The following is a 121,521-nucleotide window of genomic DNA, read 5'->3' as shown; positions in this document are numbered from 1 at the left end:
GTGTGGGTACCTTGTGATCTTTATAGGACTTAGCTCCTGAAAGGTTCAGCCTCAAGGGATATCATCCAATGGCTTGTGCATTTAATATTAAATATACAGTAGATTGTTTTTATAAACTTGTTTTTCAGAACATGACCTTGCGAGATAAATATTAATTTGAAAGAAGTGCTTTGTGAAGAATGTAATAATGCCAGCAAGGGAATTGTGCACTTGATTTATAATACATGGAAAATAAATAAATTAGAAAATGCTTTCATTGATTAAAATCTACCAGATATTGAATCCCATGAAGGTCAAGGCAGGGCTCACTGTATATAGAATAATATTTTCTGTGTTAGAGCTGAATTTATCAGTTGTTTAATTATGACAAAGAGAATTTTGCTGAATTTTATTGCATATAGTTTGCTTTTTACTTAATGGAAATAGTGCTGAATTCAATAAAGTTGAATACCTAATGTTGGGCACTTAGATTGGCCTGTCTGGTTGATCTAGGAGCCTAACTTAATTGTTTAAAAGGCTTAACTAGTACCTTGTAATTGATGCAAATTGCACGTAATTGAATGGTTCCATTTGGAGATAGTTGTCTAGTCCAAGGCACTACCTGAAAGCAGGCTTTGCTAGGAGTGGATTGTGAGCATGTTTGTCATGCAGGTGCATGTTTTGGACTTAGGAACACTCATTTAGGCCAAGAAACAACTGGCTTTAATATGGTGTGCCTAAGGTTAAGACACCTATCAATGCCTAAGCTCACTTTAGGTATCTCAATGTGCAATTCTCAAGAGTGTGCCTAGCTTTTAATAAAACCAACACAAACCCAAAAAAATTAAGAAGAGCAGCCCTATGTAGAGTCAAACAAAAAATAAAAAAACAAGTGGGGAGTGGAACAGAACACAGCAACCTTGAAACCAACAAATTTTATTCATATAAACTCAAATCAAAATAAATACATAAATAAATGTAAGGATATAATGTCTTTAGTCCTTGTTGACCCACAAGTCAAAATAAATACATGTAAAAATACAGGGATATATTATCATCAGTCTTTGGTAACCTGACATAGTCTGTGTTTCAGCCTCCAAATATAAGCCTGCCTCAGGGGCATGGGAGTCAGCCTGAAAAATATACATACATTGCATAATTAATAAGAAATGCAGGAAACTTGAGTATGAGATTTTATACATATACTCTTTTGCGGATTAGACCACAAAGGTCCAGCTAGAACAGTATCACACCACTGGCAAGAACCACATGCTTCTAAAGATTTCAATTCAAAAGGGTCTGTAGCTAGTATCTTCCTTTTTAAAACTTCTCCTATATTCATACCTCATGTGTATGCTGTCATCGGATGTACTTGAAAACATTCATGAAGCTGCAGAATCTCCCAATGATGATGTATACTCTTGCTGATGTGAGAAGCCATTGGGGAGTATGGAATAATACAGGCTAATCTGTCATTATCAGCAGGGCACTTATATTGCAGTAGAAGAGGGTTTTGAGCATATCATACTCTCAGCCAGGCGGTTCTCACTATCTTTCTGGGGTAACCTCAATCTATAAACATTGAAAAAGAGATTGAGCTTGACTAGAGAATTCTTCATCTGTAGAACAAATTCTTCTTAAATACAAAAATTGACTTATATCAGACTTTTTTAAAAAAAGAATATGGGGCTCATAATAATAATAAAATGTTCAAAAAGTGGCCTAAATCAGTACTTGGACAATCAAAAAATAGATCATCCAAGTACCGATAATCAAAGCTGGTTTTAGACGTATCTAAACTCAACTTAGGCCTTTACCCTGCCTCTGAACGCCTAGAGCAAAAAGAGGCATTCTTAGAGGAGGGGAAAGGATGGGAGGTGGGCCAACCTAGACTTAGTCATATAGCAAATATAACCAAAAGTTTAAGAAGGTTGCCCAGTTAGAACTTATACATTTGACTTAGACGCCATACTCCAAAGATCCCAGGCAGGAGGGATACCTACTCCCTCCTGCTGGAATCCCCCCTGAAAACATACACCCACACTGACACTCCCCAAATCCACCCAGACCCCCCTTGTATATTTTTTCTAGGCTGACTGGAAGGATGCTTACTCCCTCTGGATGGGATGCCTGCTTGCAGAGTGTGGCAGGCCTTCTTCTTCCTGCTGTTTAAAAATCGGCCAGAGAATTGGCCAACAGTGATTGAGTCACTATCTTTAGTGAATCTAGGTCATAGTTTTTTCTTGCAGTTATAATCACCCAAAAAGTAATTTTCTAAACATAAGATCTGTGTCACGAGTCTATACCATCATACCCACAACCCTCCATCCACATGCCAGGATTATATGACTTTCTCAACAAGCAGCCACATTTTTGTTCTCTTTCCCTGAACTGCTTCTAGAATATTTTGTCCTTAGCAATATACCACCTCTGAAACTAAACACAGTTCTCCAAGTTGAGCCTCACCGGCAACTTGTACAGGAATGCTAACATTTCCTTTCTTCTGCTTATTATGACTCTATGTAATATAGCATCGTTTAGTCAAAATGGCTCATCGCTTAGTTATTATCAGACACTATCAACCCAAAGTAACTCTCGCAGTCTATGGATATCAACCTCTCACTTCTTGGCACATACAATTCCTTTGGAACATTCTAGAAATTTTATGAGTGCCAGCTGATATCCAGTGGAAGTACTCACATAGCTAAACAGCTAAATTTAGGGCTGTTATTTGTGTGGTCCAGTCTAGTTACTTAGAAGTGCAGGCACTGCCACTGAATATGGTTCATGACCATAGAACTACTTGTTACTCTTTGGACCATCCCAGGACCATCCTTAGTGAGAAAACCCCTGAGTTATTAGATAACTCTTTTATTAAAATGTGCTATAATAAAATTTTAACGGGGGCGCTGGTGAGCGTCATCAGAGATGGCCGCCTGAGCGCGGTGCTCCTGCGCGGGAAGAACTGAAACAATCAATATCGGCATTTTCCCCCCCCCTAAAAGTGAAGATCGATCGCTGCCAGACGCAGGGGAACACCATGGCGACCAGCAAAACCGGTAAGAGCCGTAGCTTGGAGCCGGTATCGCCTTCCAAACTAGAGAGCTGCACGGGAACGGGGACGACGGGAATCCCGTGGGACCCGCGGGCATCCCGCGGGTTCCCCCTTTGGGTCACGTGGATCCCGTGGGTACGCCCCTAGGGTCGCGGGGATCCCGTGGGGACGCCCCCTAGGGTCACGGGGATCCCGTGGGGACGCCTCCGAGGGTCGCGGGGTTCCTGCGGGGCTGGATGTACTCAGTCGCGCGGCTCTTCTCTCTACCTTCTCTGCTTGCAGCACAGAGCCGAACGGAAGTCTTCCCGACGTCAGCGCTGACGTCGGTGGGGAGGGAGGGCTTAAAGCTTAAAGCCCTCCCTCCCTCCGACGTCAGCGCTGACGTCGGGAAGACTTCCGTTCGGCTCTGTGCTGCAAGCAGAGAAGGTAGAGAGAAGAGCCGCGCGACTGAGTCGGGAAGACTTCCGTTTGGCTCTGTGCTGCAGGCAAGGAGGAGAGTAGCCTCGCGGTTCGAGTGGCTACCAAGGGACGGGGCGGTCCGCCCCGCCACACCCCGCCCCGGTTGCAGCACAGCCGGCCAGGTCCCCTTACTTTTGTGGCACTTCCCCGACCGACCGACAACAGCCCCGGTCCGACAATCCTCCCTGCCCTGTAGCCGCGAATCTAAATGATCTTCTTACAGCAGCTGTAATAAGGTAATTTAGATTCGCAGTTAAGGGCAGGGAGGTTTGTCGGACCGGGGCTGTTGTCAGTCGGTCGGGGAAGTGCCACAAAAGTAAGGGGACCTGGCCGGCTGTGCTGCACCCGGGGCGGTAGAGAAGGAGGGGGGGAGAAGGACGCTGAAAGCACTTGAAGACAGAGGAGGGAGAAGGACGCTGAAAGCACATGGGGGAATACAAAGGGGTGGAGAAGGACGCTGAAAGGCCATGGGAAGGGTGGGGGGGGGGAGGACTCTGAAAGCACTTGTGGAAGACAGAGGGGGTAGAAGGATGCTGAAAGCACATGGGGAAGACAAAGTGGTGGAGAAGGACGCTGAAAGGACATGGGGAAGATAAAGGGGTGGAGAAGGACGCTGAAAGGCCATGGGAAGGGCGGGGGGGGAAATGACTCTGAAAGCACTTGTGGAAGACAGAGGGGGGAGAAGGATGCTGAAAGCACATGGGGAAGACAAAGGGGTGGAGAAGGACGCTGAAAGGACATGGGGAAGACGGGGGGGGTGGAGAAGGACGCTGAAAGGCCATGGGGAAGACAGAGAGGGAGAAGGACGCTGAAAGGACATGGGGAAGCAGAGGGGGGAGAAGGACACTGAAAGCACATGTGGAAGACAGAGGGGGGAGAAGGACGCTGACAGGACATGGGGAAGATGGGGGGAGAAGGACGCTGAAAGGAAATGGGGAAGAGAGAGTAGGGAGAAGACGCTGGCAGGGAAGAAGACAGATGCCAGACTATGGGGGGAGCGGAGAGAAGAAGATGGGTGCCAGACCAATTTGGAAGGGGGAAGAAAGGGAGAGGCACAGTAACAGAGCAAATGGAAGATGCAGAAGGAAGAGAGACAGTGGATGGAAGGAATTGAATGAGAACATGAGGAAAGCAGAAACCAGGCAACAAAGGTAGGAAAAGAATTATATTTCTTTTTTTTTATTTTGCTTCAGGATAAAGTAGTATATTAGTTGTGTTGATAAAAATTTATAAACATTAGAGGCTCTGGTAGAAACCCATTTGCAAAGTATGTATTCTTCCCAATTAATATTTTCAAATTAATAAAGTCTTTTTGCTTATTTGTAAATGGTTTCTACCAGAGCCTTTAATTCAGTAGCATAATTAAATGAAATAACTATTTCTGAAGTTTATATGGACGGGCGGGGACGGAGGGGATTCTTCGCGGGGACGGGTGGGGACGGAGGGATTCCTCACGGGGACGGGTGGGGACGGGTGGGATTCCTCACAGGGACGGGTGGGGACGGGTGGGACTTTGGCGGGGACGGGTGGGGACGGGTGGGATTTCTGTCCCCGCGCAACTCTCTATTCCAAACCACCGCTAAAAATTGACGACGTCACCGCAGCCTCACTCCTCGAGAAGCTCCGTTCCCTTCGCTCCCTCATGGCGGATAATAAAACCGTCACGGACAAAATTCTCTCAGAAATCTCCACATTTAAAGCAGAGCTCACGGATTTAAATGCTCGTATGACTACTGCTGAAACTAATATTGCGATGAACGCTGAAAATATTAAATCTCTGCAGCGCCAGGCCAGACGTATCACGCTGTTGGAAGCCGAGCTGGAAAACCAGGGGAATCGGTCTAGAAGATCAAATTTTCGTATACTTGGCCTCCCTGAAGCGAGGGAAGGGCGCAACATGATAAAATTCTTAGAAGATACCTTGCCAAAAATTCTTACTTTAAACTTTCAACACCCTTTTGAAATAGAAAGGGCGCATCGGGTCCCCACGCAGCAGCCCAAAGTTCCTAGAAAGTACCCCAGGCCAGTCATAGTACGTCTGCTCCGCTACAATCAAGTCCTTGAAATAATGCAACAGGCTAAACTACATGCTCCGATTAAATTTGAAAGTCACTCACTCCTGTTTGTTCCGGATTTATGCAAGCAGACGGCTAAGGCTCGCAAACAGCTTTTGGAGTACAGACCTCGCCTGAAACAAATGGGTGCTAAATTTGGGATGTTGTACCCTGCTAAGCTCAGAATCACCTACAACAACTGCACAAAGGACTTTACAAAACCTGATGATCTGGCTGATTACCTGGAAAAGCTGGCTCCTAGCAATATAGACAACACCTAATGCTGGCCCAGGGGGCTCTGCTGACCACTCTTTCCTGCTTTCATTGTATTTGCCATCTTTCAATTGCTTTCTTGCTGACATTGGGGGGTTAATACTGATAAATGATGTTTTGCTGTTATTTCTGTACTAGCATTTTCTCGTGCGGGGGATGCGCTGTGGCGCACTCCTTGAGCCCACTATCCCATGGTTAACTTCTATTACTATAATGAGCTGTTTTTGTTGTTGTTCTTTGCTCGTGGTTGTTCAATGACAGTCATATATGATTTTGAATGCTTACAGGTGATATTCTCCTTACATTTCACAGCTAGCCATCTTCATGATGTTTCCTTGTATAATTCACCATGCCTTTACAATGTATAACGCTTAATGTGAAAGGGCTTAATAACCCAATCAAAAAGAAAAAAAATTGCTAATTACATTTCATCATTTAATGCTGATGTGATTTGCTTAAGGAGACTCATCTCACTGACATAGAAGCCAAAAAATGGTCTTTCCCTTGGGCTCACCCAGTCCTTTATTCTCCTGCTTTAGGGAAGAAAAATGGTGTAATGATGTTCATTAGAAAAAGACCTGACAACTCTATTCTCTCTCACACCACTGATTCTAGTGGTAGGTGGATACAGGTATCACTTACAATTGCCAGTGTCAAACTTATGATCATGAATATATATGGTCCTAACGTAGATGAGGAGGATTTCTTTATCGAGCTGGCAGATCAAATTAACATGTTCAGAGACTGCCACTGTATCATATGCGGGGACTTTAATGTTATTCAAGATCCCATTAAAGATAGGAAATCATCTATAACTTACAAAAAATCCAAAAATTGGCATTTTCTACAGGATCTCATAACCCAATTCAAATTGGTGGATTCTTGGAGAGTCATGCACTTAAATGCTGTTTTTGCATGTCTGACTCGATATTAGCAGTGTTTTTCTATGTAATTACAGTTGAGCATTTGCATTTTATCCTTTCTTTTGTGCAATATTTTTCAGCTTTGGCACTTAGCACTTTAATCCGAAGCACGCAAGCACCTTAATCCTGCTCTCACAGATGCAGATAAGTGATTTTTCTTTTGCATTTTATTAAGCTATTATTTAATGCTTAATGTTGTTAGGAAGTTTCATTCCAATTTGTTCAAGATTAAAATATAAAAATAACAAAGTAAATCAACAGTTAAGAGGGCGATAAAGGACAAAAAAGTATCTTTCCGGAGATGGAAAAAGGACCCAACAGAGGAAAATCACCAGGCGCACAGGAAATGCCAAAAGGAATGCCACCGGGAGGTTAGAAAAGCAAAAGGGAAATACGAAGAGGGGCTGGCCAAGGAGGCGAAAAACTTCAAGGCATTCTTCAGTTACGTTAAGGGGAAGCGACCAGCGAGAGAGGAAGTAGGGCCGTTGGACGATGGGGACAGGAAGGGAGTGATTAAGGAGGATAAAGAGGTAGCTGAGAGGTTGAACACGTTCTTCTCGTCGGTTTTCACGAGCGAAGACAAATCTAATATACCAGACTCAGAGGAACTCATGAGTGGGGAACAGACTGAAAAATTAGAGCACATAGAGGTAAGTAGGGAGGATGTCCTCAAACAGATAGACAGGTTAAAATGCGGCAAATCACCGGGCCCGGACGGGATCCATCCAAGGGTTCTGAAGGAACTAAGACAGGAAATAGCGGGCACAATACAACATGTTTGCAACCTATCCTTGAAAACTGGTGAGGTGCCGGAGGACTGGAAATTGGCAAATGTCACACCCATCTTCAAGAAAGGATCGAGGGGTGACCCCGGGAACTACAGGCCGGTGAGCCTGACTTCAATTATAGGGAAGATTGTTGAAGCTATGATCAAGGACGGCATTTGCGAGCACATCGAGAGAAATGGCCTACTGAGAACAAGCCAGCACGGATTCTGTAAGGGAAGGTCGTGCCTAACGAACCTTCTGTACTTCTTTGAGGGAATAAGCAGTCGGGTGGACAATGGGGAGCCCATAGACATCATTTACCTCGACTTTCAAAAGGCTTTCGACAAGGTGCCACATGAAAGGCTACTTAGGAAGCTGTGGAACCACGGGGTGGGAGGGGATGTGCACAGATGGATCAAGCACTGGTTGTCGGGAAGACTGCAGAGGGTTGGAGTAAAGGGTCAATATTCTGACTGGCGGGGAGTCACGAGCGGTGTGCCACAGGGATCGGTGCTGGGGCCTTTACTCTTCAACATATTCATCAATGACCTGGAAAAGGAAGCAAAGTGCGAGGTTATAAAATTCGCAGACGATACCAAACTGTGCGGCAGAGTTACGACCAGGGAGGAGTGTGAGGACCTACAAAGGGACCTGGACAAGCTGGAAGACTGGGCAAACAAATGGCAAATGCGCTTCAACGTGGACAAATGCAAGGTCATGCATATAGGGAAAAAGAACCCGTTGTTCAGCTACAAATTAGGGGGGGTATTGTTGGGAGACAGCAGACTCGAGAGAGACTTGGGTGTGCTGGTGGATGCATCACTGAAGCCATCTGCACAGTGCGCAGCAGCCTCGAAAAAAGCCAACAGGATGCTGGGCATCATAAAGAAGGGCATAGCAACCAGAACACGGGAAGTCATCATGCCTTTGTATCGAGCGATGGTACGTCCACATCTGGAGTACTGCGTTCAGTATTGGTCGCCGCACCTCAGGAAGGACATGGCGGTACTTGAGAGAGTCCAAAGGAGAGCAACGAAATTGGTAAGAGGGCTGGAACACTGCTCATATGCCGAGAGGCTGGATAGGCTGGGGCTCTTCTCTCTGGAGAAAAGGAGGCTCAGGGGAGATATGATAGAGACTTTCAAGATCATGAGGGGCATAGAGAAGGTGGATAGGGACAGATTCTTTAGACTGAAGGGGACAGCAAATACGAGGGGACATTCTGAGAAACTGAAGGGAGATAGGTTCAAAACAAATGCAAGGAAGTTTTTTTTCACCCAAAGGGTAGTGGACACTTGGAATGCGCTACCGGAGGAAGTGATCAGACAGAATACGGTACAAGGATTCAAACAGGGATTGGATGGATTCCTGAGGGATAAAGGGATCGTGGGATACTGAGGGAGGAGCTGGGAGGTAACACAAGTATAGGAAGTAAATCAGGTAATGAATATAAACTAACCTGGTCGTGCATGTGCAAGACCGGAGGGCTAGGACTTCGATAGGAAGGCAGGACTTAAATGGGAAACCAAGGTGGCAAGGGAGCCCCTTCTGATGATTCAGACAGGTCTTGACCTGTTTTGGGCCGCCGCGGGAGCGGACTGCTGGGCGGGATGGACCTGTGGTCTGACCCAGCGGAGGCACTGCTTATGTTCTTATGTTCTTATTAAATCACATATATTAAATAGTAAAGTGGAGGTTTTTCTTATCGATGAAAGAAACCATACACCATAGCATTATAGGGAGAAAACATATATGTTCCCTAAGTGGTGAATCTGAGATCTTTTCCTCCACCGAGGTATATTCTTTACTATCAACTTGTTGTAGTACGTGCTTGATTCACAGTTGATATACATCTTTCACTATCCTGTTTGATAGTTCAACTGGTAAGATAACCAACTTCTGGCTGTTCTATATATTCCTTGCTGGACCATCTGTGGAATAGAAGGAGATGGCCCCTCTCTAACTTGGAATATTATACTTCCCTCCATAAAGCTCAGGCTCAAATCTAGTTGGTCCACTTCCTCAGCACAGACCTCTTTCTATTCAGATTTGATTGGCACATTTTGGGAGCAGGAGTCTCAAATGTTCTTCCTGCAACTGCCAAGGAAAGAAAATTTTGGCAGCATGATAGAGATGAATTCATTTTGAGTAGGAGTGATGGTATGTAGGGATGGTTTTTATAGGGTAAGGGGTAGAATGTACAGTAAGATTAAGAATCTTTCTGACCTGAGGGTAGTGATATATCTGGAACACGTTATAGAATCCATATGAAATTTACTATCGTGCCCTGTCCTGCCAAAATTTTCAAGGCTGATTGGATTATTTTCCTTGAATACCCTAAAGACTCTTCAATATGGAGCCCCAGTGTGATGTTGGATAAGAGCTCTGAGTTGTTGTTAATTTCCTCCACTGCAAAAACAGAGGCCAAGTAGGTATTTTGTGGATAATAACTGTAATGACATTAATAATAATAAAATGGTAAGCGCACATGCGCACTCTAAAGCTGTGTTCCCTGATCCGTCACGATGACAAGAGTGCGCATGCGCGCTTACCATACATCGGGCTTACCATCGTCCCAGCCAGCCGTCGATTGCCTCCTCGAGCGAAATGAGGAGCTGGCCAGGGCGGCACAAGGTCCATGCCCGACCCCGGCAATGTCTTCTGCTGTTGCTGCTCCGCACAACCCCAGCTTCCCCACCATCCCGTGAGCCCCGACCTCGGCACTGGTGTGCATGCGCACTAAGGCAAAGGCGGTGCGGAGCGGCGGCTGCCGGGAGGAGGCCGCGGTGGCTTGAGGCGCCTACAGGCCGCGGCGGCCCTTCCCGGTCTCCTGAGCCGCATACTCATGCCCCAATTGCCGGCGGTACTGTACACTGAATCTTCTGTGTCGCAGGCTTTTGTGTTGAGCCGTCTTCAGGGCAGGACCAATTCGAGCTGTCCAACTCATGAAAAAGGTGGTCCGCGTTGGGACCCAGGACCCTGAAATCTTCACAAGATAAGTGTACTACAACAGGGGTTGATGGACAAGGGAAGATGTGCTGATGGACAGGGGGGAGAAGAAAAAGGAAGGGAGGCCTACTGCTGGACAGGGGGAGCAGGAAAGAGGTGATGATGGACAGGGGGAGGTAAAACAAAGGGAGAAAGGCTGCTGCTGGATAAGGGGAGAAGAGAAGGGGTGGTGGAGGACACAGGGGAGGTAAAAGGAAGGGAGAATGGACAGGGGGAGCAGGCAAGGCGTGGTGGTGGACAGTCAAGGAAAAAAAAGACAAAAATAAAAAAAGACAGAAATACAGAAAGCGGCTAAGAAGAGAGAGAGAGAGAGAAAAAAAAATAAAGACAGACACACACACATATATTCTAGCACCCGTTAATGTAACGGGCTATAAGACTAGTTAAGATCATAATTTCATATCAGACCACCTTGAAAAATTTGCAAAAATGCACAGATATACATGCATATTCAGTTTTAATAGAAAATCAGATTATCATAAAAAACTATGGAACTATGCAGTGTGAAAAACACCTGATATATTTTCAGTGGACTTCCAACATCTCTTTTGTACAGTATGGGTTTCATATTCTAATTCTGATATAATTAGTTAGCTGATGGATTAGCAAAGCTGTGCCTACCCTCTTTCCAAAATAACATGCTCCCAGCACTAGGAAATTTCTAGAAGAGGATACTGCACAGGTCATGGTGATTCCTACCTTTTCAAATCTATGTATTAAGTATTAAACAAGAAGTTTGAAACTGACACATAGAAGACCCTTTGATGGACACAGATCACATTACAGATGGACCAGAGAAGCCTCCTGCTGAGGTTGACATGAACTCTGGACTGACCATCTATCCTGTAGCTGTGTTGGCACCGTGTAATCTTTATAGGACTCTGCTCCAGAAAGGTTGAGCCTCAAGGGATATTGTCCACTGATCTGTTCATTTAATATTAACTATAGATTGCTTTAATAAACATGTTTTTCTGAACCTGACCTTGCAAGATAAATGTTAATTTGAAAGGAGTGCTTTGTGAGGAGTGTAATAATACCAACAGGGAAATTGTGCACTTGTTTTATTATATACAGAAAATAAATAAAGCAGAAAATAAATTTCTATGATTAGAATCTACCAGATATTCAATCCCCTGAAGGCCAGGGCAGGGCTCACTGCACATCGAATAATAAATTCAGTTTTAGGGCCAATTTATCAGTTATTCAAATTCTAAAAATACAGAATTTTGAGGACATTTCTTGCCATATTGAAAGGGAATTGTTTTGTGTTTTGTTTCATATATTTTGGATTTAATTTAATGGAAATAGTACTGAATACAATAAAGTTGTCTCAGTTCTAAAATCCTTCCTGATTGTACTGATATTACATGAGCAGTCCCTCCCTCTCCATCTATATCAGTAGTATTTCTCTTTTCCATAATCTCTCACACAGCAATCACAGCGCTTAGGAGCCTTTCACTAAAGTGCATTATACAATTAGGACTAGATTCTCTATATGGCTTTGGGAAAAATAAGCAGTAATGGCCAAATTCTGTAAAAGATGCCTAATGTTAGGCAATTAGATTATCCTGCCTATTTGATCTAGGAGCCTAACTTAATTGTTTAAAAGGCTTAATCGGCATCATGTAATTGATGCAAATTGCATGTAATTGAATGGTACAATTTTGAGGTAATCGTCTAGTCCAAGGCCCCTACCTGAAAGTAAGCATGGTTAGGGGTGGATTGTGGGCATGTTTGCCATGTAGGTGCATGTTTTGGACTTAGGCACACTCATTTTGGCCAAGAAACAACTGATTTAATAGGTTGAGCCTAATCTTAGGGCACCTACTGAGCATAGGAATTTGACACATAAGCTCAAAGGTGTGAAAAAAATAATAAAAAATGCAAAATTTCACTAATGTAAAGTTACCAGTATTTTATTGCTTTTATATTCAATCATGGCACCAAAAGAATACAGCATAATTGCATTAATTAGCCATTACATTAGCGGGAGATCGTTATAGTTGCCAAAATGCTGGTTTTCTGATAACGAGCTCAGCTTAATATCTTACGACACTCTATTATATACCTTTGGCTCAGTGTGACATCATCAGTTTGACAACCAATAAAATAAAATGGGTGGTCTTAAAAGTTAGACAAAGAAAATTCCTCTTCATTTAAAAGTTTCAGACATCATATTTGTTCTGTCCATATTCATTTCTAAATATACAGTATCCTTTTCACATAGGTATATTAAGAGAAATTATTTGTTAAAAAGATGCTGAAATGTTCTCAGCCCTACAAACAGTACTGAGAATTTGTCAGCCTTAGAGGAAAGGAGGGCTCTCCCTAAGCTGACAGTTTCACACAAAAGCCTTCCTATGTTAGAGCAGCAGTCTCTGACTTAATTATCTCCAGATGTTATACCCTTTGAATTTATTTAGGTTACAAATATATATAATATGCTTTTTCAAAACGCAGTCTTTTGTTCAATACACAGCCACACAATCACTCCAGCACTTGCTTGGGCCCAAGCATTCCATACATTCATAATTTGATTCATATTTAATAAATGTTATATCTCAGTTTAGGATACGTCTACCCAGCCTAAGGCACAGCTGGTATCAATTAACACCACGATGCTAGTAGCGGGAAAAACTCTGAACAAAGAAAAAGTAGAGACAGAAGGTCACTGACTCAAAATGGATTCCAAAGCACAAAAGATATAGAAAAGACAGAGAACCAAAATGGAGTCCATGTATCCTTTATGATTTCCTCCATGATCTAGCCTAATAGCAAAGTACATAAAAAGATATTATTATGCTTTCCCTTATATTAATCTGTAGTGTGTTTTTCTGGCTTTAGCTTCATTTATATTCAGATTTTTATTCACCAGTTTGTTGTATGCTTCTATTGGGCTGGCCTTAACTAACACATATGCTTATATCTAACTAGAATTACCCAGAGTCATACGAAAAACAGGCACTTTTGTAGAAAAACTCCACAAAAATACTGCACTATCATGTTCTGATATCCATTCAATACCGTTCCATAAACATCACCCCCTACTGGCCACGAGCCACTACTCCTCACTACCAATGCTTAAGCCCACTTTATGCACCTCAAAGTGCAATTCTCTGCAGCATGCCTGGCTTTTAATAGAGTCACGCTTAATGATATTCTCAGTGCCTAAGTTTTAAGCATGATTTTTAGAACTGGTGCGTTCGTGCTATTCTATAATTGGTGCTCTGATTTATAAACAGTTATATCAAATATTGTCCATTTTTATACTTTAATAAAATAGATTTAAATATAAAATCATAACCACAGGGAAAGGGCGGGAATGGGGCAGGGGCAGGGACAGAGATGGAGTTTGTATTGTTAAAAGTATTTTTTTAATGAAATCTGCAGTTGTACACCATTACTACTACTAATCATTTCTAAAGCATTACTACACATACACAGTGCTGTACATTAGAGAATGACACGGGGACAAATTTGTATGGGACCAGCATGGACACCGATTAGACCTCACAACCTTTATCATTGAAAACTTCATCATTGACACCAATGTTTGCAGACATCACTCCATCTGGTAAGCCACCAGCTTCCTAACTGGCATTGCAGGTCATTCTTGCATCGCGTCTCTTGATGCTGACCAAGCAGCAATGACTACTTTATGGATTCCCTCAGCCTTGAGGTATGCATCCTCATCGAAGTCATCTTCAGGGCAAGCCACGCACCAATGGTACTGGCAGATAAGCCAGAGGTACTAGTTTTCTCCTTCTAAGAACAGCATGATGTGCTGTTCTGAAGAGTTTTGGATGATGCATATAAACTGCTTTCCCCAGTATAGACTCCCTCAGTACTGACCCAACCTAACTACATGGCCACCAGGACTGCGGAGGACCCTAACAATGAGAGATCAATTTGAGTATCATAAGAACACAAGATTTGCATTCTGGGACAGACCAAAAGCCCATCCAGTCCAGAATCTTGTTGCCAATAGTGGCTGATCCAGGTCACAAGTATCTGGCAAGATCCCAAACAGAGATCCAAAAAGATGTGTTTATGTTTATATTTTATTAAAACTTGTTCTATAGTTTGAGCATATGACAGATCTAAGCAGTTTACAGTACAAATTCTATTTTAAAAGGAACTCCGGTAATGATAGGAAAGACCTCAAAGAATACAACTAAGGCCCTCTTTTACAAAAATGCATTAGCTGTTTTAGCACACACTAAATGCTAATGTGCCCATTATAAGTCTAAGGACGCATTAAGGTTTAGCGCACACTATATCTCTGCGTGCGTTAAAACAGCTAACGAACTTTAGTAAAAGGAACCCTAAATATACCATCACATTTGTCTTAAAAAAAGACACAATCTACCTTAAAAATTTTAAATCTAATCTTAAATCATATCTGAATGTCCCCTAATCACCACAGTCCCTGGAGTCATACTACTGAGTTGAATTTCCTCAATAAATGTGGGTACTTATCTACTTATGGTCAATTCAGATCTTTTATCTTCATGAGCACATTACCAAACTGTTCAATAAAGTAAAGTGAGTTCAGAAACCTACTTAAAAAATAATTCTGAAATTAGCTACTATCTGGAATATGAAGTTTAGGTTGAGATAATAATGACTTAACAACTGTGGGACATGTTTACGAAAGTAAACTAGTTCGTTGGTGGTTTTTTTGGATTTGGCTATGAGGCAGCACTCATCGGGTGGGGAGGGGGGTGAAAATGTTCTCTGCTTTTTTTTGGGGGGGGGTTCGTTTTATACTTCAGGCATTTGATCTTACAGTTTTTCAGTCAGAGTGGGGGGGGGGAGGGATGCCTCCTTGACAATGCAGTTCATTGCAGAGAAGGGCTTCAGAGAGACACTATCCAATTCTAAGCATAATGTGTGCTGCACAGGTGCACCTGTCACCCTCTATCCTATGTCATCTCATGTCTGCTATCTCTCAAAGCTCACCTTCTTGTCAATGTGCTCTTCCTTGGCAGCTGTTCTGGTATGCAACCTATTGCCACCCAACATGTGGCTGATGAGATACCGGTCACTCCACTGTGTCAACATATACATCAAGGACATTCAGTGTCACCTGCATAAGCTGGCCTCCTTTTGTTTAGATGTATACCGGTGTAACTGTACATAGAAAGTAGTTTACATATGTGTTCACACACTGGCCTGACCTGTCCCCCACTTAGTCTCACTGGGTTGGGTGGAGGGGGGTTGATAGATAATTGTGTATGTAGTATGCAACCAATGCACGCAATGGTAACCCTCACTTCATATTCTTACTGCACACAGGTCACGCACAGCATGCTGCTGAGGGCATAGCCCAGGAGGTGGTGGTGGACATTTGCCAAGAGGCAGCCAGGGAGGCAGTAGCAGAGGCAGAGGCAGGACAGGAGGAAGAAGGCTACTCTGCCTCCTAGGAAAGTCTGCCGCTTGAAAATGTGTTGGAGGTATCTGATGGGGAGGACCAAGCCCAGGTGGTAGAGGTCAAGGCACAGGTGGTGGTGGAGGTGGAGCAGCAGCAGCAGCACGTGGTGGAAGAGCAGGGCGAATGGGAGGTCTCTGATCTCTATGAGGATATGCCCCCTCTTGAAGGGGATGAAGAGGTGGTTGTGGAGGCAGCAGCCCCGCCCCCCCCCCATGATTTGCAGCCAGCAGCCCCAGTAGTTCCTCCCCCTCCTGAGGCATATGGACAGCTGCTGCACATAGTGGGACAAATGCGCAGTGAACTGCAGGAGGGGAGACGTGAAACTATGCTGACCCTCCAGGAGATCATGGGCCTTCTGCGGCAGTTGGTTGCCATTTTCAAGGAGCCCATTTAGGGGATGACAGGGCAAACCTGAGGGGCAAGCTGGCAATGGGCCATTGAGGCCCCAATCATGTTACCAACAGTGTCCCTGACAGCTCACAAGTAGCTGGCAGATATCCAAAGACTGAAAGGACATCACATGGCCTCTCCTTCACATATTCAGGAGACGTTACCTACTGTATCTCATTGGGACATACTTGGATGTGAACCTTCTTGATGTTACTGGCTGTTGTGTACAATGCTCTGCCAATGATTGCAAGTGTTGAGATGTGATGTACAGATGCAAACTGTACAGTGATGGTTAAGATGTGTTCCATTCCCATGAGTAGAGTAGGAAGACATGCATATGGTGGGACAGTGTTAAACGCAATAAGGGCTACCCTCCTCATATCAGTGGAAAACAGGTAGCCAGTGAAATGAAAAAACCCTACCATCAGATGAGATGTGGTGAGGAGGCCATAAAGATTGACACTGAGAAAGTGGGAATGCTAGGCTGCATTTTTGAGGTCAAAAATAGCTTCTATGACCTATGGGCCAATGGATGATGATGTAACCAGGCCAGGGGTACAGGGAGCACCATTGAGGTTAGAAGCTGCAACCTCTGGAGACAGAGGCTGCTGCAGCAGCACAGCCCTCACAGATATTTACTGACCCTTACAAATGAAAAAGTATGTGAGGCTCAGAACTGCTCGCTTACTTTGCACAGGTTGGAGCAGTGTTAGGCATGTTGGGGCACTTGGACAGGCGTGTGCCATGTTGTTACCATAAGTATGATATTGTATGTTCTCATAATGCGTTCATATTTGTAGGCGATTGTTCTATAACAGTCTTTTGTGTCCAGGTGTTCTACCATTCATGTCTACCTCAGCAAAGGTGTATGCATTTATATTTGAATCTTGACTACACAAACAGACCAAAATAAATACCAGATATCTACCTCTAAACTGGGTGTCATGTGTGATCCCTTGATATCATGTCACTGACCTGCACCTAACAAAAGGACAGGCAGGCAGCCAACTGAAAGTGGGAACGTGGCCATCTTGTAAGTAAGATCTGGCTGAGGCCAGGACCATGTCACATGCAGGACCTGAGACAGAGGTTGTGTTAGTCACAGTTCAAGAAAAAGGGGAGAGATGTAGACTTGTGAGTTCCATGATTTGCAATGGATGTAACACCTGACTGTCTGAATAGGTCCCCCCTGTTGCTAGAGGCCTGTGCTAACCCTTGACTGAAGGGACATATTATGATTGAGGACTCATGTCAAAGAGAGCTGCTGACTGCTGTGCAATGCTGCCGTTCATATGCAATCAGTTAGATCCCATAAGAGCTACACATGTGCAAGGTGAAGCACTAGGAAGCTGACCAGTGTCAACTTAGAGGGTATTCCCCCCCTCCCTCCCAATGACACCAAGAAGCTGTACCAGCTGAGCCACCAACAGGGCCACACATACACCTGTGGACAGGAATCCCAGGGGAGGCGGTAAGGTGAAGCAATCATTGGAGGAAGGGGGTGGCATTGTGGGATAAGGAGCCCCCCCAGGCAGGGATGGGGGACGGGGAGAGTGAAGAGGTATGTTCCAGGAAGCTCACACAGTCATTGCCCATACCCTGTTATGGCCCCTATACAGATTGCTTCACCCCCCCTCCCCCCCGTTCGTCTAAAGGCTGTGTCAAACAGCCTTTCCAGAGGGTGACCAGCAACGTGAGCCCCACACATATTTATAAGCATTGAGAACATCATAGGTGAAGCAGGAATGCTTGCGTACCTGAATACAGCCACAGGCCTGAAAAGGCAGACCATGTAATCTGTAACATGCAGCAAACGACTTCGGATAGCATCAGTAGATAGGACGGTGTCTCTGAACAGAAAGGAGACGGAAGTTCGTGCTGATGTAGACGTATCCCGGCCCCCTTGATTTAAACGTACCAATAAACGTGGCCTAGACGTATTTCGGATTTGTCCATAACCGACCAGATGGATGTATTACGTGAAGACGTTCAGCTGACGGCTTGTTGGATGTGCTTAATTGCCAATAAATATGTCTAACCTCATATTTTCAAACCTGTGGGTACTTTGACACCATGGCTCCCAAACCGGCCAAAGCTCTGTCCTGGAAGCCTAACTTCACCCAGGCTAAGACCGAGATGTTGGTGCAGGAGGTGCACACACACCACCAGCAGCTCTTCTCACCCCAGGGTGAGAGACTCGGGGCATACTCTAAGAGCAAGGTGTGGATGGCCATAGCTCAGTGCCTGAATGCAATCCCCCACCACAAGCAAGATGTGGAGGACTGCAAGAAGAAATGGAGAGCCATCAAGAGGGAGGTCCGAGCTAAGGTGGGCAACTAGCCTCCAGATGCTGACATGGCAGACCTCAGCCCCATGGAGCAGCTGGTGTGGGCACACAGGACACATCAGCTGACACAACTGCACTGCCTTCTGGTATGTACGTGTCTTAATCCCCAGTCTCATAGCTATGTCCCCTATTCTGAGAGACCTCTCTTTCATCCTCTTTCTTCTACTCCTCTAATGGGCCAGTGAGTACACCTGCTCTTCAGATCTTTCCATAACACCTGTTTGGTACTGCTCCATGTGCTGATGGCAGCACATGGAATGAGATTCCTACACCCTTGTACTGACTAAATGGAACCATTGCTATGATTAGCAGGTGTGCTCACATAAGGTGTCTGCACATACACTGCTTTCACCCCTTTCATAATGTCACCACCATACCACCCTATGGTAGCTGGGTATGTAGTCACACACCTTTGGGATGCATGTTACCTGTGGTATGCTGTGACATCCATATGTGCTTTTCTCCTATGTAGATGCCAGCTCTGACGAGGATCAGCCAGGATGCAGTGGCATCGACACACTCACTGTGCTGGGACAGCAGGATGACATAGCTGCAACACTCAGCCAGCAGGGGCCAGACGAGTCCCAGGACACCCTACCCCAGGAGCCTGGCAATGGGGATGAGGAGCTGCCAATTCTCCCACCGCCTGAGCAGTTTGCCAATGTGGCGGCCGATACCGAGGAGGGCAGTGAGGCCGCACAGCCTGGCCACTGGAGGGCACTTAGTCGCCAGTTTCGCCACCTGCTGAGACTGGCCCAGAACCTGCTGGGCCATAATCTCACCCTGGAGGGATATTGCCAGCAGAAGCTCCAGCTGCTGAGAGAGGGTGTGGAGGCAAGACAGCAGTCACTGGAGGTCCAATGGGAGACAAATGAACTGCTGAGGCAGCTCTTGCCTGCCAACACTGCCATTGTTGGAAAGCTGGAAGACCTCCAGAGTGAGTTGAGAGCTACCAACCGTCCTCCCTCCACAAGCCAGCATGCTGATCAGGTGCCTGCACCACCCTCCACCACTGGCTCAGTGGCGACAGGACGCAAAGCCACACAGAAACAAAAGCACCCTCAGCTGTTGAGGCCTGTTCCACGCCTGCCTTCCTCCACTCAGGTTACAAGGCCAGCTTTTCCACAGCAGAACACTGACTCCAGCAGTGCTAGTGGCAGTTCAGACAGTGATGTGGCCCCAGTTGATCTAGAAGCTTCATCTGTACCTAGAGGTGGAGCTGGGAGGGCTGTCAGGGGCCGTGGGAGACCATGTGGGCAAGGGAAGGGGACGGGAGGGAGGTAAGGGGCTGATGTTGGTCATCTATGTGGGTGGGGGTAGGGTTGGTAAGGATGTCTATATGTAAGGGTGGTGGTTTGCACACAATGAGGGAAAATAAAGGTGTTGCTTTAACAGAACCTATCGTCCATGCTGTTTACAAGCTTCAGCTTATGTGCACTGAAGCTGACTATTGTCCATGCTGTGTACAAGCTTCAGCTTATCTGCACTGCAGCTGACATTAGCCTGAGTTGGTTGTGCAAGTGCCTGATATGAACAGCCATTTTATAACTTGAACCTCCAGCAAATTAAACAGTAAAAAAGCAGGGTCAATGAAAGTCTGACAGCATTCTTAGAACAGCCACACAGATGTCCCTCCAGAGTAAGGCAGCCTGGTGTTTAGTGCAGTAGACCAGTGTTCTTCAACCTTTTTACACCCGTGGACCGGCAGAAATAAAAGAATTATTTTGTGGACCGGCAAACTACTAGGACTAAAATTTAAAAACCCCGTTTATGCCCCATCTCCGCGAGCTCGGTCCCCGCAAACCATCTGATCCCATCTGCACAAGCCGCAATTATGATTTTATATTGAACGTATTTTATTAAAGTATAAAAAGAAATAATATTCTGAACAATTGTGATTTTATAAATACAAATATACAGAGCACGGACCAACAAAACCCTGTCTCCCCTCCCCTTTACATATATCCCCTCTACTATCAAGAAAACTGAACAAGCCAAGTTATTATAGAATGCTACATAGAAATATCATGCTAACAGAATACTGCAGTCCCCAGTTATGTCTCTAGCAGGATATATAATTCAAACCTGATATATTCTAATGACAAAATAGAAATAAAATTATTTTTTTCTACCTTTTGTTGTCTCTGGTTTCTGCTTTCATCTTCTTTTCACTCTTTTCCTTCCAGCATCTGCCCGTTCCATCCAATGTCTGCCCTCTCCCCCTTCCATATATATCTGACTTCTTTCTATGCCCCTCTTCCTTGTCCATCCTCCTCTCTCCTTTTTACATCATTCATTCCAGCTTCACTGCCTTCTTCATTTTTATCTCTACTACACCAGATCTAGCATCTTTATCCCTCTCTCATTTCTCTGCTGACCCCCTTTCTCATTCCTCTCTCTCCCCTTTCTCTCATCTGATCTCTCCATTCCACCCTGACCCCCTTCCCCTCCTGTAATCTCCCTGCCAGCTGTTTCCTTCCTTTTTTCTTTCTCCCTACCCTCCTTCCTTTTTTTGTTCTACCTTCCCTCCTCCCTCTATCCAACATTAACTCTCTTCCCATCCCTTTCCCTCCTCCCTCCCAGCAGCATCTCTCTTCTTCTCTCTTCCCTCCTCCCTCTATCCAACATTAACTCTCTTCCCATCCCTTTCCTTCCTCCCCTCCCAGCAGCATCTCTCCTTCTTCTCCCTTCCCTCCTCCCTCTATCCAACAGTAACTCTCTTCCCATCCCTTTCCCTCCTCCCCTCCCAGCAGTATCTCTCCTTCTTCTCCCTTCCCTCCTCCCTCTATCCAATATTAACTCTCTTCCCATACCTTTCCCTCCTTCCCTTCCATCAGCATCTCTCCTTCTGCTCCCTTCCCTTCTCCCTCTATCCAACATTAACTCTCTTCCCATCCCTTTCCTTCCTCCCCTCCCAGCAGCATCTCTCCTTCTAACTCCCTTCAAGTCCAGTAACAGCTCTCCCTTTTCCAGACCTTCCCAGCCTCCTACAGAGGCTTCCTCCCCTTCCAGCAGCTCTCGGTACTTGCCTGCAGGAAGTTGCCGGTAAATCACTGCCCTGGCAAATTGGAGAGCTGGTGGGAGGGGAGACAGCCACTGTGAAGGCTCCACAGGATCTTGTTCGTACATGCTGACCATCTCCCTCCACCTGCACCTGAATCTGCAGCTCTCTCCGGTCTAATCGCAACTTCCCACGGCCCTCTTCAGCAACTCGGCAGGGGTGGTGATCAAGACACGCTGCCGACGTCGGGATCTTCACTCTCTGAGTCCCGCCTATTTTGTTTCAACTTCCTGTTTCCGAACAGGCGAGACTCACAAAGGGAAGGCCCCGACGTTGGCAGCCTATCTTGATCGCCTGAGGCTGGGAGGAACATTAATCAGCAGGAACCGCAGTCGGCAGGAAATTTAACTGCCGACTTGATCTTGCCGGCCCTGTGCGGACCGGCAGAAATTTTCTGCGGACCGCCACTGGTCCGTGGACCGGTGGTTGAAGAACTGTGCAGTAGACTAATCCAAGGGATCCAGGTTAAAATACCATAAACTACTTTTTTTGTGAGCACTCGAGGAACAGAAATACCATATTTTTCGCTCCAGTGAGAGGCAGGCGCGAGCCTCGAGTACGCCTGCCTGGTCCCACACCACCACCCGAATGGTGCCATCAGCTTGGTCCAGAGCTGCATTGGCAGACAGAAGTGAAAGGCAGGCACGAACCCTGAGTATGCCTGCCTGGTCCCGCACCAGGTCCTGCACCACTGCTGGAATGGTTCCATTAGCTCCCATGAGTCTCAAGAAAATCAATGGCGCCATTCAGGCAACAGCATAGGACCAGGCAGGCACGCTCGGGTCTCGCGCCTGCCTTTCACTTCTGCAGCAGATGGGGGAGCCTGCCGATGCAGCGCTGGACCGAGCTGACATTACCATTCGAGCGGCGTTGGCATGGGGCCAGGCGGGTGAACTCAGGGCTCACACCTGCCTCTCACTACTGTGGCAGATGGGGTCTCAGCCGGCTGTCCAGCAGGGGATGATTACTTTAGCTGAAAACTACAAATGCTTCATAAGAACTGATCCCTTTCCTTTTGTGACTTTCCACTTCCCCCTCATCACTTTTATTTTATTTGTATTTCGATGTAATGACGTATATTCCCCAATATTCTCTCCCACGATCCTGTCTATTGATGTCTGTTTTTCATCCCAGTTTTATTATATCATGCTGAAGATTGCTTTTTTTGTTTTGTTTTTATTTTTTCTACTTCTACCTATATTATACATATTGTAAACTGTTTAGCTATTGTTCGATAGACCTTTTTTTTTTGCTTCCTTGCTCGGTTTCCTTGCTTTTTCCATTCTGTTACTGATAGGGGTTACAGTATTTTCTTTCTCTTGTTCTTTATTTACATTTTTTTTGCTATTTAGGTCCATTAGATTGATGTGATACAGGGTTGAAAGCTGGAGAGGTCTTTGTCTTTGTCTGCTTTAGATTTTTTTTTATTTTTTTGCACTTTAGAGATAAGTATATGCCAATTTTTTTCTTCTTTGAAATACCAGGTTTCTGCCTGTGCCATTTATATCAAATGTAAAATAAACTTGGAAACTTGGAACTGATAACATACACAAATGTTTTCTATGTGTTAATTTGTCAGTAATGTGTTGTTGATTTTGAGTGTGCTAAAAAATATATGCCACCTAAGCACCACCCGGCCCATGGGGCGCTTGGTAAATGATGGCATTCCGCAGGATCTGTGTTCAGTTCGCTACGCATCCTTTGATGGTGCATTGCGTCTCGTTCAGCGTCTAGGTGGCGGGGCTTTGCTGGACATTGAGTCGGCCTTCCGGTTGTTGCCGGTTCATCCGTCCTCGTATCCGTTGTTGGGCTTCCGGTTTGAAGGTTCCTTTTATTTTGATCGCTGTTTGCCGATGGGGTGTTCCATATCCTATGCCTACTTTGAGTTATTCAGTTTCTTTTTTACATTGGGTTACGGTTCAGCGAGTGGGGAGGGATTCTGTGGTTCACTATCTTGACGATTTTCTGTTTGTCGGGGGCGGCGCGCTCTGGTGATTGTGGATGGTTGAAATCCGCTTTCGAGGGCATGGCTGCTGAATTTGGGGTACCCTTGGCGGCTGAGAAATCTGAGGGGCCTACTACCTGTCTCACCTTCCTAGGGATTGAGATTGACTCAGTTGCGATGGTCACTCGGCTGCTGCAGGGGAAGGTGCGGCAGTTGTTGGACTTGATATCGCTGGTGCGGGCTTCTCGTAAGCCCACTTTGAGAGTAGTGCAGTCCTTGCTGGGGTCTCTTAACTTCGCCTGTCGGGTCCTGCATATGGGCCGTGCCTTTTCGCATAGACTTGCTGCGGCAACTTCGGGTGTCCGTGATTGCAGACATTTTGTCCGTATTACGGCGAGGATCTGGGTGGATTTGTGCATGTGGTCTCTGTTTCTCGCGCACTTTAATGGGTCGCTCCCTATACAGCAACCCAATGCTGTATAGGGAGCTTGAGCTAGAATTTGGATCTTGAGCTAGAATCAGATGCCGCTGGGGGTGTATTGTCAGGGAGATTGGTGCGCGGTGGCGTGGCTGAGAGCTGGAGGCAGGCGGGCGTTACTCGTAATTGTGACACTACTGGAGCTTTTTCCCCTGCTGGTGGCGTGTGAGTTGTGGCCGAATAGGTTTATGGGGGTGGTTGAGGTTGTTAATCGACAGGCCGCTAAATATTTGCGTTTGAATGCTGTCATGCGAGAACTTGTTTTACGCTGTTTGCGTCTTAACTTGTTTATTCGGGCCGTGCCACATCCCGGGGTTCAGAACAAGCTTGCTGATGCTCTCTCTCGCTTCCAATTCTTTTAGTTTCGTCAGCTGGCACCGGCAGCAAAGATAGAAGGATTGCCGATGCCTGATCATTTGTGGAGCTTTGGTGGTGAGCAGATCTGGTGGTTATTGCAGCAGTCCGTTGCCCCGACCACTTGGATCCGTTATAATCAAGGCTTTGCAACAGTGTTTGCCTTTCTTCGTTCCCGGGGTTGGGTCCCCGGACCTGTGTCAGAGGTCCTGCTGGCGGACTTCCTGGTGAACTCGCATCTGGCAGGCTATTCCCGAAGTGCAGCGGCTGGTCACTTGGCCGGCTTTGCATTTTTTTTTTGTAAGGCTCTTGGTTGGCGTTGCCCATCGTCGGGATTTTTGCCTCGCCGGATGCTGGTTGCCTGGGATCGGGTGGCTCTGTGGCTGCCGGATTCTCGGTTACCGATCTCTGTTAGATGAGCTGTTAGTGCGTTTCATTGGGGTATTGCTGGTGGTGACGCGTTCGGGTTTTGAAGCCTGTTTGTTTCGTGCAGTCTTCTTGGTGGCCTTTTTTGGGGCCCTGCGGGTTGGAGAGTTGCTTGTTCACCCGTCGGATGTCCTGGGCCAGCGAGGTCTTTTCTGCAGTCAGGAGCACGTGGACAGGAGTTCGGTGCGTTTATTCATTTCTCAGTCTAAGACGGACCAGCTGGGCAGGGGGCGCACGTTGGTCCTTCACCAAGTAATGGGCTGTGCATCGTGCCCCATCCGTTCTCTGGACGCCTTTATGGCGGTCCGTCCTGGATCGGACTTAGCGCTGTTGATGCATGAGGATGGCACTCGTCTCTCTCATTACCAGTTTTTGGCTGTATTGCGTTTGGCTCTGGGGCGGTGCGGAGTGGAGCCAGCGCGTTACGGAATGCATTCTTTCCACATTGGGGCCTCTACCAGTGCTTTTGCAGCTGGGGTGCCTGCTGCGGTGATTCGACAGCTGGGAAGATGGTCGTCGGAGGCTTATCGCAGTTACATTCATCCATAGGGTTCAGGTCGGGGGTAGATCCAAGAAGGGCGGGGTCAGATTGGTTGGGTGCTCATGGGTAGATGTCAGGAGTGGGTCGGGAAGAAAGTGATTTTCGGGCAGGGGTGTGCATGGCTGGGGGTGTGGGAGTGCTGGGTCACTGCATGGTTGCTCCTTACTAAACTTGTGGTTTGGGTGATGTTGGCTTGACTGCTGAGTTTTGCTTTGCAGATGCAATGCAGCATGTCCTGTCATTCTGGATCATTGGGCACTCCTTCGTACATTGGGCTGGGGAGCGTGCAGTGGTCCGTCCGTGTGGTCATCATTTGGGCCTTCATCAGCGCGGAGTTTACGTCTCTTTGTGGGGACAGAGGGGCATGCATTGGCATCAGTTGCTTCCTCTTCTGGAACATGGCTTTACAAAAGGTAAATCGTGCCAAACGAACCTGATTGAATTTTTTGATTGGGTGACCAGAGAGCTGGATCGAGGACATATGCTAGATGTAATTTACTTGGATTTCAGCAAAGCCTTTGATACAGTTCCTCATAGGAGGCTGTTGAACAAACTTGAAGGGCTGAAGTTAGGACCCAAAGTGGTGAACTGGGTCAGAAACTGGCTGTCGGACAGACACCAGAGGGTGGTGGATAATGGAAGTCGCTCAAAGGAAGGAAAGGTGACTAGTGGAGTCCCTCAGGGTTCGGTGCTGGGGCCAATCCTGTTCACTATGTATGTGAGTGACATTGCTGAAGGGTTAGAAGGAAAAGTGTGCCTTTTTGCAGATGATACCAAGATTTGTAACAGAGTAGACACCAAAGAGGGAGTGGAGAATATGAAAAAGGATCTGCAAAAGTTAGAGGAATGGTCTAATGCCTGGCAACTAAAATTCAATGCAAAGAAATGCAGAGTAATGCATTTGGGGATTAATAATAGGAAGGAACCGTATATGCTGGGAGGAGAGAAGCTGATATGCACGGACGGGGAGAGGGACCTTGGGGTGATAGTGTCCGAAGATCTAAAGGCGAAAAAACAGTGTGACAAGGCAGTGGCTGCTGCCAGAAGGATTCTGGGCTGTATAAAGAGAGGCGTAGTCAGTAGAAGGAAGAAGGTGTTGATGCCCCTGTACAGGTCATTGGTGAGGCCCCACTTGGAGTACTGTGTTCAGTTTTGGAGACCGTATCTGGCGAAAGACGTAAGAAGACTTGAGGCGGTCCAGAGGAGGGCGACGAAAATGATAGGAGGCTTGCGCCAGAAGACGTATGAGGAGAGACTGGAAGCCCTGAATATGTATACCCTAGAGGAAAGGAGAGACAGGGGAGATATGATTCAGACGTTCAAATACTTAAAGGGTATTAACGTAGAACAAAATCTTTTCCAGAGAAAGGAAAATGGTAAAACCAGAGGACATAATTTGAGGTTGAGGGGTGGTAGATTCAGGGGCAATGTTAGGAAATTCTATTTTACGGAGAGGGTGGTGGATGCCTGGAATGCGCTCCCGAGAGAGGTGGTGGAGAGTAAAACTGTGACTGAGTTCAAAGAATTGTGGGATGAACACAGAAGATTTAGAATCAGAAAATAATATTAAAGATTGAACTAGGCCAGTTACTGGGCAGACTTGTACGGTCTGCGTCTATGTATGGCCATTTGGAGGAGGATGGGCAGGGGAGGGCTTCAATGGCTGGGAGGGTGTAGATGGGCTGGAGTAAGTCTTAACAGAGATTTCGGCAGTTGGAACCCAAGCACAGTACCGGGTAAAGCTTTAGATTCTCGTCCAGAAATAGTTAAGAAGAAAAAAAAAAAAATTTAAATTGAATCAGGTTGGGCAGACTGGATGGACTATTCGGGTCTTTATCTGCCATCATCTACTATGTTACTATGTTACTATGTTGTTCTCGTCGCCCGGACCTTTTGTTATTTCACCTTGGGGGTAATGATGTCGATTCATTTAGTGACAAATATTTAATTGATACTGTCATCGGCGATCTGGGGGTGATTCAGGGGTGGTTTCCTGGTGCCCGACTGGTTTGGTCAGATATTATCCCGCGACCGAAATGGTTGGAATCCCACAGGTGGACCAGGGAGCTCGCTAAGGTGAATCACCAGATTGGCCGGTGGGTGGAAACCCGGGTTGGGGTGCAGATTAGACATGATTGGGTTGATGTATCCTGTTCGGGGTTGTTTTACAGGGATCACGTGCATATTTCGGACATTGGGTGGGACCTTTTGTTGGATGATTTTGCCTGCTGTTGTGAGCATGTGATGGCCCCTTAGCCGCAGCTCTGTTCATTGGGGGGGGGGAGCCTGTAACAGGTTACAGGCCTGTGGCGGTATCCCGAACTACTGGCTGCTGGGCTCATCAAGGGATGAGTGGTGGGACGGCTGGGAGCCGTGCCTGGTGGGTCAGATGGGGAAATGCCACCCCTGGGACCCTTGCTTAGACGGCGGGGCAGGGGCCTGTTACAGCTGTGATGGTAGCTCGGGATCTGTGGGTACAATGGTGATACCATTGTGTTAGTGTAATTCAATAATGTTATTTAATGCTGTTTGCAAGATGTTTATTTAAGATGTTAATATGTTATTTAAATATGTTTATTTTCAATAAACAGGGCTCCGGCCAAGGTTTTTACCATACAGGTTTCATTGTCTCCTTGGGTTGGTGGGGGGTATGAGGAGTTGGGGGAAGTCTTGCTTTGGGGAAGCGGGCCGCTCCAGGTTCCGCTGTTAAAGACAGAGTTCAACACATGAGGCTGGATAATACAAGGAAAAATATGCAGACAATTCTACTGTTATATGAATATTTCCTCTAGCTACCACTTTCCACTTTCTTTTATGATCCACAATTCATCAAGTTGCTAGGACTCGAGCATGAGTCAGTGGCACCTAACAATGACTATTACCATGAATATTTAATGATACCATCTGGATAGGGCCACCAAATATTTTTACGTGCTGCCTCTGGAATATCTTGATAGTAATAGTGAGTTCATAGGAAGAATTGGATGGAGAAAATAGTGCATTCCTAGAGGGATGAGTTATCTGGATGGAGATGATATTGAGCTCATGATCCAGTGCTGACTGTACAGGGTTAAGTAATTGACAAGTTATTAGAAGAGTGTATTTGCATTAGCAAGGGAAAGAATGAAGCTGAAAGGACTATAGGCAAGAGATTGAATAAGTCAAGGGAGTTTTGAAGAATGAAGTCTGTAAAGACTGCTCAGTCAGTGTGGTAAATGGTCAAGATACACAATGTCATGATCAAGAAAGAGGAGAAAGACTAACTGCAGATGTTTTTAATGAGTTAAATGAGACACAATATAGTATTAGTAATTGGGATGTCAATAGATCGCTCCATACTTGTGATAGAGAATAACTGAAAAATCTATTCCTATGACTAAAGCTAATATTTTACATCAAGTTCCAAGTTCCAAACTTATTAAAAGTTACTATCCCACACAATGGTTAATCAACCTTGCTGGCAGCTCACAATCTAATATGGGGACAGTGAAGTTAAATTAAAAAATGTTGACACGATAGTGAGGTATATGGGTTGGAACTACAATTATATGAAAGAAAAGAGGGGTAAGGAAAAAACATAACAGAGAGTCACATCGTGTTTGTAAAGAACCCATTCCTGAGGGATGGTAATCTAATATAATAAAACGCTAGGCCGCGCATGCACACTCCCATCGCATGCGTCCGTTTTTCGTGAGCTGTAGCGACCCACAGATAGGAGTGCGCATGCGCTGCTTAGGGTTCCATTTTTCCGTTTGGCCTGCTCCCTGCTGCTCCTTGCCGTATTGTATTTTTTAGTTGAAAGACGCAGCGGTGGCTCCTCTCACGATCCCCGCCTGCGTCGGACTTCCGCAAGGCAAGGCCCAGACCGAAGCTCCCAATTGAACTGCCAGTTGGCCGGCTCCCTTGCCAGAGTTATTTTTTTCAGTTTAAAGGTGCCGCCGCGGTTCCTGTCACCAGCCGCATCTGCTTCACAAAACACTTCTAATGCAGGCGGGGAACGTTAGAGGAGCCGCCGTGGCACCTTTAAACTGTAAAAATAACTCCGGCAAGGGAGTCGGCAAGATCACCACGGCAGCCGCTTCCCCCCCTCCAGCCCTCTCGGGCTACTCTCCAGGAGCAGGCGAGTGAAGCCCAGTACTTCTGGGTAGCTAAGGGGCGGAGCGTGGCGCGTGCCCAGGGTCCAGGTGGAGAAGCCGGTGATGGAGCCGTTCGCACACATTACCGCAGGTTAAAGCGCCCCGGGAAAGGCCTGAAAGCGACAGGGAGCAGCCACCCCCAACACAAACATGCCAGCAGAAATGGAACAGGATTTTCAAGGTCTGCTTGACTTGAAGCATTTATTTCTCGATAACAATGTTCTCAGCTTTTTTGAAGTTCACAAATGTAACTATTGCAGACTGCTTGGTGGTGGGGGGAAGGAAGGGAGGCCTACTGCTGGACAGGAGGAACAGGAAAATGAAAAGATAGAAAGAAAGAAATAAAGTGGGAGGGAGAAAGAAAGATAGAAGGAGAGAGACAGAAAGAAAAAAGATAAACGGGGCAGAGAGAGAGATAGAAAGAAAGAAGGAAGGGAAGAAAGAGACAGGGGGGCAGGAGAAAGACAGACAGACATCTATTCTAGCACCCGTTAATGTAACGGGCTTAAACACTAGTAAGTAAAGAATTCTATTGGTAGGCATCCCTAAAGAGAAATGTTTTAAGTTCAAATCTGAACTTATCTAAAGTTGCTTGTTGGTGGATCACAAGTGAGTCAGAGTTTAGGTCCCTGAACAGCAAAAATCATCTCTCAAATGTGCTCAATGATAAGCTCTTTTTAGGTTGGAATAGTAAGTTGATTCTGACTGATAGATCAAAGAGAATGGGGAGGTGTGTAAGGTGTCTAGAAATGCAAGAAGAATGCAGGTTCAATGAATGTTAGCAGTAATACCTTGTAAGTGATTTAATAGGAAACAGGTAACTAGTGTGCTTTTTTTTTCAAAAGTGGGGTGATGTGTTCAAACTTATTTGCATTATGTATCAAGTGAATGGCTGTGTTTTGTAATAATTATAAAACTGCTCTGTCCTGTAAAATATGACAATATCTGGTAAATTCTGATCATACAAATGGCTATAGACAAAATGAATGATAATGATAATTAGTATTATTACACCTATCACCAAGCATTCAATAAAGATAATATTTGTCCTTTATGTAATGAGGCAGGGCTTCTGTAAGGTTATTTTTTTTTAATAAAAATAACCTATATGTAATATTACATACACAGATCAGAAAGATAAACAACTTTGTAAAGCAGAACTCTATAAGGACCATATGTCCCTTCAGTATTCTTTGTGTTCATGTAGAAATCTGTTTTCCCATAGCAGAAAGGTATAAAAGAGTGGATTTACCAAGACCCGTACAATATCCTTCATCAGAAATAAGTGCAGTTGAAGAGCAAGTATTTTATAGGATAAGTTTATTTTAGATCTTAAAAGATGAGAGGTTACCTTGGTCTGATTTTTTTAATGTTTTTTAGTATCTCATGGAATACTGTTAACTTTAAATGCACTGGAAAAACTGGGTTGTGGTACTGCCAAGATGGGGACATCTTAATTGGAGGTATCATAAATTATAAGAGTTTACAAATATCTGACCCTATATCCTTTAGCCCTTTTCCTAAATTGATTGGAGATATTTCGTAAGTATCTCGGCTCCTATTCAAGACATAATTGTGAATTTCTTTTTTGTTGGTTACAAATGAGAAAAAAAGAGGTATAAGATAACCCCTCGATTAAGATGTGTTTATACAGTTAAAGAGATGTGTAGGTAAAGTAGGTGAATTCCTAACACTTTTCTCCATAGAGTCTATTAATTAGAAAATGTTTAATTTTCTGGATCAAATAAACAAAATTGATATCAGCAGATAAAGACCACTGAGTTCATTTTGCATTTCCATTCATATCTGTTTTTAGTGTATAAACTGAAGATTCTGCTCTTCGGGGCAATGTACTTCATTGATAATCATTAGCCTACTTGACTGAGATTTCAATTTCTTCAATGTAAAATATAACTCTAATTCTACTCTCCACCTCACTCTAGAAGCCCTTCATCCCTCCCATTCCTGCCTCCTCTCCCCCCTCTACTTCTCTGTCTTTACTCAAATTGTACATCACCTTGAACCTATTTAGACATAAAGTGACTCACAAATTGTAGATTAGATTAGATTAGACAATTAGGGGATATATACTTCCCAACTTTCTGAAATTAAGGACATGTATTTGTTTAAGTATGTTTGAATTCTGTGGTATCTTAATTCCTATTGACTCAGGTGTCTATGTGAAGAAAATTAATTTCTAATTTATCTTTTGTGTCTCCTCTTTGCTTCTTAATCTTCTTATTCCTTTAATTTCTAATTTTTCAAGCTATGGAAAATGTTATCTATTTGGTTCTTGTTGAAGCTTGCTACATATTTGAAAGCTGTATCAAATTGTCATTTAAATTTTCTTCTTGAAAGTTCATCTGCTTATTAAAATATTTCATTGTATGTGTTGCACAGACATTGTTAGAAGCATAGTTACATGACATACCCTCTGCTGGAAGTTAAAATATGCTTGTAGAGGGAAGATATTCATTCTCTGCAAAATACAACTGTTGTGACTGCATTCTTGACTACCAATCCCTTTACTATATGTCAATGCATGATCTTTCTCAAATAATAGATCTAATTGAACTTCAACAATCAATTTTCATTGTTATCATTGAAATCTGGTTTTCAATTCAGGAAGATTCAATTTTTTGAAATGTATATCTCGTCTATGAGACCATAACAAATGCCTTCCTTAAATTCCAAAGACTTCTGATTGTTGGTGATATCAATCTCCACCTCGACGACACAAATAACAATGATACATCCGAATTCAACAACTTCCTTACCTCTCTCGGCTTCCCCTCACCCACCCCATCCCAAACCCACGAAAAAGGGCATACTCTAGACTTCACCACCTTCATTGATCTTACCACCTTCAAAACCTCAACCGACGACACTCGCTGGGAACAAGTCCCTTGGTCAGACCACTTCTTAGGGACTACCTGTCTCCCCGTCTTCATGTCACATCTTGACCCCCCACCCCACTCCTCTCATTCCATAACCTACCGCAAAAAAACCTCAAGCAACCTATTCTGGTCCAAATTTCTCAACAAACTCTCCTCCAACCCTAGACCTATAGACCCCGAATCACATTGGCACAACTGGACCATCCTCTCAGAGTCCACCTACCACTCCCTTGCTCCATTAACCACCAAAACCATCTCCTATCCCCGAAAAGCCCCCTGGTATCTACCCCTTCACAGAGAATTGAAACAGAAGTGTCGCGCTTTGGAGCGCAAATGGAAAAAATCCAAATCCCCCTCTGATAGACAGACCTGGAGGGCTAATATTAAATTTTACAATTCAACATTAAAAAAAGCCAGGAAAAACTTCTTTGGAGACAAGATCTCCAGATCCAACAACCAGATCAGTGCGCTGTTCAACATCTGGCGCTCCCTAACTATAAAAAAAGACCCGTCTTTGCTTCCGCCATCTCTATCAGCCGAGGCCCTTGCAAATTTCTTTAATGAAAAGATTACCACCCTAAGATGCTCCTTCCCCCCCTCAGTCTCCTACAATTCCCTGACCTCTACTGTTCCCAACTCTACCTTACCGGTATCCATTCCTGCCGATAGATCCTGGACCACCTTCGAGCTTGTCTCCGAACTGCAAGTCTCCAAACTCTGCCTCAAACTAAAAACTTGCAAGTGCATTTTGGATCCTTTCCCCTCCTACCTATTCGAGAATATCCCTACACAGGCCATCGCTTCCCTTACCGAACTTATAAACTCCGCCCTAACATCAGGCCTTTTCTCCCCTGACATGGGACACATTTCACTGTCCCCTCTACTGAAAAAGGCCGACCTCGATCCCTCCATTCCATCAAATTACCGTCCTATAGCAAATATCCCTCTCCTAACCAAGCTATTAGAATCCATCATATCCACCCAACTCTCATCCTACCTAGAACGATTCTCTATCCTCCTACCCCACCAATTTGGCTTCAGACCCAACTTTAGCACCGAATCCCTCTTGGCCTCACTAATCTCTAAGGTGCAACAACTCCATTCTCGCAACAAATTTGCTGTTCTTCTTCAATTCGACCTCTCCGCAGCCTTCGATGTCGTTCACCACGACATCCTAATCTTCCAACTCTCCGAAATAGGCATAAGCTCCACAGTTCTGGATTGGTTCTCGAAATTCCTACGCTTCCGCTCCTACACCGTTAACACAAACGGTTCCTCATCCCCCGCCTGGAAGCCAAAATGTGGAGTCCCTCAAGGCTCACCCCTCTCCCCTATCCTTTTCAACATCTACATGTCCTCTCTGAAACTCCTTCATTTATCCCCACTAGAAACTCTCTACTCCTACGCCGATGACATCCTCATCCTCCTTGAAACCGACTCGAACCTCTCGAACCTCGCTGAGAACATTTCCACATGTATTACGAACCTCCAATCCTGGGCCCAATCTGTACAAATGAAACTGAATGAGTCCAAAACCAAACTACTTTGGCTCGGCCCAACCTTTGACCATTTACCCACCTCCATCCCTCTATCTTCCGGCCCCACTCTTCAGCTTGAGTTTTCAAGCAAAGTCCTTGGCATCATCCTAGATTCCTCTCTCTCCTTCAACGATCACCTCAACTCCCTAGTAAAAAAATGCTTCTTTAGCCTCCATATGTTGAGGAAAGTAAGATCCTGCTTTCATCATTCTCATTTCGCCATCCTCGTTCAATCCACCATCCTTTCTAGACTGGACTACTGCAACTCCATCTATATAAGCCTAACAAAGAAAAACCTCCATAGACTTCAGCTAATTCAAAACGCCGCGGCCAAGCTTATTTTCGCAAAAGGCAAGTTCGACCACGTTTCCCCACTCCTCTCCAAGCTTCACTGGCTCCCAGTTTACTCCAGAGTCCTCTATAAATGTGCCTGCATAGCCTTCAAGATTCTACACGGCGTCCTTCCTCCTGTTATCCCACTCTTCTGGAACTCCTCAAACCCGCTCTCGACTAGATCCTCCCAAAAACTGAAACTATCTTTCCCTTCTATAAAAGGTATATCCCGCGCAGGAAAACTTGGAACATCCCTCCCCTTTAGAACCACAGAACTCTGGAACAACCTTTCATCCCCGCTCAGAAATTCTAGCTCCTTCCAATCCTTCCGCAAACACTTGAAAACTTGGCTCTTTTCAAAAACCTAATCACCTCCCGTGCTCTAGTATCTTGTCCCCCTCTATCTCCTCAGTCCCTCTCCTATATCCCTTCCTTGTAGTTCCTTTCCTCTCAACCTCTGTAAACCGTGCCGAGCTCTGCGCACGCGGAGATGGTGCGGTATACAAACCTAAGGTTTAGTTTAGTTTAGTTTATATCCCATGGATTACATTTTTTTCCTAGGTTAGATGTGGAGGTTTGGCAATATATACAGTGTGTGTGTGTATAGCTATCTATCTATCTATCTATCTATCTATCTATCTATCTATCTATATACATATATACACACACACACAGTATTTATTTATTTAAGCATTTAGGATCAGTAAATAGTAATGGCTTAGACGTAATGATTTGTGAGGCTACTGATGACACTTTGGAAGGCAATTATAATTGGTTCATATTATTTTGTTCACCTAAAATGTGATCTGAAACCAAGGGGACCTTCTATGTCAAAATATTATCTTATTGGGGATATAAGTTTACATCTTGAAGATTGCTTCAATCAAAATATGCAAGATTTTTTGGATTACATGGGTCTTAGAATTAAGTTGCCCTGAGTTTTCTTGTTCTCATAAAAAAGGATATCACCTAGACTTATAGGGGTGAGGAGCAGACTAGTGGTAGAACTGCTGCCTTAACACCCGGAGGTTGTGGGATGAAGCCGATGATCTCGATGACAAGCTTTATTCAAATTCTTCACAAACAGTCTTTACGTCAAATGTGTAGTAAAGCGTCTAAGGTAATGTCCAAAATGATAAACAAAAATGATGAGTGGTAGGGACCCGGTTGCAAAAGATCTTCTTGGGTTCGATATATAGTGAACCACAGAAACTATAGTGCTATAAAGCAGTCAAATTCCTCTGTACAAAAGGAAGAATGGTGCTGGCATCAAGATCATCTCCAGAGCTTTGGTCCTTTATGTTGGCACTCTCCTTGTTCTTCTATGGAACTTTGTTGGTGATTTGTTTGTTTTGTTGTGGGATGAAGCCCAATGCTGCTTCTTGTGACCCTGGGCAAACCACTTAATCATCTTGCCCACTGCTTTGAATGTGTAACCACAAAAATATTTACAAGCCTCTTCCCCTTTTTCCTTATTGGCATGTTCAGGTTGTACAGATGAGAATAGTGTTAAGGGTATCTCATTGAATCCATTAGTCTGGTTTTATCATTTTATTTTAGAGTTTGCCAACAACTGGAAAGAAAAGGAAAAAAAGACCACTGAATACTTCACATATGATTACAAGAGATAAAACTGCATAATCAGAATTATAGTCTGTGATAGAAGGCTGGATTTGGATCATTTTGATGATATTGTTTTATTGAGAAATGGAATGTTTTATCTGAAGAAGCAGTAGATGTTAAAGCATCTAAAAAGGAGAGCTGGGTTAGGTAACATAAATGAAGTTTGAAGTTTATTAGGATTTTATATACCGCCTATCAAGGTTATCTAAGCGGTTTTTACAATCAGGTACTCAAGCATTTTTCCCTCACTGTCCCGGTAGGCTCACAATCTATCTAACGTACCTGGGGCTATGGAGGATTAAGTGACTTGCCCAGGGTCACAAGGAGCAGTGCGGGGTTTGAACCCACAACCCCAGGGTGCTGAGGCTGTAGATGCAACCACTGCACCACACACTCCTCCATGATCCATGATTTGATGCTGAATTAAAGATATAAAAATTGCACTGGTGATGTTTAGAAAGGAAAACAAGCAAAAGATTGACCCTTAATCCCACTAAAATGCAAATCCAGCAAAAATGAAAACTCTGTTTAGATGATGATGTTCAAGATGCAGGCTTTATTTAAAAACTATTTTTTTAGCCCGGTACATTAACGGTTTTAGAATAGATGTGTAGACTTAAACATTTTTTTCTTTCTTTCTTTCTTTCTGTCTATTTTTTCTTTCTGTCTCTCTCCCCCTGTCTGTCTTCCCTTCTCCCTTGCTTTTACCTCCCCCTGTCCAGCAGTACCCCTTCCCTGCTCCCCCTGTCCAACAGTAGCCCTTCTCCCTTCCTTTTACTGCCCCCATGTCCAGCAGCACCCCTTCCCTGCTCCCCTTGTCCAGCAGTAGACCTTCTCCCTTACTTTTACCTCCCCCTGTCCAGTAGTACCCCTTCCCCTTTACCTGCTTCCTGTCCAGTATTCGCTAGGCCGGGCAGCCTTGGGGCTTTTGCTAGGCTGGCCCACCTCACATTATCAAAGTGGGCCGGCCTAGCAAATGCCCTGTAGCTGCTGCCACTGCTAGTCTGGAGATGAGAAGAAGAGGCATCGTCAGAAGTCAGCCAACATCGGAGATTGGGCCAGGAACATTGCTGGGGAAACCACCGCATGCGTCACAAACTGCTACAGGCTCCTACTGTGCATGCGGGGGCACATAGCCATGGATCATGGATCACGGCCACACGGAGATTGAAGTGTGCATGTGCTCTAAGGGTTTTATTATAGTGGATATTCAAATTCATAATCCACATAAAATATATCTAGGACTCAAACCATTGGGAAATATTGACCCAACACGGTCTGTCTTTCGACAATGTTATTTTCCTCAGGGATCCCTAAAAGTCCTGTTATAAAAGCACATGGATTAAAAACTGAAAACAATAGTGAATTGTATGATTCACTTTTATTTGTATTTTTATTGTGAAGAGAGATTAAAATCATTTTTCAGAACATCCACAATCTCCCGGAGTAAAATAAATAGCTTAACCATTAAACAAAGATATATAACTTAAGAAATCTCAAAGGCAGGTGTTAGGATTGATTCAAGAATCAAGTGATTCTACTCCTGTTGTCAGACATTGGATGGAATTTAAATCAAATCATGATGAAGACGACCTATCCCTGCTTAAGCAATATAGTGCTGTTTTGGTTTTTCCTGGCAGTTCTGGGTGGCTGCATTTGGGTGGTGGGGTATGAGGAATTGGAAGTTTGCTGCTGTCCCTTGTTTTCCATACCTGCTTGCCCAGCCTTGGTGGGTATGTGTCAGGGCTGGGTGGAGCCTTGTTGTGGTTAGGTCTTTCAATGCTTGGGAGATAAAGCATCTTTCTTTGCTGGTTTTAGTTACTAGTTCAGGTAGGGTGATTGTGATGGCAGTGCTTCGGGTAGCTTCAGTGTTGGTTGGGCCTTCCTTGATGGATTTTAGTGATACCACTGCTGCTAATCTTTTCTTCAGGAGAGGCAGGTGGCACCTTTGGGAGTATGTGGTATGGTGGGGTGGAGGACTGCTGATGTGGGGCTGGTACATGGCTCATTGATGCAGCTGTTTTCGGTGCCACTGCTGCTGCTGGGTTTTAGTTTTAGCATGAGAAATACTTTTAAAACCAATAGAAGGAAATTTTTTTCACTCAGAGAATAGCTAAGCTCTAGAACACATTGCCAGAGGTTGTGGTAAGATCGGATAGTGTAGCTGGTTTTAAGAAAGGTTTGGATAAGTTCCTGGAGGAAAAGTCCATAGTCTGTTATTGAGAAAGACATAGGGGAAGCCTCTGCTTGCCCTGGATCAGTAGCATGGAATGTTGCTACTCTTTGGGTTTTGGCCAGGTACTAGGGACCTGGATTGGCCAGTGTGAGAATGGGCTACTGGGCTTGATGGACCATTGATCTGACCCAGTATGGCTGTTCTTATGCTCTTATGTGTGCCAAGTATAGGACAATGAAGCTATTATAACATCACTGATGAGGTTGGCTCTGAGGCACTGAGGAATGAGGCATTATGACATCACAATCTCAGTTCTGGAATGTTGCTCTCATTGGGGATCCTGAATCTTGCTATTCTTTGAGATGCTGGAATGTTGCTACTCCTTGGGTTTTGGCCAGGTACTAGTGACCTGGATTGGCCACCGTGAGACTGGGCTACTGGGTTACTGGGTTACTCTTATGTTCTTATATTCTTCTGCTGTGAGGTGCAAGGGGTAGCTTGATTGTGGTTGTAATCATTCCACTTTGGCACACAGTTTTAGCTGAGCAAGGTTAGGAGGAATTTTACAGTTCTCTGCTGTGATACTCATGCGCTGGGTGGGGTGTTATTTTGGAGGATGGGAGTTGATGGAAGTGCCTAGATTGTGAACTGTGTTATTTGGGTTTGATTTAGTTGTACTGATTTTGTGGTGGCTGGGCTGTTGGCTTCTTTGGGTTATAGTTTGGGGAAGGTTTGGGGGTTTGTTGTTTTTGGGGTGATTTGAGTTTTGTGATTTTTCCAGTTAAGAGTGTGTAGTGAGGCAGGGGAGTAGAATAACTGGTAGTAGGAATGGCAAGGTATGGGAGGTAGCTAGAGGTCAGGCCAAGTGAGATCAGGGTCTCGAGCAGCTAAGAGTGCTGCTAACTGATCAGTGGTGCGATAACCCAGACAATCAGCTCAGAAGGAGTATTCTTGTTGTTCATCTTTGGTGCCTATGGAGGTGCAGACTGTTCCGGAAGCCTTGGCTGATAGTTCCAGTGGTGCAGGGCCCAGTGAGCCTGCTGGTGAGTTGCTTTCTGATTTGGTAGCTGTTTTAGGATCTATGTTGAGTGATGGTGATGGGGTGTGTGCTGGGCTGGGTAGTCATAAGAAGTACAATAGCACGCTGATATCCCAAAAAAAGATGGTACGTGAGATCAGATGGAAACACTCCAAAATTACAAAATGTATGCAGCAGCAGCAGATTTGACCCCCTTGACAAAGCCAGACTATCTGGCAAGTCAGGTCCTGTTGGGCCTGCATCATTTAAGATAAGTGAATGTAAATGTAAATGGGATATTTTTCCTACTATGACAAATTTTAAAGAGGATTGAATAAAGGCATTTTAGAAAAATAAATCAGTAAAAAGGAGGGGGAGGTTTTTCAGGATCAATGAATGAAATGTGGAATCTTGTCAGACTTGGCTGAGGTTCATTCCTAACCACCAAGCAGGTTTTTGAGATCCTTTTCCTCCCCCACCCATACCTTTTACATTAAATAATGGGATTGCTTTGTCATTTTGGTTGAAAGAAGTCTCTCTCTTCTAGTTTGAGAGACAAAAAGTTATTTTTTAACTGCTTACAGCATGTAGTGAAGAAGCTGCATTCTGAAAAGCAGCTGTGTTGTAGGTCGGGTGGAGATCCTTTTCGTGTATGAGAATCTTCAGACTCCTGGGATTCATATGACCCTTCCTCTTCCTATTTGTCTGAGGCTGGGCTGATGGGTCAGTTACCATCAGTTCCATTGGGTGCATTGGCTCAGATGTCTGGGGTTATACCTACTGGGATGAATTCTATATAGGATGCCCGGTCTCAGCAGCCACATAAGTGACTTTTGATAATTGCACAAAGGCATCCTATACAGTATCACAAACCACCCCAATTATCTAACTAGAGTCCATGTCACAGTTGCTGGTAAGAGAATCACATTGCTGCTGAGCCTTTCATGACAAGGGAATCTTCCTGCTATGATCAGTTTAGTGGCAGGGAACCTGATCCCCACAAAGTTAGCCAGCAGGAGGAATTACCACTCCCTCCTGTCAATACCCCTAAACCTCTAACAGTCCTAAGCAGGAGGAGTGCACAATTCCTCCTGCCACAAAGTTGAACCCTCCTGACACAGTCCAAAGCAGGAGGGATACCCACTCTCTCATGCTGCCCACTCCCTCCTCTCACTGGCCCATTATCCCCCCAAATCCCCCATAAAAATCCCTGACTCTACCCCACACTCTCTGACTCTACCCCTGACACTCCATGACACCCCAAGATCCACTGACACTCCCTGACTCTATCCTAACACCCCCAAGATCCCTCTGAATGCCTCCCATACATTTATCTGATGGCCAGTAAGAAGTATGCCCACTCCCTCTTGCTGGCAGGTCCACTACTGCAAAATGGTGGGCCTTCCCCTTCCTGGTGCATCATGGGATGCACTGGGTATGGCCTAAGTATCTGATTGGCCAGATACCTAAAACCACATCTATTTGAAATTTAGACCAACATTTTGCTGGCCTACATTTCAGGCATTTCCCTAGGCTTACAAAAACACCTACGGTGTAGGCAGCCTGTTTCAGGTGTTTTAATATAAATGTGCATCCCGATTGTCTGGTTAAACAATGGTAGGATGCCTACTGCCATCTACAATTGGGATGCCATTTATAGAATTTGCCCCATTGTATCTAGACAAGGAAATACTCTTTGTGCTATTGCTCAGTTGGATTATATTATATCATCATATGGAAGTTGTTAGAGAGAAGCTGATAAAGGAGTTATGGTTTGGTTGTATCATCAAAAGAGCCACAATGTATGAACAAGCTACTTATCCCTTATACGTCTTGTCATTCACTTTGGTCTATCGACCAACATTTGCTGTCTGTCCCGTCATTGAAGATAATAAGTACACAACATCAAAACATCTTCTCTGTTGTTGAGCCCCAACATTGGAATGCCTTGCCATTGAACTTAGAAAAAATAATCTTGGCCGATTCAAGTGCAACTTGAAGTGTTTGTTTTTTTTATATTTAAGGACACCTATAATCACCTACAACTCATTACTGACAGATACTTCATATCTCCTCATCAAATCCCCTTCTAATTGTTCTCCCGTTAAATGTTACATTTTCTTTAAAGATTGCACTTTCACCCATGTTTCCTCTTGTTCAAGTTAGTCAGTGTTTTTTTTGTATTTATTGTATTTAAATTTGTAATGGTACCCAATTTTAATTGAATTATACCTCACTTAGGAAACCGGATAAGTGATTGTATCAAATAAGAACATAAGAAATGCCTTTACTGGATCAGACCCTAGGTCCATCTAGACCGGCGACCCGCATACGCGGAGGCCAAGCTAGGTGTTCCCTGATGAAGGCCTTGTTAACCCGTATCCCTCAATGTGATTTGCAAGAAGGTGTGAATCCAATTTACCTTTGAATCCCAGAATGGTGGTCTCCATCACAACCTCCTCCGGGAGAGCATTCCAAGCATCCACCACTCGCTGAGTGAAACAAAACTTCCTGACATTTGTCCTGGGTCTGATGCCCCTCAGTTTCAGTCCATGACATCTTGTCCGTGTCACATTTGACAATGTGAATAACGATGTTTCTTGCTCTATTTTGTCAAAACCTTATAGTATTTTAAAAGTCTCTATCATATCCCCTCGCAGTCTTCTCTTTTCGAGGGTGAACAAACCCAGTTTTCCGAGTCGTTCCTTGTAGCTCAGATTCTCCATACCTTTTACTAATTTCGTGACCCTCCTCTGTACCCTCTCCAGTAGGGTTATATCCTTCTTTAGATAGGGAGACCAGTGTTGGATACAGTATTCCAAGTGTGGTCTGACCATTGCTCGGTAAAGCAGCATTATGATGTCCACCGATCTGCTCGTGATCCCCTTTTTTATCATGCCCAACATCCTGTTTGCTTTCTTTGCCGCCGCTGCGCATTGAGCCGACGGCTTCAGGGTCCTGTCTATCAGTACCCCCAGGTCTCTTTCTTGTTCGCTCTTGCCCAAAGTTACACCTAACATTTTATATTCATGCTCCTTGTTTTTCCTGCCCAGGTGCATTACTTTGAATTTTTCTATATTAAACTTCATCTGCAACATTTCTGCCCATTTCTCCAGCTGGTTCAAATCCTTCTGCAGTTCTTCGCTGTCCTTCTGTGTCCCAACTGCCCGACCTAGTTTTGTGTCATCTGCAAACTTGATAATATTGCTTGTTGTTCCCTCTTCCAGGTCATTTATGAAGATATTGAACAAGATGGGCCCGAGAACCGAGTCCTGGGGCACACCGCTTGTCACCATCTCCCAGTCCGAGAACTTCCCATTTACGCTGACTCTCTGCAATCTGTTCTCCAGCCATTTGCCTATCCATCTTAGTATGTTCCCTTCTATTCCATGGCTTTGTAGTTTCCTCAGAAGCCTTGCGTGCGGAACCTTGTTGAACGCTTTCTGGAAGTCCAAGTATATATATCCACCGGGTCTCCGCTATCGATTTGTTTGTTCACCTTCTTAAGAAACTGAAGTAAATTTGTCAAACATGACTTCCCCTTCCTGAAGCCGTGTTGACTGGCTCTCATCAGGTCGTTATTTTACAGGTGCTGTACTATGCTGTTCTTGATTAGTGCTTCAACCATTTTCCTAGGAACCGACGTAAGACTCACAGGTCTATAGTTGCCTGGTTCTCTCCTCGATCCTTTTTTGAAGATTGGGATGACATTTGCTATCTTCCAATCGTCTGGTATGTGCCCGGTTCTAATTGACATGTTAGCTAGGGTTTGCAATAGTTCTCCAATTTTGACCTTAAGCTCCTTTAGCACTCTTGGGTGAATTCCATCTGGCCCAGGAGATTTGTCACTTATTAGCTTGTCAATTTGGTAGTATATTTGGTCCAAATCCACGTTCACTGTGGTGAGGCATTCCTCTATTTCTCCCTTGAATACTCCTACTGTTTCGGGCATTGTTGAAGTGTCCTCATTGGTAAAGACAGAGGCAAAGAATGAATTTAGCCTATCTGCAATCTGTTTGTCTTTCTTGATGCACCCTTTTCTTCCTTGGTCGTCGAGAGGGCCTACTGCCTCTCTTGCTGGTTTTTTCCCTTTTATATATCTAAAAAAGGGCTTGAAACTTTTGGCTTCTCATGCTATTTTTTCCTCGTAGACCTTTTTGGCGTCTCTTACCGCCTTGTGACACTTTTTCTGGTCGACCTTGTGACAGTTCCAGGCCTCTGTTGTTTTTTCACGTTTCATTTCTTGAACGAGTTCCTCTTTTCCCTCACTGCATCCTTCACCTCTGTAGATAGCCAAGCTGGTTCTCCATTGTTTTTGTTTCTCCTTCCTTTGGATATCTGATGACCCGTTTAGTAATTTCGAGTTTACACCCAGCGGTGTCTACTGCGAGCTGTCAAAGCTTAAGGTTAACAAGGCAATGTGGCCTGACAACCTACACCCCAGGGTGCTCAGGGATTTGTGTGATGTTTTGGTGGAACCGCTATCTGCGCTTTTCAATCTCTCCCTTAGTACGGGTAACGTCCCGTTGGACTGGAAGACGGCTAACGTCATTCCACTCCACAAGAAAGGCTCCAAGATGCAGACAGCAAACTACAGACCGGTGAGTCTCACATCAATAGTGTGCAAACTAATGGAAACTCTAATCAAACGCCAATTGGATAAGATCCTGGATGAGGAGAATCTACAGGATCCCCGACAACATGGATTTACTAAGGGGAGATCCTGCCAATCCAACCTGATCAGCTTCTTTGATTGGGTGACGAGGAAGCTGGATGTTGGGGAGTCCCTGGACATCGTGTACCTGGACTTCAGTAAAGCATTCAATAGCGTACCACACCGCAGGTTGCTGAGCAAGATGAGTTCTATAGTATTGGGCGACACATTGACAAAATGGGTTGGGAACTGGCTTGGAGGTAGGCTTCAGAGGGTAGTGGTGAACGGCACCCCCCTCTGAAATGACGGAGGTAATCAGTGGAGTGCCGCAGGGCTCGGTCCTGGGCCCGATCCTATTCAACATCTTTATAAGAGACTTGGCAGAAGGGCTGCGAGGTAAAATAACATTATTCGCTGATGACGCCAAACTAAGCAATGTAGTGGGCAAAAGCACAACAGACATAAATTCAATGTCCGACAACATGATGCACAGCCTACTCCTACTGGAGCGCTGGTCTAGGTCCTGGCAACTCAGCTTCAATGCCAAAAAATGCAAAGTCATGCACCTGGGCAGCCAAAATCCATGCAAGACTTATACCCTTAATGGCGAGATCCTAACAAGAACTGAAGCAGAACGAGACTTAGGGGTGATCGTCAGTGAGAACATGAAGACAGCCAATCAAGTGGAGCAAGCTTCATCCAAGGCAAGGCAAATCATAGGTTGCATACGCAGGAGTTTCGTCAGCCGTAAGCCTGAAGTCATTATGCCATTGTCTATATCCATGGTGAGGCCCCACCTGGAATACTGTGTGCAATTCTGGAGGCCGCATTACCGTAAGGATGTGCTGAGACTGGAGTCGGTCCAGAGAATGGCCACCCGGATGGTCTCAGGACTCAAGGATCTCCCTTACAAGGAACGGCTGGATAAGTTGCAGCTGTACTCACTCGAGGAACGCAGAGAGAGGGGTGACATGATCGAGACATTCAAGTATCTCACGGGCCACATCAAAGTGGAAGAAGATATCTTCTTTTTCAAGGGTCCCGCGGCAACAAGAGGGCATCTGTGGAAAATCAGGGGTGGGAAACTGCACGGGGACACCAGGAAATTCTTTTTCACTGAAAGGGTGGTTGATCGCTGGAATAGTCTTCCACTTCAGGTTATTGAGGCCAGCAGCGTGCCTGATTTTAAGGCCAAATGGGATAGACACGTGGGATCTATTCACAGAGAAAGGTAGGGGAGGGTCATTGGGTTGGGCAGACTAGATGGGCCGTGGCCCTTATCTGCTGTCTATGTCTATGTTTCTATGTTTCTAATGTAGAAATTCTGCGCTTCGGAATCTCTATATTCCGCAGATATCCAAAAGCAGGAGAAACAAAAACAATGGAGAACCAACTTGGCTATCTAATAAAAACTTGAGAACTTGTAAATAGGTTAATAGAGTGTTGAATTTTTAATTGGCTGCTTAGTTTTCATGTTTTTGCAAGTGTGTTGAGAGGGGCCTATCCATTATTATATTCTGGGTTGATGTGTCATTCTGATTTTATTACACTGGCTGCCAGTAGAAGCACGAGTAATATTTAAGTTTTCTTGTATTTGTTTTAAATTGGTCTGGGTAATGACCCCTAACTACCTCATTTCATGTTTTTTAAACCCTATCAGGATAACCAGAAACTGCAATTTATTTACCTACCCCAGGATCATTGACTGTAAATACAAATCATTTTTGGATAGGATGCTAGCATTCCAAGCAAATAAACAACAATCCTGGTTTGGCAATTATATCAATGGAACCATGCAATCGAAAAGGGATTAAGACTGCACTATTTGATAAATTCATTTCTTAACTGAAGTCTCAATACTTTCAATCTGCCTGTACTTTAAATAACATGCTGTACATCTTTTCTCAATACTTTGTACTTCGCTGATTGACCAGTTTATCTTCTGTGTGAACCGCCCAAAAGTCATTTGATTGTTAGTGGTATAGAAGACTAAAGTTATTATTATTATTATTATTATATGGTGGGTGGTCCTGACTTAATTATGATGAACAATTCCATAAGAGTTTGGTGCAGGATAAGTCCGAGGTTAGCGGTGTGCATGATGTGGATTTATGATTGGCCAAAATGACTCTGCTAAGGGGATGGTCCTTTTGATATTTGGCCCCCCTGTGGGAGTTTTGGCAGTTGGGAGGTCATCAAATATGGTGCAGCTAGGAAAGGGGATGTGGCCTTGGATTTTGTCTGGGCTTTGCATTCCTGCAGGTGTCTCCAGAGGTGTATCGGTTAGAAACTTCTGTTTCCAATTTAATGCAGGATGATGCTCTCAGCTGGCATGTTGATTCCAGCATTGCTGTAGCAAGTGCTTCAGAAGTCACTCTGCATTCCATTGCAGGCAGCTCAGGTGTGGTGGTGGGGGTTCAGTAAAGCATTGTCTCCAATAAAGGGGGGGGGGGGGCTGCTGAACTGGTTAAGCCATTATTCCAATCAGGGTGATGCCTATTTATTTTGGATTGGTGTTTTCTGAAGGTTTTCTAATTCCTTATGAGGGTCCTCCTTTGTTGCATGCTGACCACAATTCTTCATCCATCTCTCATCATATGGAAGCTGTTAAAGAGGAGCTGATAAAGGAGTTATGGTCTGGTTGCATAAAGGGAACATTTTCTTACTCTCCATTGAAAGATTTTGTAATCTTCCCATTAGGGGTTTTTCATTTATTTAATAATATATCATATCCAGAGAGCAACAGTGTGAATTGATTTATTGATCCAGTTTATTGTTCTGTAAAATATGCCTCTATAGACAATGCAGTGGTTTTATTGCTTGGGAGATGGGACCATAATGGGGAAGACAAATATTGAGGCTGCATTTCATATGTTGCTTGTCCACCCCCATGTTTTTCATTTGCTTGGTTTTCACTTTGAAGAGGAATTTAATCTGATAAATGTATGCCAATAGGTTGTTCAATTTCTTATGCTTATTTTAAAGTTTTTGCTACTTTCATCCATTGGGTGGTACAGGAGGTTAGTAGAATAGGGTTCACAGTGCATTATTTGGATTTTTTTCCTTTGGGGGGATTGGTAGCACAGAACAATATACAGTATGTCTTTGATGCAGGCCTTTCTGAGTAGCTGAGTAGTTTGGTATACCGTTGGTGGGAGACAAAACTGAGGGTCTGACTACTTAATTGGTGTTTTGGGGGGCTGAGCTAGATTTGCAGCTCATGCAGTCATAGAAGCCTGTAGAGAAGGTGTCAGCTTTGAAGGAGTCCATTCATTGTGCCTGTCAGAAGAAGAAATTAAGGGGTCCTTTTACTAAGGTGTGCTAACTGATTTAGTGCACGCTAAATGATTTAGCGCATGTTAAATGCTAATGCGTCCAACGAATATAATGGGTGCGTTAGCATTTAGCGCATGCTAAATTGGTTAGCACACACTAAATCAGTTTGCATGCACTAAATCAGTTAGCGTGCCTTAGTAAAAGAGGGGGTAAGTTTACATGATATTCAGGGGTCCTTTTACAAAGACATGCTAACCATCTTAGCGTGCGCTAACCAATTTAGTGCATGCTAAATGCTAACGTGTCCATAGACTAAAGAGACCATGTCTCCCCACTCCTGTCCAATCTTCAGTGATTTCCAGAATCCATTTCAAATGCTCCTGCCTGGCTTTTAAGATCATTCACGGCATCCTTCCTCCCCTAATCCCACTATCCTTTAATTCCTCAAGTCCTGACTCCACCAGACCCGCCCAAAAATATAAACTATCCTTCCCCTCTCTACGTGGTATTCTCTATGCAGTTAAACTAGGAAAATCTCTTCTCTTCAAAATCACAGGTCTCTGGAATGACCTTACTATCCTGTTGCGGAACCTGGGCTCTCTCCAACTATTCCGCAAGCAACTGAAAACTTGGCTCTTCTCTAACATGTAATTCTATTTTCCCCTTACTCTTCCATTCTATATATAAGCTCATGTAAACCTTTTCCTTTCTCTTCTTATATTTTAAGTTCTTATAAGCTCCACTTCTGTGGAGAGGATGCGGTATATAAACTTAAGGTTTAGTTTAGTTTAGTTTAGTTCTGGGACTGGTCTCAGTGTGGCTTCACTCTTCAAGGCTGTTATGTTTGTTCCCCTTATGAGCCAAAACATTGTTGAAACAAGGTGGTTTGTTGCGAAGTTTTGAGAAGACTTGTCAGCGTTGGAACTCAAGTCGTCTTTTGTCAGCTAAGTCTTTGAATGTACTTTCAGGTGACTTCGCCCTTTTCTAAACCTGAGCTGTTCTGTGAGGGAGGTTTTTTTTGCCAGTGAAAGTATTGAAAGCAGTTTTGATTTGTACCTTTTGGTTCTATACTGCTACATTAGTCTGAGGCTTTTTTCTCCCTCTTTTTGGGTGCATGCTGGGTTTGAATAGGGGGTACCTCAGTGCCATGATCCCACAACATTTTTGAATTATTATATGAACATATTATATGTTGTGTGTCCTCGAATAATTTGTTAACACATCTATATATATTAAATCTTATGTATGTTCCAGCATAATTCTGAAACACATAGAGCGATTTCAACCAAATTTGGTATACATATCACTTACTATCTGGGGAAAAATACTGTGCGGGTTGGAAGGGGGTTACATGTATTTTATATAGATTTATATAGATTGTATGAAGATTGTATGAAGATTGGGGAATGATGTCACAAGGAGGTGGGCTGTCATTGCTGTAACAATGCCTTCAAGGAAATGTAAGGCAGTTGGCAAAAAAAATAAAACACTTGCATACATAAGAAAATCCCTAGGAGAGGAATACAAAACTTATGACACTGCGCAACAGAGCTTCTACATCTAGAGCTTCAGAAACTCTCCAGCAGCATGAGACCTGACTGCAGGATATGAAAGACAGAGCTGCTACATCTTGAGCTTCAGATATAGTACAGCAGCATGAGGCCAATTTTATTCCTTTTCCAGTCTAATAGAAGATTAGAATAAATAATAATAATAACTTTATTTTTCAATAACGCCATAATCTTGCGACTTCTAGGCGGTTCACAGTGAAGAGAGCTGTACAATCAGCGAATTACAGCGTACAAATAGTGAAGATGTCACTGAGCAGTCAGTGATTGTAGAGTACACAATAGCAAGAAAAAGACATCGATGGGTTACAGTATAATCTTAACATGTTACATTAAAGGGGCTGGAAAGCCAATAAATTACAGAATACAATTGGTGAAGAAGACACTGAACAGTCATTGAAAACAGAAAACCGTTAGACAAAGATATGTAGTATCAGCATGAAGAGTGAGAGTTTTTTTTAAAAAAGAAAGGGGGGCATTTTTTGACTAGGAATTAAATCTATTGAACAGAGCGGTCTTGATTTCTTTCCAAAAGGCGCCGTAGGTTAACCTGGCTCTGTCCATGAAGTTGCCTAGCCAGGTTTGCTGTCTACCAGCTTGAAATTTGAAAGTTCTATCTAGAAAGGTTCTATATTTACAACCAGGCAAGAGCTTCAAAGACTGGGACAAATAATCGGGATAAATAAATACCTGGGCAATGCCGGGCAATCTGCTAATATTTTATAATTTAAAAAAAGCTATTTGTTTGACAGATCCTTTTGTAGTATTCAGGGGGAAATAAACATGTCTTAAGCTGGCTATCTCAGCGATAGCAAAAAGGGTGTGAGTAAAATCCAAAATAATAACAAAATGAACACTTTAATGTCATTACAGATCTATGCTAGCAAACTACTATGACTTCCTAGCTTTTGTGTCTTCAGTGGAGGAAATCAACAACAGCTCAGAGATCTTACCCAACCTCACTCTGGGATTTCACATTTATGACTCTTACAACAATCCCTTATTTATAATGAATTCTGCCATAAAAATATTTTCAGGAACGACTGCCAACCTTAACTACAAATGCAAAACCTCTGGTACCCTTGCTGCTTTAATTGAAGGTCTTTTGGCTGATGATTCAATTCAGATATCTGATATATTCAGGATATACCACTACCCACAGGTAAGGAGCTGAATGCATTGCCACCCACTGTATTCCAATGAGCTGCTTGGCATTCAGGTCCATCTCTCTATATAAAGTCAGATGTATCTGTGTGTGTATGTGTGTATGTATGTTTCAGCATTACTCTGAAATGCATGGAGAGAATTCAACCAAACTTCGAGAGAATTCAACCAAACCAAACATATCACTTACTATCTGGGGAAAAAAATACTGTGGGGGTGGGAAGGGAGTGACATGTAACAATGCTGTAACAATGCCTCCAAGGAAACATAAGACAATTGGCCAAGTGCAATCAAAGTCTAAAACTTGGTATACATATGATTTACTATCTGAGAAAATGTCTCCAAGGAACAATGCTGTAACAATGCCTCCAAAGAAATGTTAGGCAATTGGCAAAGTGCAATAAAAGGCTAAAAAATGAAACAATAGTGTAGACAAGAATCTCCCAAGGACAGGAATACAAGACTTGAGATGCAGCGCGAGAGAGCTGCTACATATAGAGCTTCAGAAACTGGGATAAATAGCCAGGATAAATACAAACCCGGGCAATAAATAAATATCCAGGCAATAAATACCCGGGATAATACCCGTGAAAAATAAATACCCGGGCAATGCCGAGTAGTCTGCTAGTATTCTATAAATGGTGTCTTAACTTAGGCACTGATAAGTGCCCCTACCAGTGCCTAAATTAAGTGCAAAACACCATTTAAAAGACATTTTAAAAGAAATTCAAAACACCAAAATCACTCCTACATAGGCACTTTATGACATCTAATGCCATTGTAGTTGTGGCTAATACCAGAAGTAGCACTAGGTTCCATAAAGTGCATACATAGGTGTGATTCAAGTCAAAGGTAGGCACAGGTCTATATTTCTAGTGCCTACCTTTGCTGGAGACACAATTTTATAAACTATGCCATCATGTGATTCACAAGTGATCACCTGCCATCTTTAAGATGGGTGCCAAAAATGGTGCTATTTGTAGAATCTGGTCTTAGTACATACCAATCATTATCATTCACTAAGGGGTCCTTTACTAAGGTGCGGTAACCAATTTAGTGTTTGCTAAATGCTAACACATGCCAATGTGTCAATAGGCTATAATGGCTTTATCACTGATCACCTTAAATAGATAATAATAAATATAATATATATAATAAAATTACACTATCAAACTGGCTTCAAAAAAGTGCTATTAAGTGAACGCTCAGACCCACAACCTGAACTCTAGTGATTTTTCATGGAGCCATTTGCAAATGAGACCATTATAGCATGTTAACTGTCTCTGCCACCTGCTTCCATTACACCTAAAAACTCTACCTAGATAAGAAGATCGTTACTTATCTGTATTGCATGGTGGCAAAAATTCAGCTCTGCAACTGCTCCGGGTATATTCTTAAATTCTAAACTGCTGTCATACTCTCTCTAGGGGGGGGTCAGAAATCACTAGAGTTCAGGTTGTGGGTCTGAGCATTCACTTAATAGCCCTTTTTGAAGCCAGTTTGATAGTGTAATTTTATTATATATATTATATTTTTTATTATCTATTTAAGGTGATCACTGATAGAGCTGTTAGTTTATCACCATTGGGTAATTTAAATCTCCCTAGTATATAGCATAGGATATAATGGACACATTGGCATGCATTAGCATTTAGCACATGCTAAATCGGTTACCGCACCTTAGTAAAAGGATCTGATATTCTATTAGCATTCACTAACCTATAGCATTCAATAACCCTATTAGTGTACCTTAGTCAAAGGACCTCTTTGTTTTTTGTTTTTTTTTAAAGAAACAAATGCTATATTTTAAAAATGAAAAAATTAATCATAACATGAAAAAGTATAGACTTCTTTTATTTCCAACCTAGACTTAAATTTGATCCAGAAAATCAAGACCTTTTTGGTTCAGTTGTCCATCTTAAATCCTGTGAAATGTCATAAAGGAGAGAATCAAACAAAAATAAAGGGGCGTATTTACTAAACAATACAATACAATCTTCATTTATATGCCATCAATACCTCATGGAAGTTCACAGTGGTTTACATAAAATAAATGATCTAATACAATATTATGAACTGGTGAACGTAAATTCATCAAACAGGTCGGTCTTTAGGTCTTTTTTGAAACTTTTAAAGTTATTTTGTTGATTAATCTTAATAGGTAAAGTTTTCCATAGTTTGGCTGCTTGATAAGCACAGGTTGAATTGAATATTCTGGAGGATTTTATATTTTTAATTTCAGGAAAATGAAAGGTTTGAATTTGCCTTAAATTCAGGGTTGACTCATTGGAGAATTTAAGAAGCTGAAGTATTTAGTCTGGTGTGTCCCTAAAACGTGTTTTGAACAAGAAATAGAATTTTTAATGGATCCTAGCTTCTACAGGTAGCCAATAGAGCTCCATTAGGTAAGGTGTAATCCTATCATTCTTTTTCACTCTAAAAATTCATCTTACAGCTGTATTTGTAGGGTTTGAAGTTTGTTTTTTTATTATTATTAATTTGGGACAGTCTAAGAAAGTAACATTACAATAGTCCAATAGGGACTTAGGGATCATTTTTTACAGTAATGACATCTGGTTACAATTTAGAACATAAGAATAGCCTTACTGAGCCAGATCAATGGTCCATCTAGTCCAGTATCCCATCTTTACAGAAGCCAATCCAAGTACCTGGTTATAATATATATTATATAATATAATATATATTATATAATATATATAGGTATATATTATATACCTGGTTATAATTTTATTATATATATTATATTTATTATTATCTATTTAAGGTGATCAGTGATAAAGCCATTATAGCCTACTGACACATTGGCATGTGTTAGTTAGCATTTAGCAAACACTAAATTGGTTACCGCACCTTAGTAAAGGACCCCTTAGTGAATGATAATGATTGGTATGTACAAATAGTAGCAGCATTCCATGCTACTGACCCATGTCTGTCTTAATAACAGAGTATGGATGTTTCCTCCAAGAACTTGTCCAAATCTTTTTTCTTTTTTAAACCAGCTACATTAACTGCTCTTACCACATCCTTTAGCAATGTGTTCCAGAGCTTAACTATTCTCGGAGTGAAAAAAATATTTCTAAACTAAACTAAACTAAACCTTAGGTTTGTATACCGCGCCATCTCCACAAGCATAGAGCTCGGCACGGTTTACAGGGTTAGGTTGAAAAGGAGCTACAATGAAGGGTTATAGGAAAGGAGCTAGGAAGATAAAGAGGGACAGGGTACCAAAGAGTGGGAGGTGTTAGATTTTTGAAAAGAGCCAAGTTTTCAGGTGTTTGCGGAAGGATTGGAGGGAGCTTGAAATTCTGAGCGGGGATGTGAGGTTGTTCCAGAGTTCTGTGGTTCTAAAGGGGAGGGATGTTCCTAGTTTTCCTACGGGATATACCTTTTGCAGAGGGGAATGATAGTTTCAGTTTTTGGGAGGATCTAGTGGAATTAGGGTTAGAGGAGTTCCAGAAGAGTGGGATAATGGGAGGGAGGATGCCATGTAGGATCTTGAAAACTAAACAGGCACATTTAAAGAGGACTCCTATTGGTTTTAAAAGAATTACTCTGTAACTGTACCTATTTTACATCACTCAGGATTTTGTAGACTTCAATCATATTTCCCCCCAGCTGTCTCATTTCCAAGCTGACAAGCTCTAACCCAGGGGTGTCCAACCTTTTGGCTTCCCTGGGCCTCATTGTCCGAAAAAAAAAATATTTCTGGGGCCGCACAAACATGCAAATGCTGCAGGAAGACAGAGGAGGGAGCCAGCAAGACGTTAAACAACAGGGGCAGCAGAGGAAAACACTGCATCACCCTCGACCGGGGCCGCACAAAATACTTCACTGGGCTGCATGCGGCCCTCTGGCCAAAGGGTTGGACACCCCAGCTCTAACCTCTTTAGTCTTTCCTCATACAAATGGAGTTCCATTCCCTTTATCAACTTGGTCACTCTTCTTTGAACTTTTTCTAGTATCGCTATATCTTTTTTGAGATAAGGAGACCAAAACTTAATGCAGTACTCATGGTGAGGTCACATCATTGCTCCTCAAAAAAAAAAAAAAAAAATCATTACAAAACAACTAACCCCCTCTTTTACAAAGGCGCATTAGCCTTTGTAAAAGCATCCATAGACTAACATGCATGCATTAGTGTTTAGCGCGCCTTTGTGAAAGGACCCCTAAATTTTGAGAGGCAGCGTTGAGCTTTGAAAGCAGTATGGACAACATAGAAGATAGGTTTTTGGTTAACAGCTGGGTCTTGAATAATGGAAAACAAAACATCTTAAGGACCAATATCAAAATAATTTATCAGGTCAATGGTAAAAAAACACCCAGAAGGCAACTAGCACAGGACCCTATTCAATAAATAATAATAATAATAACTTTATTTTTTTCTATACCGCCATAATCTTGCGACTTCTAGGCGGTTCACAGTTAAGAGAGCTGTACAATCAGCGAATTACAGCGTACAAATAGGGAAGATGTCACTGAGCAGTCAGTGAAAGGAAAGAAGGCACCTACTTTTCTTATAAAATACCACTGTAACAGGGTAGATATGCACACAGGCCCAAATTTATTTATTTATATATTTATTCATTTATCTGGCCCATCCTTCCAGGGGAGCCTAGAACGTCGCATGTGCAGATCTGTAAGCATTGCTGATTTGTATGCACAACTTACCCCCCCCCCCATTTAGAAAACCATGCTGAATGCTCTGTACTGTTCCCAACACTCATAGGGCTCCTTTTACTAAGATACACTATACTTTCTAGTGTGCGCTAAATATCAGTGCACGCTAACCATACGCCAAATGCTAAGGCGTGCATGTTAGTCTATGGACACCTTAGCAGTTACCGTGTGCCAAACACGTGCTAAAACGCTTAGCGCACCTTAGTAAAACAGGGGGATAGAGTTCCTGTGAGTGCTGGGAGCAGCGTAGAGCATTCCGTATGCTGGTCTGTGGTAAAAACCACTATCGCGGAACTCACACCCATCGAATATGAGACAAGAAATTAATACCGCTAAATTAGCTAAATTATTTATTTAATTTTTTAATCTTTATTAAATTTCCAAACTACCATTGTGCAAACAAACAATTTTAATATACATAATTTACACGAAATGCACATTAAACTTATAGACATTAATGCACAACTATTTCCCCCCTCCCCCAATAATCATAAAAAGTACATACCTACAGGAAACTATCCATATATTCCCTGACTGAAATTCCACTGCAAAACCCTCCCCCTTCCCACCCACTCTGGATGTGTATGCTTAAGGGTCAATAAAATAAAATCAGTTATCGTTCCTTACAGAACTTAACCAATGGTTCCCAAACATCCATAAATACTGCTAAATTCAAAGCAAACCTTAAAACCTTTCTTTTTAAAGATGTCTTTGGGTATAGACCTGGAGTTTTAATTCAGTTATACCAAATGCCCTTATGACTTACCCCCCTCTTCAATTTTTTTATTTTATAAAACAATGTATCCTTGGCCATCTTCCTATTATATCCACGCAGTCTCCATCATTGTTTGTATCATATTTTAATTGTTTATGTCAAACCTCCCTGTTTTAAATTGATTTTAGCTTTGTATTACAGTATATAAACTGCTTAGGATGTTTTTTTAAGTGGTATATCAAGCCTATATCAACTTTAAACTTCTTAAAGGGGGTGGGTTAATTAGTTAACAAGCCAATTGATGCTGATAATTACCAAATAACAAACAAGTGTAGGTACTAATTAGAATTTACACACACAACTTTCTAAGTGTATTATATGAAGTGCTGAACATAAATTCTAATGCACTGATCTAAAAGAGGGCATGACCAGAGCAACATCCTATACCTACCCTGCCCTGCCACCAAGATATAAACAACTACAAACCACATCCCAATTGTACGAGGCCTAATGCTGCCTAACCAGCCAATCGGGATGCATTTAAAAAAAAATACATCCCAAGGCAGGCCATTTAGATTGTAGGTGCCTCTGGGAAGTCTTGGGAGGCATGTAGGCTTGCCTAAGCTTGCCTAAGGCTAGGTGTAGGCATAGCTTTGCCCAGAAGTGGCCTTAGGCAACTTTAGGTGGGCCTAGGTGGCCCTATGTGCCTTCCTAAGCCCACGGTAGGACCAGAAATGTAGGACAGCATAATGCTGGCCCACTTTTCAAGCAGGCGCAGCTGCTGAGCTTATCACGGCAAGGGATCTCCTTGCCATGATAAGTTTAGCGGCCGAGACAACCCATCTCCCCTTCAAAAAGGAGAGATATCCTGCTGACGATATTTGGGGGGTTTTGAGCATTGAGCAGAAGGACTGAGCATTCCTCCTGCTGGTAGTCTTCGTGGGGGGTGCCGCTTAATTTATCGACCTAGTATTACTGTACAGATATCCCTCCTCCTGTCAGCCAAACTGCTGTTACTCAGGCCTTATCTATTATATCTGACTTTGTTACACTCTTGCAATTCCTATTCATACTAGGGGACTTCAATATCCATTTTGATGACCTAAGGCTAAGCAATTCTTTAATTTCAGATTTCCTAACCCATTTACATTATCTTAATTTTACTCTAATTTCTGCCCCAACCCACTCAAAGGGCCACACATTTGACATGACCCTTGCTCCCACTCCCAGATCTTATATTTCTCTAAGCCAGATATTTATCAGGTTCCCTGGTCAGACCATTGTTTCATTTCCTTATCTTATACCTTACAGCCAGCCCCCCCCCTCCCAATTGCTGAAAACTGTCTTCTTAAGAGATTTTCACAACCTCAATGATTCCTTAACTCCTTCACTATTCTCAATCGATGAGGAAGCCTTTGAAACCTTGGACTCCAATGAACAACTAAGGATCTGGAACACTGCCTGTCATTCCCTCTTAGACAACAAAGCACCAATTGTTACTCACACTATTTCTTCAAAAGAAGAGCTTAATCATTGGTTTAACTCGTCTTTATTTCTTCTTAAACAACAATTACGTTCCCTAGAACACAAATGGTGCTCCAAATCCATCCAAAGCAAATTTTAATAAATATAAGGACCATTCACAGCATTACCGACATACACTAAAGCAGAAAAGAAAAAATATAAAAAAGCATTACTAAAGTTTATAATTCATCTGCCCTTTTCTCCATCCTCAATAAACTAACCCATTTCAAGCACAAACCACTTATTTCTAACAATGAAACCCCCTCAGCCCAAAGCCTTGCTGATTTTTTCCAGGAAAAAAAATCATTTTAATTAGGGACCAAATTAAAAGTAGAACCACTACCTCCTTTACCACTGGAGTAGTCAATCCCATTCCTTTCAAAGTGGCTAATACTTACTCTCTAACCGCAAATTGTTCCGACTTCTCTTTACCGTCTCTTAATGATATTGAACAAACCATGCAATCCCTTAACACCAAAGGATTCAACTCTGAATCTATTCCCCCATTCATCTTAAGATGCTATTTCACTATCTTTGGCCCCTGTATCCTCAAAATCATCTACAAGAGTCATACTACAGTCAGTTTATCAACTGACTGGAAACATTCTACCCTCTATCCAATCATCAAAAATCCCCAAAATAGCTCTCAGGACTGTTCTAATTACAGACCCATCGCCAACCTTCCGTTTCTAGCCAAAATAACAGAAAAAATTAACTTTAATCAACTCTCTGACTTTGTAGATAAAACTCAAATACTGCACCATAATCAAACGAGTTTCTGCAAGAACCACTCTACAGAACATTCCTTATTAGGCCTTTCCACAACTATTCAATACTATCTTGACCAGCACAAATCAGTTATTCTCATTTCTTTGGGCCTTACAGCGCCATTCGATTCTATAGACCATCAGCTCTTACTTCAAAGACTTGCCTCATTCGGAATTACTAACCAATCTCTCAAATGGTTCAGATCCTACTTCTCTGGCAGAACCTCCACAGTACATTTTAATAATTGCACCTCTTCATCCTTTCAAAACAATTTCAGCATTCCTCAAGGTTCCATATTATCCCCATTGCTCTTTAATATCTATCTCACTCCATTATTAATCTTCTGTCAATCAGTTGGCTTCTCAGTTTTTGCCTATGCCGATGATATCCAAATTCTTCATACCATTGATCCCTCCAATCTTAATGACATTGCTTCCATTAATTCTAAATTAGAAAAAAATCTGAGATTGGTTAAACACCAATATGCTTTCTCTTAGTATCCCAAAAACAAGCTGTGCTCTTTTCCCATGGAAAGATGGTTTACAACTTGTAGCACCATTCTCCATTGAAAATACTCCAATCAAATCTACCTCCTCAATCAAAATGTTAGGTGTCATCATTGACAACAAACTAATCTATCATCCCCAAATCAGTGCCCTTGTTAAAAACTGCTTTTACAAACTCAGAATGATAAGGTCTCTAGTTTCTCTCTTAGATTCTCATTCTCCCAATATTCTGATTAATTCCCTTGTTATTTCAAAAATTATTATTACTGCAATTTATTATATAAAGGGTTATATCAAAAAGATATCAGACGTCTTTAACTGATCCAAAACACGGCCATTAAAATCATTATGAACTCAAAAAGATATGATCATGCCATTCCTTTGCTAAAGAAAGCAAACTGGCTGCTCTCTTAACTTTTAAAACTCAAAAGAGCAACAAGCCTGCATTAATAGACTCCTAATTCCATATGATCCTCCCAGAGTTTTAAGATCTGCTTCTCAACACACTCTCTATGTCCCCTCATTAAAAATTACCAGTACCCGCCGTGCCTCTATCTTTTTTTGTCATGACACTCTTGACCTGGAACTCCCTGCCATCATATATCAGAGCAGAACAAAACATAGATAAATTCAAGTTTTAAATGCTTTCTTTTTAAAGATGCCTACAATTGATTCATCCTTTCCACTATTTTTTTTCTCTTTAACTGAGACTCCTCCTCTTTTCTTCTTGTTTTTACCTTTTTTTGTTTTCTTTAGTTTACAAATTGTAGTTCTCCCCAGTGGCGTACCTAGCATATGTGATACCCCGGGCCCATCATTTTTTGACACCCCCCCATCTTTATCAAAAATATGATTTTTAGTAACAATCCACATATTGCACAACAGTGTAACTAGGAAAAGGCAGCATCTTAAACACTGCAGTGAGCACTAGAACACCAACACATACATTGTAAAACTAAACAAGCCAGATCCCGCAGTCAATGCCAACTGAAAACTATGTCCTTTTCATACACACAGAACAGAGATGCAACCTCGCCCAATATGGAATAATCACAAACTAAAATTAGAAATATGTAGACAAAAGTTAAACTGAACCGCCAAGAAACCAGACTCTGCATACAATGCATCACCACAACACAACAAAAACAGTGACACATGTCCCCTAATACTGTGCAAAATATAAAGACAGTAGATGTAATTTTGAAAAAACTGATACATAACAATCACCACTTTACAAATTAACAAATAAAAATAAAACAAATAATGAGAAATAAGAAAATAACATTTTATTGGACTAATCCATTTTTCATTTAGCTTTCAGAGGCCAAATCTTTCTTCAGAACAGTACAGTATACTGCTGTTATGGTATCCTGGCCTGAGGAAAGGGGTTTAGTCCAAAAATTTGCCTCATTTCCATTTCCTATTCATAAACTTTTATCAATACAGTTACAATACTACTTGATTCTAAGTAAAGCAACAAAAAAATCTTTCTCTTTTGTCGTTTCTGCTTTAATCATCTTCTTTGCTCTCTATTTTCTATACAGCATTTGTCCTCTCTCCCTTCCATGCAACATCTGCCCTCTCTTTGCCCCTTCCACCCAGCTTCTGCCCTCTCTTTCTACCACTTCCATCTACTGCCCACACTCTCTCTGCCCCTTCCTCTCTCTCTTCCATATGGCATCTTCCCTCTTTCTATGTCCTTTCAATAAACTGTATATCTGGGGTCCCTTCTCTCCTTTGCACATGATTCATTTCAGCTTCACCCCTCTCCATTTTTTCTGTCTTCACCCCCTCTCCTATGCTTTGGCATCTCTCTTTCTCTTCTACTTTCCTTCCTTCCTTCCCACCCCATACCATGGTGTGGTATCTCTATCTCCTTCCCTTCCCTCATGGCATCTCTTCCTCCCACTCCATGGTCTGGTACCTCCTTTCCTTTTTTCCTTTCCCTCCCTACCATGAACTTAGCATCTCTGGTTCCTCTCCCTTCTCCCTCCTTCCCTCTCTCTCCCCAATTGGGTGATGCAGCAGCAGCATGTCTCCCCCCTTGCCTGTGCAGTATTTCTACCCTCCTCCCTTCCCTGTGCAGCAGCAGCATGTCTCCTCCTTGCCTTTGCAGCATTTCTCTCCCCCTTGCCTGTGCAGTATTTCTACCCTTCCCCCTTCCCTGCCCAGCATGTCTACCCTCCCCCCTTCCCTGCTCAGCATGTCTGGCCGGCTCCCTTACTGAAAGCTGCGGGCGTCCGCTCCTTGCACGATCCGCAGCTGCGTCAGAAGCCTTCTCTCTGATATTGTGATGTCAGAAGGAACGCAGCTGCGGATCGCGCAAGGAGCGGATGCCCATGGCTTTCTGCAGGGGAGAAAGCCAGAAGATGAGCAACGCCGGTGAGCACCCGCGGACACCCCTGTTTACTGTCGCTGCTGCTGGTTAAGGAAAGCAGCAGCAGCAGAACAGGGAGGGTGGCCGGCTGTGCACTGGAGAATTGCTCAGGGGCAGAAGTCCCACCCGTCCCCGCGAGGAATCCATCCATCCCCACCCGTCCCTATAAACTTCAGAAATAGTCATTTCATTTAATTATGCTACTGAATTAAAGGCTCTGGTAGAGACCCATTTACAAATAAGCAAAGACACTTTATTAATTTGAAAATATTAATTGGGAAGAATACATACTTTTTAAACGGGTTTCTACCAGAGCCTCTAATGTAAATATAAAATATAAATACTGAGCTGATGAGAACCCCCAAGCTGTCAACTGAGGACTTCCTTTGCAGTTGGCCGGGGGTCCCTTTTGCCAAGCTTGGCAGGCAGAAGTAGCGTCCCTGAGTCACAGATGCTGGCACCTCAGTTGCTCATGGATGTTGCCAACGACTGCTGTGCTTGGTGGAGGGAAGTTCTAGCCATCTATGTCCAACATTCCTCTCTCTTGCATCCATTTCAATCTGTCTGTTCCACCACAATATTTCTCCCTCTCATTTATACCTCACTCCCTCCCTATGACCAAAAATTCTCCTTTCTTCCATTCCCCGTGTACACAACCATCTCTTTCCCTCCCTTCCTCTCTCCCAAGTCCATGCCTTCTGTGTCCAAAAATGCATTCCCTCCCCCACCTCAGCATCTCTTTCCTTCCCCTCCTCTCTCCAAAGTTCATGCCTTCTATGTTCAAAAATGCACTTCCTTCCCCCCTTTTCCCCTCCTACCTCAGCATCTCTTTCACTCCCTTCCTCTCTCCCAAGTTCATGCCTTCTGTGTCCAAAAACGCATTCCCTCCTCCACCTCAGCATCTCTTTCCCTCCCTTCCTTCATCCTCTTTCCCAAGTTCATGCCTTGTGTCCAAAAATGCACTCCCTCCCCCCTTTTGTGTTCCGTGTTTGCCTCCCAGCCCTCATCTTAACAACTTTCTCAGCCAAATGGAGCTCGAGCCGCGAGACTCGTCTTCTATTTCCTGCCTGCCCTGCTGCATACACAAAGCTGACCCGAAGTCTTCCCCAATGTCAGCGCTGATGTTGGAGGGCAGGCTTTACGAAAGCCCTCCCTCCAATGTCAGCGCTGACATCAGGGAATACTTCCAGTTGGCTATGTGTGCGCAGCAGGGCAGGTAGGAACAGAAGACGAGCCTCACGGCTTGAGTTGTATTTAACCCCGCGGGATCCCCGTGGGTCCCCTGTCGTCCCTGTTCAACTGTCTCCTGTGCACCCCCTTGGGGCGAGCACCCGGGACAGACTGCTCCCGCCCCCCCCCCCAGGTATGCCACTGGTTCTCCCTCCTTTTCTCTCATTTTGCTAACCTTCCCATTGTTGAGTTTGGTTGGTCTGTTTAGGTCTTGTCTGTTATTTGGTGTTAATACTCCATTTTATATATTATGTTCATGTACAATGCTTCAAATTTTATGATTAGTGTTTAATCAAATTTTAATAAACTATGAAACTATGAATAAGCTCAGCGGCAACTTGATTCTCTAACTGGTGCCTGTGACATTGATGCTGGTTTGAAAATCGTGGTGTTAGGTAGGCTTAAGTATCTGTCCGTGAGGACAGACACAATTCTATACAGGATGCCCCTGTGCGATTCTCAAAAGCCACTTAGTAGGCTTCTAAGACTGGGCGTACTATACAGAATCTGGCCCTAAATGTTCCAACCAAATAGCTTCTTGTAATCTTCTGGATATGATCAGAATCTCCTCTTTTTGTAATCCACCTAGACCTGCAAGGTATTGATGGAATGAAAGAAACCAATGCAATATACTGTAAATTGAAGGTGTTCCTAAAAAAATAGACACAAGTTAGCTGCAAGCATTTAGACCTGGTTTTCATTTGCATATTTATTTTTCATTGTCCTTATACATTTGCATATGTCCTTATACATTTGCATTGTCCTTTCATTTGCATATGTAGTTTTCATTGTCCTTATTTTACAAATGTCTCTATGTACAGCAGAGATTTTTCTAAAATATGTCTTGAAAATTGGACATCCTGATCCGGATGTACCAATTTTCCACACAGATCTCCTATATAAAATAAGATGTTATAGCTGTTATTCATATGCCACATGTGAAAACATAGGTTATGGGGGTAATTATCTATTAGCGAAAGTTAGGTACAGTAATGATGGTCAATTCATTATTAATTCTACAAGGAATAATGTACAAAATACATGATTCTGGTCTTTCTGTGCCATTTCTGGAATATAGGTTATAGAATTCAGCTCAGCACTGACCTTGCATTCCAACTACTGGAGTTGTTATCAAATCACTGTCCAGCCCATGCTAAACTCTCCTGCCATATACTGTAGTAGTCTGCCCAGTACAAACTGATGACCCTGAAAAAATAACATTAAAATAAGTAACAGATATAATAATTGTATAATTAGTAAATAATGCATATCTAACTAATGGGGATGCTCAAAAAACATTAAGGCAATTGGCAAGCAAATCCAATATTACTACTACTACCATGTTTCCCTGAAAATAAGCCCAAGTCCCAAGATTTGTCCACAGTTTCCCTTCCATCTCTCCCATCCCTTGTGCAGCAGAACCCTTGAGCGAGACCCCCCCAGTGCCCCCCACTGTGCAGCCCAATCCCCATCCTTCCTTCCCTCCCATATGAACCCCACTGACCGTGAGCAAGCCGTACCACAGTGCATATCCGCAATATGGGAGGTCAATTTGATGGTCTTGAGGAGGTCAAGAATGAGGGGAGCATGATGGATCAGGCAGCCGGAGGCTGTAATGAAACCTCGATGTTTCCAGATGGCCCTAAGGGAATGCAAGGTAAAGAAAGCATATTTGGAGTCAGTGTAGATGTTGCAAGACTGAGAGGCAGAAGGGCGCAGGGCAGAAGTGAAGGCATACAGTTCAGCTTCTTGGGCGGAAGTGCCAGAGGGCAGGGGCCTGAGTCAGAAGTTTTTGAGGCATCATACAGAGGGTGGGCAATAGTAGAGAAATCAGGGATCCAGATACGACAGTATCTGACAATACCAAGGAAGGTGCAGAGCCTTGCAGTTATCAGGGACAGGGAGACTACAGACGGCCTGGACCTGGGTGTAGGAAGGGACCTGGTACCCTGGGAGATTTGAAAGCCAAGGTAGGTGACACAAGGAAGGCATACTTAAAATCAATGTAAATATGGCCACAGGAAAATTGAAAGGGCAGACCCACTAGCTGTATCTGGTTCCTACCCCAAAGAGCTGACTTGTAAAATTAAGCTAAAATTCAGCTTCAGTCCCTTCACTATCATCTGACTGGCAAAAATATTTACTTCCATACAAAAGCATTCCTAAAAATTACATTCTTATACCTAAACTTACATGATTTATAAACAGAAATACAAAACAAAGATTGGAATATACAGTAAAACTTTGGATTGCAAATAACTTGGTTTGCAAGTGTTCTATAAGACAAGCAATGATTAAATTTTAACTTGCTATACCAGCAACGTCTTGCAATACCCATACATACAGTATGCAAGCATCACATTATTACAACTGAGCCAATGGTTCCTCTCTATATGACGCTGCAGAAGTACAGTGACTGTTCCAAATGAGCAAGGGCTTGCAATACTGTACACGAGTGCCCTGGACTACAAGCATGCTTCTGGAACAAATTATGCTCCCAAACCATGATTTTACTGTACTCACAAGTTTAAACATTGTTCATTTTTTTTTTTTTTTTTTTAACAATCAACATGGGTCTCAGTAGAGACTTAATCCCCCTTCCTACAGAATTTCACAAAGGAAAGAGAGTTGCTTAAAGATCAAAGCGATCAAATTACAGATGTAATCTTTTCAAAATCAGTTCCTTAGGTTTAAAAGAGAGGCAGTCCTTAAATTTGGACAAATCACTTCTTTTTAGCATGGAATATAAGTACCAGAAATCATAATTTTTGTTTACATTCATTTCTGAATATACATAAACATTTTATAACATAGCCAAAAACATTCCATAACAAATCCAAAACCACTTCTCTGTTTCAGGAGAAACTGCATTTGAAGTGCTAAACACTTCATGGCCCTTATCAACACAAAAGGAGGATTAGGGGTACTCCCCTCTCATGCTTTGAACAACTGACAGTTTAAAACTTCACTGATATATTTGGACAGACAGAACTCATAAAGAACCCGGGATACTGCAGGACTTGGGAATCAGATGAATGGAAGAAATTGGCAAGGTCTGAAGCAAGGGCGGTGCTGAATAGAGTGGGGCTACTTTTTAAAGCCCTGGGGTAGACGGGTCCAGGTTACTTGGGAGGTTTGTCCAGTGGAAGGGTTTTCCCATTGGAATGCAAAAATTGGCTGACTGGAAGGGGCTAACCAACAGCAAAAGAATGCATAAAAACCTGACGGGTTATGTCCCCTTCCAGCCCACACCAAATATCAGCCATTAGGGTTGATTTGTTAAGTGTAATCCGAGCCAAATCCCATTTTAAAATTAGCTAACATATCAAGGGGTCCCCAGTGTTCCCTCTAAGCTGAGCAGGTGTCCTCCAGCTGCATTGCTACCACTAGGGGGTGGAATATTTTCAGTCGCTAAGGACAGGTATGTTCCCTGGAGTCCTGCAGAACTTGCCTGTCCCTCACAATTGAAAAATGTGACAGTAAAACAGCACCCTCTATTGGTGAGACTGTGGGTGGAGGACTGACATCCCCCCATTGTGCAATGGAGGAAAAAACACTTCCCTGTATTCCTGGCCCTGCCCGTCTCTGGACTAGGTAAATGCAGTACTAACAGGTCCGCACTCGCTTCGTCCTCAAGGACGTCTCAGACACTCTCAAACACACAAAACACAACAGATTTCAATTTAGTTATTCAACCAGAAAATAACAGTTCCTAGAATCCCTCCCCATGACTTCAGTGATGGATCAAGTGGCTTACTAGGCAGGAGACGAGAGATAGGGATGATCAATTCCCACTTACCAGATGGTGGCCACTCCAGGACAGAATTAAACTGATACAGATTCTTGTACTTTAAACTGAGACTAGATAAGTCAGTTGAAGTGGTCAAACGTCCTGAGGTGTGCCAACCCCCCAAAAGGAAGGCAGCCGGCTAAGCAGACACGTCAGCTGTAGGACCAGAAACAAGTGACCAATCGAGTAACCAGTGGTCAAGAGACCCTCAAGTCCCTGTTCAGGCGCCAAATGAAAGGTCACTTGGACATACAAAGTCAGAGGCGTGAAGAAAGTACAAGAGGTTTATTCACAGTATACCGGACTCTAGTGCAGTTAATAGCCTGCCTACTAGTGTCATAAACAGGAAATACACAGACTTTTATGCCCTTTTCGCAAACTAATATATGCAAAAACTACAATTTTCATTTGTTACTTCTATAACTTTTCTACAATTATTATTGGTCCTAAGCTCACACTAGCAGGTCACTTATCTAACTCTTACAGTTCTAAATGTTAAATGTACAGAAGGGCAGGGTACATCATAGCTCAAACTCTTATCTATTTAGCTTACAATGTGGTAAGGTAGGGACATACATTTTAGGCAGATGAGGTCAATAGATTGTACGCTGTTTTCAGCTATGTAGGCCAGAGCAATATTTTAAACAACAGTTAACCAGTTCATGACCCTACAATGGTACCTCCCTAAGCAATATTGGGCCAGCAGCACTCTAAACAGGCTGCTTCAGTCTTGTCTACCTGTGAATTCACTCTGCCGCATTACTGATGACAGGTGGACAAGGCCGGCAAGACGCTGCTTAGGGAGATATGTTGGGCTCGCTCGCAGTCAGCAGGGTTCATATGGAAGGGAGAGAAGGATGGGGGTTTGGCTGCATGACAGGGGTGGGTGCTCGAAGGGGTGCTCACTCAAGGGTTCTGATGCACAAGGAATGGGGAGGGGAGAAAAGATGCTGCACATCTGGGGGGAGAGAAAGGAAAGAGGAAGAACTGGGATAAAGGAGAGGAAGGGAGAGATGATCATGTACATACTTTGAAAATAAGACTCACCCCCTTTTTCACTAAGGTACGCTATGCTTTTTAACACATGCTAAATATTAGCACATACTAAACATGTGCTAAACATTAACAAGTGCATATTATCTTATGGATGCATTAGCGTTTAGCACACGATAAATGCACACTAAAACTCTTAGAGGGGCATAATAAAAAAAAGTCTAAGTCCCCTTTTAGCCTAAGGCCTTAAACGTTGAAAGTAGAAGCAGGGAAAATGTCCATTATCAAAAAAAAGTCCAAAAGGAGTTTTTTTTTATAATAAGCTGATTCTACGTTCAGCTGTTTAAACGCCCAGAACACCACTACGTCTAAACTTACACCATATAATCAACCTAAAAAAAAGCCTAAGCCCCAAACATCCAAAACAAGAGCTTTTAGGTGAAGGAGGAGCCAGTCCTTCGCCTAAAAGCTGGATTCTGTAACCGGTGTCTGTCAAAAGTAACACCGATTACAGAATCCCCCCCTACAACGATCCGGTCAGGAGGAAGCCCAAGACCTCCTGCCCCATGGCACCCCCAAATCCCACGACATGATCAGGGTAGAAGGGAGCCCAAGCCCTCCTTCCCTGGCAAACTGCGACCCCTCCCCGCTGACATCGGGGCAAAAGGGAGCCCAAGCCCTCTTGCCCTGGTGAACTGCGACCTCCCCCCGGCTGACATCGGGGCAAGAGGGAGCCCAAGCCCTCATACCCCATGGCAACTCTGAATCCGCAACTCGATCAAGGCAAGTGGGAGCCCTGAGATCCCCAACCCTCCCGCCGAGTCCGATGGGGCCATGAGGGCCTGATTGGTCCAGACAGCTCAAACCCTGCCCACAGGTGGGGCCTGAGGTACCTGGGCCAACTGGAATTGGCCCAGTAGCCTAAGCCCTGCTCACAAGGTCGGTGGGGGGGAGCCAATCGGGGGTTTGGTGGGGCATTCATGGGAGGGCAGAATGGCCTGGGATCCCTCCTGCCCATATCTTAGTGGGGATGGTGGGTAGGGGGTTCACCTGGGCAGGAGGGCTTAGGCTCCCTCCTGCCCAATCGTAATTGGTGGGGGGTTTGGGGTGCCGCGGGGCAAGAGAGCTTGGGCTCTCTCTTGCCCCATTGTAATCGACGGGTGGGGGTGCCGCCATGCAAGAGGGCTTGGGCTCCGTCTTACCCTGATCGTAATTGGCGGGTGGAGTTGCCGCCGGGCAAGAGGGCTTGGGCTCCCTCTTGCCCAGATCGAGTTGCAGGGGAGGGCTGATCGCTGTAGGAGAGATGCCCTGCCGCAATGCTCACCCCGAAGTGCCACGGTTTGGAGGGTGGTGGTCGATCACCATCACGGCAGCAGAGATGAGCCATCTCTCCTGCAACAATATTTCCATAGGCGGTAGGCAGGTTTCTGGGGCTGCTAAGCTGCAGCGATAAGCTCAGTCGCCCCTTTTTCTGCACTTATACCTGTTTTGACCTGGTCTAAGTCAAAACATATAAGTGCCGACTAGGCAACCGGCCTATACTTTTGGTTATACCTGCTGTACGCCTAGGTGTAGGATGGCCCACCTCCCGCCCACTGCCCGCCCTTTCCCCTCCTCTAAAAATGCCTCTTTTTGCTCTATGCATTTAAAGGCAGGGGAAAGGCCTAAGCTGGTTTTTGATACATCTAAAACCAGCTTTGATTATGGGTACTTAGATGATCAGGCTTTTTGATTGTCCAAGTACCCATTTAGGCTACTTTTTAGACATTTTTTTAATATGAGCCCCTTTGTGTATAAATGAAAACAGTCCATCTACTTTTTTGACATTTTTCTTTCTTTTTTTTTAAATGAGCCCCTTTGTCCACTAAATTTCTGAATAAAATATCATTTTATATATGTACAGTAATATATTTATTTAAAATGTAACAGTAACAGAAATGGAGATGAAATTATTTTTCTCCACAGATTAGTTACAAATCACAGAATCTTTTGATGAGTGATACTCTTAAGTTTCCTTATTTCTACCGGACTGTCCCCAGTGAGTTCCACCTCTGTGCTGGGATCCTTAGGTTACTAAATCATTTCAACTGGACCTGGGTTGGTATCCTTGCATCCGATGATGACAGCAGTGTGACGGCTGTCCAGATTCTGAAAGAAGGCATTGAAAAGAATGAGGGTTGCACTGAATTCATAGAAACTTTCCCTCACATCAGTGTTATGCCACAAAAAAAGATAAATAAAATTAATCACGCTATTCGTTCATCATCAGCTAGAGTGATCATTGTCTATTTTAAAAGAGAATATGCTTCTAATTCATTTTTAATCAAAAGCATTAAGAATACTCCTGACAAAATATGGATCACCACAGCCGAATGGGATTTTCCATCAACCTATCCATTGAACATAAGCATGACAAATAATACTTTAGCATTCACAATAGAAAAGAAAAATATTCCAAGCATGTCAAAATTTATTCAGGAGGTGAATCCTACCCTGTTTCCAGATGATAAAAATTCCCAGAGATGGTGGCATGAGCTGTGTGACAGTCGATGCCCACAAAGTATCAGAAGGTCATGCACCACTAGTGTATCATCAGTCACGCCACACTGTGATTTCAAGTACTTTGGAAGCAGCTATAGCGTATACAATGCTGTGTACATCCTGGCCCATGCTTTGCATGGCTTGGTCATGTCAGACTCTGGAAAAAATATCATGTGGAATAAAGAAAGTCAGGAAGTTGCAGATCATTTGCCATGGAAGGTAACAACGTTTTTAGAGAAATTCTGTGCTCAATTTTTAGCAAACATTTAGGGAATTTTTATCAAACATTTGTCTGTATGCTTTAAATTAATAATACACAAATTGGGGAGGCCTCAGCTGGGTCACCCTATCCAAGACCTACCCCCCCTTTCCCCTTCCCCCCCAACAAAATCCAGTCTGAGTCAAGGTAATTTCCACTAAGAGAAGTTTATTGTTGGCCACTGCTTTGTTACATGACAACAAGTGATACAGTAATTATCCCTTTGCTATTGCGATGCACATTTATTTTTAGCATTGGACTCATACAGGCGCTTGTTTGATACCTTTTTATTTCGGTTTGCTTCAATACCTTATCCACCATGGACCCCTGAGGAAGGTGTGTTATCCGAAACACAGACCGTATCGGGTCCCTTGGTTGGTAATAAGGTTGTATATTTACTGCATTTTACTAATGGTATAATAAACAATGCCTGCATCCTATACATAGTCTGCAGTTTGTGTTTTGATTTTTGCTTGCTGCTTGGTTTACTGCAGATTTTGTTGAATTATTTTTTTTGTACAGTAATTTTCCCTAGCATACAACTTATTTCCTCTAATAAGCATATTAATTCTTAGCACTAGCACTAGCTACTGTATCTATCACTGAATTCTACCCCGTCTACTAGCTGTCCTAATCCTGACCCGGGAGGCCACACTATCACATGAAGCAGGGGGACTATAGCCACTGCCGTGTACATTAGTCATTTCAAAATGTGTAGCTGATTGTATGAGTAGGCACCGCCATTCAAGACATGCTCTACTCCCCCTTGGCCCAAGCTGCAATCCAAGCTTCTCGGGCTCCACTGACTGCTCCGGCCCCTTTTTGCCATTCAAGTGAGTTGGTACCTCTGGTCAGTTCTCGGGAGTGCCCCTCCATCCACAAATGGTTTCTCATTAACCATTGAGAAATAGGAGCCCTCACTTTAGAGTGGCACAAATCCTAATCCCTTTCCTCCTACATGGACCCCCCTCCACTCAACTTGTGGCCCCCCTGGGTCACCAATCCTGCCATAACTCAAGGTAGTGACACCTCACTTGCCAAGAGACCCCACCGGGACCCGAGTCCCCCATGCTGAAGCCTCCTGAAATAGTGCTGGCAATTATGTCTGAGCATTGCTGATGGGAATTTTTCGGTCCTATGTCCGAGATCCATCCCACACTCCATTCAGATGGTAAAGCCCTACATGCAGATTGCAGAAGGCTACTTCAATTTCTGATGAGAAATATCTTGACCTATGTGAGAGATAAACCCCTACCCCATTCGAGTGGGAAAGACCTGTGTAATCCTTTTTGCTCAATAAATGCAGAATGTTACTCCCTTGCAACTGTGTGTGGAGGTCACAAGATGTGTGATGATTACCCATGATTGTGATAGGAGAGTCAAAGGATCATAAATTGTTGGCCTGGTCTATACCTGAATTATGCCTCACAGTTCTTGGCAATTATGCCTCACAATTCTTGGGGTGTTCCGTCCTCAGAGACACAGAATGGCCATTTTCTTCATGGCATTATCCCCACATACTTGGACTAACATGTCCCTGATTTTACGTCCACTCTTGCCAGGTTTAACGAGAAATGTAATGCTTGTTCATTGCTCTAGTTCAAACTCCACCATTCTTGCAATGACCCACAAAAACATGCAACGACAATAATGAATGCTATTCAGCAAGACACCGCCATATGTTGACATGAACACAGCTGTGAGACACTGATATACCAAGGTTATAAAACCTTACTGAGTTGCTGCCAATGTAAGCGCATAGAGGCAAGTTTATGAGCGTAATCATTAGACCTCATACTGTACTGTTTGTATAGTGAATGTCATTGAATACACAAGGATAATCAGACATGCAGGGCTAAATATTCAAAGTGATTTAAGTAGCTCAGAGAAGTTCTAGACTGCTTCATTTGCTTGTCTATGACTAACCACAAATATTTCACTGCAGTTAACTGGTTAGTGAGGCTTACTATCCGAAGTTAGAGCTTATGCTGTGACCAGTTAACTTGTAAGTGGCTTAGGGGTCCTTTTACTAAGGCGTGCTAACCTATTTAGTGCACGTTAATTGATTTAGCGTGGGCTAACAATTAGCACACGTTAAATGCTAATGTGTCCATAGAATATAATGGGCACGTTAGCATTTAGCATGTGCTAGTTGTTAGTATGCACTAAATAAGCTAACGCGCCTTAGTAAAAGAGGGGGGTTAATATCAGCACTTTTATGTCTAAGTAAAAAACAGATGCAACAGATTGTTTTACAGTAAAAAAAAAAAAGAAAGCAATATGTATAGGGGATCAATTATGGGCAAAGAGGACAAAGCTCAAAGCTGGGTGAGAGTGTGGTTTCACCTAGAAGTGGCCTTGGGCAAACTTAAGCTACTCTAGGCATTTGCTTAGGGTTACAACAGACACCTAAAATGTAGGCCAGCAAAATGATGACCTACATTTCAAAACCTAAAAGTAGACATGGCCAGCTCAGTTGATCCCAGCAAGGAAATTCACAATCAGCAGGCCTGGCTTTGGGGAGCTCTGTAGGCTCAAATTATCAGAGGAAAATACCCCGACCGTGGCAGCGGACCCCCAGCACCTACCCCCCAAATCAACAGAAAGGATGCCCACTACCATCCTACCCCTGGCCTATGATCCTGATATCCTTGTTAAGCACCATCAGCATGAGAGATGCACACTCCCTCCTCCTGCCACCCCCCAAACCCCTGCCACCCTTTGAAGTAGCCCAGCTCAGCTTTTGCTCTTCGAACCAAGGGTAAAAGATCATGTTTTTCTGAAGGTACAACCAAAACAGTTTACATATGTTATGTGCAGTTACTTTTTCTGTCCCTAAAAGGCTCACAATGAAAGACTTGTTCCTTGGGCAATGAACTTAGCCAGAGTTACATGGAGCTACAATGGCAATTGACCCAGCTTGTCAGGTTTTTAGGTCCAGTGCACTAACCTATTTCATCTTCACGGAGAGGTTGATAGTTGCTTGGAATGCCCTCCCAAGGGAAATGGTGGAGAGGAAAATGGGGACGGAATTCAAAAAAGTGTGGGATAAAAATAGAGGATCTCCAATTAGAAAATGAAGGATATAAAGAACTAAGGCTGGTATTGGACAGACCTGAATGATCTGTGTTCTATATATGGTGATTCGGTGTAGGATGGGCTGGTCATCAATGTGAACTCCATTAATATGGAACAGGAGGATGTTACTGGTCAGACTTTACAGTAGATGGCCTACAAACAACAGGATGGTTAGATAGACTGGAGTGAGCTTGGACGGCAACTTCAGCATTTGGAATCTAGGATAATACCAGACTTTACAGTCTACAGCCTAGAAATATCAAAGAAGAGACAAGTTAATCCAATCATCTATTTTCTTATGGGTATAACTTATAAAGTCTGTATACTAATGCAAGGAGCCTAAGAAATAAAATGGGAGAATTAGAAGTCATGGACAAAAAAGACAACCTAAACATCATTGGGGTCTCTGAAACATGGTGGAATGAAGAAAACAAATGGGACATAGCACTGCCGGGGTACAAACTCTATTGTCAGGTCAGAAAGGAGGAGGAATAGCCCTATACATAAAAGAAAACATACACTCGACCAGAGTGGACACAACAGCGACGAACAACAAATTTGAATCACTATGGGTTAAAATACCAGGGAGGAAAGGGCCCGAGATAAAGATGGGCATGTACTATCATCCACCTGGGCAAACCAAAGAAACCGATGAAGAAATGAAAGTCGAAATCAAGTGAGAATGCAAAAGCGTATCACGATTTCTATGGGAGACTTCAACTATCCTGGGATAGACTGAAGTCTTGGAATCTCACAATGCGCTAGGGAAATTGGATTCCTGTAGGCTATACAAGACTGCTTCATGGAGCAGCTTGTCAGAGAACCAACGAGAGGGAATGCTACTCTGGATCTAATCCTTAATGGGCTAAGAGGACCTGCAAAGGAAGTGGAAGAAGGAATAACGAAGGGAAAGAGAACCACAGTGACAACTTTTAATTTCAAGAAAGGAAACTAAACTAAACCTTAAGTTTATATACCACATCATCTCCACGGAAGTAGAGCTCGGCACGGTTTACAAGAACTTAAAAATGAGAAAGGGTAGGAAAAGGGTTACATAAGTTTATAAATCGGGTGGAAAAGTAAGGGAAAAGAAATTACATGTTAGAGAAGAGCCAGGTTTTTAGTTGCTTGCGGAATAAATGGAGGGAGCTCAGGTTCCGCAGCGGGATAGTAAGGTCATTCCAGAGACCTGTGATTTTGAAAAGAAGTGATTTTCCCAGTTTACCTGTGTGGAGAATACCATGTAGGGAGGGGAAGGATAGTTTTAATTTATGGGCGGACCTGGTGGAGTCAGGGCACGAGGAGTTGAAAGAAAGTGGGATTAGGGAAGGAAGGATGCCGTGAATAATCTTAAAAGACAGGCAAGAGCATTTGAATTGGACTCTGGAAATCACTGGGAGCCAATGAAGATTGGCCAGGAGTGGGGAGACGTGGTCAGATTTACGTTTTGCCAAAATCAGCTTGGCTGCCGTGCTCTGAATAAGCTGGAGTCTTTGGAGGCTTTTTTTGTTAAGCATAGGTAAATGGCATTACAATAGTCAAGTTTGGAGAGGATGATGGATTGGGCAAGTTTGAAAACCAATTAAGAACGGTGGAATCAATTCCTATCTCGGAAAGTTGATAAAGTAGTATGTCGTGGTGGATGACATCAAAAGCAGCAGAGGTCGAATTGTAACAGAACAGTGAACTACGAAGCGATGAGAGTAATGGTAAGGACGAAACGTAGGAACAGCTCAAAGAAATTGCAAACTGTAGAGCAAGCCTGGACCTTATTCAAGGACACGGTGAGCAAGGCGCAAAATCTGTATATCCCCAGATTTAGAAAGGGATGCAAAAAGAGCCGAACAAAAGACCCGGCGTGGATAACTAAAGAAGTGAAGAAAGCAAATAGACGATAAGAAAAATTCATTCTGGAAATGGAAAAAGGACAAAACTGGGGAGAACTGGAAAAAGCACAGGAAGCATCAAAAAGAATGTCACCTCATGGTTAGAAGAGCAAAAAGAGAATATGAAGAGAAGCTAGCCAGGAAAGCACAAAATTTCAAACCGTTCTTCAGATATGTTAAAGGGAAGCAGCTGGCAAGAGAGGAGTTGGGACTGCTGGATGACAAAGATAGGAAAGGAGTGTGAAGGAGGAAAAAGAAATGGCGGATAGACTAAACATGTTCTTTTTGTCAATATTTACAAAGGAGGACACATCCAATGTGAAACCTGAAAAAATCTTCAAAGGAGATCAAGCAGAAAAATTAACATCCATGGAGGTTAGCCTTGAAGACATACACAAGCAAATAGATAGATTAAAAACTGACAAATCTCCAGGCCTGGACGGAATCCACCCTAAGGTATTGAAAGAACTAAAGGAGGAAATAGCGGAACTACTACAGCAGATTTGCAATCTATCCCTGGAAACAGACGTGATCCCAGAGGATTGGAAGATAGCTAATGTTACGCCCATCTTTAAAAAAGGATTGAGAGGTGACCCGGGGAACTACAGACGGTAAGTTTGACTTTGGTTCCTGGGAAGATGGCGGAAACACTGATAAAAGACAGCATCGATGAGCATCTAGAAAGAAATAAACTGATGAAAACAAGCCAACATGGCTTCTGCAAGGGAAGATCGTGCCTAACAAACTTATTGCACTTCTTCGAAGGAATAAACAAATGAATTGACAAAGGGGACCCCATAGACATTATATACTTAGATTTCCAAAAAGCCTTTGACAAGGTACCCCATGAACGCCTACGACAGAAACTGAAGAACCATGGGGTAGAAGGAGACATACATAGATGGATCAAAAATTGATTGGCGGGTAGGAAGCAAAGGGTAGGATTGAAGGGCCACTACTCTGACTGGAGGAGGGTCATGAGTGGTGTTCCGCAGGGGTTGGTACTCAGACCACTGCTGTTCAATGTATTTATAAATGATCTAGAAACAGGGACGAAGTGCGAAGTAATAAAATTCACAGACGACACCAAACTATTTTGTGGAGTTAGTACTAAAGAGGACTGTGAAGATTTACAAAGGGATCTGAACAAACTAGGGGAGTGGGCAACGAGATGGCAGATGAAGTTTAATGTAGATAAATGTAAAGTCTTGCATGTAGGAAACAGAAACCCAAAGTACAGCTATACGATGGGAGGGCTGGTAATGGGTGAAAGTACCCTAGAAAAGGACCTGGGGGTAATAGTGGACAAGACAATGAAGCTGTTGGCACAGTGCGCAGTGGCCTCTAAGAAGGCAAATAGAATGCTAGGTATAATCAAGAAAGGTATTACAACCAGAACGAAAGAAGTTGTCCAGTTGTTGAATCGGGCGATGTTGCACCTGCATCTGAAGTACTGCATCCAACATTGGTCACCGCACCTTAAGAAGTATATGGCGATACTCAAGAGGGTTCAGAAAAGAGCGACACGATTGATAAAAGGTATGGAAAACCTTTCATATGCTGAAAATTAGAGAAACTGGGGCTCTTTTACCTGGAAAAGCGGAGACTTACAGGGGACATGATAGAGACTTACAAGATCATGAAGGGCATAGAGAAAGTGGAGAAGGACAGATTCTTCAAACTTTTGAAAACTACAAGTACGAGAGGGCATTCATAAAAATTAAGAGGAGACAGATTCAGAGCCAATGCTAGGAAGTTCTTCTTCACCCAAAGGGTGGTGGACACCTGGAATGTGCTTCCAGAGGGTGTGATAGGACAGAGTATGGTATTGGATTTCAAGAAGGGATTAGATGATTTCCTGAAGGAAAAGGGGATTGAAGGGTACAGATAGAGGACTACTATATAGGTCCTGGACCTGATGGGCCACTGTGTGAGTGGACTGCTGGGCATGATGGACCTCTGGTCTGACCCAGCAGAGGCACTGCTTATGTTCTTATGTTCTTAACTGAGTGGTATAAATAACTAATATACAACAAAAGTCAGTAATCCACTCACATGAAACTATCAATATTCAATAAACCCATTAACCGTTTTTATTGAACTTCTTATTTAGTCATATTTTTGGGCGTATTAATTTATGCAGGAAAAGGCCTCATAGTTAATCTACGCTTATAGATTCATCGGCATTCTTTGCCAGCGTAGATGCAATCAGTATACATACTCCATCCTTCAATCACTTGCCAAAAACCTGCTAGTGCATTTTTACTGATTGTATTTTTACTTATAATGTTTTAATACTTTTTTCTTTTAAACTATAACTCATGACTAATTCACTCCACGGTGAACATCTAAATATAGACCATTTCACGGTTTGAAAAAGCTAACAGAAATTTACTTATTTTTAATCTTTTTAGTTCTTTTAATTCTTTCATAAATTTCATATACTCTGTGCCATCTCAGACTAATGTGGCCAGAACCATAGCATTCCCCTGCTCTCGGAGCTAGAACCTGAGCTGACATGGCTGGCGTTTCGCGGACCGTTAGTTTGTCCACTGCTTCAGGGCCAATTTCAGGGCACAGTGGTATTGCTTCTTAATGTTCTGTAATCCCTTAATGTAGTACTCCCTAACTCTGAGGCTTTTTCCTGCATAAACTAATACTCTCAAAAATATGACTAAATAAGAAGTTTAATAAGAACGGTTAACAGTTTATTGAACATCAATCGTTCCATGTGAGTGGATTACTGACTTTAGTTGTATATTGGGTATACCTTATAGACAGATTGGATGGATTGTTCAGGCCGTTACTATGGCCCTCTCTTACTAAGGTGTGCTAACTGATTAGTGTGTGCTAATCAATTTAGCGCATGCTAAACGCTAATGCATACATGTTAGTCTATGGACGTGTTAGCATTTAGCGTGCACTAATCAGTTAGTGCACCTTAGTATAGGGGGGCTATGTTACTCCTCTACTCTTTTCACCCTTTACCCTATTCAAACCTGTGCATATTGACTGAATATACCTATCAGCAGTACAAAACTCGCTAATTATGCTCGTATGTGTATGAAATATGCATTTAACCTTGTAAATCTTTTTATATTCTCGTTTTCTTATACCAATGATTCTTAAACCAGTCCTGTGGGATGCCAAGCCAATCAGGTTTTTAAGATATCCCTAATAAATATGCATGAGGCAGATTTGCATGCTTCTCACCTTGATTATATACAAATCTTCCTCATACATATTCATTAGGGATATCTTGAAAAGTGAACTGGTTGGGGGATCCCAAGGCAGGGTTAAGAACCGTTTCCTTAGACTTTATAATCTCTGCATTTAGATTTGTTTTTAGGTGAGTTATATTATTATTATTATATAGTCCTTTGTACATATTTCTTAACTTAACGAAAGAAAGAAAAATCAGGTTGGTTTTATATGAGCTTGATATGAATAACCCATTTAAGGATATTACTGAAAAATCTATCCATCATTCTTTAGCTTCATCAGCATATGAAGAGTGTCCACTTTAAAAACATTTTGGGTAAAGAGATCTTTTTTGATGAGAATGGCGATTTCTCCATTGGTTACGAAATTATAAATGAAGTCTATCTACTCAATGGGACTGTGAGGAGTGAAATTGTTGGAAGTTATAACCCATATGCTCTCGCAGGGCAGGATTTTACCATCAATGAGAAGGCAATCGTGTGGGATAATACATTTACTCAGGTCAGAGATAAGTAATGTGAAATCATAATGGAAGACATCAAACCATATCTTGTATGCTGTTCTTTCCCCCTCTTTTACGAAGGTGCACTAAATGCTAACGTGTCCATAGACTAACATGCACGTGTTAGCGTTTAGCGCACCTTAGTAAAAGAGGTCCTAAGTTTTGATAAATTTTATAATGTGATTTACTACTGCAAATTCTACTTTATAGCAATATAACATAGCAGTAACCCTTGAAAATAGGGCTGAATTCAATAAATCCCCTTTTCCAGAGCACTGATACAATCAAATCTAAAATCTTTAATTCTGAGTGGAGGTGCGGCCTAGTAGATGGACCTTCTGTCTCAACACCCTGAGGTTATGGATTTGATCCCAGCATGATCCTTGTGACTCTAGACAAGTCACTTGTTCTTCCATTGCCATAGGTACCAGTTAGATTGTGAGCCTACTGGGACAGATAGGAAAAATATTTAAGAGCTATTCCTTGGGTTTTGGCCAGGTATTAGAACTGGCTACTGGGCTTCATGGACCATTGGTCTGACCCTGTAAGGCTATTCATATATTTTTATGTTCTTATGAGTGCTTGATTACTATTCAGTATAATATAAACCACTTTGTTTGAATGTTTTCATGAACAAGGTAGTTAATAAATCCCAATAAATAAATACTATTCCTCCCAGAAGTATGGAAGGTCTCAGCCTTCAAAGGAAAGGACTGAAAGACTCTTTTGTTAGGCCTGCATATTTTTGTGTATACGTTGCATATGTGTCAGTTCTTTGTATATTTTTAATAAATTGATTGTCCCTGAAGTTGGTTGACTGTGTCCCCTTCCCCACTCGTTTTTTTGTTTTACATTTTCACACATGGGGGTTGTGTTTTCTCTGTTTTGTGAGATACAGGACCTCCATCTCTACCTCTTCCCTAGGTAGCAAGCATCTGTTACTGTTGGTGGTCTAAGAGTTAGATACTGGTGAATAGAGGCGGAGATCAGAGGCAGTGACCCAGGGCTTGGTGAGAGAGGGAGAGAGTGATAAACAGTTGCACAGAGTTACTTGAGGTCAACAATAAGAGAACCCTAGTGTCTCTGATTTCATGTCCACTCTTGCCAAGTTTTCCAAGAAATTTAGGGCTCCTTTTACAACGCCGCGCCAGCAGTTTAACGCGCGCAATAGCGCACGCTAAACCGCCAGCCGCGCTAGCCGCTACCGCCTCCTCTTGAGCAGGCGGTAGTTTTTCAGTCAACGCGGGGGGTTAGCGCGTGATGAAAAGTCCCACGCGTTAACCCCGCTAGCGCGGCTTTGTAAAAGGAGCCCTTAATGTTTATTTGTTGCTCTAATTCAGACTTCCAAAGGAACCAACAATGAGGCAAAAAAATGGTCAAGGGTTCCGAGAGTGGATGCTAGGAACAGAAGGCACTGCGAAAAACTAAATAACAACTAAATATAACTTAATAAATTAGGCACGTGAAAATAAAATTTAAAGTGAGTTTAGGTACCCTCAGTTTGAGGAGTCAGCGACGGGAGCAATGCTCCAAAGCTTCACACAACAAGGTAGAGACCAACAGGCCACCACCTGCACACCATCATCGGGTACCTAGGGTATGCTACAAATCAAAATAACACTACCACCATAAAAACAATGCACAATAAACACAGGTGAATTCAGTCACAACAACCACTCAAGGAACCCCCCCAGCCAACTCCCAAATAAATAAAAAGAAAAACAACTTAACTTCAATTAAACTTCATCCTACGTCCAGGGGAGCGAGGACAAGGCAGATGGAACACCATAGAACCAGGTTCAACCAACTTCAACATTTTATGTGAGCTTCAAGACACTTACCAAGACTCCTCGGCTAAGTCAATGCTGCAAATCGTGCTATTCGGGAGGAGGGAAACAAGCATAAGGGCAGTGGCTATATAGATTAAATAAGAGAAAAACAGCTGTTTGGGGAGAATCTATCCAGCTATTTATCCATGTATGTTGAAGCATGAGATAAAGAAGCACTGATCAGGATCTGCTTTCTTAACAAGTATTTGTCATTCTGATGATTTTGTACTCATGTTGTCCGTTTACCCCAGCTATGAAATCTGCCACAAGGACTTAAGTGTTTAATTGAACACTATTGGTATGATTGATACGAGATCTAAGGGTTCCCTTGATCTGCCTTTGTCATTTTGCTGTATTCATATGACAAACTACCCTTGCTGTAGAATTTAGCTTCAGAACTGAAGCATTTTGCTGGACATTCATAATGTTGGTAAAGATAGAAACAGAGAAATATTGAAACATGATGTCAATATAGGCCAAATGGCCTATAAGAACATAAGAACATAAGAATTGCCACTGTTGAGTCAGACCAGTGGTCCATCATGCCAAGCAGTCTGCTCACGCGGCAGCCCACTTGTCCAAGACCAGCACCCTAACTGAGACTAGCCCCACCAGCGCACGTTCCTGTTCAGCAGAAACTTGTCTAACTTTGTCTTGAATCCTTGGAGGGTGTTTTCCCCTATAACAGCCTCTGGAAGAGCGTTCCAGCTTTCTACATCTCTCTGGGTGAAGAAGAACTTCCTTACGTTTGTACGGAATCTATCCCCTTTCAACTTTAGAGAGTGCCTTCTCGTTCTCCCTACCTTGGAGAGGGTGAACAACCTGTCCTTATCTACTAAGTCTATCCCCTTCAGTATCTTGAATGTTTCGATCATGTCCCCTCTCAATCTCCTCTGTTCGAGGGAGAAGAGGCCCAGTTTCTCTAATCTTTCACTGTACAGCAGCTCCTCCAGCCCCTTAACCATCTTAGTTGCTCTTCTATGGACCCTTTCAAGTAGTACCGTGTCCTTCTTCATGTACGGAGACCAGTGCTGGATGTAGTACTCCAGGTGAGGGCGTACCATGGCCCGGTACAGCGGCATGATAACCTTCTCTGATCTGTTCGTGATCCCCTTCTTTATCATTCCTAGCATTCTGTTTGCCCTTTTTGCTGCTGCCACACATTGTGTGGACGGCTTCATCGACTTGTCAATCAGAACTCCCAAGTCCCTTTCCTGGGAGGTCTCTCCAAGTACCACCCCGGACATCCTGTATTCGTGCATGACATTTTTGTTACCGACATGCATCACTGCCCATCCATAACATCCACTATTTCCTACTCTCCCTAAGATATGCAATGTGCCTATCACATGCTTTGTTGAATTCAGACAAAGAGGTCCTTTTACTAAGGCACGCTAACCGTTTTAGACCCTCTTTTATAAAGGTGCACTAAGCATTTTAAAGTGTTTGAGGCTTGTGCAGATGAGGACGGAGCTTAGGCATTGGTGGAATGAGGCATTATGACATCACGATCTGAGCTCTAGAATGTTGCTACTTATAATTTTAAAGTGTTTGAGGCTTGTGCAGATGAGGACAGAGCTTAGGCATTGGTGGAATTGAGGTTGGCCAGCTGTCTAGGCCTACCCCGAGATAAAGACCACACACTCTATATACTGGTATCAATCAATAAGTATATTTATTAACAAATCAGTAACAGCTTGCAAGAATAAATCATTCAGCATATAGAATAACAGAATGTGATCTTCAGGCCTGAGGATCCTTTGATGTCTTTTCTGCTTACTTCCTCTTAAAGGCCTATTTTTATACATTTCTTGGTGGCCAGTACCACGTTGGTCTAAATCATATAATAAATCTTTATTGATTATTTCTTACATGTCATTACATTTGTTAATTCATTAATTGGTTCATAATATCTGTGTCATACCATATGCATGTCCTGTTTACCAGAAAATCTATCTTTTCCCGCATATGCCCCTTTAATCTACCACATCAGCAACTTCAAGCCATCGTCCAGTAAAAGCCTGCCCATCACAGGATGCTCTTGCAAAATAATGTATTTTTATATTCTTGGTTAAGACATGTTCTCATCCTTCTCAGATCCACTTACCTGGCATTACAGCAGATGTGACACCAGTTGCCATGTAAAAGAATAAGTTTCGTTTCACTCGCTCATTTTTCGCTTGGCTTGCTGATTTCAGCAAGCATAGATTGTGCAAAGGCTTGACAGTTTTAGTCAGAGCATTCTAAGCCATCTTAGGCCTTTAGTTGTGTTTATTGGCCTAATACGTTAGGGGATTTCAGGGTAGGCTCTTCACCTGTTACCTGTACAGGACTCTCACGCTCTCTCTCTCTCTCCACCCTTCTCATCCCCCTCTTCGAACCCTGAGAAGGGTTCAAAACTGCAAGGTCAAGATGTTGTCGAAGGTCATGCTGGTGTTGATCACGGAGTACAGGCATAGGGCCCAAAGACTTGAAATTGAGCTTGATAAAGTATTAAAAGGACAAATGACTAACCCAACCCAAGTTAAACTACAAGGACAATTGTTACAGTATGACTCAGAAATCATGAGAAATCAAATAATTATTACAATAAAGAAATCTCGCAAAACATATGCCATAGGTGGAAAATATATGTGATTAAACATTTAAAGATACTTTGCTTTTATGGCTTCATCCTGTTATGAGTATACTATATCAAAAAGGGATAAAAGGATAAATTAACAAGTTAGATTATCTCCATGCCCTTCCAAAATAGCTGGGATCAGTGCAGACTCGGCTGGGTCCAAACGTTATCAGGTTATGCTCATAGGCCAAATTTGAAATCCAGGTAACCACATCAGTTCTCGTTATCATAGTCTGTTGTGCACTTCTTAGGATCAGAAGAAGTGAATGGGTTCAAGTCATCCTTGCGTCTTCACTGCACTTCACCTCAGCTCTAGCAGCAAGAAAGGAAATGGAGAGAATCCAATTGAAATGGGAAATAATTAAGGCACAATTACAGGAGTCAAAACGGGATGAAAATGCATAAAAGTCACAATTGAGCAGAACACATGAATCTAGTAATTAGCCTGTTGTTAAAAATATATATACTAATACTGCATAAGTCCATAAAAAGGGTTAAAATGCAAATCAACAAGTCCATGATTGTGGGGAGGCAAAAATGAAGCTGTAGAAATTCAAAGCCATAAAGATCATCCGGTCATTAGTAGCAACAGTCAATAAGTCTTTGCTGGTAAGTCTTTAGGGTTTCTAGGCACCCATCATATTCCTTCTCTGGTAACAAGGTCCTTCCAATGGGGCTCATCCATCATCTGGATCTCATACGGGTGGAAAATCCTCAGCAAAGATATCTCAAATATCTTTAGTAACTAGCATTAATCCACAAGTGTGCAAATAAGTCACTAATAGCAGAATTGCAACTGTAATATCAGAAACATTTCATTCTAATCTAATCCTTAGGTTTGTATACCGCATCATCTCCATGTTCGTAGAGCTCGATGCGGTTTACAGTAGGAGAAATAGGAAGGAACTACAACAGAGGGTTAGAGGTATAAGTGTGAAGAAAATTTAGAGGACTTGGGATGCCAAGATATAAGAGTTTCCTTGATTCCTAAGTTGAAGGGAGACTTACGTTTTTTGAGAAAAGCCAGGTTTTCAGATGTTTGCGGAAAACTTGGAGAGAGCTAAAGTTCCGAAGAGGAGAGGTAAGGTTATTCCAGAGCTCAGTGATTTTGAAGTGGAGGGAGGTCCCTAGCTTTCCTGTGTGGGAAATGCCTTTTAGCGAGGGGAAGGATAGTTTTAATTTGTGGGAAGATCTGGTGGTATTAGGGTTTGAGGAATTCCAAGAAAGAGGGATAAAGGGAGGGAGGATACCATATAGGATTTTGAAAGTTAAACAGGCGCATTTATAGTGGACCATGGTGATTATCGGAAGCCAGTGGAGCTTGGCCAGGAGCGGGGAGACATGGTCAAATTTACTTTTAGCGAAGATGAGCTTGGCCGCGGCATTCTGAATCCGTTGGAGTCTGTGAAGGTTTTTCTTAGTTAGGCTTAAGTAGATAGAGTTGCAATAGTCCAATCTGGAGAGGATGATGGATTGGACGAGGGTAAAATGTTTTTGATAGAAGCAGGATCTAACATTCCTCAGCATGTGAAGACTGAAAAAGCATTTTTTTACCAAGGATTGGAGGTGGTCATTGAAGGACAATGTGGAATCAATGATGATGCCCAAGACCTTGCTCAAGAACTCAAGCTGCAGAGAGGAGCCAGAGGGTAGTGGGATGGAGATGGGTAGGTGATCTAGTTTTGGACCGAGCCAAAGAAGTCTTGTTTTGGACTCATTCAATTTCATTTGCACAGTGTGGGCCCAGGATTGTAGGTTCATTATACAAGAGGATATGTTCTTAAACATGGTGGCAGCGGTGATGAGGCATTATGACATCACAATCTGAGTTCTAGAATGTTGCTACTTATGATTTTAAAGTGGTTGAGGCTTGTGCAGATGAGGACGGAGCTTAGGCATCGGTGGAATGAGGCATTATGACATAAGAACATAAGAACATAAGCATGGTCTCTGCTGAGTCAGACCATGGGTCCATCGTGCCCAGCAGTCCGCTCACGCGGCAGCACCCCCCCGGTCCATGACCTGTAAGTGATCTTATACCTAAAACATTCTATTCCCTAATCATTTAATATTTTAGTGTGTGTTTAGTGCACGTAAAACAATGCATGCACTAACCGCTAACGCACCCATAGGATAAAATGCACAAGTTAGCATTTAGCACACAATATTTATTGTTCACTACAAAGCATAGTGCACCTTTGTAAAAGAGGGGGTTAGTGTGCGCTCATCAATTTAGTACACGCTAAATACTAAGGTGCTCATAGAATATAATGGGTGACTTAGCATTTAGCGCATGTTAATTTTAGCATGTGCTAAATCGATTAGCATACACTAAATCAGTCAGCGCATTTTAGTAAAAGGACCCCAAAGTCTTTTTCTCCACCAACCCTACTGGGAGACTATTCCACGAATCTACCACCCTTTCTCTAAAAAAAGGTGCATCTTCAGATTACTCCTGAGCCAATCACCTCTTAGCTTCATCCTATGCCCTCTCATTCTGGAACTTCCTTTCAAATGAAAAAGATGTGTTAAATGGTAGTTAAATGTCTCTATTATGTCTCCCCTCCTCTAAAATATACATATTGAAATCTTTATGTCTGTTCCCATATATCTTATGATGAAGACCACCAACCATTTTAGTAACCTTCTTCTGAGCTCCACCCATATTACTGATATCATGAAGTGCTATAACTAGATCAAAGGGTTTCCTTAATCTACCTTTTGTCATATTTGTTGTGAAATTTTCCATCAAAATCATGCAAGCAAAGGTACTGAAGGAGCATGCCAAAGGCAAATGATTCACTCTTCAGTTTTCCTCTTTGTGGGCAGTCTTGGGCACCTACTTACTTTTATAATTATTCATGCTATGTTGTAAAGTGTTTTGATCTTGTTTAGATTTTACTTTTTGAAACAGAAGATGACAAGATGTTGTAGATGTTCTCTATTGTTCAGTCTGTGGCAGGGATAGTTGTGATTATCCTAATATCAGCTTTGTTTCTAAAATTTAATTGTGCAAGAAGTGATAATGATGTTAATTTTCTTGTATTAATTTGTCATGGGAGATATGAACCTACTAGGAGTTGTCAGAGGCTTTTGGATTCTATTTTTCCTTAGAGGTTCATCAACAGGAATCATACTTTTAATACTAGATCATCTGTATTAAAACTGTTGTGATTAGGAGTTCAGTAGGAGATAATTATGTCCAGTATACAGTATATTAAAACCTGGATCACCTGTAATCATAATCTATCCTAAATGCTGTTTAACCCTCCTCTCAGTTATATTGTATATTGAAGTACTGTTCTGAAGAAAATAAAAATGGAGGATTGGTTTTAGTTCTATACATGGACTTGTGACAGATATTCTAGCTATAACCTGGAATGTATGTTTTTTGAAGTTAGACACAAATGTAGTAATCCTTGGATCTTTTTTTATTAGAACTAATAATGTATTATTGTTTAAAAATTTATCACATTTTAATACTATGGACTTTTTAGGAATTTGACAACTTAGATTTTCATAGTATGATGAATTGGGATTATCAGTTTGCTCAAAGTGTAAACATAACTGTTCTTTTTAAATGGTCAATACACGTATATCAGTTACATACTTCATAATCTTTACATATTATACCAAAGAGATGAAGGGGCATAATTAATACATACATCTAAGTCCATTATATATGTATGGTGCTAGACGCCCAAAGTTGGCAGTGTGAAAATGCCCATTTTCAAAAAGCAATTCACCATACATCTAGATTTTTATTTTTATTTTTAAAATTGTCTATCTGGACGTTCAGGCCATTGGGTCACCCAGACCACCAGGACATCTATTTTTATACCACATTTTTGACCAAAATTTGTCCAAAGTCCCAAACACCTAGAATAAGACCATTTGGACATGGGAGGGGCCAATCTTGTAATGGATTTACCACCCAGGCATGGCAATAGATCAGTGGAACACCTTAGAGGGCACTGCTGTGAACTTCATATAAAGGTTCCACATAAACATCTCACTAGAACTCCCTTATAGGTTATGGTGGGAGCCACCCATACCCCTAAAACTCACCTGTCTGCAACCACAATAACCCTTATGGCTGCAGATGACACCTATATGGCAGTAGAGTAGGGTTTGGGTAGTTTTGGTATGCTCATGTTTTCCACCATGAATATAGTAATTAGAGTGGCTTATGGAACTTGCTACTCTCTATGGTTCACTAGCCTAGTACCCAGGCTATTTAAGATACCTTAAATAGCTCTACTAGTATTTCCTATATCAGGTGCTGATGTTCTGGAGACAGGTATGTACTTATTTATTCTGATCTTAGTGGGGGGGGTGAGGGAGTCAGTGAACACATAGGTAGTGTGTGGGATTCTTTCCTTTGTCTCTACAATAGTTATCTGGTCACTTTGGATACCTTTTTCACACATATACCTGTTTTCACATCATCTAACTCACATCTAAGTTTCATCTAGGATGTCTAGTAAAACATTTGATTATCTCTGCAGGGCATCTAAGTTGGCCCACATTTCACCCAAATACTGCCTGACCATGCCTCCAGATATGCCCCTATCATCTCTGGGGCCCTTATTGCTTGCAAAGTAGGAGTCAGTAGGTGCTCGTGTAATAACATACAGTAGCTGTATGTTGATTTGCTTGTGAGACAGTAGACAGAAGCTTTATCAACAAAGTTCATAGCATTGAGGATTGATTGTTATAATCAGTATGGCAGAAATGCTATCTATAGCAACAAGTGCTCTTAGAAAGGAGAGTAAAATGGTGCAGCTACTGCCAGGTGTTCCTTCAGCTGTTTTCTTTGCTGATTCTGCTTTAAAAAGTGTTTAGGACAAAACATATTGTGTGATTTCCATCAGTATAAATTAACAGGTTAAGGTTGACAAAGGAAAATTGAAGAGGATTGAAACATTTATCACACAGCATTGGATTTTTTGGTATTGAAGAGAAAAGTAAGAAGAACCTGTCAGTTTGGACTGGCAAGTACGTAACATTGACCGAGCTAGTCATTGTGGGAATGTTAGGTTAGAGGGAAATTAAGGGGGCAAAGTTTAGAAAGATAAGAAGGAGCTATGAAAGATGGAGGTTGATTAGGTAAAGGATGAGTAGGTAGGTTAGGGAGAAGGCAGGGTTGTGAGGGGTGCTCCAATTAGTGCAGGTATGGATGTTGTGATTGGCTGGATGTTTGTGGGTTTTGAGTGGGAGTGCAAGTTTTGTTGGTGGTTGTGAGGGGAGTGGGTGGTCGAGTGTGAAGTGATCTGAATAGTGTTTCCCTCCTGCCAACCCCTTGGGTAATTTTGTATTGGTGTATGTGGGGGTTGGAAAAGGGGGGTAATTTATTGGGGGACATAGGGATTTTAAAGATGGTCACCACTGTCTTCACCAAGTAGCTTTTGTGCCAAAGTTGGGGGATATATTCTTAAATGCGGCAGGGATATGAGTCAATGTACAAATGAAGGTGGGAATGAAAATGGACAGCTCATGAGCATCACTGCCAGGAGTTGGTGTGTGACCTAATAACACTATAGGCCATGCTATGGTTGGAAGTGGCAAGGGGTTGCCAAGAGGAATGAGATTGTTTTGTCACCAACTAGCTCATGGGGGGGGGGGGGGTTGGCACAGCCACATTGGGATTTGAGTAATGGTACTGAAATAACCTATGAAGTGTTGACCGTGTTAAGTTGTCAATTTAAGTGGGTTTTTAGATGTTTTAAAGTTTTGATTATGAGCCCCATACTGTGTGCTGAATTTTGTTTTCAGTCATTTTGTCCTGCATCCTCTTTTTTTGGTTTGTTTATTTTGTGACTATTTGTACTGCATGTTTTTCTTTTTATTATTTGTTCTAGGGAGGTGGTGGAGAGGAAAATAGTGATGGAATTGAAAAATATTGGGATGAACACAGAGGATCTCTAATTAGAATATGAATGGGCAAAGTTTCAAGGTCTGTATCCCACAATGAAGATGGTTTGGATAGGTTGGGATTGAGCTTCAATGGCAACTCTAGTAGATGGAGCCTAAAGACAGCACTGGGTGGAATTTTAAGTTCCATGACCCAGAAATAACAAGGAAAAAAAACACATTTTAATTTAATCATGAAATTGTAATGCATGCAATTACAGGGTAGACTGAATAGACTATTCAGGTCTTTACTGTAATTTACTATCCCCCTCTTTTACAAAGGTATACTAAGCATTTTAGTGCATGCTAATTGATTTAGCATGTGCTAATCAATTTAGCATACACTAAGAGCTCCTTATACGAAAGTGCGCTAGGGCCTAACGCGTGCAATAACGCATGTTAAATTCCCGAGCGCGCAAGCCGCTACCGCCTCCTTTTCAGCAGGCAGTAAATTTTCAGCTACCACGCGCTATAGCACGCTGTAATTTTGTGCGTGCGCTAAAAACCCTAGTGCACCTTCGTAAAAGGAGCCCTAAATATTAGGGCACATGCTAAATTAGTTAGCGCATGCTAAATCGGCTGACACACCTTAGTAAAAGGACCCGTATGCTACTCATGTCTGTAAACTTGTTTGTGGTGTCTTGCACTACATATTTCTTTCACGATTTATATTCTGTGTCTCACTGCATTTGTGACTTTCCCACTGGTCATAGACCTTTGATGATTACTTCATAACAGGTGCCAAAAAGCAGGCAAATAAGAATACACACTCAGAAACTTCAGCTTATGAAGGCTAATGCAAAAATAATACTTCAGCCCAAAAAAATCCGCTAAAAGAGTCAGTAGCTTTGTTTGTAAACATTGCAGTAACACTGTGCCCCTCCCCCCCCACTTCGCACAGAATTTCTATCATTATGGAGCTCATTTTCAAAGGCGAAAACATCCAGGTTGATGATTTTCAAAACTAAGAGGTCCTTATACTAAGGTGCACTGGCCGATTTATCATGCGCTAACTGATTTACTGCATGCTAATCGATTTAGCGTGCGCTAACGGTTATCATGCGCTAAATGCTAATGTGTCCATAAATGATAATGGACATGTTAGCGTTTAGTGTGTGCTAACCGTTAGCACTTGCTAAGTCAGCTAACGCACGTTAGTAAAAGGACCAGTAAGTTTTTAAATGTCTTGCAGGGCATTCGCTCTCTAAGATGTCTAATTGTAAAGGGGCAGGAAAAAGGCAAGATTTGGGTGGGATGATTACTTGAATGTCTTGCAGGGATAATCAAACATTTTACAAGACATCCAGGACATTAATTAGGGACAAAAGGTACCCAAACTGACTAGATGACCACTGAAGGGATGAAAGTATGCCCCACCTTACTCCCCAATGGTCATTGACCCCCTCCACCGAACAAAGATACAAATGAAATGGTACATATCAGCCTTTATAACAGCTGTAGATATTATGAAATATGTAACTCTTTTATTATTCAATCGCACACTCACCAACAGTCATACTAGCTAGAGTGCTGTCTCAATAATCATTTCAACACATACATTAAGATGACTTGAGTCTCGAGCACTGAATGACCTTAAAAATCAGTGACTTGTCCAAGAGGTAGGAAAAAGCCTCAGAACCCCATCCCACACCATCCAAAAACAGTGTAAAAGAACCTTGAAGGGGTAAGTACACCACATTGTCATTTTAAAAAAACCTCCTCTATTGGACTAATCATGAAAAAAGCCTTGTGCAATGCAGAGATCAAAAAGTCATCAGATCAGCAGAAATGAAAATTTAGTACTTCTATTCAGAGAGTCCACCACACATCACCAAATAGACTCCCCAAATAGAACTGAATTAAGAATCAGTTCTTGTGACTGTTATATTTAACACTTTTATAAGTGATATTGCTGAAAGGCTCTTTGGTAAAATTTACCTGATGGTGAAACAGGAGGAATGGTCCAAAAATTGGCAGCTAAGATTTAATGCTAAGAAATGTGAGGTCCTGTATTTGGAATCCAAAATACCTGTGGGAACAGTACAGTTTATGTGGTGAAGAGCATTCATGCATGAAAGAAGAGCGGGACTTGGGTGTGATAGTATGGGATGAACTTCAGGTGGCAAACAGTTCAGAAAGGTGACAGTAATTGCTAGAAGGATGGTGGATGTATAAAGAAAGGAATGGCCAGTAGGAAGAAGGAGGTATTGATGCCCTTGTAGAAGATTCTGATGAGACCTCATTTAGAATATTGTGTATAATTCTGGAATCTATACCTTACAAAAATTTAAACAGGATGGTGGTCTTGATCATAAGGCAAAAAAAGAATAGATTTAAAGATCTCAATATGTATACTTTAGAGACATACTTTAATAAAAATGATCAACAACTGTTTAGTCATTACTATCTCAACTTAAATTTCATATTCTAGATAGTAACTACATTATACAATATTTTCTTAAATGTGGTTCTTAACTCAGTACTTTCTTATATTAAATCAATTGGTAATGAACTCATGGATATAAAAGATCCATATTTGTCTCTAAGTAGATAGATTTTTGGGGATCTTGCCAGGTACTTGTGACCTGGATTAGCTATTGTTTGGAACAGGTTAATGGGCTTGATAGAACTTTGATCTGTTCTAAAATGCAATTCTTATTGGACTCAAATTCAGTTTTCTTTGTTAGGTTCCTCCATCATCCAAATGCAGCAAGAGCTGTCCTCCTGGCTTCCAGAAATTGACTAGTAAAGAAAAGCCCATCTGCTGCTATGATTGTATCGCCTGTCCAGATGGAGAGATCTCTAGTCAAAGTGGTGAGTTTTATCTGGCACGTTAACTGCCTATAGATACTTGACAAAGATGTTGAATCAAAAGTAAAATAGAGCTCAGAGTTGAGGTACAAGTTATAGACCTGTTTCTCCCTTGCATATTGAATTGAAGTTTCCAAGTTTATTTTATATTTGATACACCGACTTCAAAACAAGTTTCTTTTTTTTTTTTTGTCTTTATTAGCAATTGCGAAGTGAACATACAATCAGTAGTGAAGAGAGCATAGAAGGGGACAAATCCTTCTTCAGGTATATTAGTGATAGGAAAAGGAAAACAGATGGGATAGTAAGCCTTAAGACCGGACGGAAACTACGTGGAAGCAGATTCCGATAAAGCCGAACTACTCAATGAATAATCCTGCTCAGTCTTCACCTGCGAGGCACCAGGACACGGTCCACAGTTGAAGGCAAAGGAAATCACAGAAGACCCGTTTCAGAATTTTGAGTTCACACCAGGAGACGTATACAGCGAACTGACAAAACTCAAGGTGAACAAAGCCATGAGACCGGACAATTTGCACCCATGAGTGCTCAGAGAGTTGAGCGATGTCCTGGTGGAACCGTTGGCCGTGCTCTTCAATCTCTCACTTAGTACGGGGAAAGTTCCCTTGAACTGGAAAACAGCTAACATCGTTCCTCTGCATAAAAAGGGTTGCAGAGCAGAGGCTGCAAATTATAGACCGGTTAGTCTCACATCAATAGTGTGCAAACTCATGAAAACACTAATTAAACGTAGATTAGACACGGTCTTGAATGAGGAGAGTATACGGGATCCCAGTCAACATGGATTCACCAAGGGTAGATCCTGCCAATCCAATCTCATCAGTTTCTTCGATTGGGTAACAAGAAGGTTGGATCTGGGAGAGTCCTTGGACATTGTGTACCTGGACTTCAGCAAAGCCTTTGACAGCGTTCCACACCACAGGCTGCTGAACAAGATGAAATCGATGGGGTTAGGAGAAACACTAACTGCATGGGTCAATGATTGGCTAAGTGGCAGACTTCAGAGGGTGGTGATTAATGGTACCCTCTCTAAACCATCGGAGGTGACCAGCGGAGTGCCGCAGGGCTAAGTCCTGGGTCCACTCCTTTTCAATATATTCATAGGAGATCTGACTCAAGGGCTTCAAGGTAAGAAAACATTATTTGCTGATGACGCTAAACTATGTAATATAGTAAGTGAATGCAATCTACAGCATACTATGGCGCAGGACCTGCTTACATTAGAAAGTTGGTCTTCGACCTGGCAGCTAGGCTTCAACGCCAAGAAATGTAAGGTCATGCACCTCGGAAGAGGAAATCCATGCAGAGCTTACACCTTGAATGGAGAAACTTTAACTAGGACTACAGCAGAATGAGATTTAGGAGTAATCATCAGTACAGACATGAAAACTGCCACTCAAGTGGAGAAGGCTTCATATAAGGCAAGGCAGATAATGGGTTGTATCAAGAGAAGTTTTGTCAGCCGGAAGCCGGAAGTCATAATGCCGCTGTACAGAGCCATGGTGAGACCTCATCTGGAATACTGTGTGCAATTCTGGAGGCCACATTACCGTAAAGATGTGTCGAGGTGGAAGATGATGTTTTCTTTCTCAAAGGTCCCTCAGCCACAAGAGGGTATCCGCTCAAACTCAGGGGAGGGAAATTTGATGGCGACGCCAGGAAGTACTTCTTCACGGAAAGAGTGATAGATCATTGGAACAGGCTTCCAGTGCAGGTGATCGAGGCCAGCAGCATCCCAGACTTTAAGAATAAATGAGATACCTACGTGGGATCCCTACGAGGGTGAAGATAAGGAATAGGGTCACTAGGGTTTAGACTTAAGGGGGTGGGTCAGTAGAGTGGCAGACTTGATGGGCTGTAGCCCTTTTCTGCCATCATCTTTCTATGTTTCATCTAGAAAACAGAACAAGTAGTGAAACAGCAATTGATAACAGTGACATCAAATAGCTCACAGTATCAAAACCAGGTGATTGGATGCCCAACACAATTGACATTTTATGTTAATATACAAAAAACCCCAACAATGCTAAAATTAAGATACAATTTTAAAAGAAAAGGGGTCATTTTATAAATATGACATAAATGTCTGATGAGTCTCAACAGTAGGGAGTTATTGCTTATCTTGCTGGATATAAATTCAAATATTTCTTAAAATCACAGCTTTATTTATCTTTCTTTAAAATAATTTTTACAAAATTTTTTTATTTATTTATAAATTAGTAAAGTGCTCAGTCCATAAAACCAATAGTGCATAGATGAAATACACAGTGGTTAATCTGGGGCCATCATGTACTTTACCACCCCTTTACCAACCTCCTACCAGATAGTAAAAAAGCATAGAAAACAACTTATCTGGAGTCTCCTCTCGGGTTGGATTTCAGTCAAAACCACTGGATAATTTGTAAAAGTGAACTTGTGCAAAAAGTGCTAAGGTGCTATGAACATGACTCCTTTGGGTATCTACTATCCCCCCGACTCGAGTTTCGTGATTATCTTCATCAGGAGGGGTACTAGGAGCATAAAAACAGTGCATAAACTTAAATTACTACCATATATTCAACACTCATGTCATCTTATAAAATAATTTCAACACTTTACTATTGCTCAAACTTTTAAGATCAAACTACATATGTAGAATCAATATACATTCATACCTGTTAGACGGCTCACACTACTAGGGGAGAACGAGCAAAACTGGGAACTCTCTCTCCTCTAACCTATCTTTAAATACTCTATCTTTAAACCCGAACCGGAAGGACTTCCCGTAAACCGGAACCTAAACCCTTTACAGAGTAATCCATTCAACTTCCATATTCAACCCTGTATTAGTAAAAGTTTTCCAGTTAAATATGAAACGTTGTTCTTTATATTGTAATATTTTACTTATGTCACCCTGAAAATTTTTTATATGTACTAAAACTGTGTAACGTAATGAGTCAACTGTATGAGATTTCTCAAGCCAATGGGCTACAAGAGGGGCGGTAACGTGGGAACAACAAATATTACTAAGATGCTCGGTGATGCAAGTCTTTATCATTCTACTCGTTTGACCGATATAAAATCTGTCACATGGACATCTAATGCAATATATCACTCCTACAGACTCGCAATCAGTGCCCGAAGATAGCTTAAACTGTTTACCATTGGAGTGAGGGACTGTTATCCGCTCCTCTTCCATAACAAACTTGCAATTACAACAGTGACCACATTTACGGTGAGGGGGTAAATGCCTATGATTAATATCATATGGCCGATATTTAAGTTGTTCCCCCAAATTACTGGATCTACTGAATGCAAATCTAGGATTAGCTTTCAGCTCCGGATGAACTTGTAGAACTGACCAGTGTTTTAATATTATATTTTTTATCGTATTACTCATTGAACTATAGGGTAAAACACAAGCTATTCGTGACTCTTGATCACATGTCCCTGGAAGGAGAAGCCAAGGACGGTGACAACTCCTTGCTCGTTTCCAAGCCTTTTTAACAATCTTTTTTGGGTAACCCCTTTCACAAAATTTATGATACATGATGTTAGCCTGTTTAGTGAACTCCTCCTCCCTTGAACAAATACGTCTTATTCTCAGGAATTGACCCGTTGGAATGCTATTCCTCAATACTTGTGGGTGGAAGCTTTGGTATTGAAGTAGCGTATTTCTATCAGTCGTCTTTCTGTGTAGGCTGGTGATGATGGTATCCTGATGTTTTGTTAATGTTATATCTAAGAACGAAATACTATCCTTACTATAAGAATATGTGAATTTAATATTTGAATCACATGAATTAATTTCTTGTAAAAATAGATACAACTGTACCTCATCACCAGTCCACACAAAAAGAACGTCGTCAATAAAACGCTTCCAAATCAAAACGTACTTGAAATACCTGGAATTATACACAAATGTGCTCTCAAACTTAGTCATGTAAAGACATGCCAAGGTAGGAGCAACCGCAGCACCCATGGCCACCCCCGTCGTTTGAATGTAGACAGTCTCAAATTTAAAATAATTATTAAAGAGAATTATGTCAGCTAATTGGTTTATCATACTTCTTTTGTTTTGAGCTATATTCAATTGAATAGTATGGGTTTGCACTATGGACGCTGCGGCTGCTTGAGGCACATTTGTGTATAAAGCTACCACATCGGCTGTCACTAATATTGCATCTTGTGGAAGCGACGTGTTACTCATTCCTTCAATGATTTGCAAAACATGAGCCGTATCTTTCATATAGGAGGGAGCCCGGGAAACAAACTGTTTTAAAAATCCATCTATGTATTTAGAGATTGGTTCAAGGATAGACCCTTTACCGGTGACTATGGGGCGTCCAGGTGGATTGCTGGGATCTTTATGCACTTTGGGTATAAAATATATTTCAGGAATCCTCGGTTTATCGGTATGAAGGTATCGGAACTCTTTTTGAGATATAACCCCAGTGGCTCTAGCAACATGTAATATATCATCTATCTTATTCTTAATAGCACACATAGGATCCTGATCCAATGATTTATAATAGTTTAAATCTGTTAATTGCCGGTAAGCTTCCTTTTGATAATTTACATAGTCTTGTATGACAATGCCACCTCCCTTGTCAGCCCGGCTGATGATAATTGAACAGTCACTTTGAAGATCCTTGATAATGCGACGTTGAAAATTGGATAAGTTAGATCTTGTTTTAATGGGCTTAGACTCCAAAGTCTGTATGTCCTGCAAAACCAATTTCTCAAAGGCTGTTATTGAGGCATCGGGCACTCCTGGAGGTACCAATGTCGAATGATATTTCAGACCTACAGGTAAGCTTATATCCAATTGCTGACTTTCTTGATCTTGGAAAAAGGCTTTTAACTTCAATGTCCTAAAGAACCTCTGTAGGCCAACACGAGTGTTAAACCCGTCATAATTGACGGTGGGGATGAACGATAAACCCTTGATTAACCCTTCAACTTCTTGATTGGTCAAAATTTGAGATGATAGGTTGAATATGCCATTGTTAGATGCTGCAATAGTTACTTCTTGTTATTTGTGGTGCTTCGTGTTTCTGCTCGTTTCCCTTTGGCTGGTATTAGATCGGTTGTTGGTAATCGTAAAAAAGAATCAGACAGGGCATTCAAATTACTTGATGTTTTAGTGCTGCTCATTTTAGTGCTGCTATTTTCACTTTCTGATGATGATTCAGTAGTCGACAAATTGAAAGCCACCTTCTTGACAACTGCCCCTTGTCGCTGGCGTCTAGTTCTGCTGTTCCTGTTCATCCAAGGATAAACATATCCTTTAGTGAAATCTGCTTCATCACGTCTGAACTTTTTTACTTTTATGTAGTTTTTGTTCCTGTTTGTATTTATCCATACTATCAATATATTTTTGGTATGAATCACAATACGTGTCCTCAGGGTAACATTGTTTCAATTGATCCAACTTTTGATTTAATTCATCTTGTTGCGCTTGCATAATTGAACCCAAAGCATCTATTGATAATAACATTAAGTCTATTGAGCATCTAGTCAACGTTTGATTCCAATTTTTTACAAACTCGGCATTATCTTGGAATCTCGGTTCTTTATATAACCGTAATCCTCGTGGCATTCTTTGCATGTGACAATATTCAACCATCTCTGCTGAATCTGTAGGAGTGATATATTGCATTAGATGTCCATGTGACAGATTTTATATCGATCAAACGAGTAGAATGATAAAGACTCACATCACCGAGCATCTTAGTAATATTCGTTGTGCCCGCGTTACCGCCCCTCTTGTAGCCCATTGGCTTGAGAAATCTCATACAGTTGACTCGTTACGTTACACAGTTTTAGTACATATAAAAAATTTTCAGAGTGACATAAGTAAAATATTACAATATAAAGAACAACGTTTCATATTTAACTGGAAAACTTTTACTAATACAGGGTTGAATATGGAAGTTGAATGGATTACTCTGTAAAGGGTTTAGGTTCCGGTTTATGGGAAGTCCTTCCAGTTCGGGTTTAAAGATAGAGTATTTAAAGATAGGTTAGAGGAGAGAGAGTTCCCGGTTTTGCTCGTTCTCCCCTAGAAGTGTGAGCCGTCTAACAGGTATGAATGTATATTGATTCTACGTATGTAGTTTGATCTTAAAAGTTTGAACAATAGTAATGTGTTGAAATTATTTTATAAAATGACATGAGTGTTGAATATATGGTAGTAATTTAAGTTTATGCACTGTTTTTATGCTCCTAGTACCCCTCCTGACGAAGATAATCACGAAACTCGAGTCAGGGGGTAGTAGATACCCAAAGGAGTCATGTTCACAGCACCTTAGCACTTTTTGCACAAGTTCACTTTTACAAATTATCCAGTGGTTTTGACTGAAATCCAACCCGAGAAGAGACTCCAGATAAGTTGTTTTCTATGCTTTTTTACTATCTGGTAGGAGGTTGGTAAAGGGGCGGTAAAGTACATGATGGCCCCAGATTAACCACTGTGTATGTCATCTATGCACTATTGGTTTTATGGACTGAGCACTTTACTAATTTATAAATAAATAAAAAAAATTTTGTAAAAATTATTTTAAAGAAAGATAAATAAAGCTGTGATTTTAAGAAATAAATGTCTGATGAGACATAGTCAAATTTGATACGAGTGGTACTGGGTTTGGGGTTGAAAAATACATCAAAGTGAAAATAAAATTTAAGTGTAAAGTAAGAGGGAGGAGGGGCAAAACAAGGGAGAGGGAGCTGCTTCTTAAAAGCGGTTCTCTTTCATCATTGATCTTAGGTAAAGTTGGCTTCGGTGTATAGAAATAAAGAATCCCTTATTGTACACTACTCTGCTGTGGGTTCAACAAAGGGAAGTATTTAAAACAAAATAAGCTTGTATAATGATGACATGTTATTTATTTTCTGCACAATTGAAAAATGGAGTGAACTTGGATGGCAACTTCATTGGTACCTAGGATAATACCAGGTGAACCTTAGGGCTCCTTTTATAAAGGTGCGCTAAGTGATTTAGCACATGCTAAATATTGGCGAGTGCTAACCACATGCTAAATGCTAATGCATGCATGTTAGTCTATGGATACATTAGTGGTCGTTTATATTTAATGTGCACTAAAACGCATAGCGCATCTTAGTAAAACAGGGGTTAGTCTATGGCCCAGAAATATCAAAGAAGAGACAAGTTAATTTAATCATATATTTTTAATTAGAATAACTAAAGGGCAGACTAGATGGACCCTTCAGGTCTTTATCTGCTGTCATTTACTATGTTACTAACCCTCTCTTTTACTAAGGTGCCCTAGCCAATTTAGTGGACGCTAAACGCTAACACATCCATAGAATATAATGGACGCGTTAGCATTTAGCACACGCTAATATTTAGTGCACCTTAGTAAAAGGACCCCTATTGTTAGTATGAACCAAAAATGCCAGGAAGTTCCAAACATAAAACTATATCCCATCACTCTCCTCTTGTTGGCACTTAAGAAGTAGTTGGGCTGGAGGCACTAGTGAGTGAGAAACGGAATACAATTATAGTTCAGTAAGGTCCTGATTCCAAGGGGAAACAGAAAACCAGCTTCAATATTTATTAATTTTAAACATTTAAAGACTACACTATTCAACAGTTCTAGGTTGTGTTCAAAATTAGAACATGCATATAACCGAAACAGACAAAACATGTACAGTGGTACCTTGGTTTACGAGCATAATTCATTCCAGAAGCATTCTCGTAATCCAAAGCGCTCGTATATCAAAGCAACTTTCCCCATAGGAGATAATGGAAACTCAGTTGATTCATTCCAGATCATTCCTCACTCTTGCTTTAATGGTGCGTCTTGGGTACGTCCAATTTCACCCCCCAGCTTAGAATTATACTCAGTTCCAGTAAAATGAAACAGGAGCACCCCTGTCGGGATTTTTGAATATGATGGTTACTTTGTTGAACTAGGACAGGACAATAAAGTGGCATGGGAGCGGCGCAGATCGCCTCTTTTACTTACTTTGCTAGCCATTCTCTCGCGCACCGTTTCAGTTCTGCATTCCCTCTCCTTCAGAGCAGGATCCATTCGCCGCCAGCGGCTGGGGAACAAGCTGGCCCAAGTCAGCCTTCTTCCCGGCTCGAAGGTATAGTAGGTCGGTCCGGCGTCCCCTTCCCGGATCCCTGAGCTGATTGAGTGCCACTTTCAATCCTCGTCGGGTGAGACGCTTGGGATTGGCTGCTGGCTTTTCTTGGGTTGGCTGCGTGCGGGGTTTGGTTGAACGGAATTGGCTGTTGCACGCTGCTGGCTTCTCTTGGGTTGGGTGCGCGCGGAGCTTGGTTTAACAGTGTGGTGGAGGAGCAGAACAGGCCTCGCTTCAGCTCTGAGCATGTCGCCGAGATCGTGGGGCAGCTGGGTTGGAAAATCAACTTAAGCTGCAGGTAAATTTTGCTTGTTTTGCAAGACAGTGCTCAGTTTGCGAGTTACAAATTGCTTGAGTGTTTTGCTCGTCTTGCAAAACACTCACAAACCACGTTACTCGCAAACCGAGGTACCACTGTATTTTGCTTGACATAGGCTGGGCACTGCCAATATTCAGAAGCTTGCTGGCTACGTTTTGTGGCCATTTAGACCCATCTAAAAACTCAGGTCTATCTTTCGCAATTAGGACTTAGTGGGCCACCCTCAGAACATCAATTTAGCTGAACATGTCTTCACTGACCAAATCTCAATTGGAAAGTCTGTAATGGCTAATGGATATGGCATCAGATTTAATTTCCTATTTTGGCACAGACCATCTCCCGTAGTCTGGTGCCTAATTGTTCCTGCCAGCACTTAAGCCTGCTGAACCCTGGCATAAATGCTAGCGAACACCTAAAGGCAGTTGGGCATGTAAATTAACTTATTCCTACATCTAAGAAAGCCACTGCTATGGCCATGTCCTTTTTGAGATGTGTGCTATAAAATGTTAGTGTCCATGTTATAGAATAGGACATGGCAAATATTTGCATAAACTGAACTGAGTGCCAATTAACACCAATTATCGATTGTTAAAGCTCGTTAACTAATTAGTTTATGCATGGATTGTGGGATTTACACTTAAATTTGGGTGACCCTATTTAGAATCTAGGTGCCTCTGTCCAAAAGTTGATGCAATTTGGGAAAAAGCTGGTGCATTATTTTTTTCCAGATATGGATAACTGCATAAAGTGCCCAGCGAACCAATGGTCCAATCAGAAGAGAGATACCTGCATCCCAAAAAGGATCATCTTTTTGTCTTATGAGGAGCCTTTGGGAATATCTATGACTATTATCAGTATGTTCTTATGTTTCATCAGTGTTGTTATTTTGGGAATCTTCATTAAATACCAACATACTCCTATTGTCAAAGCAAACAACCGTAGCCTAAGCTATATTCTCCTAATCTCCCTCATGCTCTGCTTCCTCTGTTCATTATTATTCATTGGTCATCCTGATAAGTTGACCTGCATTCTTCGACAGATTACCTTTGGTATCACATTTTCTATTTCCCTCTCCTCAGTACTTGCAAAAACCATCACTGTGGTCATTGCTTTCCAGGCCACCAAGCCCAAAAGTAAGCTCCGAAATTGGATGGGCTCCAGAGTGTCAAATTCTATAGTCCTTTGCTGTTCTCTTCTTCAAACTCTTGTGTGCCTTGTCTGGATGTGCACTGCTCCACCATTTCCATATCATAACAGTGAATCAGAAATCGGAACAATAATAATTGAATGTAATGAAGGATCAATAATTGCATTTTATTCTGTTATTGGATATTTGGGATTGCTTGCTGGTATTAGCTTCGTTGTTGCTTTTTTTGCAAGAAATCTACCGGACACTTTCAATGAGGCCAAACACATCACCTTCAGTATGGTTGTATTCTGCAGTGTCTGGGTGGCCTTTATCCCAACATACCTGAGTACCAAAGGCAAGTACATGGTAGTAGTGGAGATATTTTCTATGTTGGCCTCCAGTGCAGGACTTCTTGCCTGTATTTTTATCCCTAAATGCTACAGAATCATTCTGAGGCCTGAGGAGAACAACAAGAAGTACCTAACAAGACATGTAAAGACTTGAAACATTTGAAAATCATATTATTTTCATAAAATAAAATGAAACAATATCATTTTAAACAAAATAATTGGTGTTTGTATTTTTTTTCTGCAATTGCATTCATCTTCAAACACAGTAGACACATATTTGAAGGTGTTTAAGATGATATGTTTAATCTGTAAATGCAAAAAAACCCCAGAATGTCATGCTCAAGACAGAGAAGGCGAAAGATTTTAGCAGCTGAAATTTTATATAAGTTAAAGGAGACCCATCCAGAGTGTCTACTATATTGCAGATTTTGGTATCATCTGCAATGTCTATTACACAATGGCCAAATATCACCCTATAAAGAGTGTAAATGCTTGAAGATGTGGGACATATGTTTCTTTATTCCAAAAGAAAGAGACCTGACACTGTCAGTGTTATGACCCCATGTTATGTGGGCATTTGCTCAGTCAATGTTTGTTTAAATGTGTAGTAGTTATGGATTCTCTGTGGACTCAGCTACCCAGAGAGCTTTGCTTCCAGTAGTCTGGGCTACTTACACAGTACATGAGCCCATCTCTTTCTTCAGTCTGAGGACAGCAGTGGCCATATTGCTAAGCATATGCTAGAGCAGTGTTTTTCAACCTTTTTACGCCTATGGACCGGCAGAAATAAAATAATTATTCTGTGGACCGGCGGTTGAAGAACACTGGGCTAAGTTGTGGGCCAGACCCCGCCCATCTCTAGCCAATCTCCACCCCAGACCACGCCCCCATAAGAGTACTAATTGCACCTTGCACGTCCCATGCCTCATCTGGAAGCCTTCCCTCTGACATTGCAACGTCAAAGAGAAGGCTTCCGGTTCAGGTGCAGAATGCCCATAGAAGCCACTGCCCGTGGCTTTGTGCACTGAATCAGTTAGGAAGAGGGAGCTGGCTGGAAGATAACGCTGCATCGATTGCACCGTGGACCGAAGGTTGAAGAAAACTGTTTTGGGCCTGATGCACGTGCTAGCCCTGTGGACCAGCAGGAAATTTCTGTGGACCGGCACTGGTCCATGGAGCGTTGGTTGAAGAACACTGTGCTAGAGTGAGAGCCTGAGAGTAGTGTTCTTCCACCAGGTTTTTCACCCCTTTAATTCTGACAATCAAATACATTTTAGATTACTTCCAAGTCTGGAGAACAGTGTCATCTCCACAGTGTGGACACTCCTAGCATAGGCGTGATATGGTAGTGGAGTGAGAAGGAATGAATTATATTGAACTATCATCTGACTGTAAGTTGTTTGCTTCGTTATTTTAAAAAAAACCTGTTCAATTGATTCAGAATCTGACTGGTGACATCAAGATTAAGGAATTAGGGGTTGACTGAGCAGGAAACTCTTACAGTGGCCAGTAATTTAGAGAAGTCCTTGCTTCAGTACAAAAACCTGAGGACTATGCAGAGAGTTGTATCTGTATAGTAGAAGTTAGAGAGCAACAGTGAAAAACCTGGGGTACTTTTGGCCTGTGGGATGGGAGTGAAAAACCTGGAACACTCTTGGCTTACGGCCAGAGTGAGAAAACCTGCTAAACTATTGGCCAGGTGGCTGGGAGTAAGAGGGAACATGAGAGACTCTTATCTTGGTGGCTGGGAGAGTAAAAAAGACCTGTTGGACTTTGACTTGGTGGCAAGGAGTGAAAAGGCTGCTTGGGGTGTTGCTGCTTGTATTTCAACTGCATTTAAAATTGCCTTATAGATTCTGATAAAGTTATAAATCAAACTATAAGAATCATAGTTGAAGGCTACAGGAATAATTCATAAGGTTTCCTGTAGGTATGTACTTTTTCTGATTATTTGAGGGGGGAAAGAGTTGTGCATTAATGTCTATAAGTTTAATGTGCATTTCGTGCAATATTATGTATATTGAAATTGTTTGTTTGCACAATTATAGTGTGGAAATCTAATACATTTTAAAATTCATAAAGCAAAGAGAGGGCTCAATGAAGAGTAACAAATTGGTTGTCATAGAAATTGCCTTTGCTCAACAGGAGAGATTTGCCCACACCTCAGTGAAAAGTAACAAATTGATTGTTATAGAAACTGCATAGGCTCAAAGAAAGGGGAAAAAAACACCTTACAGAACTGTTTGTAAAACAGAAGAGTTTATTATCCCAGCAACTTCATGGCTGAAGGAACAGCAGAAAGCAGCATGGCACAAAAACACCTTGACAGGAAAGAAGACACAGAAACAAGAGTGCAAACCTTAACTGAAAGGGCTCAAGAGAATTACGAGTCAGAGATACAGAAATACCACAGGTCATTAGATAGCTTATGGGCCAAAGTCATACAGCACATAAATGAGAAAGCCCCAGTCAGTCAAATAGAAGCTGCCAATCAGACATATAAAGGCACAGCAGCAGAGTTCTATGCAAACCTGGATAGGAAGTACACTCATGATAGTATGGCCCACTCTGATAGTCAAAGGGCCATAGACCAAGTATGGCAGGCCATAGTACAGGATGCTCTTTAAAGGGAAGAGCAGCCTATAAGGTCCCCCAGATAAAGACACTGAATCCCAATACTCAGGCAGGTCTAAATCTACAGATCTGTTAGTCAGAAAATATTTCTCAGTCTTATGGAAACTCCGAACCATTAAAAAATATTTAGATGCAGTATCATTCCGTTTGCTAGTTCAGTCTTCTATATTAAGTATTCTTGACTTTTGTAATATAATCTGCTTGGGAACTTACAAGAAAACCCTTAAAAGACTTTGAGTTATTCAAAATTCAGCAGTTCAGTTGATTTTTGGTTTGAAAAAATGGGAGCATATTAGTCCCTATTATCAAAAATTACACCCCCCTTAGATAGATATAAATGCCGTCTTTTCTTTATAATGACTGGGATAGCCATGTAGATGATAACCCGAGACTGGAAAAACTATGATCATCTGAATTTCCCTTTCTGGTGGGCTAATCTGTGCTCCAGCTATGGATTTGAGAAAATGAATGTAGAAAGTCTGGGGCACAATATTCTTTTTAAATTGGTTTGGGGTCCGTTGGCATCGTATGTTACTTCTCTATAGCAGGTCTCTGATTATAATTCAGGTTTTGTTTACTTTCATACACATACAAAATAGGGTGGGAGAGGGGGATATTTCTGTCCTAATTTCACCCTAGAGAAGTAACACTTGGGGTGGGAGGAAGGGTGGGAAGATATTATCAATGTGAAGAAGGTAAGGTTACTGGGCAAATAAATGTCGCTATGTTTTATTGGATAATCATTGAGTGGGGGTGGGTGGGAGAAAATGAGTGGTTATATATATAATTGTAAGTAGATGTGCTTTAATTGATATTTTATGTGTTATATATTAATGTATTGTACTTTTGAAGTATGGAAAATCAATAAAGAATTATATTAAAAAAAATTACACTGGTTGCTGATGGAGGCAAGAGTTCTGTTTAAATTTGCCTGTATTTGTTTTAAATCAATATTTGATATGGCTCCAGCCAACCTGGTTTTTCACTTTTTCCTGGACTGTTCTAACAGGCCCACATGCAGAATCCATGTTTGCTTACTCAAAAGTAAATGTCTGTCATTTTAAAAGATTTCTGGATAGAACTCTTCCTTTTCAAGCAGGCAAAATGAATGATAGGTTGGGCAACATTATCACGTGTGCTTCATCTTACTATACTTTTAGAAAATTAATAAAAATGCAGTTGTTTGATCGATTTGTAACCTAGGGGTTTATTGTTTTTAATTTTTATGTATTTCTGATTATTTGTACTCTTCACTGATTGTCCAGTATCTCTTATTGTAAACTGTCTTGAACTATTATGGCTTTGGCAGTATATAAGAATAAAATTATTATTATTATTAAATACTCCACAAAAAGCTCCAGAAGCATTGGAACATCTAGAACACACAAAACAGGCCACTCAAGCCATTCCAGCAGATCATCCACAGTCTCCATGTCTGTCAGCCTAAGAATGGAAGCAGAAGCTGCAAAACCTGACTGGCTGGTCGTCCTCCAGGACAGAGTTGGGAACCACTGATTTTAAGAATTGTGTCCCTAGCAAAGGTAGGCATTAAAAATATAGGCGAGGATTTTCAAGGCCTACATTTTTAGGGCCTATCTTTGAAGTGAATCACATGCCTAATACTCCTTCCAGAAATAACCACGCCTACATTTACATTAGGCACCGTAAAGTGCCTCCAGAATTGTGATTTTGGCACTGTTTATTTAGGTGCTATTAGGTGCCTTGAAATTTCTGTTAAGTTATCTTTTAAACAACATTTTGGACTTAACAGGTGCTGGTAGAGGATTTGCCAGAAGCTAAGTTAAGGCGCCTTTTAAAGAAAATGGGCCAAGATGTTTATTTGCAAGGCCTCAGGCCCATGAAATTGCATAAAATCATCTTTCTGCTTTGAAAGAAATTAAAACGGTGGGGATGGTGAGAGAATGGGGTTGAAAATGTGGGGACGGGATGGGATGGGGATGAATCTTTGCCCCTGCATTGCTTTCTAGTGCATATGTTATAGAACTGTAACAGTCAAGTGCATAAGTGTCAGCATTCTATAACTCCAATTTAATAGAAATAAGAACTTCTTCCTTATTTCAACTAGCGACCTTTATGAGAAACTTCTTAGGCCCTCAGCGTCACCACTCAGAACTCAATCTTATCACTGTTCTGAACTTTACATGACAAATCGTCACTGGGTCTAATTTTTCATTTTAGCTATCATCAAGAGCTTCAAATGCTTGTACTTTTCTATAACTTTAAATGTAGTTTAATTTAATTTAATTTCACTTAGCTTATATTGTTGTTGTCTCTATTTAGAGATGTCTTATATCAAGCAAGGTATCACAGCCGACATGTTTTGCGGGAACCGCTTTATCAAGGCACCACCCCTAAAAAAATGAGACAAACTTTCAATATCTACTCTTGTATCAAAGACTGGGATATCTAACCTCTTCTAGACATACCAGGCTTGTTTAAAGTATCCTTCTCTCTTACCTCTTTTACTATCGACCTCATCGAATGTTTTACAGAGGAGCCGGCAGCGTACTTCCATTTTAATACATCGGGCCGGCTCTGAGGCCAAGCCCACTTGATGACGTGAGTGCCTGACGTCAGAGGACAGCCCCTTACAGTATTAGAAAACTTTAATGGATCCCTCTCCCATTCAAATCTACAGATCAAACCAAAGTTTAACCCGTGTGGAATAACTGTATTCAACATATAAATCCACCGTTGCTCCTTGTAGTTCAAACATTCTTCTACATTTACATTTAGCCTTCCCTCCCTCCCAACATTTATCTGGTCTATCACTCTCCATTTTAGCTGACTCGCTTCATGCCCTAAGGTTACACAGTGTTCCACCATAGGAGCTTGCATTGTCTTTGTTTTTATTCGTGACTTATGCTCGTTTAATCTAATATGGATAGGCCTTGAAGTACGTCCTACATATACTAAATTGCAGGGGCACACCAGAATATATACAACCCCTGCTGACTGACAATTCGTATTAGCCGAAGATGTTATGGTGCGCTTCGTTTGAGGGTCTATCCATACCTCCCCTTCAATGGTGTTAATACACCATTGGCAATGGCCACATTTCATATGTTTTCCCACGGTCCTGGTTTTCCTCAGGCTGGTTTTTTGACTTATTAGAACTTGACCTATAGTTTTTGCTTTTTTAAAAGAAAACATCGGAACCTCAGTGAAAATATCATGAAGCTGAAGAATATGCCAGTATTTTTTAATTTGGAGAATCAGTTCCTTAGCTGCTTCTGAATAAGGTAACACACATATTAGTCTCTCCAATTTCTCCCTTTCTACTTTTTCTACTAGCAAAAGATCTCTATTTGCATACTTTGCCCTTGTAAAAGCTCTATAGATTGACTTTTCTGGGTATCCTCTCATCCTAAACCTATTTTTTAACTGATCAGCATCTTCCTTAAATATTTCCATTTCCGATGAAACCCTTCTCACTCTCAGAAACTGACTCACCGGGAGGTTAAACTTTAGATGATAAGAATGATAACTTAAGAAATGTAAAAGAGTATTCCTTGCCACAGGTTTCCTATAAAGCCTAGTGCCAAATTTTAAATCTTTTTTACTAATTGTCATATCCAAGAATTCAATCATTTTTCTATTATAAGTAGGAGTGAATTGTAGGTGTGGGTCCCTAGTATTAATCCATGTCAAAAAATCTAAAAGCTGCTGTTCAGTCCCTGACCATAGAAAGAAAATATCGTCTAAAAACCTTTTCCACAATGTAATGTATTTAAAGAAGCTTGAAGGGTAAATTTCCACCTCTTCAAACTGCGCCACATAAAGGGTGGCTACCGAGGGGGCCAGAGTGGCCCCCATCGCCACTCCCTGTATCTGTTGGTAATAGACCCCCTCAAACTCAACATAGTTGTTTTCAATCACCCATTTTGTTAATTTGAGCAAAAACTCATTACTGATTCTAAGATCACCTAAACTAAACTAAACTAAGCCTTAAGTTTATATACCGCATCATCTCCACGGAAGTGGAGCTCGGCACGGTTTACAAAGCTTAAAAATATAAGAAGAGAGGGGAGAGAATTACAAGAGTATATGAATAGAGGGAATATAAACAGGAGAAGAAATGATCTTATGTTAGGAAAAATGATTATATGTTAGAAAAGAGCCAGGTTTTCAGTTGTTTGCAGAATAATTGGAGGGAGCCCAGGTTCCGCAGCGGGATAGTGAGATCATTCCAGAGGCCCTTGATTTTGGAGAGGAGGGACTTTCTCAGTTTGTCTGCGTAGAGAATACCGTGTAGAGAGGGGAAGGATAGTTTATGTCTGTGGGCGGATCTGGTGGTAGCAGGCCTTGAGGTGTAAAAAGATAGTGGGATTAGGGGCGGAAGGATGCCGTGAATGATCTTGAAAGCCAGACAGGAGCATCTGAAATGAATTCTGGAAAGCACTGGGAGCCAGTGAAGATTGGTAAGTAGTGGGGAGACGTGGTTGAATTTGCGTTTTGCAAAAATCAACTTGGCTGCGGTATTTTGGATAAGCTGGAGTCTGTGGAGACTTTTTTTTGTTAGGCCAGAATATTTTTCACTATAATTTGTGCCTTTTCTTGTGGTATTTTCGTGTAGAGTGAAACCACATCTAATGTAACTAAAAATGAAACCTGACACATGTCTAAACTCTGGGCTAGGATTCTAAGAAGATGGGAAGAATCCTTCAGATAAGAGGGGATCTTTACAGTTTCTTTCCTGAGGAACATATCTACAAATTGGGATAATGGCTCTAGAAGAGACCCTCTTGTATTTACTATGGGTCTACCGGGGGGATTTATCTGATTTTTGTGGATTTTCGGGACAAAATATATATAAGGTGTACGTGGATATTTCTCCACCAGGAACTGGTATTCTTTTTTTGTTAGCATTCCAAGTTCATAATGATAGGTCACCCAATCAAATATTTCTTTCATCAATGTCTGCAGTGGATCTCCAGGGAGGGGGGCATATGCTGTTGTATCCGCCAGTTGTCTATTGGCTTCTCTTAAATAGTGATCTCTCCCCATCACCACAGTAGCTCCACCTTTATCTGCTCTTAGGATCATCAGATCAAATGCATCCTTTAATTGTAACAGAGCTTTATGTTGTTGGAAAGTCAGATTATATGGTATCTTCCGGTGTTTAACCTTTTCATATTCAGAAATGTCTGCCAGTACCAGATCTCTGAAAGTGGCTATAGCCGCATCGATTGGTCCCGGTGGGATCCAGCGTGATTCACTCTTACAAATAGAAATTTCTTCTTCTTCAGTTATTTTTTCAGTTATTTTTTCGGAATCTTGGAAAAATAATTTCAATTGTAATTTCCTCAGAAATTTATAAAAAAAAATTTTCAACTGAAAAAAATCCGGACATTGGCATATCGCAAAGTTGAGACCTATCTCTCTCCCTCGCTAAAGCCAGCTAGCTTGTCTGCCTACATCCTGCCCTCCCTGCCATGGGAAAAAAAGCATCTCTCCCCTTCCTTTCCCCTAGCCCTTGGGCTACGATCCTACTTCCTCAATTCTGACATCGGAGAGGACATTCCGCACCAGCTAATCACTGCCTGGCTGGCCCGGATCATCCTCTCTGACGTCAGAATTGACGTCGGAAAGACTTCTTGTCAGCAGGGGAGGTAGGATCGTAGCGGCGCGGCCGGGAAGGGCAGGAAGACATGGACCTGGCCGGCTGTGCTCCCCCCCAAGCCATGCACCCGGGGCGGACCTCCCCCCCTTGGTACGCCACTGCCTGTGCGTATTGACTGACTATACCTATCAGCAGTACAAAAAATCTCACATATATGTGTATGACATATTACATGTATGAAATGCATATTTTACAGTTGCAAATTTTCAGGAAATTTCTAATCTAGTTGTTTTCTTCAGTCTTTTCCTTACCTCTTTCTTATTTTCTCTTTTTCTTGGACAAGAGGTTCCTGGGAGACCCCCCAGCCAGTCAGGTTTTCAAACTATCCATAATGAATATGCATAAGGCAGATTTGCATGCCTCTTGCCAGTATTATTTGTAAATCTACCTCATGCATCATGTTCATTAAATATATATTGAAAACCTGACAGATGGGGGTCCCCCAAGACATTTAAGCCCCATAGGCCCTCTTTTATTAAGGTGCGCTAACCAATTAGTGTACTGCAGAAGAGGTAATTGCGGAATCCACCATTCTAGGATTTAAGGGTAATTTAGATGTACATCTCCTTATGAGTGGCATGAAGTGACATGGGTAGGGGTAGGCTAGATGCACTTCTCTTTACGAGAAGCTTGGAGCGATATGGGGACCAAAACTATGCCAGGGTACACCTGGCGGGGCCTCCGCGTGTGCGGATCGCCGGACTTGATGGACCTAGGGTCTGTTCCGGAGATGGCACTTCTTATGTTCTTATATTCTTAATTGATTTAGCATGCGCTAAATGCTAATGCATACATGTAAGTCTATGGACGTGTTAGCATTTAGCATGCACTAATTCGATTAGCACACGCTAATCGGTTAGCACATCTTAGTAAAAGAGGGAGCTGGATTTAGACTATATAATATTTGCATATATTATTATTATCACATAGGGCTCTTTTTACAAAGTACACTAGCGTTTTTAGCGCACGCACCAGATTAGCACACGCTATAGTGCCCTAAAAACTACCACCCGGCTAGCGCATGCAGCAATTTAGCACGCGCTATTCCATGCGTTAAGGCCCTAATGCACCTTTGTAAAAGGAGCCCATTGTCCTTTATACAAATTTCATAATTCAAGGATAGAAAGATAAATTAGGTTGGTGTTAAATGAGCTTGATTTGAATAACTTGGCTTTTAGGGATACTGCTAAAAATCCGTCCCATATTCTTTAGCTTCATCATTATATGAAGAGTGTCCGCTTCAAGAACATTTTGGGTGAAGAATTATTTTATGATAAGAATGGGGATTTTTCCATTGGTTATGAAATTTTAAATCCAGTCTTTCTACCCAATGGGACAAAGATGAATGACATTGTTGGAAGTTATAACCCATATGCTCTATCAGGGAAGGATTTCACCATAAATGAGGAGGTGATCGTGTGGGACAGTGCATTTACTCAGGTAAGAATTAAGTAAGGTGAGATTTTAATGGAATACATCAAACCATTTCATGTATGCTGTCCTAGAGGTTAGAACTGCTGCCTCAGTACCTTGAGGTTATGAGTTTGATCCCAGCTTGCTCCTTGTGACTCTGGGCACATCACTTAATCCCTCCAGTGCCCCAGGTAGATTGTAAGCCTGCTGGAACAGATAAGGAAATATTTAAGTGTGCCTGATTACTATTTAGTGTATTGTAAACTACTTTGGATGAATGTCTTCATGGAAAAGCTAGTTAATAAATATTTTGCTTCCCAGAAATATGTTCCTTTCTTTAGTGAAGGCAGGGTAGAGCAGAGAAACAACTCTACATCAACCCCAGGCAGCAAGTAACTGTTACTGTTCGTAGGCAATGAGATAGGTACGGGTAGATGGAGGGAGAGGTCAAAGGCAGTGCCTCAGAGGTCGGTGAGAGAGGGAGGCAGTGAGAAATGGTGACAGAGTTACTTTAGACAAGAAAAAGAGAGCACCAGTGAGCTACCAGTCACTTACCAAGACTCCTTGTGCAGAATTAGTGCAGCAAAGCTTGCTATGCAAATAGAAGGAAACAAGCATATGGGTGATAGATTGGCAAGCCATTCATCAGTGGCTATATAGCTTAAAAAAGGAAGGAAAGCATTACAGATCTAGAAAATATTTAGAGGAGGTGAATATGGGCATCTTTCACTGTAATAGGAACACTTTGGGAGGAGCTGTTTATCAATGCATGTTAGAGCATGAGAAAAAGAAGCAGTGGTCAGCATCCGCTTTCTTAACAAGTAGGTACTTGTCATTCTGATGATTTAGTGCTCATGTTGTCCAGCTTTGAAATCTACCATAAGGACTGCAGTGCTTTGTTGAACATTCTTCATGTAACCAAAGATAGTGATTGGTAAGCTCTGCCCACATGATTGACATATTCACTAACCACCATAAAAATCTTGTGAGTTCTAAGGGTCTCCTTGATATGCCTTTGTCATCTTTGTTGTCTTCAAATGTCAAACTAAGTACATAAGAATATCCTTACTGGGTCACACCAATTATCCATCTAGTCCAGTATCCCATCTTCGCAGAGGCCAATTCAAGTCAGAAGTACCTGGCAAAAACCCAAATAGTAGCAGCATTCCACGCTACCATCCCATGTCTGCCTCAACAGCAGACTAATACTTTTCCTCCAGGAACTTGTCCAAATCTTTTTTAAAACCAGCTACATTAACTGCTTTTAGCACATCCTCTGGTAACACATTACAGAGCTTAACTAGTCTCAGAGTGAAAAAAATATTTCCTCCTATTGATTTTAAAAGTATTACTTTGTAACTTCATTGAGTGTCTCCTAGTCTTTATAAATCTTAATGCAGTAAAAAAATTGATCCGCTTGTACCCGTTCCACACCACTCAGGATTATGTGGACTTTAATCATATCTCCCCTTCGCTGTCTCTTTTCCAAGTTGAAGAGCCCTAACCTTTTTAGACTTTCCTCATATGAGAGGAGTTATCTCTGCTCATTCTGACCAGTGGGACGGTAATATAACCACACTCATATATTCCCTCCCTTCCCACAAGGAATTTCTATTCATTCAATATTCTATCCATTCTTCCTGAAAATAATATGCCACCGCTTCAAAAGTTATACTATTTGAATATTCCCAAAGAAGAGAAAGGCAAAGGGATTGTATCAGGAGACTTGGATCTCACTGGTATGCTGGAAACATCAATTCAAGAAGAAATAACTGTTAGAGCAACTTTACTGGTAACCTTTGTTTTTCTCCAAGATAAAGAGGCAGTTCTCCGTTTATTCTATAGGACTGAGAATGCGGAATTTCACGGCTCCAAAGTTTCAATATTTCCTGATGTATCCAAATTGACGCAAGCCAGACGGAAGAAATTCCTGGCATATCGACAGTTAACTTTGAATATGGGAGCAACCTTTCAGTTACGTTTTCCCTGCAAATGCTGTCTTACCTATCAGAATGTTAGATATATATTTTATGATCCGGATCAGTTAAATTTCTTTTTAGAGGGTAAGACGGAATTTAGAGCTCCAGATCCTGCAACATAGTCCTCTATCCAGGCAGATGGTTAATCCAACTGTACTCTGTAATCTGTAACTCGTATGAGTTTTTTCTCCTTTCTTTTAGACCCAACTTCCCTTGGAGGTGATGGACTCTCTCTCTCCAATATGTGGACTCTGATTGGTCATATATGTGGAATTATTATACATAATTTAATATAATTATTTTCTTTTTCAATTGTTAATTTCTTTAGATTGTTGTTAAACAATTTGTGAAAAATTATAAATAAATAATAAAAAAAAAAAAAAATATTCTATCCATTCAATATTCCCACTCGAAGTAGGCAAGCATTGATCAAATAAATGTCCTTCTGTTTTATCACTTCTCTGTTCTCTTTCCTATACCAAGTTTTAGTTCCTCCCTCCATTTCCCTCTCCTCAAAAGTATGTCTGTGATTCCTCAAAAATTGTTTGTCTCCCCCCCATTTTTATTGTTTATCGCTTTGTAATCTATGAAAAAAAGCGATTTTATCAAATCTCAATAAACTTGAAACTTGCTATCTGTGTTGCTCAGAATGTTTATTTTGTTCAATTCGATTCCCTCTTTAACATATAGCACAACCTCCCTCCGATTTGATCTACTCTATCATTGTGATATAATTTATACTCAGGTAACATAGAGGAGCATAATAATAAAAAAAAAAGTCTTAGTCCTTTTTTGGCGTTAGGCTTTAAGCGCCCAAAGAAGGCAGCAGGGAAATGTCCATTCTTGAAAAAAAAGTGCAAAAGGTATTTTTTTTAGAATGGCCTACCTGCATGTTCAGGCGTTTAATCGTCCAAATCACCATTACGTCTACCTTTAAGCCCTAATAACATAAGAATTGCTGCTGCAGGGTCAGACCAGTGGTGCATCGTGCCCAGCAGGCCATTCAAGTACCCTAACTGAGACTAGTCTTACCTGCATATGATCTGGTTCAGCAGGAACTTGTCTAACTTTGTCTTCAGTCCCTGGAGGGTGTTTCCCTATAACAGTCTCTGGAACAGTTTCCAGTTTTCTACCACTCTCTGGGTGAAGAAGAACTTCCTTACATTTGTATGGAATTTACCCCCTTTTAACTTTAGAGATTGCCCTCTCGTCCTCTCTACCTTGGAGAGAGTGAACAACCTGTCTTTATCTACTAAGTCTATTCCCTTCATTTTCATGTTCCCTCTCAGTCTCCTCTTTTCAAAGAGAAGAGGCTCAGTTTATCTAATCTCTAATTGGACATCTGGAGTACTGTGTCCAATACTGGTCGCCTTACCTAAAGAAGGATATGGCGATACTCGAGAGGGTCCAGAGAAGAACGACAAGGATGATTAAAGGCATGGGAAACCTTTCATACGCTGAAAGGCTGGAGAGGCTGGGGCTCTTTACCCTGGAAAAGTAGAGACTTAGAGGGGACATGATAAAGGCTTATAAAATCATTAAAGTCATAGAGAAGGTGGAGAAGGACAGATTCTTCAGAGTAACAGGGCCAACAAAAACAAGAGGGCACACAGAAAAATTGAAAGGAGACAGATTCAAAACGAATGCTAGGAATTTCTTCTTCACTCAGAGGGTAGTGGACACCTGGAATGCACTCCCAGTGGAGGTGATAAGGCAGAGTACAATATTGGGCTTCAAAAAGAGATTGGATGACTTCCTGAAGGAGAAGGGGATTGAAGGGTACAGAGAAAGGGTACCTATCCAGGTACTAAATGAATAGGGAATAATGAATTTCGGTTAAGGACCACTTATAGGTCACAGACCTGGGGGGGACACCATGTGAGCGGACTGCTGGCCACGATGGACCACTGGTCTGACCCAGCAGTGGCAATTCTTATGTTCTTATGTTCTCACTGTACAACTCCTCCAGCCCCTTAACCATTTTAGTCACTCTTCTCTGGACCCTTTCGAGTAGTACTGTGTTCTTCATGTACGTCAACAGTGCTAGACGCAGTATTCCAGGTGAGAGCGTACCATGGCCCGGTACAGCAGCATGATAACCTTCTCCGATCTGTTCGTGATCCCCTTCTTAATCATTCCTAGCATTCTATTTGCCCTTTTAGCTGCTGCTGCGCATTGCGTGGATGGCTTCATTGACTTGTCAACCAGTAATCCCAAGTCCCTTTCCTGGGTGGTCTCTCCAGGTACTGCACCGGATATCCTGAGTTTGTGTATAAGATTTTTGTTACTGACATGCATCACCTATTACAGGGAAAAAAATCACCCAAGTTCCAAATGCCCCAAACAAGACATTTTAGGACTGGGAGGGGACTAGTCCTTCACCTAAAAGCACCATTCTCTAAATGGCTTCTTTCATTAGCACCGGTTAGAGAATTACTGAACCGTCCCCACAATGATCGCAGCAGGAGAGTTGGCCAATCTCTCCTTCTGACACCCATGAGCCCCTCACCCCCCCCCCTGTGATTGCAGCAGGAAGGATGCCCAGTCCCTCCTGCCAACACATTGAACCTCACCCCCAAAAGTTTGCCAGCAGGAGGGATGCCTCGTGTAACCAGGGTTAAAAGTTCAAAAGCTACTTGAGTGTGAAAATCAGGGTTTAAAGAAGATTTTGAAGGGTTTTGAAGCAGAGAGGATCTGGAAGGTAAGATCTGTGTTTTCTTCTATTTTGAGAAGTTTGGTTTGTGTATTGTTTGTATTGGTGCAGTTTTGAGGTTTTCTGTTGCTGATTTCCTGCACAGGCTTACTGTCCTAGTGCAGACTCAGAGATCATCAGAATACTTGAGCATTCTAACTGTCAGATTTGACAGTTGGGAGGGTGACTTGGATCTGTGTGGAGGTGTTTTGGTTTCTATTCCTTGTGAGAAGGTAATTATGGTGGTTTTTATTTGAGTTTGAGAAGGATTGTGAAATTCTGGTTAAAGTCTGAAGTTTGGTAGTGATGCTGGTAATGTTTGAGAGTTTGAAGAGATTTTTTGTGATATTCTATGAGACTCTTCTGGGAAATGTTAGAGAGGATCTTTGAGTGACTTCTGTGGTGCTGATTTTTGGAGGAGATTGTATGAGAGATCCTGTAACAGATTCCTGTGAAATGTTAGAGAATATTGGTGAAAGAAAGTTGGTAAACTATTTTGGGAACCTTTTCCTGAGAATATCTGTTGTAAAGTTTATTGAGAATTTGTTTTTTTTTGTGATTTGAGAAATATGAAATTCTGGGGAGGGAAAAAGTATAGGGAACATCAATTATCTGGGGTTTTTTTTTGCTTAGAAAGTATTTTAGGCAACTTTGGGGTTATTAGATTAGGATAGGGTTTTCCCTTATTGATTTGTTTTACTCAGAATAGTAGGTTGGTTCCAGGAAGAGTCTACTAGCAACAGCGTGCCAACGTGGTACCCTTACATAGAAAGGACATAAAGCCTCAAATACCCTATCCTGAAAAAAAAATCTCCAAGAAGAACTATACAGAGCGGAAGTAGAATTTCTTTTTCTAGATTTCATATACAGCACTTGTTTATTATTTCAAGAAGTTTTTTTTATTATAATTTGAATAATACATTATCCAATAATACAAAGGAAAAAAAGAAAATCTCCAAACAAGGTACATAATCCATCATACATAAATAATTTTTTAAGCCCACTAAAAGAGGAGACAGGATACTGTATTCAACAAAAAAAGTATAAGAAAAGATAAAGGAAATAATTCTCAGTTCACCTTCGCGAACCTTGTATCATTCCTTGCTATAATAGAGATGCTTTTCTCCTCTATTTCTTAGCAAAGAAACATAAACAACAAAAAAAAGAAAATTATACTTATTTCTGCTCGCGAGCAACTAAAAATTGTTGTAGTTGAATGGGATCCCAGAAAACATATTCAACATCATGTAACTTGACTAAACATTTACAAGGAAATTTCAGATAAAAAGATACCACTTGTTTATTAAATATTTCTAATTTAAATTCTGAATCCTTAGTGCTTCTTTATATCTATTTTGTTTATGGTTTAATTAACATTTTTATTTCCAGGTTACATTACATTTTTTTATTACATTCATTATTATTTTTTTATTTAATTCACTCTTTCTCCTGGGGAAAGGTATTAGTTTAACCCTCGGTGTTCACGACTACAAAATAAATCTTATATCAAGAGGGATACCTTTTATCTTAGTTCAAGAAGTCCCTCCTGCTGACACCCCACCCCCTCAAAATTTCAATGCACCCCATGAAATTTTACCCTCACCCCCACCAGAATCCTCCTAACATGGTTTAGTTGGCTGGCCGGATGGCTCCTGCCAGCATCTGGCCGGCAAGTCGACCTTCACTGGAATGGCAGGCCTGCCCCTTCCTGGTGCATTTTGGGATGTACCAGGGAGGGGGTCTAAGGCAAATGAGTGAACCAGATAAGTAGGCCCATCTCCCAGCGGATTTTGAGATGCACTAGCAGTGGCTTAATATTCTGATTGGCCAGATTCCCTAGGCCCTTGTGTATGGGGGGGGGGGAGTTTCCTGCTAGGTACCTGTATTAGATAGTGCTTGAAACTGGATATGTGTTTGATGGACATCTGAACTGTACCATAATGTCAAGTCTTATGTTCTTATGATAACTTACTTCTCATTGTTAGGTTCCTCCACAGTCCAAATGTAGCCAGAGCTGTCTTCCTGGCTTCAGGAAACTGGTGAGGAAAGAAGAGCCCATCTGCTGCTATGATTGTATTCCATGTTCAGATGGAGAGATCTCTAGCCAAAGTGGTGAGTGACATCTGCCTGTAGATATCAACACATGATAAAGATCTTTAATCAAAAGGAAAATAGACAGAGCTCAGAGTAGAGGTTCAAGGTGTATACCTCTTTCTCCCCTGCATTTTGAATTTTATATTAGAGAATGACACGGGGAGCGATCCCCGCAGCGAACCGCTGCGTGGCTGCGGTTTGGCTGCGGGTTATGGTGACCTCATTAGCAAATCGCCGCAGACGCGGGGACAAATCCTTTCACCGCCCGCAAAAACGGTGAATAGATTTGTCCCCGCAGGCCAATGTCCCCCCTTCTAGGAACCGCTATTTACCTGTGTTTCACCGTGTTCGTGACCGGGTGTTAGATGTCTCCGCCATGTTGTCTGTCTCCTCCAACTTTCGATCCAACTCGCACGTTGCCGCATTTACTCTCGATCCAACTTGCATTTGTCAGATCAACCCTTCCTGCCAATAGAACCCGCCCCCCCCCAACGATCGCGGCAGGAGGATATCCAACCCCTCCTGCCAGCTCCCCAACAGCCCCCCTATGATCACTGATAGGAGGGTGCCCAACCCCTCCTGCCGGCCCCCCCAACGGCCCCCTATATCACCAATAGGAGGGTGCCCAACCCCTCCTGCCGGACCCTCCCCCAACAAACCCCACCATCCCGAAACACCACCCTTAGTCTTACTTTCCAAGTTGGACCGGACAGCTCCTCGCTCGTCTGGCCAGCAGGCCTGCCTCCGTCCAAATGAGGCGGGCCCGCCCCTCCCCTCCCCTGCCTAACCCACAGGATCCTAGGGCCTGATTGGCCCAAGCACCTAAGGCCCCTCCTATAGCGGGAGTGGCTTTAGGTGCCTAGACCAATCAGGCCCTAGGATCCTGTGGGTTGGGCAGGGTAGGGGCGGGCCCGCCTCATTTGGATGGAGGCAAGCCTGCTGGCCATACGTGTGAGGAGCCGTCCGGTCCAACTTGGAAAGTAAGACTAAGGGGGTTCCGGGGTGGGATGGTTCGTTGGGGGGGGGGGTCCAGCAGGGGGGGTTGGGTACCCTTCTGCTGCGTTTGGCGGGAGGGCCGTTGGGGGGGGTCTACAGGAATACACAGTCTAGTACCCGAACTCGCAATCTGGGCAACTGCAACTGGGCAACCTGATCCCGAAATCTGAGCAACTGCCTGCTGCCGTCGCGTATGCTGGGACTCCTGCCTTCGTGTATCTGCCGGATACGCGAAGGCAGAAGTCCCGGCATACGCGACGGCAGCAGGCAGTTGCAAATCAGCTGACGCTGGCGCAATCTTGCACACTGGGAAAGAAGAGAATCTCCGGCGTCAGCTGACTAGCAACCCCCCATCGTATGGGACACCTGCCTTCGCATATCTGCCGGATACACGAAGACAGGAGTCCCAGCAAAAGATGCAGCTGCAGGAAGTTGCTAGTCAGCTGACGCTGATGCCGGAGCTTCTCTTCCTGCCCAGTGTACACCAGGTACTGCTGGACAAGGGGAGGAGGGGAAGAAGGAAGGGAGAAAGGATACTGTTGGACAGGAGGGAAGGGGTACTGCTGGACAATGGGAACAGGGAAGGGAGAAGGGGTACTGCTGGACAATGGGAACAGGGAAGGGAGAAGGGGTACTGCTGGACAAGGGGGAAGTAAAAGGAAGGGAGAAGAGGTACTGCTGAACCTGGCAGAAAAGTAGGGAAAGGAAAGGTGCTACACACTGGAGGGGAAGGTGAGATGGTGCATGGGGAGAGAGCATGTTGGGTTGTGGGGTGCGAAGGAGGGATACCACTGAGGGAAGAGGCAAGGACAGAGAGAGAAAGTGTGCAGGAGGCAGAAAGTGTTGGACTCATGGAGAAGGCAAGATGGATGGGGAGGACAGAAAGGAGGGAAGGAGAAATGTTACACTGGGGAAGGGGGAGAGCGCAGAGAGTGAAAAGTTGGACTCATGGAGGGAGAGAGAGAGATGCTTGGTTGAGGGAAGGAGGATCAGAGGAGAAGCATACAGGAGGGGTTGGGTGCCCTCCTGTCGTGATCGCTGGGGTGAGGGGAGACTTGCAGCCGTAGCCGTGGTCACTATGCTAATCACGGCAGGGAGATCTTTGCCGCGATTAGGTACAGCGGCCGCGTCTACTTACCATGTAGGCTAACATTGTAAGCATTAAAAGTACATGTCGTGTTTGTTTTTGTATAGTTATTAACTAATATTTAACTAAGTTTTAAAGTTTTAAAGTTTTAAAGAATGTTTCCTTTATACGTAAATAAAGAAAAATATATAAAATCGTACCCGTTTGAGGCTTTTATGTATGCAGCGGTGACGGTGACGGGGCGGTGAATGGGGTTGCAGTGGCGGTGACGGGGCGGTGAATGGGGTGGCAGTGGCGGGTGACGGGGCGGTGAAGGGAATGGCGGGTGACGGGGCGGTGCAGAGGATGGTGAGACGGGGACGGGGCGGTGACGGGGACCAATTTTTTCACCGTGTCATTCTCTATTTTATATCGTACATTTTCAATTTTAGCCACAAATAGAAAAAAAATTATTTATTGTAAACTGATTTTTTTTTTGTTTTTTTCAACAAATATAGATATAGTAAGCAAAATAAATAAGGATTACATAATATCTATTTTCTGTACAATCAAATATGGAGTAGCATGAACCAAAAATACTAAGAAGCACCATACCAAAAATATCTCCCAACACTCTCTCCTTTTATTGGCAGTTGAGAAGTAACATCAGAATGGCTCTGTCTGCTCTTCATAAGGGGAAAAAATTGCTTAAAGACTTAATTCAGCCATTCTACTATAAATCCTCCTGTTCTGATTATATTCACCTGTCAGCTTCCTCACTTGGATAACAACTCTAAACTTTTTTTTCTACCTTTGCTTCTTCAACTAGTAGCAATCACTTCTGGAGCAATGCTCCCTGACAAAGTATATGCTAACTGTTAGGAAAACCTTTGAGATATTCTCCACAGTCACACTGTGCCCTAAAGCCCATGGCCTCCCACCCACCCCTACACTCTCATTATTATATAGCCTAGCCCTCCAGTCACCCTTTCCCATTTTAAGAAAAAAAAAAAAAATGGTCACGTTATCCGTACACACCTACAACAACAACAACAAAAACTATCCATCACCCTAATAAATGCTAGATCACGTAAATAACAAAGACATCATTCTAAATTTAAACTCCTTAGTACTTGCAAAACCATCACTGTGGTTATTGCCTTCCAAGCCACCAAGCCCAAAAGCAAGCTACGAAATTGGATGGGTTCCAGTTTGTCAAATTCTACAGTCCTTTGCTGTTCTCTTCTTCAAGCCTTTCTATGTCTTGTCTGGCTGTGTACTTCTCCCCCATTCCCATATCATAACAGTGACTCAGAAATTGGAACAATAGTAATTGAATGTAATGAGGGGTCAATAACTGCATTTTATTGTGTCATGGGTTACTTGGGATTGCTTGCTTGTATAAGCCTTGTTGTTGCTTTCCTTGCAAGAAATCTACCTGACACTTTCAATGAGGCCAAACACATCACCTTCAGTATGGTGGTTTTCTGTAGTGTCTGGGTTGCTTTTATACCAACATACCTGAGTACCAGAGGTAAATACATGGTGGCAGTGGAGATATTTGCTATCTTGACCTCCAGTGCAGGACTGCTTGGGTGCATTTTTATCCCAAAATGCTACATGATCCTTCTGAGGCCTGAGATGAACAACAAGAAATATCTAACAAGACGTGTAAGGACTTAAAAAGTCAGAATATTATATTATTTTCATAAGATTAAAATAACAACTCATTTTAAATAAAGCCAATGGTGACTGATTGTTCTGTAATTGCATTCATATTCAAAGCAGACACATATTTGAAGGTATTTCTGTTGGTATGTATGAGGGTTAGGCCTTGAACAAACCCTGGGATTAAAGGTGAGGTATGAGGACATAAGTCTGAGGGTAACCTATGATACCAGATAACCCTTGGGTCAGCCATGTGGATTTCACTGTCTTCACACCTTATGA

General features: G+C 42.3%; 1 protein-coding gene across 1 annotated transcript; it reads left to right on the top strand.

The window, feature by feature from the left end:
• Positions 1-18,416: 18,416 nt before the first annotated feature.
• On the top strand, positions 18,417-101,207 carry LOC117346257 (G-protein coupled receptor family C group 6 member A-like). The gene is made up of 7 exons (XM_033915659.1): positions 18,417-18,531; positions 19,163-19,893; positions 46,133-46,290; positions 49,588-49,876; positions 77,739-77,966; positions 91,020-91,146; positions 100,303-101,207. Exons 1-7 carry the CDS (start codon positions 18,417-18,419, stop codon positions 101,205-101,207), a joined length of 2,553 nt encoding a protein of 850 aa, XP_033771550.1.
• Positions 101,208-121,521: the final 20,314 nt, after the last annotated feature.

This window comes from Geotrypetes seraphini, chromosome 12 (genome assembly GCF_902459505.1).
Source record: "Geotrypetes seraphini chromosome 12, aGeoSer1.1, whole genome shotgun sequence".
Lineage (NCBI taxonomy): Eukaryota > Metazoa > Chordata > Amphibia > Gymnophiona > Dermophiidae > Geotrypetes > Geotrypetes seraphini.
Note: the sequence above shows the minus strand (reverse complement) of the source record. Positions and strands in the feature narration are given on the sequence as shown.

What these genes read in the sequence shown, in the direction of transcription:
- LOC117346257 (XM_033915659.1), top strand. Translation starts at nt 18,417, where the DNA reads ATGGCTCCCAAACCGGCCAAAGCTCTGTCCTGGAAGCCTAACTTCACC. An exon ending in TTGATCTAGAAGCTTCATCT is followed by an intron (nt 19,894 to 46,132) that starts GTACCTAGAGGT and finishes GCATTCCTGCAG; the next exon opens with GTGTCTCCAGAGGTGTATCG. An exon ending in GGATATACCACTACCCACAG is followed by an intron (nt 49,877 to 77,738) that starts GTAAGGAGCTGA and finishes ATCATTCTTTAG; the next exon opens with CTTCATCAGCATATGAAGAG.